This window comes from Helicoverpa zea, chromosome 23, assembly GCF_022581195.2.
Source record: "Helicoverpa zea isolate HzStark_Cry1AcR chromosome 23, ilHelZeax1.1, whole genome shotgun sequence".
NCBI classification, from domain to species: domain Eukaryota; kingdom Metazoa; phylum Arthropoda; class Insecta; order Lepidoptera; family Noctuidae; genus Helicoverpa; species Helicoverpa zea.
The window spans coordinates 6,754,180-6,898,358 of NC_061474.1; the positions used below are offsets into that span (position 1 = coordinate 6,754,180).

At 36.5% G+C, this 144,179-nt stretch overlaps 3 protein-coding genes across 7 annotated transcripts; 1 reads left to right on the forward strand and 2 right to left on the reverse strand.

Moving 5' to 3' along the window:
* Positions 1-4,174: 4,174 nt before the first annotated feature.
* On the reverse strand, positions 4,175-71,160 carry LOC124642025 (dedicator of cytokinesis protein 1). 5 transcript variants are annotated; one of them, XM_047180320.1, is made up of 39 exons: positions 71,008-71,160; positions 62,543-62,717; positions 60,031-60,133; positions 58,801-58,946; positions 58,345-58,468; positions 57,710-57,790; positions 57,263-57,391; positions 56,824-56,918; positions 56,391-56,531; positions 55,859-55,982; positions 55,180-55,389; positions 42,008-42,106; positions 41,477-41,653; positions 37,631-37,820; positions 33,403-33,551; positions 32,980-33,149; positions 32,480-32,663; positions 32,062-32,192; positions 25,141-25,315; positions 20,657-20,761; positions 19,246-19,434; positions 18,520-18,740; positions 17,866-18,104; positions 17,133-17,285; positions 13,491-13,794; positions 13,194-13,365; positions 12,568-12,816; positions 12,097-12,232; positions 11,308-11,451; positions 10,976-11,077; positions 10,448-10,612; positions 9,974-10,123; positions 9,518-9,630; positions 8,763-8,884; positions 8,435-8,491; positions 8,266-8,350; positions 7,732-7,920; positions 6,037-6,145; positions 4,175-5,412 (listed from the first exon to the last, which is right to left on the reverse strand). In XM_047180320.1, the coding sequence occupies exons 1-39, from the start codon at positions 71,051-71,053 to the stop codon at positions 5,165-5,167; spliced, it is 5,901 nt and encodes a 1,966-aa protein (XP_047036276.1). In that variant the 5' UTR covers positions 71,054-71,160; the 3' UTR covers positions 4,175-5,164. The 5 variants fall into 5 exon arrangements, with proteins under 5 accessions (XP_047036276.1, XP_047036277.1, XP_047036278.1 ...); XM_047180321.1 differs by lacking the exon at positions 57,263-57,391 and having other exon boundaries at positions 10,976-11,074; positions 57,581-57,790; XM_047180322.1 differs by lacking the exon at positions 57,263-57,391 and having other exon boundaries at positions 7,750-7,920; positions 57,581-57,790.
* A 30,050-nt stretch (positions 71,161-101,210) lies between these two features.
* Positions 101,211-103,977, forward strand: LOC124641713. The gene is made up of 2 exons (XM_047179879.1): positions 101,211-103,439; positions 103,906-103,977. The coding sequence occupies exons 1-2, from the start codon at positions 101,211-101,213 to the stop codon at positions 103,975-103,977; spliced, it is 2,301 nt and encodes a 766-aa protein (XP_047035835.1).
* Positions 103,978-135,658: 31,681 nt separating this feature from the next.
* Positions 135,659-138,806, reverse strand: LOC124641714. Its single transcript, XM_047179880.1, has 6 exons — positions 138,755-138,806; positions 138,150-138,348; positions 137,411-137,521; positions 136,823-136,920; positions 136,327-136,386; positions 135,659-135,741 (listed from the first exon to the last, which is right to left on the reverse strand). Exons 1-6 carry the CDS (start codon positions 138,804-138,806, stop codon positions 135,659-135,661), a joined length of 603 nt encoding a protein of 200 aa, XP_047035836.1.
* Positions 138,807-144,179: the final 5,373 nt, after the last annotated feature.

The following is a 144,179-nucleotide window of genomic DNA, read 5'->3' on the forward strand; positions in this document are numbered from 1 at the left end:
CTAAAGGTAAGGGTCAATCCCCACTGAAAGAGCAGCGGCCGGCAGCGGCCGGCAGCGGCCGTAATTGCAGGTGATTGAGCGCGAGCGCGGCGGGCCGCGCGGCGCCGCGCTGGGCCGCGCCGCGCCGCGCTCTTACATTGTCCGTGCTCTTACGGCCGCTGCTCTTTCAGTGGGAATTGGCCCTAAAGGTTAGGTATTAAAAACTGAGGTGTCGGTCGATGTGGAATGGACTTCTATCGTTACAACTTCGTGTTTCAGACCCACGTTCAGGATACATTATTCTTAGCCCATGATGAAACAATCCCTCATTCAAAACATTATCTATAGGCATCAGCTCTATTACATTTACCTAATACTTATCTATTACATTTTTATTACCGAACTGGTTGGTACACGAGCTTGTAGGTAAATAGGCACCTAGGTAACTATTTCAGTGGGTAAACAGTTCAGACTCTATTTGCAGATTATACATTTTACAACGGCTGTAAATATCGCTTATGTTGACATAGTTTTTTTTTTACGAAATTGTTACACTGCGACGGTTATTGACCTCGTAAGCGTGATTTTGACGGGTCACTGTTTTATATTTTTTTTAGAATTCCGTAATAAAAAGGGAAGGATTCCTTATTCAGTGAGCAGTGGTTCAATATAATTTCCCTATTTTTCAGTCTGAAATAATGATACAGAATAACATATGCAGCATAAGACCGAAATTGATTTGAAAGCAGCCTGCATCTTTGTCGGTTAGTGGCCTTGTTATTGTAATAAATATACTGTTTAAAAATATTGTAGATTAATGTTGAAGATATAATTTTAGACCATCCTATGGTTTTCTTCCCCTTATATGTATATTTTTATCAAGATAAGCTAAGAAGATTTGAAAAGTTCAAAGAGAGAGCTAACCGGGATCGAAAAATAAAAACATTACTTATCTGTAAAGTATTGATTTATTGCTGGTAATAATTATAAACTATTGCGCCGTGAGTACACAATAATATCGATATACTTATGTATCTAATAATATACAATACAATATTATACAAAACACAACAATCGTATATTTGGTGTGGTATGGCCGTGGAACGATATTTCTAAACAATATTTAAATTATAAAAATACATTTTTATGAGGGGAAGACATTAATAATAAAATGATTTATTCTACTATTTTGTCCAGTTGATTTTTGTATTTATTTTAGTACATATTTATACCGAATAAAAAATATATTTGTTCCACAAAACGGCACGCCCCGCGATTTACGAAAGAAAAATCAACAATAACTTAAAATTAAATCTACAAGTTAAAAATCATCAAAAATGCTACAAAATATATAAATAAACACTTCACTTAAACTAGTTTGATCTGTTTATTTATCAAATTATAAATAACAAAAAGTTATACAGTACAAGTGAACTTGACTGTATTTGAACAAAATTAATAACTATTCACTATTAATATAACTTATACATTAATGTCAATAATTCGACTTATGTATCTAATATTATACAATAATAATATTGTTATACAAAACCCATATTTTGTATATTTGGTGCTACTTATGGCCGCGAAATGGTAAATACGTGTTCATGTTTATTTATATTTTTAAAATAAAATATGTACTACCCGTGCCGATAAAGAATGGGATTAGAAATCGCGACAGCTGTATTTACCTCTCGCTCATACACTATAGCACATGAGCGAGAGGTAAATACAGTTGTCGCGATTTCTAATCCCATTCTTTATTGGCACGGGTTGTACAGTAACTGAAATATTAAGTAGATGTAACTTTATTCATCGGAATGATCTGTATCTTTTAATATAATTTGGCACAGATTATATAATCAATAAGCATTTTTAAAGAGAAAAATAAAAAAATTATGACAGTCTTTTAATCCTAACATTTTAATTTGATTTTTTAATAAAAATATGGCGCCAATATTGAGTGAAATTAACCAAAAATAATTACGTATAAGTGAAAAATACTGATAACCTATTTATAAATTAATTTATTTTCTTGATACATAAATATATCAGAATATAATATCTGATTTATTTAAAATTCCTTTTAAAAATACATTTTTTTTTATAAAATACAGCTTATTTAAGCTTATAGTGCAGTCATTGAAGCATTATTGCTCCGAATTTTTTTACTGTGAACCGATTTGCATGAAATTTTGGAATTAGGTTCATATTACCCTTAACTTCAAAAGTGAAAGTGATTTGAACTCCGCCACCCCCCCCTGGGGGTGGTTGCCACCCCTTCTCGGGGGTGATTTTTTTTTTGCAAAATAACCTCGGATATCGATAGAAGACACAATTTCAAGCAAAAGTTGTCTTTAAAGTTTTTTAAAAAATCCAATACTTTTCAAGTTATTGGCAATTGAAAATTCGCAATTTTTTCACGTTTTTCATCTGTTTTTTGCAAATATCTCCAAAAATATACGTTTTATCGAAAATTTTATAAGGAACAAAATTGTAGCAGGTAAAACAACGAACAATTTGTTTTTTTATAAAGTGTCCTAAGTGCAATATTAAGCTAGATATTAAAGATCAAAGCCGTTTTTTTATTTTGTCTGAAATTTAATCGACGTAGTTTATGCCATCTATTATTTTAGTAAGTTGATCAATTTACGAGTTTTATTATTTTCCGGTGACATATATACACATTACAATAGTTGTGGGTCTTTATTATACTGCCTACTTTCACATTGCTCCAAATATTGACACTCCGAAATTTTCAGTTACTAAGTAGAAAAAAAATTGATAAGTTTTTGGACCATAACTCCTTCAACTTTCATGCTATCACAATTTATTAAAAACCACTGTAAAAGTAATTAAGAGAGCTACAACATCCATCATTGCAATATATAGTAAAGAACCTTTTTCTAAAACGGTGAAGGGTTAAAGGGTTTAAGAGAGGCTATGATTGCGCTGCCACGCGCTCTTTAAACAATCATATCTCCGTCAATTTTTGTTCGACAGAAAAAACAAAGAAACCAAATTGTTTGTCAGAAAAATACCAAATTTTTTTATCTATACACTTTTATACGTATCTGTCGTAATTTTTGAGATATTATGAAAATAAAGTGTTTTTTTTTTCATTTGAAATTTTGTTCTTTTCGTTAATCGTAACTTTTTTGAAAAATATGTGTCCTGAAGCAGCCAAACTGATACTATCTATCAAACACTTCATAATAAAGTTAATCCTAGGCGGAATACGATTAATTTTAATTTTGGTGGAAATGGCACTTATGAAACCCATTGATTTAAAAGAAAAAACATTAGATGCTCCCCTTATTTGCTATACAGCTCACTTATTTTACGTGCAAAAGACATTTAATAGTGCTCATCTTAAAGCTTATTTTAAGCACTACAAAACCCAATTGTATTAAAATGTATAAAATGCATCTGCTCGCCGCTACATGGCATTGACCACAACGATTAAATTTCAGACAAAATAAAAAACGGCTTTGATCTTTAATATCTAGCTTAATATTGCACTTAGGACACTTTATAAAAAAACAAATTGTTCTTTGTTTTACCTGCTACAATTTTGTTCCTTGTAAAATTTTCGATAAAACGTATATTTTTGGAGATATTTGCAAAAAACCGATGAAAAACGTGAAAAAATTTCGAATTTTCAATTGCCAATAACTTGAAAAGTATTGGATTTTTTAAAAAACTTTAAAGACAACTTTTGCTTGAAATTGTGTCTTCTATCGATATCCGAGGTTATTTTGCAAAAAAAAAATTCACCCCCGAGAAGGGGTGGCAACCACCCCCAGGGGGGGTGGCGGAGTTCAAATCACTTTCACTTTTGAAGTTAAGGGTAAGATGAACCTAATTCCAAAATTTCATGCAAATCGGTTCACAGTAAAAAAATTCGGAGGTTAGACCGTATTTTTCGCTTCAATGACTGCACTATTATCTCAAACACTAATTTCCTTACAATAATGTATCTCGGTAACATCTTTTTCAAAATATTTATTTTAAACTTTGGATCAATGGCATCTGGTGAATTTTTAATATCACAAAAATATCATCTCTTATTATTTTAGTATTATAGGTAAATAACTGTAAAAATAGTTAACACGATTTATACATTTCAAATTTTCAATTTTCTCGGTGGATTTTTGTAATTTTAGCTGTCTTATTATTAACACACTGGATCTAAAAAAATATCAAATATCATAAAGAAAGTATTTCCTAGATTTTTCTACCACCATAAAAAGGTTTTACTTTTATTTAAATGCAATTCATATCAAATCATTTTGTTCACATACACTTTCCCTTCTTCTGGTAAAATACTTAATTTTATCAATTGCTGTAGTTACAGAATTAATAAAGTACATATTTCACTGCTATAAGCAAAACTTTCCCAAGATTGGTAACTGTATAATAAGTTCAGTGTACAACTATGCAACATTTCTAAATAAGCCCGAATAAACCCTATTGAAACGGAATAAGGACTAATTTTGTATAGCTTACTAATGAGTCCTTTATCAATTAAACATTGTTGTTTTTATTTATAACTTGTCTTGAAGATATAAATGACTCACTGATAGTGTCAAGTATAATTTGTGTTAGTCCCAAAAAAGTTTAATACTTTAAAGGCCTGTTTGATTGTTTATCTTTCAAATTAAATAACATAGCTGGAATAAAATGTGTGTCTTATTCAAATGATGCGTTCATTTAGTACAGAGTGTAGATACTGGCCAAAACTGGTTAAAATTAAAATTGTCATTAAACCATACAATCTTTTTAAATTTAAATAAGGTCATTCAATTTTTCTTTATTTCTAAAATAGCCATTTTAAATACTTTGTTCACGTCTTACTAATCATTATTGACGCTCATAATATCACTATATTTGAATCCGACAAAACCTTATTATTGTAATTTTCAATCTACTATAAAAATAAACTATTCGTTTCGCTTACAGATGGTGGATTTTTGACATAAAGCCTCATAAAAATAAAGGTCAAAAATCACCTCTATTTATAACCAATTAGAATAACTTCCCTGTCCCATGAGCATATATGTGATACACACCGACTGTTTAACTATTGTGTCTTCATCGTGGACAGTTGTAAGAATAATCTTGTAATATCTATCTTCTTCTATCTATTTTGTAATATGAATCTTGTAAATACCTGAATAAAACCTTATTGTGCGTTTCTTTTCTTCGGAGGTGGAGTAGGGGCTTTCTCATTATTCGTGTTTCTTCTATTAGCTATAGAGTTGTACAAGAATGATCCTCGCGGCGGAAACACGGTGTCGTAGTTGTGTCTGGGAGGGAGCGGGTTCGATTCCCCGTTGTTGTTTGTATCGCTCTCAAGGTCCATGCTTCGGTGGGCGTATTTCTTTGGTAGGGGTGGGGGCTCTTCCTCTTCTTGATTTGAGTCTGTAGTTCCTGTTTTTGAGAAAATATTTTAGAAATTGTAAATGGAATAGTCGTAGATAATGATTTAGCTTTAATTTAAGATCTCATTTTGCAGGTCTGCTGAATAAATTTGTTTTTTTTTTATTTATTTATTTGCTCGTTCGTACAAAAAAGTATTTCTAAAAATACTATGAATTTACTAATATCCATATTTAGCTTAGTATTAGTGTAATTTAATAACGAAAACGGTGCCGTCATTTTAGGGAGACCAGAGGTTTCAAAACTACTAGTAGGTACTGAACAATAATCTAAATACATAAAGTTACTAAGAGAATCTACAAGTAAAGGGCTTTCGCTAAATCACTACTCTCTGTCATATTATAAAAATTCATTGAATGCATGTAATACGACAATCAAAATAGATGCTGATCTTGTCAAAAAAATACACGGAGGACTTCCTACGCTTAATCGATAAACTGACTATTTCATCGATATCGATAGCAACATTTCTATCGATATCAAAAACAATTGTAGCAATTTAGAAAATGCTACAAAAAAGCATCATGTTAATCGAGTTAGATGTTAAAATCATCGCAAAAAAGCGAAAGCCCTTTGGGAAATAGGAAAATATATATATATTTTTGAAACACTCACCCATAGAGTCTCGATTCGAGGGTGGTGCGGAGGAGGTGATCAAGCTAGTGCGTTGCGACAGGCGTCGCTCGCGCTCCACTTCCGCGCGGAGCGGACGTTCCGTCACCAGCTGGTAAGCGAATGTTTTTTACTATAATTTTGACTAGATATTTTTTAAAGGGATACCGTCTTCCCATAAAAACTTTGAAACGTTAGTTTAACACTTGTCCAAAAAAAATCAGATTATGACGTTGAAATAAGGCCCATTTTGCAGCCACACTTTTTTTTAGGCAAGTGGTTGACACATGTTTAAGTTTTTATAGTAAGACCAATAAAGTCGATAATACATTAGGAAGAATTTTAAAGCAGACAACTCTACTATCAAAAGGATATCTAGGTTTCTCGGAATTTAATAGAACCAGAAAGGAATTTCAAATTTATGACGTTAGAAAATACAGACAATGACAGACTTTTTGATAAGGTTTTTTTGGGGAGACACAGTAAAAGTGATAATAATCTTTTCTAAATAAAATAAAAAATCGGCCGAAAAGCAAAGCAAACAGCAAAATCACGTTAGTGAATATTAAGTTTAAGTTATATTAACTGTTGAAACAAACCGCTTGCGCGTGAGTATCGACATCAATATGTAAATATTTGTAGATTTCCTGTTATTTGAGAAAGCGGCAAAAGAAACAACTTAAATTATTTTTTCTTTTAAATATTTTTTAAGCCTGGCAATTAAGTTAGCCACTGTGTTACCATATTATAGTGTTTGCATTTCGAACAAGAGTTAGAAACGTGTGTTATGAAACTTTTAAGCCAAGCCGCACCGAATGCAGCTTACGAACAGGATAATATAAAAAAATCCTTTTACCCTAAGAATAAACTTTTTTATTGCGACCTCCTCATGAATACACTCAACCTGGGGAAAATTCATAGAAATAATGAATGGTAATGATTAATTAGAAGCATGACCAAATTATATAGACAAAATGGTGACGGCTGAAAGGAAATGATATAAAAGGACAAAGATAAGGTATGTTCAATTTTGATTTTTATTCCTCTTTTCGAATAAAATTGGCTTTTAAACGACTTGCTAAATCTTTGGCCGGAATTAAACCTTCCATCTGATCAAGTGTACATGCCAATTCAATTTGAAAGAGAAATCCCATGGTTTGCAAAAGCTTTTCAATGATAACTGATGGTGTTTCGTTAATAACTTGCGAAGCTCGAATGGAAGTGCCCTTTAAGGAAATGTATTCACAGTCCCCAATGTTTTCACAAGTGTTATAATGTTTTATGGCTATTAAAAATCATGGACGAACGAAGCAATGATTTTAACTAACTTTATGTTGATTTTTGTTATAGATTAACTGATTCGAATCCTAATTTAGAAGTCACTTCTTCACTAGAATGGATAAACAACGACTAAAAAAAATAATTGAAGAACCCAAACCGAAAATAAAACAGAAACTATGAATTTAGCGTAAACAGAATAGATACATTTTCAATGATATATAGAACCAGTAGAAGGAAACCCAATTGACAAGTGACATTAAAGACCATATTTTATGTAAATGTCTGACTCCATTTTATATGGGTAAATTCTATCACAAATCCCAACTGCATCTGGTGCGGCCACTCAGAAAAAATGTTAACTTCCATTAGACACATTTAAGTACAAACAACACATATAGAACTCTTGTATCGACTGACCTTAGTAAGTTGTCTCACCTCTTGCCGCAGTTCCCGGAGTGGGGACGCTGAAGTGTCGGAGTTGACGGTCGCCACGCTAGTTGTTGAGTTGTTGTTGGTCAGTGTTGTTGAGCTGTTGTTGAGGGAACCGTTCGGTGTTGAGTGGGAGGTGTACCACTGGCTGCCGCTCGCTTGGGTGCCGACTTCACTCTGTGGATGAAGTTTATGTTGTGATAAATGTGAGTTTTTATTTACATAGATATTTACACAACTTACATTATTTACAGTGAAAATAAAAAAAAAACGGGAGTCTAGGAGTATGTATGCTGAGAATATGCCAAGAGGCTGGCAAATATGAGTTCCTTATCAAACAAATCAAGATTTCTGTTGAGTGTAGCGCAAATAAGTTTATAATTGATATAATCTAAGAAGTACATTATAACATTTAATTTCAATGCTGAAGCTTTAAGTCGTGCGACGACACATTTCAAAATCGCAGTGTGCACGTCCTAAAATTTGTCAAACGTAAAAAAAAGTGATAAAAACGAAGAGTACCTTTCTCAAATTCCTTTTATTCCGTCTGCCTGGTGAATTTTGTAGCGTTGCAAAGCGACTTACAACTCCGGTGCTGCTGTTTCTACTGAAATATGAGAAAAAACATAAATTAGTACACAATTGATCAGTCCCTGCACAAAATTAGCCTTATAATTAAAGTAAAATGTACCTTGAAAGAGGATTAATTGCGGCGTTGAAGCTGAAAAATCTTCCCTTTGATGAAGTCCTGAAAATTTATTGCAATCGTTGTTTTATTTTTATCATTTTTATAGACAGATTATATGTACGTTATAAATTATAAAACAGAGATGAAATTTATATAAAGAATATATTACGTGTTCACCAATCCACTTTTAGGATGGATAGAAATGAGAATTGGAATGTCCAGCAGTGGAACAATAAAAAAGAATAATGACGATGATTATACGGCTTTCCTTATCGTTTTAAGGGGTATTGTTCTAAGGGCATGTATCTCTTAAGCATGTTGTTGTACTCACTCAGTGCCGGTAGAAATGTCGGATATCCTATTATTGTTATTGTTGTTATTCTCCATTTGGAAACTATCGCGGAACGGCATGCGAAGCTGCACCTCGGGTGAGTCCACTTCTATGTCACAGTTCTGTGGGATAAAATATTTGCATAATTAGATACAGACTATTTCCATTCATTATCTATATAAATAAAAATGAATTGTTGTTCGTTAGTCTGATTAAAACTCGAGAACGGCTGGGTCGATTTAGCTGATTTTGGTTTTAAAATTGGGGTCGTCCAAGATATAGCTGCATCAAGCAAATTAAAGAAAAGGTGAAGGTTGTGACGTATAAGGAAGTTCAGGAGTTGGCGCTAGATAGGTGTAAATGGAAGGAGCTGCACCGACAAGAGCTGGGCTCTTAAATTAATGATGATGATGGTTTTAAAATGTTTGTAGAGGTCCAGGGAAGGTATGAACGATACGAAGTTCGCGGGATCAGCTAGTTTACAATAAAAACAATAGTACGATGTTGTCAAACTGAATCGATAACAAAAATGCTAGCCCATTTACTGAGGAAGGCCATAAGCAAATTTTTTGCCGGGTGCGTAAATAACATAGCACTTCGTGCAACAAAAATGCTGTTGCCTTGTTTTATAGTGCGTGTACTGTACATATTAATTATTTTTTTTTCATAAGTATCATATTGGGTGTCATGTTTTTATAAGCTTTTGATTTTTCAGCCATGGAGCCGTGTCATCAATGTGTGCTGAGCGTTATTACCTTCCGTCCATATCGTTGATGAACATGTTGTTGCACTCGTCGGAAACAGCGCAGCAGATGTGCGTGTAACTCTTCTAGCTCGGGAGGTGCTCGCTGACCGTGTACGTCCAACCCTGTAAGAGAAAGCCCCAGCTGTCATTGTACATCTTTGGCAGTTGTTACGGGCAGCCAAGAGCCAGAAAGTTTGACAGTCTTACCAGGGGGCGCCCGCTTGCCCGGGTTTATTCGTAATTTTTGGCTATTTAAATTTTAATTGTTTTTTTTTTTATTGTTACTGTTGTTACTGTATTCAATGTGTAAATGTGTAAATCTACACACATACTGCTAAGTATGAGTTAGACATACAATACGACAGACAATTAGACAAGCCGACTGCAAAACAGTTGGGAAAAAACAAGGTAGATGATAAGCTTACTGATCTCTAAGGGAAACAGGCGACGATGTAGCAATACTCACCAAACTTCAGCAGCGGTATCTGGTCAGCAATGAGGTCCTTGAGTTCAGCGAGTAAGGCCGCGTGGTCGGGATGTCTTGCTTCATAAGCCGGCGTTAGGAATGCTCGCTCGTAGTTCACTATCCCACCTTGAACCGCTGGGTCTAAGATACCTGTAGAACGAATATAATGGTAAGAAAGCGAGCGTGCTCAGCGCTCGCTGCAGCAGGGGGGGCGCGCACGGCACCGACACCAGCGATTTGATTTTTAGGGATTACTAGCTTCTGCCAGCGGTTTCACCCGCATCCCGTGGAAACCTCTGCACGAACCCGGATAAAAAGTAGCCTATAGCCTTCCTCGATAAATGGGCTATCTAACACTGAAAGAATTTTTCTAATTGGACCAGTAGTTCCTGAGATTAGCGCGTTCAAACAAACAAATAAACAAACAAACTCTTCGGCTTTATAATATTAGTATAGATTTCCCCAATAACTCACCACTAAGCCTCATAGTCAACGGATGTAGCGGCGCATCAGGTCCTCTCGCCTCAATGATGAGCGACTTGAGTCGTCTGTTGGTATCCTTCAGTGCTTCCACTGCGGCCGATATGGGGGATACCTCGTATGTTCGCTGCGATCTTACTGGGAACCAGCGGAGAATACCTGCGGGAGAAAGGGGGAAAAGTAATGTTAAGAATAAGGATGTTTATTTGCATAAAAACATGGAAAGGTGAGTAAAAAAGTTGTTGTATGGTTAGGCTTAAATCATAAATAAGAGCCCACTTGGCAAGTCTTTTCTTACATTTAATATTGATAAATCATATCATGTCTTGGTTCACGATTGTCGACACTGAAATGACTGACAAGGGAAAGGATTGTCATGTGGGGAACATAATATGATAATTTTAGTTCAGGTGTGATAATACAATAATATTATGCTGCTGTCAAAAATATGTGTAAGTTTCTACTTAATTTCAAGTACATTAAATATTCGAGTACCTAGTTTTAATACTCTTTTAATCATACCTGGCAACTTTTCGCTAATTTCAAGTTCAGTCCTTTCAAGCCATCGGGTAGCGAACTCGTTTTGATTCGATAGGTCGTCTGATGAACCATCCAGGGATTCTTCTGAAAACGAACAAGATATTATCAATTACACATAAACAATTTCACGAATGTTATCGATTATTGATGAAACATCGACATTAAAAAACAGTTTACATTTTGTTGTAGCTGTCTTTAATTTTTTTATTAAAAAAAAATATTGACATATTTACAACAAAAGCCTTGTAAAAACAAAAAAAAAAGTTTATTTTAAATTATATAAGAATTTAAATATTTTCATGTCATAAAGTTACCTGCTCTATGAAAAGGCCTGGAGAATTCGAATTTATCGACATTATTATGCTTGTAATACTGCAATATCTGTTCGGCTATCGGCTTGCCGGATAAACGTTTCAGTTTATCCCCCATTACCGGTTCTACTGCGTTTATCTGTAGGTCTGTGCTTGTGTTAAGGATATTACAGGAGTAAGTAGAAAGTTAATTTTATAGGGTCTCTGTACAGAAAATGTTGCTAGGTGACCAAAGATTCCATGTCACTTTAAACATAGTCACATGATATCTATATGTAGAGTTACATAGATTTAATCAAATCATTCGCCTAAAACATGTTATTGATTAAGATAATTTAGAATTTAATAATGATTCATGAGCATTAAATATGTAGCCTTAGGCTCAACATACACCAAAAGAGCGGCGCAACTGATTTGTTTCTGTGCTCCCCGCCACGGGTGGGGAGCACAGAAACAAATCAGTTGCGCAACATATGGATACAAGTGTGGACGCGTGTTTCATTTGTTTATAAACGCCAAATAAACGTCTTCATAGCAAGTAATTTCTCTTTTCTGTTTCTTTTTACTAGAAATGGACTTATGCAAATAAATGTAGGCACCACACAACAACACTACTTCCTCGGGCGACATATTGTAAACATCTGACGGTGTGGACGGCAGTTTCCGAAACATTGTTGCTGTAAACATCTACGTGATGTTTCAGAAACTGTGTATCTGAAACATTGTTTCCCAGTGAATACATGGCTTGACTGTGTTCAATAGTATATAATAACCAAACTTTAAAAAGGATACACTGTCCATCAGATTCGGTAATCTCCGGTCCGGGCGGGTCCAACTTGGGTAACACTTCAGCTTCAGGCCACTCGTCTAGCAGACGGTCTTTGAACTCTTGCAGTTGTTCGTATTCATTGCCGCGGTAGATATAACCCTGTGGAAAATAGGGAAGATATTATAAAGATGAAAGGAGAACACACATTTATTTACGAAAGTGACGTATAGACAGTTTAAACGGCAACGAAAATACTTGTATAGTTCTCGCCAAAGTTAATGGCGGCTCGCTAATTATTTCCGAGCACAGTTACGCGCCCGATGCCTATTGCTACTTGAGAGCCGGCATTGAATTTTGTTAGAACTATACGTTAGCTTTTCAATAACACAGACTTGGTCAAATAATATTTTTTGAAACAGAGGTTCGAAAAGAATCAAGTCTTATAACACCAAGTACCAAGAAGAACGTTAATTAGAGAATTACATTATACTTACATAAGGCGTCCTCAACAGCTCCGGGAATCCTTTCCCGTGATAAACAACTCTATAATACCCCGGATGAGACCTTGGGGTCCGTAACATAGCTTCGTACAAACTCGCTAATTGTGTATGTAAGTCAGCTAGAGGTCCGTAACCTAGTGCTTCTTCTTCATAAACTGAGACTAATTCTTTGACTATCTCGACCGCTAACTCCCATTGGCGGCCGCGGTTTAAATAGTCTGCTATAACTAGGTAGAGGTATTCCTGTAAAGCAATTTTTATATACATAAGTACTTATTTTTTAAGGTACTAAAAATTAAAAATATTTGCAACTAATTGTATGTTACAGTAATGTTGAATGTTGTTTATTTCCAATTACAAAACAGCATTGAATCAAAGCTGTAAGTTTTGTGAGTTAATTTGGGCAACACAGGCAATATATTATACTCATAGTGAAGTCAACTTTCAAATTAGATCCGAAGTTATATCAAAATAAAATTTACATTACTTGAACGCCAAGATTCGTAACTTCACCAATCACTCTTGCCATAGTCGAACAAAACATCCGTTGCCATACAAAATTTGAACACAGATGAATGTGATGAACTACGCGCTTCAAACATAATACTTATACCACATACCTTCAACTCCCGATGAGTAGTATGGCTATCGTGTTCCATATTGGGATGTCTCAACCGCGGCGGCAACGGGTCATGGCTCCATTGTAACAGTTTCGCGTGAAGACGCAAAGAGAGGCCCGCTTCAGCCCACTGTTGGGCCGCGAAGTGCATTCGCGCTAGCTTGTGAACATAGCTGCAAGGGAAATTGTGCTTTTAGAGTACTGGAATAGAGTAGGTTTTTGTTTGTAGGTATGCTACGGCGTAGCGCGGCGGCCCGGTTCTGTAGCAACGTAGCGCTACACTACTACAGACACGTACCGTATATACATGTGGGGGCGCTCGATCTGCTGGTAGAAGTCTAGCACGCAGGTGGTGAGGTGCATGCGGTGCGGCGTAGCGGAGCGTAGCGAGGCGGCGCGGTACTGTAGCAGGGCGTCGAGCTGCCGGGCGGCGGCGGCTACGAGCTGCGCGGCGCAGGTTCGTAGCGGGAGGGGGGCGGCGCTACACAGTGCCCCACATAGTGATACGAAGCGAGCCCGCCATACAGTGTCGCCACAACCCCGTTCGACTAACACGTCCACTTTGTCGATCATCTCGCTTTCTAAGTCTTTTAAGGGGCTTTCTGCAAATAAATATACAGGTAAATATTAAATTTTCTACACAAAAATTAAAAAAAAAAAGAAAAAAAAAATTTTTCATTAACGGGCGGCCCGTGAGCTGCGCATTTTCCAGATGTGGACGCCCCTAACAGTGCTTAAAGATCTCTTATTCTTTATTGCACACTTAACAATCTATACATATAATAAATCTGTAAAAAAACTGTGTCTGTACATTGAATATATTAAAAAAATAATAATTGGGTGGGGTTTAGAAACAGTAATGGAGCACAAATCCAAAAAAAAAATTCTGTCTGTATGTCTGTATGTCTGTTTGTTTGTACACGCTAATCTTCCGAACTACTGAACGGATTTCAATGATTTTTTCTTTGTTGTATCAATATAAAGCCTGGTCAACATATAGGCTATAATTTATCTTCGAAACTTGAAGACCTGATGCAGAACTCCAACAGACCAATAAAACTATAAGAGATACAAATATGGTGCCGTGGCAAAAATTGTTTCATTTGATGAGCATTTTCAGCTGAGATGATAAATTTTAAGATCTGGAACACCTGATGTGGAACCCCAAAAGCCCAGCTTTTCTGTACCATATACAGGTATGACGTTTTAGCAAAAGTTGTTCAATTTGATAAGCACTTTCTATTGACTTATACAAATTGAAGATCTAAAACACCTGATGTGGAACTCCAGGGTCCCAGCTAGACTACAGCATATAGAGGTAGGTATGACGTTTTAGCAAAAGTTTTTCAATCTGATAAGCACTCTCTGTTGACTTATAAACATCGAAGATCTGGAACACCTGATGTGGAACTTCAAGAGCACTACACTTGAAATGTATAGAAATGAATGTTATGAAATAGGTATGGTGAATCAAAAAAAGTAATTAGTTCGTCTTTTAGATAACCCTAAAATAATGGACACGCATTTTTCTTTTCTCTCTCTCACAAACAAATAATAACGAAGATACAACAACGCTTGAATTTCGTGTTAAGTCACTGCTTAGTACAAATTTTACATACCTAGACGTGACCTCACGAGCCCCCACTCTCTAACTTTGTTGTGTTATATTTCATTATTATTTTGTATGTCTCTTCCAGACCTCGGGACTACAGAGTTCCGAATTTTTGGGAGGCAAACGTGGGGCCGAAGCCAACACGCTGAAGCCCTTTTGAGACAACTTTAATGAAATGGTGACACAAAACCGACGATTATCTCTTTATACACTATAGAAATGAACCCAAGGACAATCCCCGGTGGACGTCATTAAAAAAAAGACAATCCCCGGTTCTGTGCTAAACTATTGCTAACTATGCTTTTGCTAACTACTTGGGCTATTGTGATGGGATGTTAGTGGATGACAATGTATTAGGTACATGTAAAAACGGCAGGTGGAGACTCGCCACCTCACTTACTGGGCCCCCGGGAACCAGTCACTGTATAGCAACAAGAGGGCAACAGCGACATGAGCGGCTGAAGGGTGAGGATACCTCGGCGGACTTTAAACGCAGATTACGCGCTCCCTGTGCTTACCATGAGGCATCTACCCTCCGAGCAGGGCTACTAATCCTGCTCTAGCGACTCCACTCTGGACGGCCAAGCCAAGCCAGAGGCGTGAGACCTACCCCCGTCATGGTAGGTCGGAGATGGGGGACAGTATACACTCCCTGGAGAACTCTGTATATATAGCCCCGCGGGGTCGCTACTCCCCGTCATCAGCCTCAGATGTCCTGCGGTGCCTATATCTCATTATAATTGTCGTTATTATCTCAAGAGCCTTTGTCCCAATTATGTTAGGGTCGACTTCCAGTCACGATGCAACTGAGTATAGATAGTTCAACTCAGATTTGCGCGCGGCCCTATGTGTGCGTCGGCTTGTAAATATACACATTTCATTCGTGTGACAGTGACGTCGTCCGAGCATGACGTGTTCTTATCGCTTTTTGTTATGGGTACAGTCGTTTACGAAAATGTCTAGTTCTTCACGGAGAAAATGTTTAAGGAGTCAGGTAGCGTTTCAAAAAATGAAACAACATTCAAAGCTTTTTATTATTACATTTTACAGTTTTTCATTATTTTCTCATAAGTTTTTTCAAATTGACGTTGACAGTATCTAAGAAATAAGTGAGGTGAAATATCTAAGATGAATTAAATACTCCTTACATATTTTCTAGATCTCGGGGTACGCGGACAATAAATAAAAGTGTGGACTAAGAATGTAAAAAGACGTATAATCTAGTATAATAATGTAAACAAAATGTGTGAGGAATTTTAAAAAATAATATTGCTTCGCATAATGTCGACCAAAATAAGACGGAAATAATGAAACTCATAAATGAACGTTTAAGTCATATTGATGAAGGGATGTTGGGTAATACTTGTCGACATGTACAAAAGAAAAAAGAAAAATACTATAGACATTTTGACATGGAGTCAAAATTTATAATTTACCTCGGTGAGAGTAGCGAATCCGAAAATTCATCATTTGATTTTTCAAGTAGCGATTCAGAATCATTATAAATAAATAAACATTAAATTACGTAATAACTGTTTTTCTTTAAACAGCCGTAACCCCTAAATAACTGTATTTGTACCCGACTGTACCTCTTGTCACGCACACAAAGTCACTGTGTATGTACAAGGGTTACCCACACATAAGGCCGCGCGCAAGACTGAGTTGAACTTACTATACCAGTGTTTTACAAGGAGCGACTGCCTATCTGACCTCCACAACCCGGTTACCCGCTCAACCCAACAGCCCTTGGTAAGGCTTACTGGCTTCTGACTACCCATAACGACTGTCAAGAATGTTCAATGACAGTCGGAACCTACAGTTTAACATCCCCTCCAAATAACGGTCATTGGTATCCAAAATATACGTAGAAAGTACATACGAACTTAGAAAAGTTGCATTGGCAGGCACTTGCCAGACCTGGAATCTAAGAGGAACGCTCATACTTGAGAGATTGGTTCTCTATCCACTAAACCACCACGAATTTTACTAAGTCACCACGACTTTGTCATCTATTTAATGTTTTTTACGTAATAATACGTGTAATATTTTTGCCACACACAACTTAAATGCGGACTAATTATAATCACTACTTTTATCCCTATGGTCACGTCTATTGCAACTATTCAGATCTTTGATTTTGCTGACCCCATAGTCGCTGGCATAAGGGACAGGGTCCGCGTACGAAGTCGCGGGCAGAAGCTAGTACATAATAAAAATAATAAAGACAGTACAAATCTTAACTTAATATTATCTAAATCTAAGTTAAGATCTTCAAAATTTTAAATGAAAATACAGGAGTTGATGATCAAAATGTAGGTAGGTACTCACCAGAATCACCATTCAGCATACTATGACTGAACTCCGTCTGCATCATGTCGAAGAACAGCGGTATTGTCGTATTCCGAACTTCTTCGTCTCTAAGGAAGGAGACTTCCAAGAAAGGTCCCACTATGCACGGAATGAATGAACGCTTGTGATGATCTGTGGACAATGGTTGGTACATTAATTTTGATACTAAGACTGACTTTTTGTCATAAGGATTTTCTCCGTGTCTCAGAAGGTACGTGGATCCTTTTTTTTTTAAACGATGTCAAAAATCATCAAATGACCCCTCCCGCTGTGGGTTAACAGCGGTGAGAGAGTGTCAGACTCTTACTGACTAAAAACCGTCGTGTTCCGTCATAGGCCTTTTATGTACCAGGGCCGCGGTATCTCTTTCGAACAACCCGCAGCCACGGCAGGTACGTGGATCCTGGGTGTCATTTAAACATCTTTGGTAGTCGTTAAGTATAAGTCAGAAAAAAAAAAACAACAGCCAGAAAGCCTGACAACCAGTCAACCAGTCAGAAAGTCTTACCAGGGGTATTAGGTTGCCCTGTTAAATAGGCATTTTTTACATAGGCTCCATGTAAAAAATGTGTAAGTACCTAGATGCATCCAGTTAGACTGGAAACCGACACCAACATAGTCGGGCCAAGGCTAGACTAGACAATCGGGGGGTGATACCGCAGCTAGCAGCATACTAGCCAGGGCTTCTAAACCGAACATAAAGTGTCCTTACCCAAACTGAACCACATCTCGCTAAGGCACTCAGCGACCCCTCGTCTGACATCGCCGTACAAAGCACTGAGTCTTTGTTTCCTCGCCGCTGGTAATGTTTCCAACTGGAGAGGTGATGACGTAGCGAGCGCGGCGCCAGCTTCGAACCATGTTCGACAAAGTGAATGTATGCCGGTCAGTGTTTCGGAATCAGATTCGTCGGCCGCGTGGAGACGGTCGCGAAGAGTGATGGCTAGTAGTCTGAAATGTAGTGAAAAGTGTGCCTTATTGTAAAGTGATAAAGTATGTATTGGGAAGCATACCAAAAATAAATAATAAGTTTAGTAGTAAATACATAAAAAAAAAATATGTATGTAGGTATTAAAATTTCGTATCTGCACCTATTTTCATAATTAAATTGTAAGCATTTAGCAATATGAATGAGAATTGACTTTTTATATTGAGAAGAATAAAACAGGGAAGCAAGACAAACACTTTTAACAGATTCAAAAATAGCAGCATTTGAAAATTCAAAAAATATATTATTGGTAAATCAATAACAAAATTTATGATTGCAGCCACCTTTTAAGCTGACGGTGCCTATGTTATATGCCAGATTGGAAGGAAATATATCCTTTTCCTTTCCTAAAAACACATAAGTAAACCAAAACCTCACCTCAAAGCATGCAGCATAACATAATGCTGCAAATGCAGCATATCAGCCCAATGAGGTCTGAAGACAGGTCTTCTCAGCACTGCCAGGAACAAAGACAGACAGTCACTGACCAATGTGCCAGGACCGCCAAGGTTCTCCGCTTCTAGAGCCCTGACTACCATCAGGTATTGGTGTTCTGACATCTGGCGTACCATGTCTAAGAGGACTGATACTATTCGTCTCTGAAAATGGATTTGTTGTTTAACAGTGCGTTAAGAAGGACATATTTCTAGCATTTAAATAACAAACATATGGTCATCTCTTGTTCGACACACTGCTGAGCTGAGAGCTCTATTTTCTTATGAGCAAATAATTATAATTTAATAGCACTTTCACGCTCACTGATTTCCCGCGTAGCAACGTGCCATTTGTACCGGCTTAATCCCGCGTATGAGGTACATAGGGGAGTTCATAGAGTGTACACAAGGAAATATATAGGGCAGTTCATAGAATACATAAGGAAATACATAGGGGAGTTCATAGAGTACATAAGGAAGTACATAGGGAGTTCATAGAGCGTAGGTACATAAGGAAATACATAGGGCAGTTCATAGAGTACATAGTGTACAACAGCAATCAATTTACAATACCAGTTCAAGCCAAGCGTAAATCCACTGGTTTAAAAACAGTGTTTTCAGGAGAATGCTTTGTTGTATTTGTAGTATACACAACTTATTTCAAACTTACCAACAAAGCATCATCAGCACTATTCGTATGGCCTTCACTCTTACGATTCATGAGCATCGTTTCAGCAGTCTTCAGTACTGTGGGCAGCAATCTTCTGGCCAACTCGCCGCGGTCGGCATCGACGGGCCCTACGTCATCACGTGCGAGAAGTGTTGTCACTTCGCCCAATGTTTCCACGCAAAGCTCCACCTAGTGAAAGAGGTTGGTTAATGTGTGTTTTGTATGTTGAAGGTCAATAATAAAGCCTTATTTCCTAAAAAGAAAATTTTCGGTAGAACAAAATATTGAGTCACCGATTCGATGTATAAAACTTTCGACTCAACTAAGAAGTTTTTTAACAACATGTTATGTAGATCTAGGAACACTTTACCATACACAAAGTGTTTCTCTTTACATTACGTTACGTCAAATAATTCAAATTCAGATTGATCTAGAACTGTGTCCATGTCTTAAAATGACATTAAACGGCATAGTCTGTCGACTTACTCTTAATTTAAATGGAATGAATGAATTACACAAATACGATACTTAATGAACTTAGTTTTATGATAACTTTCACAGTAGCATGAAGTACATACATATTATTATTGTAAGCCAATAATGTATATGCTTTTTACATATTAAATTATATTATTAAGTGAAGCATTTTTATTAAGCTTTTAAAACCTACCAGGCTTCGTTAATTTTTTAACGATTTTCTATTAATAAAATCCTGTTTGTTTTGTTTTATTTCGCCTGTTATACTTACACTATCCTCTTGTACGTGGAAGCGGCTGCATGAAATCAGAACATGATTACACTATCTGTACTGTACAATACATAGTTCCCTTTAAAAAGCTTTGAACAATATTATTTGATACACATATAATTAAACTGCAAAGCATACTTATTACTGATTTCAGAAACATTCCTGCTTTGAAACTGGCATCAAAATGTACATATTAAAAAGCACGATTTATTTTTGTAATGATAAAGATATGACAATTATAATCGCGATGATTAAGGATTATTTTATTAGAAAAAGGCTGAATAAAAAGCACTTGATATTTGCTGGAGTAGATAATGGTTACTTCGTATTTACAGTTTTGGTAAGTCCTTTAGCTTCCGCGGTCATTATTATAACTCGATTTGAGCATTAAGTTTTCAATAGTTAAAGAGAGCACGCACTGGTGACCAATGAGGATCCATTGTAATCTTGGAGACGACAAATTTTGGGTCCAATTGCACAACTATCTCATACCTACATACATTGACTTTGGAAGATACAATATTTCAAACCACATTCAACCGCTTGGAAAAGACGGCAAAAATGGCAGTCAAGGTAATAAATTCACTTAAAATGTCACCAGTAAGCGCCTCTTAAATCGAAGCTCGATTATTTTTTAAACTTATTCTAAAGGCGTATACATACGATCTGCTGATGGTGCGTGTGGTCGTGTAGCCTCGCCGTATCTGCGCCGAGAAGTCGCGCCGCCTTGCCGACCGAACGCGACTTGTGGGCAGCTTCGCGATCCCACTGCCACACCCGATATTGCTAGCGGACGCTGACTTATTCCCGAATTATAAGGCTGTGGTTTCATTGTCACGTTACGATTATCGAAGTAAATACGATCCCAGTGAAGTGCGGTTGGCACATACAAGTGCTCTGTGGCCAATGATGGTAATGTTGATGACTATTTAGTGGTATAGGTATACCTATGCATTATCAGGAGAAGAAAAAACTCATATAGAAAAGTATTACCAGTGTTTTTTTTTTTTTGGTATTTTGCTCAATAATAAATATTTTGTTTGGTATCGTAACATGACAATTCAATTTAAGCCAAAGGGTAGGTCGGATCGGGAATTCGTCTTAAGCGTACACCAAATTACTGATCATTATAAATTGTTATTTAAATTAATTTGTCTTTATTTTGTTCGTATTGTACGCAAAATGAGGTTCAATATTTATAATGATCAGCGGCAACTCTAACGAACTGTCAGATAAAATTTGACAGTGACAGATCACTGACAGCTGTCATCTGACAGCTCGCTAGAGTAAAACATGCAACACATCAAGAGTTTGCACACAATTTAGTCTTCAAGCGACATCGAAGGCGCTTGTTAATATTTTTCTAATTTATTTATTTAACACCAACATCAAAAAAACGTTGCAATGTTATTTTGAAATCGTAAGTGTAAAGTAGTATGAAGTTTTATATTATAGATACTTATACTAGATAGGAATTAAATAATAAGAAGTATTGGTAAAATTAAATAGTTACATAAATAGTGCAGAGATAATTCCATACATATTGTGAGAAGTCACAGAATATTAGTAAAGGTGTTCACACAGACAGACACACATCTAATTGGCATAAGTATGGTTCACAGACTGAAAAAAGTAATTATCGGCCGGCTTTAACCGGGCCTTGTTTAAAAAAATATTTAACTACTTTTTTTAAAAGTAAATAATGCACCCAAATTTAATCTAGTCACAAAATTATTACATTTATTTATTAACTTATTTTCCCCACCATGACTTTAAAAATATTAAAACCAACTTTAACAGGTGTTAAAAAAACCCAAAACTGAAATCCAACTTATTAACTTACATTTAAATTACCCCCTTTATGAAAACTGAACCATCTTTTGCCTGTTTCACCGTCAAATAGTGCGGCACACTACACACACACAGTGAACAACACTACATGCACACACACAAACATATAAAGTGATGTTAGTAATTACATAATAATTAATAATGCCAATATTATTATTAAAAATAGAGGTAGGTGACGAAGTACTTACGGTAAAATATTCTTATTTTAATTGGAAATGAAAATAATTAATGTATTATTTATTTCGAGTGATGTTACTGAATCACGTTTTGTGTGCATATCTCACGATGCGGGTGCGACGGAGGCACGGTATTATAATAGGTAAGAACGCGTAGTGATTAAAAAGTATGCCAGAAAACAGGCGAATATAGTCTTGTTAAGAAAGTTTATGGGTATCGATTTAAAAAGTATCGATACTTTACTGAGAGCTTATACTAAAATCGATTTTTTTTTCTCATAATAAAGACTGAATCGCCCTTTTTCTGGCACTTTGTAGAATCGAGTAGATAATGCAAGTTATAATATAATGGCAGTGAAGTCGAATTTTCATGCAAGTCTGTCCTGTATTGCCGATTTTCTTCAAGTAGTTAGATGCCTTTGCTCCTTAGATTTAATATCGATACTGACATACAGCCTTTATAAAATAATGGAAACTACTATTTGAATTGAATCTCCAATATTAGCGATAGTTGATACGTCGATAATATAACATCGAAATTATCTGTAATTCCTTCAATCAAATATTAAATTAAGAAGCTAAGGCTTGATCGTTAAAACATTTTTGTTATGATATTGCTTAGTTAGTAATATACATACATTGTCATATTGTTAGATGCATGCCAGTTACAAGATTTTCATGAGTACATATGAATTTTAAGGAAGGAGCGTAGGACGTCCACCAGCAAGGTGGACAGACGACCTTGTGAAGGTCGCCGGAAGACGCTGGATGCAGGTCGCCTCCAACAGGTATCTGTGGAGATCTAAGGGGGAGGCCTATGTTCAGCAGTGGACGTCCGCCGGCTGAGATGATGATGATGATGATATGAATTTTGGTATTAGTTGTATGTGATACATTAGGTGTTGTAAAAAAGTATATCTTCAGTATTTATTCCGCATCAAATGCTTAAATATCTCATATATTTTGTTTGTATAAGTTATTTAGATGGCAAAATATATTTTCAAGGCAGCCTTATAATCGAATTCTGTATGTTAGATAATTGAATTTTGATAAACACCTATTTCGATTATTTATAGGGAGTTAGTTAGTGTTTTAAAATGAAAGAGTTAGTTTTAGCCTAAGAAATGGGTAAAGAGATACTATACCATTCTTTCATTCAAGTCTACACTATTTCCGTCTTACCACAAAAACTTTTAAACGTCAGTTTATGCCTTGTCTAAAAAAATGTCAAATTATGACGTTGACATATGGTTTATTTTGCAGCCAAAATTTTATTAGACAAGTGTAAAACAGGGTTTAAAGTTTTTGTAGTAAGGCCCTTTATGTTAAGAGTCTAATCACTGCGAAAAGTTACCAATTACTAATACTTACAAGTTACTATTCGCACTCTGACAATTAATTACTAGAATCAATTCAATGTCAATCTTTATTAAACATTTTTTTTTACGTTCAAGCCATGTAAAATAAATAAATAATGTCCGGATGATGGGATAACTAGGTAAATAATATACTAAAATTAATTAGTAACTTATCGCTGTGAAATCTCACTCAATAATAATCTCTACGGCATACAACATAGGGTGCAAAACGGGCTGCATGCATCGGCGTGCGTGCTTACCTCGGTGATGCCGCGTCTCGCCATACGGACACATACCTGACTGGCTCCAAGAGTTTGTGGGGAACGGACGATTACAAATACTAAAGTAAAATATCGATATAATTACTGAGAAACTATATGATTTGATCGATGAAAAAAAAATGGAATTGTATTTCTACCAAAATCCAGACAATGCATTTCTAACACTCAGGTAGAAAAAATGTTATTCAACCATAAAAATAGTGAAACCATAGTAAAACTTAATCGATATTTTTTATCGATAAAATTTTATCTACCAAAATGCGACTGATCATCAAAAATATGGTCAATAACCAGAAAAATAATAGTGGTAGGTCAACTAAAATAATTTCATAACCATTCGTCCCCCACAAAACCATCCTTTGTAGTGACGACAGACGTTTAAAAAACAAAAAAATCACGAACACAAATACGTTTACATTACCTATGTGCGGTGCTCACATACCAATACACGAACCGGTGAGTTTTATTCACTACATTTACACAGGGTTATTGACGAAAGTGATGACTTAAAATTAATTTATTGTTTTCGAGTGCTGCCAGGATTATAAAGAAAAGCAAAGTCGATAAAACTTTTGGAATGTGTTTTAAAAAAAATCTTTAAGGATATCTTCATAAATTTTAGGTCCTGGCTACATTCAAGTATTGCAAATGCAAAAAAATACTTGCCTAATGATCTAGATATATTATTATTGATAAGCGAAGCTGCAATAGTTTTTGTCACTGATTTAGAAAAATCCAGTTTTTTTAGGACAGTTTTTTAAATAGAGTGTTTAAAAATAGTTTGCAACGTCACTTGTCAAGACGTGTTTGTAACCATTTTCATGGAATGTATAAATGTGTGATGGATCCCATTAAATTGTGTACAGTTCTTGATATTATTGCATTTTTTCTTTTACACATAAAACATCAGAAATATTAATTTTTATTTTTAGTTCAAAGAATTTCAAAAATGTGTATGTTTTCTTTGCTTGGTATTTCTAGACTTTTAGACATCTATGGGATAATTGTATAGTCTTTATGTGAAGTTTGTATGTAATGTTGATGAGTAAAATGTATTGTATTTGATGTATACTTTGTTTATATTGCAATGTTGATGATGTCTATATACTGCGTTTACGACATATATAAAGAAAATATAACTGATTATAAATAACTTTAAAACTCAACTTTAAGTCTTAAACATGACCGAGAAGACTCAGTATCTTTAAAAAAAAATCCATATCGATACCTAAACCAGAAACTTCTAGCATTCATCCACTTTATCTTACTTAACTACACTAAAACGCAGTACACAAACACCATCTATCTGTGGATTACAATAACCGATCCACCTTTTATTTTGCAATCGGAGAAAGAATTTTTAATTTTTAAACGGAGAAAAAATTTTTGAATTACGTCAAATTACAATCTCCAATCTAAAAACAGAAGATGGTTCGATTATCGAAATCCGCAGTATGTCTAACAATATAATCCCCACTGACCTCAGCCTGTGTATGCAACAAGGATCTCGTGGTAGCCGCTAGATGTGGCAACAGTAGAGCTCTGGCCGACGGCTGAGCGCAGAGGGGACCGCGGACCAATTCCAGTAAAGCCAACATCCGTTGTTTGCTGAGACGGCCTAGGGGTAACGCTTCTAGTGCTCGCACTATATAGGCGCTGGAAGTTGTTAAATTTGGAGAATTTTATCAGTTGCATGCAGAGCAAAAGAAAGTTGAATCGTGCCGAAAGAGCTTGTATAAGCGAAAAAATGATGCAAATCCAAAAAATATTCTTTTTAATAAGACCGTTTTTATTACATAGGCCATGTGCGTGCATACCACAAAATAAGTTTTTTCTTTGAGTAATTTATCTGCCCTCGAAAATTACACAATTATTACAAGTGCAGAAGGGTTTCTCTTCGCTTGCATTCTAAGAAGGCTGAAGTTATTAATATGACTTTTACACTTTTTATTCCATTGTAAGTAGTTTTCAGATTCCGAGAATAAAACCAAAGGCCAGTTTCCTATACTTAAAATAAAATTAAAGAAAAAAAAAAACCTTTTTAAAAACAAGCTTTTATTTAAATGCTCTAAAAAGAAAAAAATAAACATTTTACACTAAAACTTTTACTGTTAACTTATAACGTCATTTCAAATTTAACACATTTGACACAATTTATATATTATAAAAGCGTGTCGCGAGATCTAAGTATTCGTATTACTAAGTATTCGTATTTTCTTAGTTTTATAATTTTAATAGGCAGCAGGTACGAATACTTAGATCTCGAATATATACTTATTATATAAATCGAATATATAAATATATATATTATTATATAACAATAAAACCTACCCAACAATTAGTATAATGTATAATATATATATATATATAGTATATATAATAATATAGTAATAGTATATATATATACATTATTATTCGATTTTCTTAGTTTTATAATTTTAATAGGCAGCATTTACGAATACTTAGATCTCGCGACACGCTTTTATAATATATAAATTGTGTCAAATGTGTTAAATTTGAAATGACGTTATAAGTTAACAGTAAAAGTTTTAGTGTAAAATGTTTATTTTTTTCTTTTTAGAGCATTTAAATAAAAGCTTGTTTTTAAAAAGGTTTTTTTTTTCTTTAATTTTATTTATAACTTTTTAGTACCTCTATTTTTAATTCGAGATTTACTACGACGTAGTTCGCAGCGCGTAGCAGCGTTATTCCGTTATGAAGTCCGTAGTTCGTTCACATGATATGTAATATGTACTGATTAATAAAAATATCAATAATGTTGAAATTATGAAATCCCTTGTTATTTATTTGTTCTCATTCTGTCCATTTCTTTTAATGCATCAACATTACACGGTTTCTTCGACGTCAACTTGGAGCAGTCAAGTTCTTCGATTTGAAGACCTGCTAAAGACCTAACTCGGCTTAAAGCTACATAAGCTTGACCAGCAGCGAACAATTTGGAGCCTAGATAAATAACAGCATGATCTACAGTAGTTCCCTGCATTTTATGCACAGTTGAAGCCCAAGACAAGACAATCGGGAGCATTCTTCTTTCAGCTGTGCCGTGATTAAATTTAGCAGGAAATTGAACTGATTTAGGGTGTATTATGTGAATGCCATCGTTACCAAAGTCTACGCGAACCGATGGTACATTGCTATCGTATAGTTGAGCACGTCTGTAATACGGCCATATGATTTCAGTGATGTGACCTATTGCTCCATTCACAAGTCCCTTAGCAACGTCAACGTTAGACCTCAACATAACTTTAGCACCAACAAATATTTCTAGTTCTTTTGGAAGACCTCCTGTTTTGTTAATGTCCGTGTGTATTATTTTATTAATATCAATCTGATCATTCTTTTTTGATCCATCAATTAATTGATCTTGTGCTATTATTTTAAACATTTGTGTATTCTTCTTCCTAAAATGTTCGAGAACGGCTGAATTATGTTTATTGACCTGCTGATTCGTTGGGTAAATACGTAGAGCTTTTTCAATCGAGAACTCTCCAGAGCTATTTGAAGATACTTTCTGCATAAGATCAGAAAAGTGTTCGGTAGTCAGCTCACCTACTCTTAAAGCGTTCAATATATTCACAAACTTGTCGCAACCTTTTTGTCTCATGTTCTCTTTTAGCTCTATTAAAGAGAACAAGCGCCACAAATGTGTCGCTGGAACCATTCTTGCTGGTTGATCGAATACTTGGTTTCCGCGTACCGGAGGCAGTTGCATTAGATCGCCGAACAAGAGCACATTAAGACCACCGAACATTTCTTCACTATTCTTAAGTTGTATACGGGACCATTGATATTTCGTCAATAAATAGCAATTGTATATCTTTTATCTTTTTTTCCACTGTAACCGCATCAATCTGAGAAAATTTCCCGTCAGCATGGGCATCTGGGTTATCCTTCCATCTTTTTGCACAGGTAGCTTTAGTGCAGTATGAAGTGTAGAGCCTCCAATCAAACGCGCTGCAACCCCTGTTAGAGCGCACACTTTAACGACAGTCTTAGCATGGCAACGGTTGGCTTGATTTTTCAGCAATTTAAACAAAAATGTTTTACCAGTTCCTGCATTCCCTGTTATGAAGAGCCTTAGTCTGTTGTCGTTTCCTTGAATCTGCTCTTGAATATTTCGTGTCACAAATCGAAACACTTCCGCCTGATCAGCATTCATAGCTCTGCAAGACGTATTGAACTCATCATCAGCCATACAATGTTCAGGTGCTTCGATTTCATCAATGGGTTCGTCGTTAGGTTGTAGATTTTCTTCATCGAGAATAATTTCAACATTATTGATATTTTTATTAATCAGTACATATTACATATCATGTGAACGAACTACGGACTTCATAACGGAATGACCATAGATTTAAAATAGGTTCGCGTCCATTTGACAAAATGGGGACTCCAAACCCTGATGGTTTATCGCTCGACTGATCCTGATCCTACATATAATTAATATGGGTCGAAAGCAAGAGACTCGTCAAGACTTATCCAATGAGCCCACACTCGATGGGGTTGCGTCGTTTAATTACGGAGTTCCTATGGCCACCTTCCGGCTCCAACATCAGACCCTGGTTACCATATAGTATCAAAGTACTCGTCAAGACTAATCCAATGAGCCCAAACTCGATGGGGTTGCGTCGTTTAATTACGAAGTTCCTATGGCCACCTTCCGGCTCCATCATCAGACCCTGGTTACCATATAGTATCAAAGTACTCGTCAAGACTAATCCAATGAGCCCAAACTCGATGGGGTTGTGTCTTTTTATTACGGAGTACCTATGGCCACCTTCCGGCTCCATCATCAGACCCTGGTTACCATATAGTATCAAAGTACTCATCAAGACTAATCCAATGAGCCCAAACTCGATGGGGTTGCGTCGTTTAATTACGGAGTTCCTATGGCCACCTTCCGGCTCCATCATCAGACCCTGGTTACCATATAGTATCAAAGTACTTGTCAAGACGAATCTAATGAGCCCAAACTCGATAGGGTTGCGTCGTTTAATTACGAAGTTCCTATGGCCACCTTCCAGCTCCATCATCAGATCAGCTCTATGTCACAATGACATTGCATTGTCATCCGATTTATACATGTATACTAAATTTCAGCTCAATCGGAAACCGGGAAGTGGATCAAATTTAAGTTGCAAGATTTGATTACAGACAACGGGACAGGTGAAAGTAAATAAAAGCTTGTAATAAAAGCTTGTAACAAGCTTTTATTTAAATGCTCTAAAAAGAAAAAAATAAACATTTTACACTAAAACTTTTACTGTTAACTTATAACGTCATTTCAAATTTAACACATTTGACACAATTTATATATTATAAAAGCGTGTCGCGAGATCTAAGTATTCGTATTACTAAGTATTCGTATTTTCTTAGTTTTATAATTTTAATAGGCAGCAGGTACGAATACTTAGATCTCGAATATATACTTATTATATAAATCGAATATATAAATATATATATTATTATATAACAATAAAACCTACCCAACAATTAGTATAATGTATAATATATATATATATATAGTATATATAATAATATAGTAATAGTATATATATATACATTATTATTCGATTTTCTTAGTTTTATAATTTTAATAGGCAGCATTTACGAATACTTAGATCTCGCGACACGCTTTTATAATATATAAATTGTGTCAAATGTGTTAAATTTGAAATGACGTTATAAGTTAACAGTAAAAGTTTTAGTGTAAAATGTTTATTTTTTTCTTTTTAGAGCATTTAAATAAAAGCTTGTTTTTAAAAAGGTTTTTTTTTTCTTTAATTTTATTTATAACTTTTTAGTACCTCTATTTTTAATTCGAGATTTACTACGACGTAGTTCGCAGCGCGTAGCAGCGTTATTCCGTTATGAAGTCCGTAGTTCGTTCACATGATATGTAATATGTACTGATTAATAAAAATATCAATAATGTTGAAATTATGAAATCCCTTGTTATTTATTTGTTCTCATTCTGTCCATTTCTTTTAATGCATCAACATTACACGGTTTCTTCGACGTCAACTTGGAGCAGTCAAGTTCTTCGATTTGAAGACCTGCTAAAGACCTAACTCGGCTTAAAGCTACATAAGCTTGACCAGCAGCGAACAATTTGGAGCCTAGATAAATAACAGCATGATCTACAGTAGTTCCCTGCATTTTATGCACAGTTGAAGCCCAAGACAAGACAATCGGGAGCATTCTTCTTTCAGCTGTGCCGTGATTAAATTTAGCAGGAAATTGAACTGATTTAGGGTGTATTATGTGAATGCCATCGTTACCAAAGTCTACGCGAACCGATGGTACATTGCTATCGTATAGTTGAGCACGTCTGTAATACGGCCATATGATTTCAGTGATGTGACCTATTGCTCCATTCACAAGTCCCTTAGCAACGTCAACGTTAGACCTCAACATAACTTTAGCACCAACAAATATTTCTAGTTCTTTTGGAAGACCTCCTGTTTTGTTAATGTCCGTGTGTATTATTTTATTAATATCAATCTGATCATTCTTTTTTGATCCATCAATTAATTGATCTTGTGCTATTATTTTAAACATTTGTGTATTCTTCTTCCTAAAATGTTCGAGAACGGCTGAATTATGTTTATTGACCTGCTGATTCGTTGGGTAAATACGTAGAGCTTTTTCAATCGAGAACTCTCCAGAGCTATTTGAAGATACTTTCTGCATAAGATCAGAAAAGTGTTCGGTAGTCAGCTCACCTACTCTTAAAGCGTTCAATATATTCACAAACTTGTCGCAACCTTTTTGTCTCATGTTCTCTTTTAGCTCTATTAAAGAGAACAAGCGCCACAAATGTGTCGCTGGAACCATTCTTGCTGGTTGATCGAATACTTGGTTTCCGCGTACCGGAGGCAGTTGCATTAGATCGCCGAACAAGAGCACATTAAGACCACCGAACATTTCTTCACTATTCTTAAGTTGTATACGGGACCATTGATATTTCGTCAATAAATAGCAATTGTATATCTTTTATCTTTTTTTCCACTGTAACCGCATCAATCTGAGAAAATTTCCCGTCAGCATGGGCATCTGGGTTATCCTTCCATCTTTTTGCACAGGTAGCTTTAGTGCAGTATGAAGTGTAGAGCCTCCAATCAAACGCGCTGCAACCCCTGTTAGAGCGCACACTTTAACGACAGTCTTAGCATGGCAACGGTTGGCTTGATTTTTCAGCAATTTAAACAAAAATGTTTTACCAGTTCCTGCATTCCCTGTTATGAAGAGCCTTAGTCTGTTGTCGTTTCCTTGAATCTGCTCTTGAATATTTCGTGTCACAAATCGAAACACTTCCGCCTGATCAGCATTCATAGCTCTGCAAGACGTATTGAACTCATCATCAGCCATACAATGTTCAGGTGCTTCGATTTCATCAATGGGTTCGTCGTTAGGTTGTAGATTTTCTTCATCGAGAATAATTTCAACATTATTGATATTTTTATTAATCAGTACATATTACATATCATGTGAACGAACTACGGACTTCATAACGGAATGACCATAGATTTAAAATAGGTTCGCGTCCATTTGACAAAATGGGGACTCCAAACCCTGATGGTTTATCGCTCGACTGATCCTGATCCTACATATAATTAATATGGGTCGAAAGCAAGAGACTCGTCAAGACTTATCCAATGAGCCCACACTCGATGGGGTTGCGTCGTTTAATTACGGAGTTCCTATGGCCACCTTCCGGCTCCAACATCAGACCCTGGTTACCATATAGTATCAAAGTACTCGTCAAGACTAATCCAATGAGCCCAAACTCGATGGGGTTGCGTCGTTTAATTACGAAGTTCCTATGGCCACCTTCCGGCTCCATCATCAGACCCTGGTTACCATATAGTATCAAAGTACTCGTCAAGACTAATCCAATGAGCCCAAACTCGATGGGGTTGTGTCTTTTTATTACGGAGTACCTATGGCCACCTTCCGGCTCCATCATCAGACCCTGGTTACCATATAGTATCAAAGTACTCATCAAGACTAATCCAATGAGCCCAAACTCGATGGGGTTGCGTCGTTTAATTACGGAGTTCCTATGGCCACCTTCCGGCTCCATCATCAGACCCTGGTTACCATATAGTATCAAAGTACTTGTCAAGACGAATCTAATGAGCCCAAACTCGATAGGGTTGCGTCGTTTAATTACGAAGTTCCTATGGCCACCTTCCAGCTCCATCATCAGATCAGCTCTATGTCACAATGACATTGCATTGTCATCCGATTTATACATGTATACTAAATTTCAGCTCAATCGGAAACCGGGAAGTGGATCAAATTTAAGTTGCAAGATTTGATTACAGACAACGGGACAGGTGAAAGTAAATAAAAGCTTGTAAAAAATATGAACAAACCTGAGTTCATTATCTGGATACACTTTGATGATATGCGGTACCGCATGCGGGAGGTATTTGAGCGCAGATCCTTGGCACGTCAGAGCGTGATCTCCGCAACGCATTAGCCATACTAACTTTTCTAAAAGATCCTGTAAGAAAAATATATTTTTAACAAAATTCTCAATAAATAACTATCGCGGCTAAATTGATTTTAATTAAGTATATATATTTTTTATTTTCTGAAAAGGAAAATAAGAAAATAAACTGTGCAACAGCAAGTATTGAATAAAGACAAATCTGAAAAACGGCATGAATAAGAAAGGAGTAGATACTAAAATGACGACTAATAGAAAGGAATGGAAGACGATAACATAGTACGCCGACCCCAAATATCTTAGGAACAGGGTACGAAGAAGAAATAATTATATTGACTCACCTCAAACAGACAATAGAAGTCGTGATCAGAAGCTCTGTCTCCCAATGCACTTCGTAATTGTCGACTTCTCACAATAAGTCTAATTAGGCTCTCTATGCACTTCATACACATTAAAAGACGCTTCAAAGCCGCATCGCCTGCGTCCGCGGTCGATATTACCCAAACCATCACTGATATTAATTTCCTGTGAAAATGAGGAATTATCATAAGTAATTATATGTAGCGAATCAAATAGAAAACTATAGATTATCTTATTTATTCTTTAAAACAAAAGTGGACCTAAAATGGTACCCTGAGGAACACTCATTGACTAAAGTACGAATAGTCTATGTTTTCTAGAGTAACTTGAGTTATTTTGTTTTTACCAACAGTAAAATATAAGTCAGATACTATTTTAACCTAATATCGCATCACCTAAAGATATTTAGATAAGAAATAGAGTAGTGAACTCAATCAAAAGCCTTTGAAAGGTCTAGATTTATTACAAAAAATGCACTTACTCGTAAGCCAGAGCATCGCAGAAGCTATCATCAATATAAACGTGTAATACTGGTTGGAAATGTTGGTACTTGTGGTCAGCTACTAACGATATGACTCGAAGTAAACATTCTAGTACTAGAACTCCATAGCTGTTGTTTGTGTATTCGTTGTCTTTGTGATCTTCTTGTACCTGGGAAGAAAATAAATCAGAGAGTTTTACATTTGGTTAGGAATATTGTGTTATATCGATGTAAAATAGATAACCCTTTCCTGGTCAAGTGGGTAATCATTTATTTAATAAAACATAATTCCTCTTGGCAGTCGAGTCAAAATACTTAATGGTATGCGTAAGTTGCTAATCGGTCAAACATTTTCGTATTTTATTTCAGAAACGTTTATTTTTAACTACAGCAGAAGCGTAATTTTAAGTACAAATATATTACCTGTGTAAGTATACTGAATAAAGCGTCAAGTATATCTTGGAGGAACTTGACCAATTCTTCACTGGGCACGACTAGGAGTTGAGACAGCGCATTTCTTAGGGTACCTTCCGCGTAATGTGCATTCCATTTCAATACTCCTAAGATTTCCTCTGCAATGAAAACGAAAATATTCATTTATGTTTAATACAAAGTTGTTTGTTCAAATATTTATAACCTGCGATCAGCTCGACTGCTTTTGTTTTTGTTTTGTGTCACATTTTTGTTTTCTTTATTGTTGGATTTACAGCCTTTATAACCTTAAATATTGAAAACAATGAAATTGGACTGAGACACCAATGACTGAATAAACATCGTTGAAGCAACATGGACTTGAATATTTGAAATCATTAACCCGCCTTAGGCAAGCATGGTGATTGAGCTCATATATGAGAACCATGTGCCTTATAGTGGGACAATAAAAATATCAATGGTGATGATATTATTCACTTCTCTGCGTCAGCTTAGTACACCCCTGGCGAGACCGTGAGTTCAGTTCGCTCGAACACGAAGACAATACAACATGTAACTTAATTAACGCACATCCTGAAATTAGTTTGTTCATAATCGTTTACTGAATCAATTTATATCATTTTTAATATAGGTAATTTTTGATCCCAAAAATAATTAAAACTACGGAAATTATTGTCATATTAACCCTGTACAGTCAAAACAAATTCAAATAGACCGTAACTCAAAGTAATAAGACTTCGTGTATTGTCGGCTTTTTCCGTAGTTTCGTTATGTTGTGTCGAGTCGAGCGGCGCGCGGCGCGATATTTGCGTGCGTAGTAGCATGACCAAAAAGTTCTCCAAGAATTGGTATAACTAATTTAGTAAATAACAATGCATATACATGTTAAATTAAATAAAATTAAAGAAAAAAAAAAACCTTTTTAAAAACAAGCTTTTATTTAAATGCTCTAAAAAGAAAAAAATAAACATTTTACACTAAAACTTTTACTGTTAACTTATAACGTCATTTCAAATTTAACACATTTGACACAATTTATATATTATAAAAGCGTGTCGCGAGATCTAAGTATTCGTATTACTAAGTATTCGTATTTTCTTAGTTTTATAATTTTAATAGGCAGCAGGTACGAATACTTAGATCTCGAATATATACTTATTATATAAATCGAATATATAAATATATATATTATTATATAACAATAAAACCTACCCAACAATTAGTATAATGTATAATATATATATATATATATAGTATATATAATAATATAGTAATAGTATATATATATATATATATTATTATTCGATTTTCTTAGTTTTATAATTTTAATAGGCAGCATTTACGAATACTTAGATCTCGCGACACGCTTTTATAATATATAAATTGTGTCAAATGTGTTAAATTTGAAATGACGTTATAAGTTAACAGTAAAAGTTTTAGTGTAAAATGTTTATTTTTTTCTTTTTAGAGCATTTAAATAAAAGCTTGTTTTTAAAAAGGTTTTTTTTTTCTTTAATTTTATTTATAACTTTTTAGTACCTCTATTTTTAATTCGAGATTTACTACGACGTAGTTCGCAGCGCGTAGCAGCGTTATTCCGTTATGAAGTCCGTAGTTCGTTCACATGATATGTAATATGTACTGATTAATAAAAATATCAATAATGTTGAAATTATGAAATCCCTTGTTATTTATTTGTTCTCATTCTGTCCATTTCTTTTAATGCATCAACATTACACGGTTTCTTCGACGTCAACTTGGAGCAGTCAAGTTCTTCGATTTGAAGACCTGCTAAAGACCTAACTCGGCTTAAAGCTACATAAGCTTGACCAGCAGCGAACAATTTGGAGCCTAGATAAATAACAGCATGATCTACAGTAGTTCCCTGCATTTTATGCACAGTTGAAGCCCAAGACAAGACAATCGGGAGCATTCTTCTTTCAGCTGTGCCGTGATTAAATTTAGCAGGAAATTGAACTGATTTAGGGTGTATTATGTGAATGCCATCGTTACCAAAGTCTACGCGAACCGATGGTACATTGCTATCGTATAGTTGAGCACGTCTGTAATACGGCCATATGATTTCAGTGATGTGACCTATTGCTCCATTCACAAGTCCCTTAGCAACGTCAACGTTAGACCTCAACATAACTTTAGCACCAACAAATATTTCTAGTTCTTTTGGAAGACCTCCTGTTTTGTTAATGTCCGTGTGTATTATTTTATTAATATCAATCTGATCATTCTTTTTTGATCCATCAATTAATTGATCTTGTGCTATTATTTTAAACATTTGTGTATTCTTCTTCCTAAAATGTTCGAGAACGGCTGAATTATGTTTATTGACCTGCTGATTCGTTGGGTAAATACGTAGAGCTTTTTCAATCGAGAACTCTCCAGAGCTATTTGAAGATACTTTCTGCATAAGATCAGAAAAGTGTTCGGTAGTCAGCTCACCTACTCTTAAAGCGTTCAATATATTCACAAACTTGTCGCAACCTTTTTGTCTCATGTTCTCTTTTAGCTCTATTAAAGAGAACAAGCGCCACAAATGTGTCGCTGGAACCATTCTTGCTGGTTGATCGAATACTTGGTTTCCGCGTACCGGAGGCAGTTGCATTAGATCGCCGAACAAGAGCACATTAAGACCACCGAACATTTCTTCACTATTCTTAAGTTGTATACGGGACCATTGATATTTCGTCAATAAATAGCAATTGTATATCTTTTATCTTTTTTTCCACTGTAACCGCATCAATCTGAGAAAATTTCCCGTCAGCATGGGCATCTGGGTTATCCTTCCATCTTTTTGCACAGGTAGCTTTAGTGCAGTATGAAGTGTAGAGCCTCCAATCAAACGCGCTGCAACCCCTGTTAGAGCGCACACTTTAACGACAGTCTTAGCATGGCAACGGTTGGCTTGATTTTTCAGCAATTTAAACAAAAATGTTTTACCAGTTCCTGCATTCCCTGTTATGAAGAGCCTTAGTCTGTTGTCGTTTCCTTGAATCTGCTCTTGAATATTTCGTGTCACAAATCGAAACACTTCCGCCTGATCAGCATTCATAGCTCTGCAAGACGTATTGAACTCATCATCAGCCATACAATGTTCAGGTGCTTCGATTTCATCAATGGGTTCGTCGTTAGGTTGTAGATTTTCTTCATCGAGAATAATTTCAACATTATTGATATTTTTATTAATCAGTACATATTACATATCATGTGAACGAACTACGGACTTCATAACGGAATGACCATAGATTTAAAATAGGTTCGCGTCCATTTGACAAAATGGGGACTCCAAACCCTGATGGTTTATCGCTCGACTGATCCTGATCCTACATATAATTAATATGGGTCGAAAGCAAGAGACTCGTCAAGACTTATCCAATGAGCCCACACTCGATGGGGTTGCGTCGTTTAATTACGGAGTTCCTATGGCCACCTTCCGGCTCCAACATCAGACCCTGGTTACCATATAGTATCAAAGTACTCGTCAAGACTAATCCAATGAGCCCAAACTCGATGGGGTTGCGTCGTTTAATTACGAAGTTCCTATGGCCACCTTCCGGCTCCATCATCAGACCCTGGTTACCATATAGTATCAAAGTACTCGTCAAGACTAATCCAATGAGCCCAAACTCGATGGGGTTGTGTCTTTTTATTACGGAGTACCTATGGCCACCTTCCGGCTCCATCATCAGACCCTGGTTACCATATAGTATCAAAGTACTCATCAAGACTAATCCAATGAGCCCAAACTCGATGGGGTTGCGTCGTTTAATTACGGAGTTCCTATGGCCACCTTCCGGCTCCATCATCAGACCCTGGTTACCATATAGTATCAAAGTACTTGTCAAGACGAATCTAATGAGCCCAAACTCGATAGGGTTGCGTCGTTTAATTACGAAGTTCCTATGGCCACCTTCCAGCTCCATCATCAGATCAGCTCTATGTCACAATGACATTGCATTGTCATCCGATTTATACATGTATACTAAATTTCAGCTCAATCGGAAACCGGGAAGTGGATCAAATTTAAGTTGCAAGATTTGATTACAGACAACGGGACAGGTGAAAGTAAATAAAAGCTTGTAAAATTCAGTGTATGTATTATGATTATAACATAATATTCTAATTGGGGTGTTTAAGGGTGTGCGTTAATTACGTTACATGTTGTATAAAACCTAATGATGATGATAACATTTGATGTATTTACCTCTCTGTGTCAACTTAGTAGAGCACAGCTTAGTGTGTACAGTGAGACTATCTCTATGCACGAGAGTCAGTACACCCCGGGCTAGGCCGTGTTCGGCGCCGGCCGGCAGTTCACTTCGCTCGGCTGGTAAGCGGAGACAGCTGGCACAAGCTTCTGCTTCTATGTCACCGCCCGTTGAACGTTTGTCGATCTGTGGGGAATATTTTTTGTGAAAATTGATGTATGTCATGCGGGAATAGATAAAAAGATAGTGATTTAAAAAAATTGCGACATATATGTTTTTAGGGCCGCTCTGTAACCTCAATAATCGACTTTTTACAAGCTTTTATTTACTTTCACCTGTCCCGTTGTCTGTAATCAAATCTTGCAACTTAAATTTGATCCACTTCCCGGTTTCCGATTGAGCTGAAATTTAGTATACATGTATAAATCGGATGACAATGCAATGTCATTGTGACATAGAGCTGATCTGATGATGGAGCTGGAAGGTGGCCATAGGAACTTCGTAATTAAACGACGCAACCCTATCGAGTTTGGGCTCATTAGATTAGTCTTGACAAGTACTTTGATACTATATGGTAACCAGGGTCTGATGATGGAGCCGGAAGGTGGCCATAGGAACTCCGTAATTAAACGACGCAACCCCATCGAGTTTGGGCTCATTGGATTAGTCTTGATGAGTACTTTGATACTATATGGTAACCAGGGTCTGCTGATGATGGAGCCGGAAGGTGGCCATAGGTACTCCGTAATAAAAAGACGCAACCCCATCGAGTTTGGGCTCATTGGATTAGTCTTGACGAGTACTTTGATACTATATGGTAACCAGGGTCTGATGATGGAGCCGGAAGGTGGCCATAGGAACTTCGTAATTAAACGACGCAACCCCATCGAGTTTGGGCTCATTGGATTAGTCTTGACGAGTACTTTGATACTATATGGTAACCAGGGTCTGATGTTGGAGCCGGAAGGTGGCCATAGGAACTCCGTAATTAAACGACGCAACCCCATCGAGTGTGGGCTCATTGGATAAGTCTTGACGAGTCTCTTGCTTTCGACCCATATTAATTATATGTAGGATCAGGATCAGTCGAGCGATAAACCAACAGGGTTTGGAGTCCCCATTTTGTCAAATGGACGCGAACCTATTTTAAATCTATGGTCATTCCGTTATGAAGTCCGTAGTTCGTTCACATGATATGTAATATGTACTGATTAATAAAAATATCAATAATGTTGAAATTATTCTCGATGAAGAAAATCTACAACCTAACGACGAACCCATTGATGAAATCGAAGCACCTGAACATTGTATGGCTGATGATGAGTTCAATACGTCTTGCAGAGCTATGAATGCTGATCAGGCAGAAGTGTTTCGATTTGTGACACGAAATATTCAAGAGCAGATTCAAGGAAACGACAACAGACTAAGGCTCTTCATAACAGGGAATGCAGGAACTGGTAAAACATTTTTGTTTAAATTGCTGAAAAATCAAGCCAACCGTTGCCATGCTAAGACTGTCGTTAAAGTGTGCGCTCTAACAGGGGTTGCAGCGCGTTTGATTGGAGGCTCTACACTTCATACTGCACTAAAGCTACCTGTGCAAAAAGATGGAAGGATAACCCAGATGCCCATGCTGACGGGAAATTTTCTCAGATTGATGCGGTTACAGTGGAAAGATATACAATTGCTATTTATTGACGAAATATCAATGGTCCCGTATACAACTTAAGAATAGTGAAGAAATGTTCGGTGGTCTTAATGTGCTCTTGTTCGGCGATCTAATGCAACTGCCTCCGGTACGCGGAAACCAAGTATTCGATCAACCAGCAAGAATGGTTCCAGCGACACATTTGTGGCGCTTGTTCTCTTTAATAGAGCTAAAAGAGAACATGAGACAAAAAGGTTGCGACAAGTTAGTGAATATATTGAACGCTTTAAGAGTAGGTGAGCTGACTACCGAACACTTTTCTGATCTTATGCAGAAAGTATCTTCAAATAGCTCTGGAGAGTTCTCGATTGAAAAAGCTCTACGTATTTACCCAACGAATCAGCAGGTCAATAAACATAATTCAGCCGTTCTCGAACATTTTAGGAAGAAGAATACACAAATGTTTAAAATAATAGCACAAGATCAATTAATTGATGGATCAAAAAAGAATGATCAGATTGATATTAATAAAATAATACACACGGACATTAACAAAACAGGAGGTCTTCCAAAAGAACTAGAAATATTTGTTGGTGCTAAAGTTATGTTGAGGTCTAACGTTGACGTTGCTAAGGGACTTGTGAATGGAGCAATAGGTCACATCACTGAAATCATATGGCCGTATTACAGACGTGCTCAACTATACGATAGCGATGTACCATCGGTTCGCGTAGACTTTGGTAACGATGGCATTCACATAATACACCCTAAATCAGTTCAATTTCCTGCTAAATTTAATCACGGCACAGCTGAAAGAAGAATGCTCCCGATTGTCTTGTCTTGGGCTTCAACTGTGCATAAAATGCAGGGAACTACTGTAGATCATGCTGTTATTTATCTAGGCTCCAAATTGTTCGCTGCTGGTCAAGCTTATGTAGCTTTAAGCCGAGTTAGGTCTTTAGCAGGTCTTCAAATCGAAGAACTTGACTGCTCCAAGTTGACGTCGAAGAAACCGTGTAATGTTGATGCATTAAAAGAAATGGACAGAATGAGAACAAATAAATAACAAGGGATTTCATAATTTCAACATTATTGATATTTTTATTAATCAGTACATATTACATATCATGTGAACGAACTACGGACTTCATAACGGAATAACGCTGCTACGCGCTGCGAACTACGTCGTAGTAAATCTCGAATTAAAAATAGAGGTACTAAAAAGTTATAAATAAAATTAAAGAAAAAAAAAAACCTTTTTAAAAACAAGCTTTTATTTAAATGCTCTAAAAAGAAAAAAATAAACATTTTACACTAAAACTTTTACTGTTAACTTATAACGTCATTTCAAATTTAACACATTTGACACAATTTATATATTATAAAAGCGTGTCGCGAGATCTAAGTATTCGTAAATGCTGCCTATTAAAATTATAAAACTAAGAAAATCGAATAATAATATATATATATATATACTATTACTATATTATTATATATACTATATATATATATATATATTATACATTATACTAATTGTTGGGTAGGTTTTATTGTTATATAATAATATATATATTTATATATTCGATTTATATAATAAGTATATATTCGAGATCTAAGTATTCGTACCTGCTGCCTATTAAAATTATAAAACTAAGAAAATACGAATACTTAGTAATACGAATACTTAGATCTCGCGACACGCTTTTATAATATATAAATTGTGTCAAATGTGTTAAATTTGAAATGACGTTATAAGTTAACAGTAAAAGTTTTAGTGTAAAATGTTTATTTTTTTCTTTTTAGAGCATTTAAATAAAAGCTTGTTTTTAAAAAGGTTTTTTTTTTTTTGCTGATAGCCTATAATAAAATAGACACTATAATTTCAAGAATAACACAGAATTAATATACTATTCTAGTCAGTTAAAAAGAAATATAAAAAACATAAAATACCACACAAATCTAAATATAAAAAAGTATTTTTAAATGAAATAAATTATTTAACTTTGGATTTTTTTTTACATACTGCCAAGTGATGTTCTAAAGTGCAATTAAAGACTAAAAATTTAAAAATAATATACAGGAGTTACATTAGCAAGACTACACGAACACATTACACAACCATTTGCATTTGTACATTACTATAATAAAACCCAAATATTGCCACAATAATGTAATTTCAAAAAACTCATCCTACCTTATAAACACACAAATTATGCTGTGTATCGGGAGTAGTGGTGCCCTCTCGTTGCATGAGACGTAAGTATGAGAGAGCGAAGTGTCTCTCCGCTCGGTCTTTAGCCTCGTTCGACGAACGATGGCGGCAGAGGAATACTAGGTGAGCTTCTTTAAATTCTTCTATGTTTAGGCATACCTGGAAGATAGATTAGTGTAGAAGTAATTATAGGTTGAGGGTGTAAGGAAATAGACAACGGCGACTATTTAGCAATAATTGATTCGGAATGTCGACTTTTAAGACAACTTTCACACAATTACCATAAAGGCATTCAAATTGATTTGTCTCACTAATGCCAAGTTCGTCGACAACATAAACGACAGTTTTTTTAAAAAGACTTTTTACTATGTATTTACACGATCAATTGTCAAAATTAGCAGTTGTTTTAAGAAAAACGAATGCTTATGTACTTTGGTGAAAAGTAAATGGGCCAAAAAAGGACTGGAAAAAGTTGTAAAATAAACGATGGTTAAATATGCATTTTAATCTTACCTTGAAGACTTCTTGCCATCTTGGTCGATCATCGTGATAATATACCACGGACGTGTATTCATTTGCTAATGGCACTCCAGCACCGACGGATATTACGCCCTAAAAAAGTGTACACGTTATACAACCATAAAAATACAGTAAATTTATAAATAAATCATGTCAGTTTGTTTTGATGAAGTAAAACTATTAAGGCTCAGTATATTAGTATATTAATAAGCAACACTTCTTTATCCCCCATTTTATAATACATACTTTAATGTATGAACTTTAGACTATCTTAAAATAATACGGTCTATTTGAGAGAACGAATAGACCTACAATGGATTCTGAAAAGTTAACAAAACAATTCAGCATACTCTATATAAACAGTAATAAAATAAAATTAAAGAAAAAAAAAACCTTTTTAAAAATAAAATTAAAGAAAAAAAAAACCTTTTTAAAAACAAGCTTTTATTTAAATGCTCTAAAAAGAAAAAAATAAACATTTTACACTAAAACTTTTACTGTTAACTTATAACGTCATTTCAAATTTAACACATTTGACACAATTTATATATTATAAAAGCGTGTCGCGAGATCTAAGTATTCGTATTACTAAGTATTCGTATTTTCTTAGTTTTATAATTTTAATAGGCAGCAGGTACGAATACTTAGATCTCGAATATATACTTATTATATAAATCGAATATATAAATATATATATTATTATATAACAATAAAACCTACCCAACAATTAGTATAATGTATAATATATATATATATATATAGTATATATAATAATATAGTAATAGTATATATATATATATATTATTATTCGATTTTCTTAGTTTTATAATTTTAATAGGCAGCATTTACGAATACTTAGATCTCGCGACACGCTTTTATAATATATAAATTGTGTCAAATGTGTTAAATTTGAAATGACGTTATAAGTTAACAGTAAAAGTTTTAGTGTAAAATGTTTATTTTTTTCTTTTTAGAGCATTTAAATAAAAGCTTGTTTTTAAAAAGGTTTTTTTTTTCTTTAATTTTATTTATAACTTTTTAGTACCTCTATTTTTAATTCGAGATTTACTACGACGTAGTTCGCAGCGCGTAGCAGCGTTATTCCGTTATGAAGTCCGTAGTTCGTTCACATGATATGTAATATGTACTGATTAATAAAAATATCAATAATGTTGAAATTATGAAATCCCTTGTTATTTATTTGTTCTCATTCTGTCCATTTCTTTTAATGCATCAACATTACACGGTTTCTTCGACGTCAACTTGGAGCAGTCAAGTTCTTCGATTTGAAGACCTGCTAAAGACCTAACTCGGCTTAAAGCTACATAAGCTTGACCAGCAGCGAACAATTTGGAGCCTAGATAAATAACAGCATGATCTACAGTAGTTCCCTGCATTTTATGCACAGTTGAAGCCCAAGACAAGACAATCGGGAGCATTCTTCTTTCAGCTGTGCCGTGATTAAATTTAGCAGGAAATTGAACTGATTTAGGGTGTATTATGTGAATGCCATCGTTACCAAAGTCTACGCGAACCGATGGTACATTGCTATCGTATAGTTGAGCACGTCTGTAATACGGCCATATGATTTCAGTGATGTGACCTATTGCTCCATTCACAAGTCCCTTAGCAACGTCAACGTTAGACCTCAACATAACTTTAGCACCAACAAATATTTCTAGTTCTTTTGGAAGACCTCCTGTTTTGTTAATGTCCGTGTGTATTATTTTATTAATATCAATCTGATCATTCTTTTTTGATCCATCAATTAATTGATCTTGTGCTATTATTTTAAACATTTGTGTATTCTTCTTCCTAAAATGTTCGAGAACGGCTGAATTATGTTTATTGACCTGCTGATTCGTTGGGTAAATACGTAGAGCTTTTTCAATCGAGAACTCTCCAGAGCTATTTGAAGATACTTTCTGCATAAGATCAGAAAAGTGTTCGGTAGTCAGCTCACCTACTCTTAAAGCGTTCAATATATTCACAAACTTGTCGCAACCTTTTTGTCTCATGTTCTCTTTTAGCTCTATTAAAGAGAACAAGCGCCACAAATGTGTCGCTGGAACCATTCTTGCTGGTTGATCGAATACTTGGTTTCCGCGTACCGGAGGCAGTTGCATTAGATCGCCGAACAAGAGCACATTAAGACCACCGAACATTTCTTCACTATTCTTAAGTTGTATACGGGACCATTGATATTTCGTCAATAAATAGCAATTGTATATCTTTTATCTTTTTTTCCACTGTAACCGCATCAATCTGAGAAAATTTCCCGTCAGCATGGGCATCTGGGTTATCCTTCCATCTTTTTGCACAGGTAGCTTTAGTGCAGTATGAAGTGTAGAGCCTCCAATCAAACGCGCTGCAACCCCTGTTAGAGCGCACACTTTAACGACAGTCTTAGCATGGCAACGGTTGGCTTGATTTTTCAGCAATTTAAACAAAAATGTTTTACCAGTTCCTGCATTCCCTGTTATGAAGAGCCTTAGTCTGTTGTCGTTTCCTTGAATCTGCTCTTGAATATTTCGTGTCACAAATCGAAACACTTCCGCCTGATCAGCATTCATAGCTCTGCAAGACGTATTGAACTCATCATCAGCCATACAATGTTCAGGTGCTTCGATTTCATCAATGGGTTCGTCGTTAGGTTGTAGATTTTCTTCATCGAGAATAATTTCAACATTATTGATATTTTACAAGCTTTTATTTACTTTCACCTGTCCCGTTGTCTGTAATCAAATCTTGCAACTTAAATTTGATCCACTTCCCGGTTTCCGATTGAGCTGAAATTTAGTATACATGTATAAATCGGATGACAATGCAATGTCATTGTGACATAGAGCTGATCTGATGATGGAGCTGGAAGGTGGCCATAGGAACTTCGTAATTAAACGACGCAACCCTATCGAGTTTGGGCTCATTAGATTCGTCTTGACAAGTACTTTGATACTATATGGTAACCAGGGTCTGATGATGGAGCCGGAAGGTGGCCATAGGAACTCCGTAATTAAACGACGCAACCCCATCGAGTTTGGGCTCATTGGATTAGTCTTGATGAGTACTTTGATACTATATGGTAACCAGGGTCTGATGATGGAGCCGGAAGGTGGCCATAGGTACTCCGTAATAAAAAGACACAACCCCATCGAGTTTGGGCTCATTGGATTAGTCTTGACGAGTACTTTGATACTATATGGTAACCAGGGTCTGATGATGGAGCCGGAAGGTGGCCATAGGAACTTCGTAATTAAACGACGCAACCCCATCGAGTTTGGGCTCATTGGATTAGTCTTGACGAGTACTTTGATACTATATGGTAACCAGGGTCTGATGTTGGAGCCGGAAGGTGGCCATAGGAACTCCGTAATTAAACGACGCAACCCCATCGAGTGTGGGCTCATTGGATAAGTCTTGACGAGTCTCTTGCTTTCGACCCATATTAATTATATGTAGGATCAGGATCAGTCGAGCGATAAACCATCAGGGTTTGGAGTCCCCATTTTGTCAAATGGACGCGAACCTATTTTAAATCTATGGTCATTCCGTTATGAAGTCCGTAGTTCGTTCACATGATATGTAATATGTACTGATTAATAAAAATATCAATAATGTTGAAATTATTCTCGATGAAGAAAATCTACAACCTAACGACGAACCCATTGATGAAATCGAAGCACCTGAACATTGTATGGCTGATGATGAGTTCAATACGTCTTGCAGAGCTATGAATGCTGATCAGGCGGAAGTGTTTCGATTTGTGACACGAAATATTCAAGAGCAGATTCAAGGAAACGACAACAGACTAAGGCTCTTCATAACAGGGAATGCAGGAACTGGTAAAACATTTTTGTTTAAATTGCTGAAAAATCAAGCCAACCGTTGCCATGCTAAGACTGTCGTTAAAGTGTGCGCTCTAACAGGGGTTGCAGCGCGTTTGATTGGAGGCTCTACACTTCATACTGCACTAAAGCTACCTGTGCAAAAAGATGGAAGGATAACCCAGATGCCCATGCTGACGGGAAATTTTCTCAGATTGATGCGGTTACAGTGGAAAAAAAGATAAAAGATATACAATTGCTATTTATTGACGAAATATCAATGGTCCCGTATACAACTTAAGAATAGTGAAGAAATGTTCGGTGGTCTTAATGTGCTCTTGTTCGGCGATCTAATGCAACTGCCTCCGGTACGCGGAAACCAAGTATTCGATCAACCAGCAAGAATGGTTCCAGCGACACATTTGTGGCGCTTGTTCTCTTTAATAGAGCTAAAAGAGAACATGAGACAAAAAGGTTGCGACAAGTTTGTGAATATATTGAACGCTTTAAGAGTAGGTGAGCTGACTACCGAACACTTTTCTGATCTTATGCAGAAAGTATCTTCAAATAGCTCTGGAGAGTTCTCGATTGAAAAAGCTCTACGTATTTACCCAACGAATCAGCAGGTCAATAAACATAATTCAGCCGTTCTCGAACATTTTAGGAAGAAGAATACACAAATGTTTAAAATAATAGCACAAGATCAATTAATTGATGGATCAAAAAAGAATGATCAGATTGATATTAATAAAATAATACACACGGACATTAACAAAACAGGAGGTCTTCCAAAAGAACTAGAAATATTTGTTGGTGCTAAAGTTATGTTGAGGTCTAACGTTGACGTTGCTAAGGGACTTGTGAATGGAGCAATAGGTCACATCACTGAAATCATATGGCCGTATTACAGACGTGCTCAACTATACGATAGCGATGTACCATCGGTTCGCGTAGACTTTGGTAACGATGGCATTCACATAATACACCCTAAATCAGTTCAATTTCCTGCTAAATTTAATCACGGCACAGCTGAAAGAAGAATGCTCCCGATTGTCTTGTCTTGGGCTTCAACTGTGCATAAAATGCAGGGAACTACTGTAGATCATGCTGTTATTTATCTAGGCTCCAAATTGTTCGCTGCTGGTCAAGCTTATGTAGCTTTAAGCCGAGTTAGGTCTTTAGCAGGTCTTCAAATCGAAGAACTTGACTGCTCCAAGTTGACGTCGAAGAAACCGTGTAATGTTGATGCATTAAAAGAAATGGACAGAATGAGAACAAATAAATAACAAGGGATTTCATAATTTCAACATTATTGATATTTTTATTAATCAGTACATATTACATATCATGTGAACGAACTACGGACTTCATAACGGAATAACGCTGCTACGCGCTGCGAACTACGTCGTAGTAAATCTCGAATTAAAAATAGAGGTACTAAAAAGTTATAAATAAAATTAAAGAAAAAAAAAACCTTTTTAAAAACAAGCTTTTATTTAAATGCTCTAAAAAGAAAAAAATAAACATTTTACACTAAAACTTTTACTGTTAACTTATAACGTCATTTCAAATTTAACACATTTGACACAATTTATATATTATAAAAGCGTGTCGCGAGATCTAAGTATTCGTAAATGCTGCCTATTAAAATTATAAAACTAAGAAAATCGAATAATAATGTATATATATATACTATTACTATATTATTATATATACTATATATATATATATATTATACATTATACTAATTGTTGGGTAGGTTTTATTGTTATATAATAATATATATATTTATATATTCGATTTATATAATAAGTATATATTCGAGATCTAAGTATTCGTACCTGCTGCCTATTAAAATTATAAAACTAAGAAAATACGAATACTTAGTAATACGAATACTTAGATCTCGCGACACGCTTTTATAATATATAAATTGTGTCAAATGTGTTAAATTTGAAATGACGTTATAAGTTAACAGTAAAAGTTTTAGTGTAAAATGTTTATTTTTTTCTTTTTAGAGCATTTAAATAAAAGCTTGTTTTTAAAAAGGTTTTTTTTTTCTTTAATTTTATTTATTAATCAGTACATATTACATATCATGTGAACGAACTACGGACTTCATAACGGAATGACCATAGATTTAAAATAGGTTCGCGTCCATTTGACAAAATGGGGACTCCAAACCCTGATGGTTTATCGCTCGACTGATCCTGATCCTACATATAATTAATATGGGTCGAAAGCAAGAGACTCGTCAAGACTTATCCAATGAGCCCACACTCGATGGGGTTGCGTCGTTTAATTACGGAGTTCCTATGGCCACCTTCCGGCTCCAACATCAGACCCTGGTTACCATATAGTATCAAAGTACTCGTCAAGACTAATCCAATGAGCCCAAACTCGATGGGGTTGCGTCGTTTAATTACGAAGTTCCTATGGCCACCTTCCGGCTCCATCATCAGACCCTGGTTACCATATAGTATCAAAGTACTCGTCAAGACTAATCCAATGAGCCCAAACTCGATGGGGTTGTGTCTTTTTATTACGGAGTACCTATGGCCACCTTCCGGCTCCATCATCAGACCCTGGTTACCATATAGTATCAAAGTACTCATCAAGACTAATCCAATGAGCCCAAACTCGATGGGGTTGCGTCGTTTAATTACGGAGTTCCTATGGCCACCTTCCGGCTCCATCATCAGACCCTGGTTACCATATAGTATCAAAGTACTTGTCAAGACGAATCTAATGAGCCCAAACTCGATAGGGTTGCGTCGTTTAATTACGAAGTTCCTATGGCCACCTTCCAGCTCCATCATCAGATCAGCTCTATGTCACAATGACATTGCATTGTCATCCGATTTATACATGTATACTAAATTTCAGCTCAATCGGAAACCGGGAAGTGGATCAAATTTAAGTTGCAAGATTTGATTACAGACAACGGGACAGGTGAAAGTAAATAAAAGCTTGTAACAAGCTTTTATTTAAATGCTCTAAAAAGAAAAAAATAAACATTTTACACTAAAACTTTTACTGTTAACTTATAACGTCATTTCAAATTTAACACATTTGACACAATTTATATATTATAAAAGCGTGTCGCGAGATCTAAGTATTCGTATTACTAAGTATTCGTATTTTCTTAGTTTTATAATTTTAATAGGCAGCAGGTACGAATACTTAGATCTCGAATATATACTTATTATATAAATCGAATATATAAATATATATATTATTATATAACAATAAAACCTACCCAACAATTAGTATAATGTATAATATATATATATATATAGTATATATAATAATATAGTAATAGTATATATATATACATTATTATTCGATTTTCTTAGTTTTATAATTTTAATAGGCAGCATTTACGAATACTTAGATCTCGCGACACGCTTTTATAATATATAAATTGTGTCAAATGTGTTAAATTTGAAATGACGTTATAAGTTAACAGTAAAAGTTTTAGTGTAAAATGTTTATTTTTTTCTTTTTAGAGCATTTAAATAAAAGCTTGTTTTTAAAAAGGTTTTTTTTTTCTTTAATTTTATTTATAACTTTTTAGTACCTCTATTTTTAATTCGAGATTTACTACGACGTAGTTCGCAGCGCGTAGCAGCGTTATTCCGTTATGAAGTCCGTAGTTCGTTCACATGATATGTAATATGTACTGATTAATAAAAATATCAATAATGTTGAAATTATGAAATCCCTTGTTATTTATTTGTTCTCATTCTGTCCATTTCTTTTAATGCATCAACATTACACGGTTTCTTCGACGTCAACTTGGAGCAGTCAAGTTCTTCGATTTGAAGACCTGCTAAAGACCTAACTCGGCTTAAAGCTACATAAGCTTGACCAGCAGCGAACAATTTGGAGCCTAGATAAATAACAGCATGATCTACAGTAGTTCCCTGCATTTTATGCACAGTTGAAGCCCAAGACAAGACAATCGGGAGCATTCTTCTTTCAGCTGTGCCGTGATTAAATTTAGCAGGAAATTGAACTGATTTAGGGTGTATTATGTGAATGCCATCGTTACCAAAGTCTACGCGAACCGATGGTACATCGCTATCGTATAGTTGAGCACGTCTGTAATACGGCCATATGATTTCAGTGATGTGACCTATTGCTCCATTCACAAGTCCCTTAGCAACGTCAACGTTAGACCTCAACATAACTTTAGCACCAACAAATATTTCTAGTTCTTTTGGAAGACCTCCTGTTTTGTTAATGTCCGTGTGTATTATTTTATTAATATCAATCTGATCATTCTTTTTTGATCCATCAATTAATTGATCTTGTGCTATTATTTTAAACATTTGTGTATTCTTCTTCCTAAAATGTTCGAGAACGGCTGAATTATGTTTATTGACCTGCTGATTCGTTGGGTAAATACGTAGAGCTTTTTCAATCGAGAACTCTCCAGAGCTATTTGAAGATACTTTCTGCATAAGATCAGAAAAGTGTTCGGTAGTCAGCTCACCTACTCTTAAAGCGTTCAATATATTCACAAACTTGTCGCAACCTTTTTGTCTCATGTTCTCTTTTAGCTCTATTAAAGAGAACAAGCGCCACAAATGTGTCGCTGGAACCATTCTTGCTGGTTGATCGAATACTTGGTTTCCGCGTACCGGAGGCAGTTGCATTAGATCGCCGAACAAGAGCACATTAAGACCACCGAACATTTCTTCACTATTCTTAAGTTGTATACGGGACCATTGATATTTCGTCAATAAATAGCAATTGTATATCTTTTATCTTTTTTTCCACTGTAACCGCATCAATCTGAGAAAATTTCCCGTCAGCATGGGCATCTGGGTTATCCTTCCATCTTTTTGCACAGGTAGCTTTAGTGCAGTATGAAGTGTAGAGCCTCCAATCAAACGCGCTGCAACCCCTGTTAGAGCGCACACTTTAACGACAGTCTTAGCATGGCAACGGTTGGCTTGATTTTTCAGCAATTTAAACAAAAATGTTTTACCAGTTCCTGCATTCCCTGTTATGAAGAGCCTTAGTCTGTTGTCGTTTCCTTGAATCTGCTCTTGAATATTTCGTGTCACAAATCGAAACACTTCCGCCTGATCAGCATTCATAGCTCTGCAAGACGTATTGAACTCATCATCAGCCATACAATGTTCAGGTGCTTCGATTTCATCAATGGGTTCGTCGTTAGGTTGTAGATTTTCTTCATCGAGAATAATTTCAACATTATTGATATTTTTATTAATCAGTACATATTACATATCATGTGAACGAACTACGGACTTCATAACGGAATGACCATAGATTTAAAATAGGTTCGCGTCCATTTGACAAAATGGGGACTCCAAACCCTGATGGTTTATCGCTCGACTGATCCTGATCCTACATATAATTAATATGGGTCGAAAGCAAGAGACTCGTCAAGACTTATCCAATGAGCCCACACTCGATGGGGTTGCGTCGTTTAATTACGGAGTTCCTATGGCCACCTTCCGGCTCCAACATCAGACCCTGGTTACCATATAGTATCAAAGTACTCGTCAAGACTAATCCAATGAGCCCAAACTCGATGGGGTTGCGTCGTTTAATTACGAAGTTCCTATGGCCACCTTCCGGCTCCATCATCAGACCCTGGTTACCATATAGTATCAAAGTACTCGTCAAGACTAATCCAATGAGCCCAAACTCGATGGGGTTGTGTCTTTTTATTACGGAGTACCTATGGCCACCTTCCGGCTCCATCATCAGACCCTGGTTACCATATAGTATCAAAGTACTCATCAAGACTAATCCAATGAGCCCAAACTCGATGGGGTTGCGTCGTTTAATTACGGAGTTCCTATGGCCACCTTCCGGCTCCATCATCAGACCCTGGTTACCATATAGTATCAAAGTACTTGTCAAGACGAATCTAATGAGCCCAAACTCGATAGGGTTGCGTCGTTTAATTACGAAGTTCCTATGGCCACCTTCCAGCTCCATCATCAGATCAGCTCTATGTCACAATGACATTGCATTGTCATCCGATTTATACATGTATACTAAATTTCAGCTCAATCGGAAACCGGGAAGTGGATCAAATTTAAGTTGCAAGATTTGATTACAGACAACGGGACAGGTGAAAGTAAATAAAAGCTTGTAAAAATAAAATTAAAGAAAAAAAAAACCTTTTTAAAAACAAGCTTTTATTTAAATGCTCTAAAAAGAAAAAAATAAACATTTTACACTAAAACTTTTACTGTTAACTTATAACGTCATTTCAAATTTAACACATTTGACACAATTTATATATTATAAAAGCGTGTCGCGAGATCTAAGTATTCGTATTACTAAGTATTCGTATTTTCTTAGTTTTATAATTTTAATAGGCAGCAGGTACGAATACTTAGATCTCGAATATATACTTATTATATAAATCGAATATATAAATATATATATTATTATATAACAATAAAACCTACCCAACAATTAGTATAATGTATAATATATATATATATATAGTATATATAATAATATAGTAATAGTATATATATATACATTATTATTCGATTTTCTTAGTTTTATAATTTTAATAGGCAGCATTTACGAATACTTAGATCTCGCGACACGCTTTTATAATATATAAATTGTGTCAAATGTGTTAAATTTGAAATGACGTTATAAGTTAACAGTAAAAGTTTTAGTGTAAAATGTTTATTTTTTTCTTTTTAGAGCATTTAAATAAAAGCTTGTTTTTAAAAAGGTTTTTTTTTTCTTTAATTTTATTTATAACTTTTTAGTACCTCTATTTTTAATTCGAGATTTACTACGACGTAGTTCGCAGCGCGTAGCAGCGTTATTCCGTTATGAAGTCCGTAGTTCGTTCACATGATATGTAATATGTACTGATTAATAAAAATATCAATAATGTTGAAATTATGAAATCCCTTGTTATTTATTTGTTCTCATTCTGTCCATTTCTTTTAATGCATCAACATTACACGGTTTCTTCGACGTCAACTTGGAGCAGTCAAGTTCTTCGATTTGAAGACCTGCTAAAGACCTAACTCGGCTTAAAGCTACATAAGCTTGACCAGCAGCGAACAATTTGGAGCCTAGATAAATAACAGCATGATCTACAGTAGTTCCCTGCATTTTATGCACAGTTGAAGCCCAAGACAAGACAATCGGGAGCATTCTTCTTTCAGCTGTGCCGTGATTAAATTTAGCAGGAAATTGAACTGATTTAGGGTGTATTATGTGAATGCCATCGTTACCAAAGTCTACGCGAACCGATGGTACATTGCTATCGTATAGTTGAGCACGTCTGTAATACGGCCATATGATTTCAGTGATGTGACCTATTGCTCCATTCACAAGTCCCTTAGCAACGTCAACGTTAGACCTCAACATAACTTTAGCACCAACAAATATTTCTAGTTCTTTTGGAAGACCTCCTGTTTTGTTAATGTCCGTGTGTATTATTTTATTAATATCAATCTGATCATTCTTTTTTGATCCATCAATTAATTGATCTTGTGCTATTATTTTAAACATTTGTGTATTCTTCTTCCTAAAATGTTCGAGAACGGCTGAATTATGTTTATTGACCTGCTGATTCGTTGGGTAAATACGTAGAGCTTTTTCAATCGAGAACTCTCCAGAGCTATTTGAAGATACTTTCTGCATAAGATCAGAAAAGTGTTCGGTAGTCAGCTCACCTACTCTTAAAGCGTTCAATATATTCACAAACTTGTCGCAACCTTTTTGTCTCATGTTCTCTTTTAGCTCTATTAAAGAGAACAAGCGCCACAAATGTGTCGCTGGAACCATTCTTGCTGGTTGATCGAATACTTGGTTTCCGCGTACCGGAGGCAGTTGCATTAGATCGCCGAACAAGAGCACATTAAGACCACCGAACATTTCTTCACTATTCTTAAGTTGTATACGGGACCATTGATATTTCGTCAATAAATAGCAATTGTATATCTTTCCACTGTAACCGCATCAATCTGAGAAAATTTCCCGTCAGCATGGGCATCTGGGTTATCCTTCCATCTTTTTGCACAGGTAGCTTTAGTGCAGTATGAAGTGTAGAGCCTCCAATCAAACGCGCTGCAACCCCTGTTAGAGCGCACACTTTAACGACAGTCTTAGCATGGCAACGGTTGGCTTGATTTTTCAGCAATTTAAACAAAAATGTTTTACCAGTTCCTGCATTCCCTGTTATGAAGAGCCTTAGTCTGTTGTCGTTTCCTTGAATCTGCTCTTGAATATTTCGTGTCACAAATCGAAACACTTCCGCCTGATCAGCATTCATAGCTCTGCAAGACGTATTGAACTCATCATCAGCCATACAATGTTCAGGTGCTTCGATTTCATCAATGGGTTCGTCGTTAGGTTGTAGATTTTCTTCATCGAGAATAATTTCAACATTATTGATATTTTTATTAATCAGTACATATTACATATCATGTGAACGAACTACGGACTTCATAACGGAATGACCATAGATTTAAAATAGGTTCGCGTCCATTTGACAAAATGGGGACTCCAAACCCTGATGGTTTATCGCTCGACTGATCCTGATCCTACATATAATTAATATGGGTCGAAAGCAAGAGACTCGTCAAGACTTATCCAATGAGCCCACACTCGATGGGGTTGCGTCGTTTAATTACGGAGTTCCTATGGCCACCTTCCGGCTCCAACATCAGACCCTGGTTACCATATAGTATCAAAGTACTCGTCAAGACTAATCCAATGAGCCCAAACTCGATGGGGTTGCGTCGTTTAATTACGAAGTTCCTATGGCCACCTTCCGGCTCCATCATCAGACCCTGGTTACCATATAGTATCAAAGTACTCGTCAAGACTAATCCAATGAGCCCAAACTCGATGGGGTTGTGTCTTTTTATTACGGAGTACCTATGGCCACCTTCCGGCTCCATCATCAGACCCTGGTTACCATATAGTATCAAAGTACTCATCAAGACTAATCCAATGAGCCCAAACTCGATGGGGTTGCGTCGTTTAATTACGGAGTTCCTATGGCCACCTTCCGGCTCCATCATCAGACCCTGGTTACCATATAGTATCAAAGTACTTGTCAAGACGAATCTAATGAGCCCAAACTCGATAGGGTTGCGTCGTTTAATTACGAAGTTCCTATGGCCACCTTCCAGCTCCATCATCAGATCAGCTCTATGTCACAATGACATTGCATTGTCATCCGATTTATACATGTATACTAAATTTCAGCTCAATCGGAAACCGGGAAGTGGATCAAATTTAAGTTGCAAGATTTGATTACAGACAACGGGACAGGTGAAAGTAAATAAAAGCTTGTAATAAATTATAACTCACAGGTAAAGTCCGTCCATGCTTATCCACAACCCTGGCCACCAGCTCAATGTTTCTCTCCGAAGATTTCCCCCCTCCCTTAGAGAATGACCCCCCGCACACGGTCACATACAGGTCGTTTCGAGCGTCGCCCGGCAGTATCACTTCGGGGAAACCCATCTTACGGGCTACAGCTGTGTTTCCTACTACGAGGTGGGGATTTTCTTCGCGTATCTGTGGAATAAAATTAAATATATAAAATAGATGATAAATAAATAAATTGACATGAAATTCACATTGATGACATTTTCACATTCACACATGATATTATATGACCTTAGTTTTCGTAAAGACAACCAAATACAATAAGGTTGATAATTAGCATCTGCGTTACAAAACATTAGGAAACAACGTGGGTCATACACAAAGTTGATGGTACAATTTTTAAATCTCAAAGGATCAATTTAAATCTGTATTTTCTGTATCTTCTTCACATAGATATGTTGTAACATATTTTTAAGAACTTTTTTTAGAGATTCAAGCATGGAGCAAGCATGGAAGAAGCCTGTGCCCTGCAGTGGGATGATTAAAAGGCTGACATTGATTAGCCAGCATAGCATTTTTTGCAACTGCACTATAACAGTGAAGTGTATTAGTTGTGAAGTTAAAGTGCTTAAATACCTTTTTTATTTAGTAGTCTTACCTGTTTCAAATCACCTTCAACGAGTCTGACAGACACCCACAGTCCTTGTGAATGCTTTGCGTCTTTGAGATCACGGTTAGCTATCACTTTCTTCAATAACGAGTCCAGATTCTCCTTTTCATATCTGTAATCAGTTTAATATGTCAAACCAATGTGCATATTTTTTTGTAAATTACGCTTCAAACCTAAGTTACAAAATCACTGTTCACCAAAGATTTAGACAGAATTTGTCAAATATAGAATGTACTGCTCGCTAAGATAAAAATGTAATAAAAGATGGATAAAATATTTTTAATAAGTAAATATAAAGCGTTATTATTCACACTGTTGTGTTCCTGATATTATTCTGATTCCTGTTGGAATCTCAATAAAATTAAACAATAAAGATATAAAATTTATAATTAGGTAAGTTGTCAATTGAAACGTCAAAAAACAAACAATCTATTCACGTCTAAGACTGACGCTTTCAGGTGATACTTTTAAAAGCGTAATACACCACAGGCATACTTTAAAATAAAAATACAATACTCACGCATAAAAAGGCACTTGTATATGTTTGTCGGAAGCATCAACGGTGACGAATCTCTTGATATCTGCGCAGGCGACGCCGAAGGGACGCCGCATGATCCGACCCGACGATGACACCGGAGGCGTTTGGGCTACCGAACTGCGTCTGAGAGTTAAAAATGTTATTAGTATACTGATAAAATTAAAAAAAAAAAAAAAATTTAGAAATTTTTTATATATGTAAAAAAAACTGGTAGAAGAATACTTAATTTTCCAAGACATATAAAACATTGTTGATCTTATATGATGTTTTTGTGTACATCCTTATAAGTATCATTTACATAAAATAATACAAATTCAAACACCTAGGTTTTTCAAATGAACTTAATGATTAATTTTAGGTGTGTAAAGAAAAGTAAATATGTATATTTTATTAAATAAAAACAAAATTAACTTACCTATGATCTATATTCTGGGCATCCATAGATCCTATCCGAACAATATTTGCCACCAAATATATTTTTTCACTCTTCATAATGTCACTACCAAAATCCTAGAACAATAAAAAGGTTCATAAAATTATATTGTATTTCACTAAGGCCAGTCAGCCAGAAAGAATGACAAGAAGTTTTACAAAGGGGTATCGAGTTGTGCAGGAAAGCATGTTGAGGAGGCAGTCGCTCCATGTGAAAAACTGGTATAAACTAAACCGCATCGTTACCTGGTAAGCAACAGTATCACAGTCAAAAAAAGGCTATAAATGGGCAGTCATTTCATGTGACATATTTACACTCAGCTGCCATTTCGGTTTGACTTTAAGTCAACCCCAAAATAGCAGTTAAAGGCTGGGTAGAAATAGATAGTTGCACCAAAATATTTTTTTGGTTTAATACTTACGGTGAACACAACTGAAGCAGGACTCATATGGTTGGTAGGCCACCTCAGCAGCAGATGTTCAGTGAGCTTAGCGCCGGACACGTCGTATAGAGCCAGAGCTAGTTCCGCCGGCTCCGTCATACGACACACCAAGTGTATGTATGTATATAGCATGACCAGCATGTCACTGAGTAGAGGTCAGATAGGCAGTCATTTTATAGACCTATTTACACTCAGCTGCAATTTCGGTTTGATTTTGAGTCAACCCCAAAAAGTGGGAATAAGGCTGGGTAGAAATAGGTATTTGCACCAAATAAAACCTATTTTTTTAATACTTACGGTGAACACAACTAAAGCCGGACTCATATGGTTGGTAGGCCACCTCAGCAGCAGATGTTCAGTGAGCTTAGCGCCGGACACGTCGTATAGAGCCAGAGCTAGTTCCGCCGGCTCCGTCATACGACACACGAAGTTGTGAACGCGAACTGCGATCGTGTATGTTCGGGCTACTGGTGGGGCGGCCGGTGGGGGCGTTACTGGTGTTGTTTCCTGTAAATAAATGGTTAGATATAATGTTAGGAAAAAGGCAAAATGTGTACCTAAGTAATATAATGAGATTAAAAAAACATCGGAATTAAGAACTTGCCCCTTTTTGGGAAGTCGTTTGACTAGTAAAATTGATTGTAAATAGTACTGCTGACAAAGCTAGGAGTATACGTAACTATTGTGTGAATATGAATAAATTAAGTTGCAGACCGTGATTAAGTTTTGCGAGATTTTAATGTGTATGTGAGAAGCATAGGTACTTGATGAAATAAGATATTTAATATTTGATATCAAAAGCTTATTTTTTTTTTTCTTAGCCCTTATTGTCCCACTGCTGGGCAAAGGCCTCCCCATTTTGTCTCCACATCTCTCGATCCTTAGAGTGCTCTATGCATCCAGACAGGTGGGCCAATGTTGTTGCTCAGTGGATACCACATGATGGCCACCGCAGACGTGGTAGGCCCCGGAAGAGGTGGCGTGACGATCTGGACGCCTACAACCCAAAAGCTTTATTATGTTAGTATTTTGCGTGACTCATGGAATCAGCAGAAACTTACCATATTCTTCTCAATACGAGTATTAGCATCATCGTGAAGTGCATTCAATTTGTATGTGGACACCTTTAGAGGATCAACGAGTTGACCGTTCGCTGTTCTCACTGCTAACTCCATACCTAAGGCTCTGTGAACAAAATTTATTTTAAGACATAATTTTCCTCGTGATTTTTAGAATAAGATAGGTTATAAATATAATTAAATATTAAAAAATCCTTAAGTGAATCCCACGTTTTTTACATATATTTTGGTCTCATATTATGTACACATTTCGAATATCGATACTTTCTTAGAAATTTCATATAGAACTTTTATTGAATGGCAAGTCATTTGCATTTGCAAATCTATAACCAAGCGAGTTTGTAACAAGAATTCAATATTAACAGCAATTGAAAAAAAATATCTAAACAGCTGCCAAATTCTTCTAACCAAAATACCTTAACAAGTTATCACACATACCTGTTCCCCTTATCGATAGTGAATACAGCAGTCCTAGCAACTCTGCGCAGCTGGTCTTGAGGTAGCGCTCCAGACGCCGCTTGAGCTCGCAGCTGGAGGAGAGCTCGCATGCTCACCTCCATGAACTTGAGACGCTCATCGTTATTCTGTTAAATACAAAACATGTAGCATTGAGTAGTTGACTACGTCAAAATTATGTACTTTGCCATATTCATAAGCATCTTTAAATAATTTCTTTAAATATAAGGATATTTCTTTAAATATAAAGATATTTCTTTAAATATAAAGATATTTCTTTAAATATAAATAATCACTTTCGTTTTTTTATCGTTTTAATGGAATAATGGGCTCCAGAAGGAACATGGTGGGTCTCAGTCAGTAAGAGTCTGACACTCCCGTATGCTGCACCCAAAAGGGAGGGGTCATCAAAAAAAAGTCATATATCCAATGTAAATAAATAACGCTAATGTTAAACATCCTACAGTTCTGTATAGACACTAGCTTCCGCCAGTGGTTTCACCCGTGTCCCGAGGAAAAGACTCCACGCATCTGGATAAAAAGCAGTCTATAGCCTATCTCGATAGTTTTTCAAATTGTTCTAATAATTATTGATAAGCTAACAAACTGTTCCATAATAATAGTAGAGATTTGCTTACAAAATAAATTACTTATTTCGAATTACGGCATCTAGCGGATGATAGAAAAGTAATTTGCATATCACAATACCTATGTACCTGCCTACCTCTTTATCGACACGTCATGTGCTAATAATTTATTTACACCAGAGGCATAAGTATATAAATATTCAAACATTACTGGCCGAATAATTATACAATGATGTCGCTCATGTTTATATAATGAAACAGTAAATAAGGACATCGGAATCACGCAGTCACATGTCCGTAAAAGTGTATGTAATCATTTTATCATTATTCCTTCCTTGTTATTGAAGAGAAAATTAAGTCCTACTCCAAAATAAGACGGTAAATCGGTCTCGTAGAAACGAAAACCTGCGCCAATTCATGATTCTACATTTAATTGCCGATTCTATTGGATGTTTAAAAAAAATCTCAGGTCTGGTCCTCTCTTCTCCTAAGACCCGGACCTAGATCGCCGTTCATAAGTTCTGGCCTTATTCAGCCAGTACTCGATTGCCCTACATTCTAATAAGGATTACCTATAAACTCTTATTACTATACTATAAACTAAGGTGTTCTAGCATTTACTTACGACGTAAAGTTCCTTGCAATGCTGTAACCATTCGCGGAGAGTCACAGCTATATCGTGAACCACGCCTTTGCCGCCAGCTGAGGCGACCACCGTGCCGCCGCATCTGTGACAAGAGAATATGAAGATTAAAATTATTACAATTATTAAGGTTTTTTTGGGTATCATCCTCCGAGCCTTTTTCCCCAACTATTTTGGGGTTTAGGTTCTTTTGGATATGTTGGATGGAATATTTCTTACTATCGGTGTCATGTGATTGAAACGATTCGTTTTGCTTTCGGCTGATAGTTTTTTGCACTAAACCTCATATATTAAACATCAAAAAGCATAAGCATAAGCGAAATGAATTCCTTCCCGATTCTGCGTAAGTACAGAGAAAGGACTGCATTAAAAAGAGGAAGCCTGTCGTGAAAGTCGCGTTCCCTTCAAAACGACCAACAAAAATGTTACATGTACCTAGGTAAGTATAACATCACAATTAAACTTTGTTACAATACAAATGTTGGCTGGATACCCAAAATGTACTAAACAAGGAAAGTTCCCGAAGTTGGATATTAAACAAAACAATAATTGGCTTTCCCCGGTTATTGAAGTTGAAATGGAATCTTAACAACAACGCGAATAGTAACAACATGTTATAGTTCATTAATACATGCCTGTTTTCAGTCTCTGCTATGCTCTGGGGACTATAGATTTCCGGACTTTTGGAAAGCGAGGGGCCGAAACTAGCATAGTAAAGCCATTTTGACAACTTTAATGAAAATAATAATGACACATAACCATTGCTTTCGGATATTATTTAATCAAGACAGACATTATTATTTACATTATCTTGAATGACAATGGTTAACAGAATCTTGATAAAACCAGGACTGACCAGGCTGAAGAGTTTGCATCAAACAGGTAAGTACCTACTCTTTGCGATAAAAACTACATAATTACCATGCTGAATTTGAAGAAAAAATCTCTATGTTGAAAATTCCCCCATGGCTTAGGTAGTGTAAAAAATAAGTCATATTTTAACAAAGTTTGATAACAATGTACAATAATAGGGACATTGATCAATCGAATACGAGGGGAATTTTCAACTTAATGACGCAATAAATACAGCCCACATAATAAATATAAATTCCCGATTTATTAATAGTACTATTATTGTATGGGGCTAACCCTTCGGTTAAATAACTATAATTGCCTTTAAGTAATTATATTTTGTCGTACATTTACAGTCAGTATTTCCTGTTTTATACTAAACAAGCTTGTCAGTATTATGACTCTTCCTACTCTATTAGAACGGGTATTTGTACTATACATATAACTAGGCACATATAAATATTTTACATTACTATTAACGTTAACTAATTAATATTCGTAATTCGCTATAGAGGAAAGTTTGCACCACTTACTGTTACTGTTACAGCCTTTTTATCCTCCCACTGCTGGGCACAGGCCTCCTCTCACACGGAGGATTGGATTGAATATCACTTAATAAAAAAAAAATATCCTGTACCCAGATTGAATTATGATTTTATAACAATTTTGACGCTGATTGGTTTAGGTTTAACCGAACAATAAAATTAGGAAAGGGAGTTTCTATGGCAAAAACCTAACAGCTAAGGATTTCTCAGTTTGATTTGAAAATACATTGAAAGTCGGTACTATACGCGTCATTCTTTTTCCTGAGTCATACAACGAGACAATCAGTCTACGAGTCAACTAAGAAAGTGATTCATGATTCAATTTGAAAACCATATGACCCAAAATTTCCTTAGAGACATCGTAGAAAAACCCCATAGAAACTACACATTCCTAGCCTACAATTAACAAAAAAAATACTACTAATTGACGGGGTCAGTGCCCGTGATTGATAATCGTTGCCCATTGCCGAATGAATCACTACTACACATTGTGTGAACATTCGTGACGTTGTGTGAGTAAGGTTTGTCTGTGTGCGTAAAACCGCTGCCTTTTAATTGAAATATTATCAGTTAGCAGTCATTTGCTACTATGTATTGATTGTATGCAATTTAATATGTTGTAATCTCTTCTCGTGTTTTGTTTTAATGATGCGGGTAAAAATCATACAACATACGGGCACGGTGTTCTTGTAACACCATACATACATTGTTTCTGTCTTTATCTGATGGGGTAAAAATATACATCCTGCACTAAGATAGTTTCAATGCGCTTTAATTTTATTGCCCTAAAGTTAAACGGACAGTTTTATACCTATAACATTGCATCCACTAACGTAAATCCAGATAAGAGTCGGCTGAGAGCTTGGACTACTCATTTTGGATGCGTATCTGAAGACCAACATTTTCTATACAAATCCTTGTCCTTTTCGAAAGTTTAATCCTACCTATGTGTCACCATTTTATTCCTTTTAATTTACACACATTTTCTACAAGCATTTTGCATACCGATGGAACGGTGAGATATGCTGTACTAATATAACTAAACACCTTCAATACAGTATTTCTACAATTAAAAATTCTTCTTCTTAAGTTCTTACCTGTCAACCACACAGTCCCTTATCTGCACATAGCTCTTAGGAAAGGCTCCACTCTCGTCTTTCTTGAGTATTTTGCCCCAGTACCAGTGTTCCGTCTCCCTCTCGATGTGCAAGAGTTCGCCGACGTCGAACGACAGATGCAAGGAGCCGGGTTTGGCCGTATAGTTGTAAATGGCTGTGAAAGAGGAGAAATAGAAATAAGTATTGGTAAAGGTAAGCTTTTAGAGGAAGAATATGAAGTCAAAATACTTGATTAAGGGTGTTAGCTTAATCTGGCAATCGATTCGTTTGAGACAGCTTGCTTAGTAGCTAGAGAGTTTTTTAAAGCCCAGACTCTAAGCAAAGCGGAGCAGAGCAGAGAAGTTTTTAAACTATCGATAGAAGTTCAGCAGTAACCCTGAACGCAGAAATTGTAGGTACTAGTTGTTTAAGAACTTTTCAGTTCCACTTTGGCGGAATCTGGGCCTCAGCAGTCTTTTTCGTTAGCTACTCCCAAAGCCCTAACGAGACCATAAGATTTGTAGAATGAGTCAGTCAGCACTAGGTCAAATAATATCCACTGTTACACGATTATAAGCTTACTTATAATCGAGAGGCTAGTCAAAGAAATGTAGTACAAATTGAGTTCTTAAGTCTTCAATTAAAGCTAATTGAGAAATCCATGTCGCAGTCGATGAGTAATAGAATTGATAGGTCATAGATGCCAGCTGTTCTTTATTCTTTCTAAAATACATTATTATAGAAGCTTTTGACCGCAACTGTAGTAAGTAGGCTGAAAATGTCTTGTATTTTGCAAAATGGTGTGCCTGTAACTATAAAGGACAAACTACTTGAAATTGAATTTATTAAATAATTAAAAGGGATTAGAACAATAGTGTTCCTATTGATATTGATTCAATTTTAGTTCCACGACCTTAAGCAATTAATATTTATACGGATTATCCTGTGTGGTTTCCTCAGTTTATAAATGCGAACTTAGATAAGTACGTACTAAGTACGCGTGTACCTGTAAATGTAGATCTCTAGGTTTACCTCATATGGAAAAGAGATACAATATGCATTCAAACGTATTTTTTCCACCTTCGTACTTGGCAATGAGCCAACCCAGTCAGCTATATAAGGTTTATCTATTTATACGATGTAGCTTTATGTGACAACATATTAAAGTTATTATCAAGAGTATCCAACTTAATTTGCAACTCGACACAATATATACTCCCAATTTAGCAGCAACTGCTGTCAATAAATTATAGCAATACCAAATCTGTCGCTAATCCGCTATAAAAAATTACGTAAACACAACGCGAAATTCAAACACTAAAATGCTTGCAGACCGTTACCCACAAAACAGATGCTAATGACTCGACAAATACTATGACATAATGAGTGAAACCTTTAAGGTTAACGTATCCTGTTACAACAATCATGGAGCATGACTGCAATGCTTTCTAGTTTTGGCAAAACAATACGAAGTCATCGATATAAAGAATGCATACAGTCGCGAGCAAAAACATTAGTGATTTGACCCTACATCAGTTCTCACGGGAATCGTCACAACCTTCAGGAACACACGCTAAATTGTCGTGGGAGCTAAGCTAATTCGGCAACCTTCATGGGCTCACATAACCAATTACCCGTGAGAAAAAATTTCAAACCATAAAGTAATCATCCTGTTGCACTATTTTGGCGACACCAATTAAAAACGTTCAACGACTAAAGCGGTTATCTTAAAAATACCAAGTCCTTAACAAGCCGTCGCAAATTCATTAAAAACTGACATCAAGATCAACTATAGCCTCAAACGGCTAACAGCTCACATCCTGTGCAGAGAAACGAGTGCAAAAAAAACGGAGTATAAATATGATATGAAGGAAAGTTAATGTTTAACGTTCATGTACTTACACAAACAATTAATCCGGGACAATAGAGGGTATTGGTGAGTCACGTAAGACGATACAACGCGGGAGCACCAAAATCGCGTTCGAACGCAACTTGAGCGCGTTGTGAATGCTGATGCGAGGGGCTTAGATCTAGTAATGGTTAGATAGGATAGATACTGTTCATTGATCATTTGAAGGTGCAATATTTTAAATAGGCTTTAGGGAACATTGAGGAAAGACTTGAGGGATAGGGGTAAAAATTGACATCTATTCAACTAAAGGAAGATTCAGATGGCTTAAGCGTAAACCCTTCTGTACCCTTTCCAATTTTGGGTTTATAATGCAATATTGGGTTGTCAGTATTTCATTTCAACTTACAATACCCAATGACAAAACCAAACTTATTAAAAAAAATATCCCTTTCATTATATCATTGGCGATTCAGGTTAAAAAGATAAAATAAATGTTATAAATAATATCCTATCGCTAGATGAAATATTTCAATTATTGACAAATCTATCAAACAAAACTTATTATCTACCAACAATCGGAACTGATTTGTTAAATTGTATAAAGACTCTATTGTCATAGCGGTAGCCCATAAATTTCAATGAATAGAGTTTTGATTAAGTATTTGAATTGATGACGGCTCAATTTAAGAATGTAAATAAAACATCAAACGATACTCTGAAAAAGTAATGAGTACTTTCTAAACGCCAGAAGCTATAAAGAATTTAACAAGCAACTGATGCCACTTCATCTCCGTTCAATATTGTATTAAAACCTAAAGATTTCACGACTTAAAAATTCCTTAGCTAAGATCTATCAAGGCAAAACACTAAATCTCTATTGAGCCACTTATCCAGGGTACCCTGAATCCATCAATTTTACGACGTCGTCTGTAAAACGGCGCGTCTAAGAGACTTATAAATCTATCAGACATCAGATCTCTGCACATGTCACCGATACTTGTCGTAATGAGATATTGGTGCTATACTAGAGCCCCACCTGGCTCCGCTCGTTTTCGGATGAGAGGACTAATGGCACAAGTGCTATAGAAGCCGTTTTATGGGTCATTAGATACATTGTTCGGGGTAAATTAGTATTTGGTTTATGGCTCGGATTTAATAGATAGTGGTGCATTGAGATGTAGACGCATGAATGAGTGGGTTCCATTACATATGTAAATGAGTGATCTCATACCAAATGTCATAATAACATCGCCTTATTTAGAATGCACAAATAATTTGTCAATGAAAAGTTGAAATCATAGACAGGTTTAGATCTAAATCGTTACACTATGTGGAACAACAGTTGATTTGCACAGAATCAACTGTTGTATCAAATCGACAAACAAAAAGGTTGTAATGGCCCAGATTTTTTACCAACCGTCTCTTAAGTCAATCGATTTGATGCAGTTATTTGCGCTAATGTAACAACAAACCGGATTTATATTTTTAGCTTCACATTCGCCCAAAAGTAACGGCAAGTTTTTGCGAGCACATCAGAAAATGTGTCATAAGTCCAAAAAAACTGCAAGTGGCATCCCAAATGTTAAACAAAAACATCTGTGGTTCACTTGAAGGCAAAGAGTGATCACGTAAATCAATTGAATCATTTTTATTACGCTGAATTGTTGATTGGATGACTTTATTGGCAGAGTGATGTTTTGACAGACATAATTGGACTTCCTCAGGTGACGGAAGGGGACTGAATGCGTGGATTGGCATGTAGGGACCTGTGCGAATATGTACTGTTTGCGCGTAGGCATCTATTAAATTGAATTTTATGATTATCATTTAATAATATACGAAAGTCTTACTATGTTTACTATTACATAAAAATATACATACATAAGCATAAAAAAATCGATCTTGACGTAGAAGTCAAACAACTTATAGTTTCAAATCTAGATAATTTTACTTCGATGACCCCACTGCAAACCACTTCGGTCGATGACAAAAACGGATGAATGACGTCGTAAACAAGTTAAGGCGACTTCATTCAACGAATGGGATCCGCAAATAAAACAATAAGAAGATCTAAATGCCTAACGAAAAAGGTCTGTAAAATATCATTTGTTAAAACTGTTAAAGCTGAGTCGTTAATTGAGTACATCTGGCGGTCTGGCACGCACTGACGAGAAATGTGTCGCGGATTTTGCGTGCTAAAACCTCTGTGGGCGGTAATATGTAGGATCTGAACTGTATGACTGAGATGCTCATAGTAAAGCCCTGATATAATGGACCTTCATGGACGTCTGGCAAATCGTTTTAACTACAAAATATAAATATATCAAAATTCGGCCATTTTCACAGTTAGACACTGATCAGTATATATTATTTGTGCTTTATAAATATTCTCGTGAAGTGAAGATGCCATAAAATTCCACTAGATAAAAGCCACTCCAAACGTAAAATGAAATAGCATAGAATTTGAGGAAGCAAATCAACAAGTGAACCATTGATAATATCTCGAAGTGTTTTGCACTCGACTTCGAGAAGATCAATTAGAACCTTCAATGATTGATAACAAACATTCCTTGAATACGAAATAAACAAATAATAATCTGTTTGGGAATGAGTATGAACGCAGCTGGATGGTAGTAGAGAAAGATTTCAACCAAAGAAACGATGGATTGCTTGCCTGAAAGATGATTATGACAGACAATGCTGCTATTTGTGCGATACCTAACATCAGAAACCTCATCTATCTATCTCTACCTCCTACCTCCACCTACTTATAGAAAAGGTCAGAAGGATTCGTCGATCGCAAAAAAAAATTCAACATAATTCAAATACATATCTTCTCGTACAGAGACGGAATGACCGTTAATCACGATCCATGATAGGCCACAAATAACATGGTTCCTTGTTCCTTGCAGTCCAGAAATAGATTTAAATTGTACTACCCGACCGAAATTGCGCTATCAAGACAAAACTGTGACGATTGAATGTGAAGATTAGCGGCAACTATCTCTATTGATATTGTGTTAATTGCAAGTGATAGGTCAGTGAAGACTTGCCCTCGCTTGTTCTAGTTACCCATTTGGGTTTCTGGGTCTCTTGTTTGTTTATCGATATTGTGGATTTGTGTTCTCAAGGAGATAGTTGCTCTAATAAATAAGAGAAATTCTAAATTGTAGATGTCATCAGAACGAGCTGTGTTTTCTGTATTTTTTCTTCTTCTTTAATGTCATCAAAAGTTATTGTGGTCAAAAGCGTGACTATCATGGAAAAAATAGGGTTCAACTGACTTCCCAAAAAAAGGATGTGGAGGGAGAAGGGGTTCTATGTTTACCTGTTTATTTAACTATAACAGTAACTTCGTCAAACGTAAACATGGTGCCAGATTCCTCGATTCCGCATACACGCTATAGTCCTATATTCCAAATGTGGATAGAATAACTCAACTCGTTAAAGCAATAAAAAGGTTGAACACATTTTGCAGAAACAGACACGAATTTTAGAAGTATCAAACACCTATCATCAGGGTATTCCCAATATAATGGTCTTTATCAACAAATAACTCAGTAGATTGGTCTATAGAGCTAATTGTCACTATAATTACATAATGATGCCGACGATACTGACTTATAATCATTTGTAAATACAAGATTGTTTGGTATAAAAACACTAGAATGACAAAAACATTAATGATGGCTTGCAAACACGTTGATCTATTCTGCCAATTATTACCTTTATGAGTTATTCATAAGACTTCCATACCATCCAAAAATTATTGAATGTATTTAGATACATACTTTGCAATAAGAGCTTATTTATATCAGAATAACATCATCATCATAAGACCACCTGAGTACAACGGCATTGCGACACTCAATCTCGATATACCCGGTCAAAGGCGCAGAGGCAGGCCAAAACTGCGGTGGTTGAGTGTCGTAAAGAAAGACATGGGAATCTGCGAACTCAAAGAGGAAGATGTCCAGGATAGAGCGAAGTGGAAGAAGAAGATACGGAAAGCGGACCCCGTCACAAGACGGGATAAACGCTCAGAAGAAGAATAACATCATCATCATATCAGCCAATTTCTGACCACTGCTGAACATAGGGCTCTACCAATGAGCTCCAACCATCCCTGTCTTGGGCAGCCCGCATACATCCATGAGACTAACGTATATGCTACCTCTCACGAATTTGAGGAATTTGTTCCTGGAGCACAAGGGTAATGTAACCACCAGAAAATTTCCATCAAGGTGCGAAACTACGAAAAAACTGAGAGTAAAGTTTATAATCTATAATATAAAAATGAATCGTTAAATGTTTTGGTAAGCGCATAACTCAAGAACGCCTGGATCAATTTGGCCAATTCTTTTTCTGTTGTATTTGTTATTGACAGGAGAAGGTTCTTATAAAGAAAAAAAATAGGGTAAAATGCTGAGAAGCATGGGCTGAAGTACAATCCAATTAAAAGTGAGCTGTTGGTGTTTAGAGGTAAAAATAAAAACCCATCGTATGTTCCGCCTGTAACACTCAGTGGGTCGCTCTTGAGGAGAGTAACCAAGTTTAAATACCTAGGACATATTGTTACTGAGGATTTAAAGGATGATTTGGATATGGAAAGGGAGCGAAGGGCGTTGGCTGTTAGGGGAAATATGGTGGCAAGGAGGTTTGCTGGTTGCTCAGTACCAGTCAAAATAACGCTTTTCAAAGCTTACTGCCAGACCTTCTACACCAGCAGCCTCTGGGCCAATCATACCCAAAAGGCTGACAATACCTTGCGCATCCAATACAATAATGCTTTTAGGGTGATGTTGAGACTGCCACCATACTGTAGTGCATCGGGCATGTTCGCGGATGCACAAACGGACGACTACTTCGCTATTATGCGTAAGAAAGTTGCGTCGCTAGTACACAGAGTCAGGGGTAGTACCAACAGCATCCTTAAAGTATTCGCGGATAGACTGGATGGGCCTGCACTGGATAGGTTTATCAGGCTGCATGTTTTACATGCAACTTGAGAACCCTTCCAGTGAATCAGGCGGTGTATTTTTTCTATTATTATTATTTTATAGATTGTAATTATCTAACATAGGTTAAGTTGTTTTTTGTTACTAACATTTTATGGGCCTTGGCGCCTGAATATAAAAGATTTTTATTTTATTTTTTTTTATTTTTTATTTTATTTATTATAGTAGGGGCGAGTTGGGTAGAGTAGGGTAGGATAGGGTAGAGTAGTCAGTTCACGGAAGCGAAGCTGCGGGTAAAAGCTAGTTGTCTATAAACATACTTCAATCATGTAGTTTGACTAACGGAAACTGTATCTGTGGCAGTTTATTTTCCTACATAGTTATTTTGCGAGTAAAATTGATAAAGTAAGATATGGTTACTATAGTAGTAATTAACATTTAGTTTATTATATTACACACATTTACTATATTATAGAGATGAATTCAACATTATCATTATTGTTTTGTTGAAAAACTTTTCCCTATTGTATTTCCTTATTTTTGTACTACAGATTTATGAGGCAAAATTGAATCAACACAAGCAAACGTACACAGCGTAAGTGACAACAGACATCACATTTTCACATATTTCAATGCTAAGTTTTATTTTTGTATTTTAGCAACATCAGCAAAGCTTAAAACACTTTAGTTTCAAATGAGTCTCCATACATCCTATGAACTATAGATTGAGTCCAATATATTGCATACAAAAAAAGTTCATTAAAAACTGTACCACTTTAAAGGCAGTATTCCGGGATAATATTTATTTTAGTCCAGCCGTAAAAGAGTAACAAATATTACATCCCCGAAATCAATTGTTATGAAAGTAAAAACAAAATTAGTTTCAATATACAACTAGAATGAAATGGCTGCTAAAACATTGCACTTGAATCACCTACGAACCAACACATTTATATGATTCAGATGAAACTTAGCCGACTAGTTTGTGAAATCTTGAACCAAAGTATGTAAAGTGACAAAAATTCAACCTCTCTGCCTTATCCTTCATAGAAACCTAACATAGTATTATCTCTGGTGTTATATTTATTTCTCTTTCACAAAACAATAGTTGTTTACTACATTTGGAACAATAACAAAAATTGTATTGAAGATCTGTTTACATTCTATAACTTTAGTACATTCAAATCAACTGATTTCAATGCCAAGTAGTATACTTATCTCCAATGATATAAGGAAAACATGATAAAACTTATAAATAAAAAGAATTTGCCAACTGCACATTATCTAAGAGTTAACTTGCTCATAACAATAGCGACATTATTTGTTTAAAGAAGGATCGATATTATAACATAACACTGTTCTCTTGAGTGCCATAAAGCATGCATAAGTTAGCATTGGACTTATTTAATCACGACTTTGGGAGTGGCCAGTGACAACAGACTAGTGAAAATGACATTTACTCAAACTAATTCCAACAAATTGTGGTTTCGTAACAGGATAACCGTTAGTACAGCTACAGGCAGCATTCAGTACATTCTGATACAATGTTTATATTTATCACTTCTCTGCGGGTGGTAAAATAGGAGACCACTCTTCGACACCAAGAATTTCTCATCAATTCACATAAAAAGCGGGAATCAAAAACAAACACTTACCAACGGCGTACACTTCTCCATCTTCGAGTTTACGCCAAACAGTCATTGTGATAAACACACAATTAATTTTATATTATTTTTTTCACTGAACGTAAATTCTGTAGCTCGTCATTTTTATTCTATTCTATTTTTGGATATGGCAATCCGTGTCGATGTCAATTCGACGATTCTGCCAATGACAAGTGGGATGACAAGCAAGTAGTGCTTTTAATGAAAAAAAATTAAAATAATAATTATATATTGATTTAAGACGGAGCTGTGGCCGATCTTGTGTAACTTAATGTGTTAGTAGGACGGCACTGAAACAAACAGAAATACATTTACATATATAAAAATAACAAGAAAATGTTAGTAACACATAACATACATATACCACAACCATACAAACTGAGGCCTAAATATAGGCCACAGTTTATAATTTAATATTGTTTTGATGTATAAACATCAACAGCATCTGGAGCAGTTCTGGACAGGAGTGGGATAAGAGGGAACGGAAATTAGTAGGGAGAGGAATTTTAAGTTTTTGGAGACGACCATATAAATCAAAGGATGAGTTGTTAGGACAGTCAAAAAATATATGGTCCAGGGTACCCTCATCCAGTCCACACTCGCAGAGGGATGAATCCTGCACCCGAATTTTGCGCAGAAAGACCGGTGTACAACAGTGACCTAACCGTATTCTGCACAGGACTGAAATTACCCTTTTAGGGTATTTTTTAAATTTTGAAAACCACGGTTTTGGTTTTACAACCGGTTGAATGGCGAAATAAGAGCTACCCTTCTTTTTGCTGGAGATGTTCCAGCATTCCTGCCACGAGGTCTCAAGACTCAATTTAGGGAGGTTTAGCAGGTCATGCCCTTGAAGGGAGAAGTGTACAAGGTCAGCAGACTCAGATGAACACGCATCTTTGGCCAATGCATCGGCACATTCATTGCCCGCTATACCGCAATGGCTAGGAATCCAGACTAAGTGAACTTCTTTCTCTTGCCTAGTGCAGGAGAAAAGGGACTTTTTAATATCCAGGACAATAGGAAAATGGAGTTTAGTTCTAAAGGGATTCTGGGATAGGGCTTGGAGACAGCTAAGGGAGTCAGTAAAGATAACTCCATAGCTAATCTCATGGGACTCTATAAAACGACAAGCTTCCAATAGTGCCACACACTCGCCTGTAAATACAGAAGACTCCTTCGGACATTTGAATTTCAAAATTATTTTAGAGTTCTGATAGTAAACCGCGGCTCCAGTACAGCCACCATTTGATTTGGAAGCATCCGTGAAGAACTTTTGAAACCCAATCCATCGTTCACCCAAAACCGCATTAAAGGCCGAATTTGCCGATGGGGAGTTTTTGGATATGCCAATGTTATAGAATATTTTAGGGGTGAAGCAAAGTACTTCATAGGGGTAATTAAATAGAGGAAGTCTGGGATATGGAGCAATGGGGGATTCTAAATTTTGAAAAAACCGGTATGCTTTTAGGAATAGGGGGATTTCTTTGTGTTCCCAATATTTGGAGCTGTGACAAAGAGTGTCAAGCTCTCTGAGTTTTGGGATGAGGGGGTGGGACGACTTGGGAATAACCCTGGATAGGAAACGGGAAGCAAGGTACTGACGTCTCAGGGCTAGAGGAGGTTCCGCGCATTCGACCTGCAAGGCGTTAATAGGCGACGACTTCATGCAACCTGAGATGATTCGAAGGCATTGAGATTGAATCCTATCTAAACCGGCCAAGGCACCTTTGTTGCTTGGAATCACCAAGTGTGACCCATAGTCCAGGATACTGCGGACTAAGGCATTGTAGACCAGTTTCATAGTGAAGGGATGGGCCCCCCCACCAGACACCAGCGAGAGCTTTTAAGATGGAGATTGCTCTTTCGCATCTTTGGATCAAATAGTTAAAGTGGTGAATCCCGGATAATTTTGAATCTAAGAAAACGCCTAAAAATTTTGTTTTATTATTTATGGGAATATCTTGTCCTTGAATGTTAACTGAGACCTGAGGGATCAGTAGTTTTCGGGAAAAAATCACTACCGAGCTTTTTGGGGCGGATAACGTGAGACCATGGTTCAAAAGCCATGTGTGCAGAGAGTCCAGGGAGAGACAGAGAGATGAGGCAGCGTCCGCAATAGATGAATTTACTACATACAACACTAGGTCGTCCGCGTATTGTAGAAGGTGGCAGTCACAATTAAGGCAGGAGCCAATGTCTGCTGTATACAGGTTGTATAGTAGTGGGCTCAGAACTGAGCCTTGGGGAAGGCCCTTCCACGTCTGTCTCACCTCAAATACCTCCCCCTGCACTCTGAGCATCAAAGAGCGAGACATGAGGAGTGCGCATATACATTGTACCATCTTACCCGGAATCCTCAGCTGTTGCAATTTTTGCCTGAGAACTGGAAGAAGGACGCTGTCGTATGCGGAAGAGATGTCAAGGAAAGTGGCTACAGCAGATTCATTTTTGGAAAAGGCTGTACGGATATCAGTAACCAAAATTGCCACACTGTCCATGGTGCTAAGCCCCTTTCTAAAGCCAAACTGATGGCTCGGCAGTAAATCCCTAGACTCCACCAACCACTCAAGTCTATTTTTAATTAAATGTTCCAATATCTTGGCCAACACTGAGGACAAAGCAATTGGTCTAAGGCCATTCGGATCATCAGCAGTCTTGCCGGGCTTCAAAAGGGGAATTACTATCTGAGCTTTCCACTGTTCGGGAACCCAACCAAATTGATAACAATAATTTAATATTCCTAAAAAATACTTTTTTGCTTCAAAACCAAAATGAACTGCAAATGAGTACGGTATGCCGTCTATGCCTGGGGCGGAATCCCTAACATGACGTAACACCGCATCAAGTTCCTCCAACGAAAATGGTTCATTCATAGGATCGTCCAAAATATTTACAGACGGGAGCAGAAGTTCTGAGGAAGAAGGAACATAGGCTGGAGCAATTTTGTCGAAAAAGGATTCAGCAGTTTGTCTCGAGATAGGGGAAGAGATAGATGGGGAGCAGCCTCGCCTGAAACGATTAATGCTCTTCCAAACTGCTGAAATAGGAGTGGAAGGGGATAGAGAAGTGCAAAACTTAACCCAACCGCGACGTTTCTTCTTGCGAAGAAGCCGTCGAGATTGAGCTAACACTCGTCTGTACCGTATAAGATTGACGCTATTCATCGCATCATTGTACTGTTTTTCGGCCTCTTTTCTTTCTTTAATAACCGATGTGCATTCTTGATCCCACCACGGGGGTGACGGGATTTTATTTCTGGCACAGTTGCGCAACGGAAAGGTAGAGTCTGCGCTTGAGGTAATGGCCGAGATAAAGCCATCGTAGCAGCTCTTAGCATGGCAGTGACCAGAAGAATCTTGGAAACTTGAATTTAAATTTGGAAGCGTACTAATTTTCCCCTCCAGTAAAGATGCAAACTTCGACCAATCAGGTTTGGACAAGTTGTACTTCAATAGTGGAGGAGAAGTTTTCTCTAAATAAGTTTTATTAATTAAAGTTACAACAATGGGGAAATGGTCGCTACCATGCGTCAGAGTAGTACATTCCCAATGAATTGATGCCGCCAACTCAACTGAACAGAATGTGAGGTCTACACAACTCTTTTGCTGTCCTGGAAGGGATCTACGAGTAGGGCTACCATCATTTAAGATGCAAAGGTCTAAATCATCCAAGATTTCTACTAAACCTTCCCCAAACGAATCACAACGATTGGAGCCCCATCTAAAGTGGTGACAGTTGAAGTCACCCATGACGAGCACAGGTCCTACTATGCTATTCAAAATGTCCCTAATGGTGGTTAAAAACCTACGCTGAGGATGGGAAATATACACCGATAAAACAGTGATACCCTCAATTCTACACGCAACTATATTCATATCACCATCCAGAACCGGAAGGGACAAGGTGGAGAGGGGGACACGATTATTAACAAGGAGAGCCGACCCTCCATAGCCATCAGATCTGTCACATCTGAGAATATTAAATAGTGGTATATTAAAACTGAGACTCGGGGTGAGCCAAGTCTCAGCTACAGAGCAAGCCAGAGGCTTGAATTTGTTGAGGAGGAATATGAGGTCGTGCTTTTTATGCCACACGCTCCTCACATTCCATTGAAGGAATACTTGGCGAGGCGCCATTTCTAATATTTGATAAAAGGTTAGTTAATTGGTAGGCAACGTTGGACGGTAATTGGGTATTATTGGTGGATAGGATTGTAGATAGAAGTTTAATAAGTATATCTATTATTGAGGAAACATTACTATCAATGAATGGGTTATTCAGAGCGCAGCCATCAGGCTGTGAAGGTGCAGGGGAGTTAATAATCTGCTGATGGGCAGCTTTATCATAAGAGGGAGATAGAGGGGCATGGGTCCTTGGCTTAAGGAAAACAGTTTTGCGGTATGACTGAGTGGGGGCGGGAACTGCTTTTGCAGCATTCGCATAATTGCGAGAAGCAAGTGGGACAGATTTGCTAGCTTCAGCATATGAAAGGGACTTCTCAGCCATAACCGTCTTAATGGCCTTCTGTCTACCCAACTCCGGGCATGACTTGCTATTTGCAAAATGATTCCCTGAGCAGAGCACACAGAATGCCTCCGCCTCAGAAGTGCTGCAACCATCACCAGGGTGATCATGGCCGCACTTACTGCAGCGAGGCTTGGACCGACACACTAGTTCCACATGACCAAACCTGCAGCACTTACGGCACTGGATGGTGGGATAAACATATTGCTGAACTGGAAGGGAAGTGTAACAGCAAAAAACTCTTTGAGGCAATACTTGGCCATCAAAGGTAAGTACACATGTCTCTGTTGCCTTGAATTCAGTTACTCCATCTATAACTACTTTCCTGCTTATGCGACGAACTTTCAGGATTTCACCACAACCTGAAGGGACCTGTAAGTATTTTTGGGCTTCCTCTTCATTTAAATCTGTGGGAACACCAGTCACAACTCCCATCCTAGTTATATTAAAAGTGGGGATTGAGGCAACATAGCAGTTCTTATGTAAAATGCTGTTGATAATAAATGAGTTTGCATCCTGAGGGGATTTAAACTCTACAGACACACGGTTCCTACCAACTTTTTTAACACCATCACGGACAACGTTAGTAATATTATGTTTTTGTAGGAATATTCCGAAAGTAACAGGGTGTAGAGAGGTACCGGCGTTAGGCTGGGGCTCCAATCGAGAGACATGAACGATAAAAGGTGCCTTATCAGTAGCTGAGTACCTGCTGCGGCCAACTAGGTTCCTTTGTTGTTTGGATGGCGGGGTTGACACGCTAATGTTAGCATCATCTCCGGAGCGTTTCCTGGTATACGAGGTTGATGGGGTCTGGGAGTCCGCGATGCTGCAAGCAACATCAGCGAGTTGGGATAGCGGATAGTTGGGGGAAAGAGGAGCATATGCAGAGATGTCTGGAGGATCGGGATCGGGAGGTTTATTTTGATCCATTATGCTTATAAACAACTAGTAAGTTACCGAAATAACAGTACACCACAGGAGACAAACACAAGGACAACACACAAACACAAAACTAAGTCACAAAAGTTCACCAAAACACTTAAAACGGCTGAAAATTCTAGGCACACGTGCTAACCAAAGACACTCTGTGGCGAGAATCCCCCTCGTCATTTTTAGTTTTTATCAAACCAATTTGACAAATTGTGACAGCGTGAGCAGTGTTGCCATTACGCAGAAGCCAGAACCAACTATGTGGACAAAATGGAGTTGTAGTTGGTAACTTTTTGTAAATCATGTGTACATTATTTTTTACTTTCTTTATTGACATATTAAAGTTCCCCATGCCAAAAAATACATATATATCGATGCCAAAATATCAGTCAGGAAAGCAAGAATTGAGATAATGAATGAAAACTTATCATGTTGAACATTTAAAACTCTTTAAACGTAAGTGGTTACTTAGTTTACCTCTGATTAACTATTAAAATAAGCTTCTTAAGTGAATTCTTTACCAATTTAAGTTAGTTACTCCTTTTGAAAATCACTCTTTACCACCCATTTGATTATAAATAAATATTATACCTGGCAATTCATACAAACATACCACAGTTTTTTCACATCAGTCTTGGCCAGCGCTGTGGAACAACTGTTTTGAAAGAATATTTCATGGAGTACAATTTTGTTACAGATTATGCTACCGGCATAAAGTTGTGATGATACTTTTCGTAACGGATAAATTGGGACGAACCGTATAATAAAAAGTCGAATTTCAAAGTTGCTTGAAAGATAATTTTATCGTATTGAGTAAACACTGTCTCAGATTAAGCTTATCCATTCCCTAACTCAGAGGTTGAATGCTTATTTTAACAAACAAACTTTACTGCTGGCTTATTCGCTAACTTTCGAATTCTCAGATGTCAACTGGCCTCAGTTGTCATCGGAACTTTGATGTCAACCTATAAGTTCAAAACATTGGTATTCTGTATCGCATGAAGTGGATATCGGTGGATATCGTTACACGGTTGCTGACGCCAAAACTACGATGACAACTTGACAACTCTATTTTTTTATCGACTATTATACTGCTAAGTAGGAAATACCCTATTAGCATTACATTACTACGTTTGAGAGAACGCTTTATTTTCAGCGTGTTATATGTTTATAAACAATCTGTGGCGGTAAAATTCAGTATTTGCTTTCTATTGTGTGTGAACTTGGTGTCTAAAATTCCGTGTGGTTGAACAATATTTTAACTGAGAATATTGTGAGTATTGTAGTTATTATAAATTTTACAACGTAAACAATATTTTGATACGTAGATTCCTATGTTTTGCATGCAAAACAAAAATTGGTACACTACAGGAAGGTAACTTTACGTACTTGAGTAGGTCGTCCCATACATTGAGAGCATCGGTTACCTCACTTACTAAATGAAGGTTGAGACATGCTGCAAATTAGTAACATCAAATTATGTAATATTGGTATTTATTTAACTTTTTACGTTATAAATTCTTACTTTTAGCTCAATTGCAACAGCAGTGTTTTGTTGAGGACGTTGCAGAAACGGACGTAACTCTGCCGAAACTCGCTGAAACCTTGATTTGTTGATACGGAAATTTGCCATGAATTCCTTCTCCCGTAAATCCAGAGAATTATTGAAATCTCGCATACGACGTTTCTGGATTCTGGATAAACTTCGTTTTGTCTCTTATTCCACAAATGCCAGCAAAAATACACGCGAAATTTTTATTCCACACAAAGAAAGATAAAACAAATTAAAATAATACAAATAAAAATAACACTATCAAAAAATAAAGGAAACGACTCAGGGTTTGTATTTCTATTGGAATCGCAAAATTAGAGAAATCTAATATGTCTGATGCAACAATATAGTATAGACATCCCAGTGATGAGGCATAAAACACTGCTATTTGTAGTGTATTTCAAAAAATGACATTGGCTATCAATTTGATGTCCACTGGGCTTACGGAATCGCAATATAACGTTTATCGATACAGAAACCGCTGTCAAAATGAGTCATGGTGGATATCAGCCTGTGTCGATGCTGATGACGTCATCTCATTTGGTAACTGGCGTTAGCGAATAAGAAAATAGCTGTTTGACAATTTACTGATGTACACTTTACCAATTGATGATATCTGCGAGCTGTCAGTGGAGTTAGCGAATAAGGCTACAGCTGGCTTATTCGCTAACTTTCGAATTCTCAGATGTCAACTGGCCTCAGTTGTCATCGGAACTTTGATGTCAACCTATAAGTTCAAAACATTGGTATTCTGTATCGCATGAAGTGGATATCGGTGGATATCGTTACACGGTTGCTGACGCCAAAACTACGATGACAACTTGACAACTCTATTTTTTTATCGACTATTATACTGCTAAGTAGGAAATACCCTATTAGCATTACATTACTACGTTTGAGAGAACGCTTTATTTTCAGCGTGTTATATGTTTAAAAACAATCTGTGGCGGTAAAATTCAGTATTTGCTTTCTATTGTGTGTGAACTTGGTGTCTAAAATTCCGTGTGGTTGAACAATATTTTAACTGAGAATATTGTGAGTATTGTAGTTATTATAAATTTTACAACGTAAACAATATTTTGATACGTAGATTCCTATGTTTTGCATGCAAAACAAAAATTGGTACACTACAGGAAGGTAACTTTACGTACTTGAGTAGGTCGTCCCATACATTGAGAGCATCGGTTACCTCACTTACTAAATGAAGGTTGAGACATGCTGCAAATTAGTAACATCAAATTATGTAATATTGGTATTTATTTAACTTTTTACGTTATAAATTCTTACTTTTAGCTCAATTGCAACAGCAGTGTTTTGTTGAGGACGTTGCAGAAACGGACGTACCTAACTCTGCCGAAACTCGCTGAAACCTTGATTTGTTGATACGGAAATTTGCCATGAATTCCTTCTCCCGTAAATCCAGAGAATTATTGCAATCTCGCATACGACGTTTCTGGATTCTGGATAAACTTCGTTTTGTCTCTTATTCCACAAATGCCAGCAAAAATACACGCGAAATTTTTATTCCACACAAAGAAAGATAAAACAAATTAAAATAATACAAATAAAAATAACACTATCAAAAAATAAAGGAAACGACTCAGGGTTTGTATTTCTATTGGAATCGCAAAATTAGAGAAATCTAATATGTCTGATGCAACAATATAGTATAGACATCCCAGTGATGAGGCATAAAACACTGCTATTTGTAGTGTATTTCAAAAAATGACATTGGCTATCAATTTGATGTCCACTGGGCTTACGGAATCGCAATATAACGTTTATCGATACAGAAACCGCTGTCAAAATGAGTCATGGTGGATATCAGCCTATGTCGATGCTGATGACGTCATCTCATTTGGTAACTGGCGTTAGCGAATAAGAAAATAGCTGTTTGACAATTTACTGATGTACACTTTACCAATTGATGATATCTGCGAGCTGTCAGTGGAGTTAGCGAATAAGGCTACTGCTGGCTTATTCGCTAACTTTCGAATTCTCAGATGTCAACTGGCCTCAGTTGTCATCGGAACTTTGATGTCAACCTATAAGTTCAAAACATTGGTATTCTGTATCGCATGAAGTGGATATCGGTGGATATCGTTACACGGTTGCTGACGCCAAAACTACGATGACAACTTGACAACTCTATTTTTTTATCGACTATTATACTGCTAAGTAGGAAATACCCTATTAGCATTACATTACTACGTTTGAGAGAACGCTTTATTTTCAGCGTGTTATATATTTAAAAACAATCTGTGGCGGTAAAATTCAGTATTTGCTTTCTATTGTGTGTGAACTTGGTGTCTAAAGTTCCGTGTGGTTGAACAATATTTTAATTGAGAATATTGTGAGTATTGTATGTAGTTATTATAAATTTAACAACGTAAACAATATTTTGATACGTAGATTCTTATGTTTTGCATGCAAAAAAAAAATTGGTACACTACAGGAAGGTAACTTTACGTACTTGAGTAGGTCGTCCCATACATTGAGAGCATCGGTTACCTCACTTACTAAATGAAGGTTGAGACATGCTGCAAATTAGTAACATCAAATTATGTAATATTGGTATTTATTTAACTTTTTACGTTATAAATTCTTACTTTTAGCTCAATTGCAACAGCAGTGTTTTTTTGAGCACGTTGCAGAAACGGACGTAACTCTGCCGAAACTCGCTGAAACCTTGATTTGTTGATACGGAAATTTGCCATGAATTCCTTCTCCCGTAAATCCAGAGAATTATTGCAATCTCGCATACGACGTTTCTGGATTCTGGATAAACTTCGTTTTGTCTCTTATTCCACAAATGCCAGCAAAAATACACGCGAAATTTATATTCCACACAAAGAAATATAAAACAAATAAAAATAATACAATTAAAAATAACACTATCAAAAAATAAAGGAAATGACTCAGGGTTTGTATTTCTATTGGAATCGCAAAATTAGAGAAATCTAATATGTCTGATGCAACAATATAGTATAGACATCCCAGTGATGAGGCATAAAACACTGCTATTTGTAGTGTATTTCAAAAAATGACATTGGCTATCAATTTGATGTCCACTGGGCTTACGGAATCGCAATATAACGTTTATCGATACAGAAACCGCTGTCAAAATGAGTCATGGTGGATATCAGCCTGTGTCGATGCTGATGACGTCATCTCATTTGGTAACTGGCTTTAGCGAATAAGAAAATAGCTGTTTGACAATATACTGATGTACACTTTACCAATTGATGATATCTGCGAGCTGTCAGTGGAGTTAGCGAATAAGGCTACTGAACAGAAAAATACTACCATAGATAACAAACAATCTCCATAAAAACTTATCGAGTTATCGCTATGATAAACATAAAACTTTAGATAGATTGATAGTTAACAATGTGGATGTTTTAGATAAAGATAGTAGTCGTTTATTGATAAACTTATTTTAAATAATCTGCTGACCAATGGTAAGTTGGTTTAGTTTTATCTAAACGTAGGTACTAATAATATTTCTTTTTGTAGGTACTGATCGATAGGTATAGACATATAGATCTGCTGATAGTTAGGAACCAAGGCCTAGCTACACGACCCCGCCTGTGTGCGAAACCTATGACGCGCCCTGAAGCGCCTCATTTTCAAAACGGTTTCATATAAATACCTATACAAACCAGTAGTGCAGGTGCGGCCAATTTCATGCAACACTTGTGGCCGGCAGTTACAGCCGGCAGGTAGCATTCGAAACGTGCCTTTATGTTCCTTTAAGTGTCTACCTACTCCTTATATTACATCAGTCTGAATTGGGCAACAAAAAAAACAAAACCATCACGAGACACCTTCTTTGTCAGTCAGAATTCCCACCTTTCCTGACAGATCCTGACAGTTCAAAAGTTACGCTACAATAATATTTTATCTTACTAACTTTGCACCGCGACCTTTGGGCTTTCAAGTCCCTTGCTTTTCGTAGGGAAAAAAGGGAAAATGACATGTTTTGACAGTGATACGCAAAATATAAAACACCATTATTTTATGGTAAGTAGATACTAATATTTTATGTACCTACATAACATCAAGGTTGTTCTCCTAAGGGATCAAACGGAGGAAGAGAGCTGTTTTCAAATATCATTGGCTAAATGAAGTCTGATCCGGAGTCAGTTTAGCCAACATCGCGACATTTCATATTTTGTCATCGATGTTCCAACAGTATTATTAGTAGTACCTACAATACATACAGTAATGAAAAGCACTTAATGAGATGCAGCGGCGGCCCAAGCCATTGCGAGGCTACGTGCGGCAGATCTATGCGAGGCCCTTTGTTCTACGTGAAAAGTATGAGTTGTGAGAGTAAGCTGGTGATTTGATTTAGCTAAACGTCATGTTTGAGGAGAATGAATGCTCAAGTTAAAAAAAAAAAAATACTACAGTTTATATTTAAAGAATCACAAAATTAACAAATATTAAAATGATCTGATGCATGTGACTTTTCTTAAGACTAAAATATTTAATTAAAGCAGAATAATCGAATGAATGAGCAACGTCATTTTCGATCGAAGGAATAGCAGGGGCTGAAAGTCGATCTTGTGTCATCGAATTCCTTAAACATTTTTTAATAATTTTAGGCCTCGAAAAACTGCTTTTTCGATATTATTATTTTATTATTCGAATTCTCAAGAATATTTCGGTAGTGGGATAAATTTCAGTCAAATTATTTTCTAATATACAAGCTGTTGATTTGCATCCGTGCCATAGTCAAGGACGTAATTATGCTAATGATTCTCGACACAAATCAATAAGAAAATTGGTACGTAATTTTTTTTTAATTTTTTTTTTTCGGAATTCCGTCAATGTCATCTAGCCGTATTTGAACTTGACGCGTGTGTTACTGGCCTTAAAACCGTGCTGCGCCCTCACACAAACGCAAACACAAAGCATACGCAACGATTATTCATAATTTTCATTCATAAAATTGGATTACTTCTGAAATACTACGACATTACAATAACAAAAAAAGCAGTACATATTAGCTATTTCCCGTCCATTGTAATTCCAATCGATTAATTACTTATTTTATGACCTCCTCCTGAAGTATGGCACAAATGCAAATCAACACCTTGTATATTATTTCAGCACCGAGATAATATTCAGCTCTTCGTATAACTGATTCAGGGCCGTCTCTAGCTCATCGAGCGCCCGGGTGCAATCATGACCCAGTCGCCCCCTATGTATTGAAAGATTGTGACTTGAGTACTTCGAACGTCGTAAATAAGAATGTTCAAACGGAAACTAGGAGTTATTTTCTTGCTAATAAAATGACTTAAAAGCGGCGCTACCTTCTAGGTTCGGTTAAAATTGGATCAAATGCAAAATTTTTGAGCTTTGGGTCACTAAAGCACCTCTAGCTGTACAATAAACAACAGTGCAAGGAAGGTAGAGTCGCGAGAGTAGCGAGCGCGAAAAATTTTGAGTTTTGGGACATAAAAGTAGGTACTCTAATCAAGTTAGAAGGAAGGGTACTGTCAAGTAAACAGCCGCGAGCGTAGCGAGCGCGAATTTTTTTAAATTGTTTGTTTAAGAACTCTCAAATTAAACTCAGAATTAAGCACAAATAAAAAGAATCCGCGACTGGATCGAGAGCCAGTTGTTTTTGTTACTTTGGTGTTCCAACTTTTTGTTAAATTGAGGACTCAAAAAGTAAACGCAGAATGAATTAGAAATAAAGAAAAATGCACATTTTTTTTCTTGGACCAGATATATATTTTTTAATTATATTTTTTTTATATTAGTGTGGGTTGTAGCGCGAGGCCCCCCCAAGCGCGAGGCCCTGTGCGATGGCACAGTTCGCACACCCCTAGGGCCGCCACTGATGAGATGAGATATACTTAATTTAAATTTTAAATGCGAATCAAGTACCTAAGTAGTGTAAAACTTCAATAGTAGCTAAGCTACTTTTAAAACCACCAGGTTAGGTATGAACTAGAAAGCCAGTAGATAGGAAGTCTTATTCGAATACGTATAACCAGAATATATAATCCTAACTAAGCCAAATAGCTGGTTTCAGTACAGTAACAATAAGAAACTTTCTAATAACAGCGAAGTTATATCCCATAACACAAGTTGTACTAGCTCAGTCGCGTGAACACACATTGCTAACGCTATTTGTTCAGGCGTTGCAGCAGATTGCAGTATTTTACAAGGTGAATACCCAAATGCATACTTATCTTGTATAGAAATGCAAACAGTTGGTTGAAAAGTTTAATTAAATTCAACCAGTTTGTATATTTGCAACTATGCGCTAGTAGAAGTTTCTTACTTCAACAGAAAAGCAATTTGTTGGTGTATTTTCTGTCTCTTGAGATCAAAATTTTTCTAGACTACATATCACTAGCCTATCTGTATGCTAAATAGAAGCCCTGTTTGGAGTGCACCCACTAATCTTCCAGAACAGAATGGCCGACAAACGAAAGGCTACTATGTATTTAAATAATAAATGAAGCAAGGTGAAAACATTGCCCTCTACGATTCTCCCTTAATCTATCAAGAAGATTTATTTTGTTTCCTGAATTTGCCTACGGAGTTACTTTCCGCAAAATTTAAAGAAATTGTTGAAGCAATAGTACTGCAAAGGTAATTTTAGGAACTGGGAATGTGTAGAATCCCATTGTAGCTGTAAGAAAACCCGGCCTAGTGCGAGTCAGACTTGGGAACGAAGGGTTCCGTACCATTTCTTATCTATAAAACGTAGTAACTATTGTAGTAAATCTGTGATAAAACGGCCAATAAATCGACTTGTTTAGGCAATGGGTGAAGTATTTTGTTTTAATCTCGTTTACGCGGTAATGTTAATTACAATTCTTTCATCACTTGTGAATATATCAACTTGTGTTACAGCCTGGTAAGAGACGGACATGCGGACAGCGAAGTCTTAGTAAGTGATAGAGTACCGCTTAACCTTTTGTGTACGGAACCCTAAAAACGGCTTACATGCTTAATGTTCCTGCAGTTTCAGGCCTTAATTGCTTTGATAAGTAAAGACCTGTTTAAATATTCACTCCTACTGTATTTCGGACAAAATTAATTAGTTGGTTCCTTCCACATTCATCTTTTGGGCAAAGTTAGCTACAAATTGTTGTACTTAATTGTAGCTTTGCATTTTTTTTTTAACTAAACGCAACGTTCAGGTTGAGAAAACTTAACAATAGAAGTAGGTACTTGTGTGTAAAAACACCAAAATCGACTTGGTTCATCCATTTAAGAGCTACAGAAGTGCATGATATGGTCAAACTTATAACACCTCTCTTTTTGCGCGGGTTATAAAAATATATCACGCCAACACACTACCGCGGTAAAGCGGGCAGCTCAAAATTTTACTACGTAGGCAAAATAAAAAGTTTTGTAGTCGGCCGAATTTCATACAATTCGCGGCTACCATGCGGCAACTCAAACAGTTTGATGTTTGAATTTCTGAACGCGACGCATTCCGTATTGTGTTTTAAACTCGCTTTTTAAAAGTACATAAAGGGTTTGTTTGAGTTTGTTTGTTTTAGTGTTATTTGTTTAATGGGAACGTGTTAGCTTGTTTTTGCGGGCGTTATTGTCATTTTATTTTGCTTGTTTAATTATGTGAAGATACCACGAAGATTCAGTTTATTTGCTCCCCCCTAATTGTAGTAGCGGTTATTTAGTTGAAATTCTTTATATTTATTAGAATTCCCCCCTAGTATCTATGTAGCTACTCAGTAGGTACATTTATATCCATGTTTGAATGACCTGACCTACACGATTTATAGTAAGAAAGTCATGAATACCTTCTTCTATTGCCAATTGACCGTGTAACAGACGTCCCTTCGTAGCTCCTAATAGGGTCACACTTTTGTAGTGCGAAGCATCCTTGAACATTTGTCATTTAAATGCAGAAAGTCCTTTCCGTCTTGATTGTGATTCAGGACCCTAAGCTGTGCTATAAACATCTCTTGCCGAACCGAACTTCAACATTCACTACCAACGTGTTTACATGAAAATGCTTGATCGATGTGTGGTTTTTATTCTGCAAACGATAAGTAGGTATCATATAAGATGTAGGTAAGACAACGTGTAAGATTCCATTTGGTTTTCACGAAACGTCGATGAAGGTAAATACAAGCTTGTAATTAATTAAGGACAACCTTAATAGCTGAGTGCTGGAAGTAGTTTTCTTGGGTCGCGGGCAAAACCGCAGGCAGGAGCTAGTGAAGTGTCGGCGGAACTAAATAGTACCTACAGGTAGCTATAATATGCGAGCTAAGCTTTGCCATACGTTTAAGGTATTAAAAGCCTTCATTCATAATGAAAACATATTTTTGGATTGTACCTACCTACAATCTGTCTTCCCTACACGCTAGGCTCGTGTTAACCCTAAAATATTACAAAATTATTGCGTTATGTTTTCAGAAAGTAAACCCAATTTCCTAGCGAACCGTACTTACCTCGGCATAACCTTTCGGGATTACGACTGAGTGACTGACATCTTCATTCGTATGAAATTCACTAAAAATAACACAAATCCTTATGTTCATATCAACCTTTTATATTTTTACACGCAAATCTTGATCCTTTTAGATGAATCTTTTGTTTTATATTTGTGTTCTTTCTTGTAGATGGTTTTATTATCTTGGCAATTTTCGGACATCTTTACTAATATTATAAATGCAAAAGTAGCTCTGTTCGTCTGTCGCACTTTCACGACAAGACTATTGTACGGATTTATATATTTGGTACACTGATAGTCCGGACTCTGAGAAAGGAAATAGACTACCTTTTACTCGATCGTGGAAAGTAGTTCACCCGAGGTATGGAAGAAAACGCGTGGAACAGGAGTAGGTATCTCATATTTGTTAAAATCCTCAGCGTCTAAAACCTTCTAGTATGAATATGTACAATCTATATTCCTACATTGCTGCAAAATAAACTAGTATGTTACTGCTTTGTCAACTTTTATGACATCCTCAAGAAACTTCATTTTACATCTCCACACTTCAAAATTTGAAGTGTCACAAAAATGAGGGAAACCTCCAAGATTTTCAAAGCAATAATAAAGATATTCACATTCTATTACGTACTTCCATCTTCCATTCCAAGAAGTTTGGAACATACTTCTCCAATGCGGTATTATTTCCGCGCCATTTTCTTTAGTCCACGTCTAGTCTTGTCTATTACTGCAGATAGAAGTTCTAGGAGTTTAGAAAGCTATCGTTAACTGTCTAGCGGTTTGATGGTGCATCGTTTGCAAGTTTACTGTTTGGCAATGGTATTTACTTACTGAGGATTCAATAACTTACCATTGCGTTGCGATTAAAGATCAAGTGGACTGTTGTCAAAACTAATTCTCTAGATGGCAATGGATTTTTATTGCCAGGGAAATTTGGCTGTAATTTTACAGTGAAGCAAAAAACACGTTGGTATTCCGATTTTATAAGCGTCATCAAAACTGGATAAGTTATTATAGATCATCACAAGATTAGGTAAACATGACACAGACATTTTTATTTTCTACTTCAAAAAATACATTTCCATAATTGTTTGCTTGTTTGTTATCCAGTTACACCTTTCCTCCATTATCCAAATTAAGTGTCACAAACACAGATTTATCAAGAAAGTAAGAGTATCTTTGTCAGTATTATTCAATAGGCACTCGGTTCCAATCAAGTTAATGACAAAACGTAGTTCTAATTCAATAAGACAGGCTCTCATGAGGTTTGGCAAATCGCCATATACACGTCTGGTTGTGATAACCATCAATATAGGATAGGTACCTCTTCGATGAATAGACCCCTTACGGCTTACGGCTTAGGTTTATTTGGAATGTTTCCACACTACATTTGGCTTGATGGATTCAACGTTTAAGTTTAATTGAGGTTTACTTAACGGAAGTATATGTATCTATGTGTCCAGCGCGTTCGAGTCCAGGAAAACAACATAAAAAAGGAGTGGATGCGGGTCGCTAAATATCGAGCAAATTGGCGAGCCTTGGGCCTTTCTCCAGCAGTGGACATCTTTCGGCTGACACGACAAAAAATTTGATATAAAATAAAAGCAATTTTAAATAAACGTTGACATTAATTTGTGAACTTGTTAAAAAAATCAGGCGAATTATCAATTGATTTAATTTTTCAATCAAGTAAACCTTTTTGAACAGGTCATTAAAAAGAATAAATGAATGCCCATAATATCATTCTCGCAGATTACTCGTATTTAGTGAAACTACCACATTACTATACGTCTGCTTCCGAACAGTACATCAGACAAGTTCAAGTTTGCACCTAACTTTGTCTTAATTAACTTTTGTTTTGGTTTACTTTGGTCTTCAACTGTTTCCTTAATATTAGCGAAGTTTTGTGGCAAGATTTTTCTTAGTTATTTATTAATCGTTATTTAGTCGCTACTTGATCTTGAAGAAAATAGGTTATTTGATGCAATGTTTGATCATGACTGATGAGGAATAAGAATTTATAGTTTTTGTATAAAATTAAAGAGGTTGCTTATTTTTGCTTCGACGCACTAACCTCAGGAACTACTAGCCACTGGGCCGATTTGTTTTTTTTTTTGCAGCTTTAGATACTTTATTTATCCGGGAAACCAATCCCAAGCATGGAAGTCCTTCAGTCTCTTACTACACTAACAAGAACAAATTGATTATCAAGACTTCCACACTCACCATGTGCCCCATTTGATAGGCATACATAAGAAGGAATATCGATAAGGCCGAATTCAGCCGAATTGAGGATTCCCACTTCACGATATTCTAACCGCAATTCTAATGAACAGGCTAAGGCTTTGGGCAAACTAACGAGCATAATTTGGCAAACGTCAGTACAGCTGGTTCGGGCTCGACTGTACATTTGCCAAGTTTCAGCGGCGCGGTAACAAAACTTTTGCTTGACGGAACTTTCATTTGCAAAGATATTGCTTGAGAATTGTGTGGGCTGTTCGATTAGAGGCAGATGACTTTGTATACAGTTTTAACGTGTCTAAATCTGGTGTAAAATATTAATTCCATACCGTAACTTTATTCTGTCAATCTTTCAAGTTACGATTTGACTACCATAGAAGCAGTACCTAAGTTTAAGCATTTTTTTTTTGTTTCGATATTTCGCTATTTATTGGATACTTCATAAGCTCTTAAAACATATAGCTGAATATCAATGCTTTACATGGAGAAACTGCCTTTTACTAGCAAGTTATAAGGTTACCTACGTACCTAGATGATCCGTTGACTTCAAAAATTTAATTTTCAGATTTCATCACCGCCGTTTCGCCCCCTTTTGGTGAATATTAAAATTCCTCTAGCTGCTAAGGTTGAGATTTAATATCTTTTGTGCACTTATCAGCTACTCAAGTAAATAATTCGACAAAGCTAACAAACAAGGTTTCGTCCGAAAACACGATACTTAACATCCTTTAACCTAAGTAGATAAATTCCTAAAATTCTCTTCTCAAAGGAAGTGGAGAATATTTTGCGGTGTGGAAACTAAAACCATTATTTTGCAAAGAGGATTATTTGTAGTCGCATTGTTTAGCGGTGCGCTGCTAACAGTTCGGTGGACCGCAAGTGGGAACTATTTGTATAATGTACTGTAATTGCCAACTGATATGTGTTTGAATAGAATGATCTAATTTCGAGGTAGAGTTGGGTGTTAGGCTACAAATAGAGGATGAGGAGTGATGTTGAGTATGTGTTTCCAGTAGCTTAGTAAACATACTCGTACGTAACATTTGTTAACGTCTTTAGAAAATTCGTACACAAATGAATATTTATCGTAGAAATAATATATTTCTTTTGTCTGATAAATCTAAAAAAAATAATTAATTAACTCTTAATCTTACACTCCACTACATGAAAGGTAGACACAACCTTAAAACGTAGTCTAAGATTTATGTACCTAGTTCCGAAAAGAAGCAAAGTGAAGCCACTGCGCCAAATTTTTTGTCCGGGCATTAACAAGTAAACAAGTATAACAATGTTAAGTATCTTTTTAGGTAAAGATGCATTATTTGTCTTCTTAATCAAGATGTACACGAAACAATAGCTTTTCTTTGAGAATCGATTAAGTTACACGATTTTATATAGGAACGCGGGTATTAGGTGCTATTTGTTCTAGTCTGTTCTTGGGCTTGAGCCAACACATTAGCGCCAAGAGCAAAATAATGTGTTAGAATTACATCGTTATTGTGCTAATGTGTCTTATTTGCTGTGTAGGATTGTGTAGTGGGAAGCTTTACTCTGTTAGATAATTCTATATTTGGCTTGGCTTAACTTAATCTAGCTTAAATTATGATACACAGTAGTTCCTTACATTTTGTTGTGTCAAAATGGGTTCTAAAGAAATCCTTGGTTAAGCAACTGACATTTTGAATATCTCCGACCTCGTTACGAATAGTCAGGAGCTAGAAACTGCTGGCAGAACTTACTACTTAGTTTGTATGTAGGGATTAGTTTCCTGAAAAGCAATAATATACATGTACCTATCTCACGAAAGCGGCAACAAGGTGGGATAATGATGAGAAAATACCAAAATACGTGTAATCCGAAAAAAACAAGATTTATTAAAGGATTACGTCACATAAACACATTGGTAATATCTTCACCTTCCTTACGAAACTTCTGTAATAAATTACAAGTTTCAAAAGGTAGGTCTAATAAGAAAAGTTTGTCAACTATTTCACAAATCAATCTATCACATATTGAACGGAACAATAATCACAAAGTTTTACTAATAAATCCACCACCTGGCGATCTGTCAACAAGTTCTTGAATTTATATCCTGTGGTTCCTGCTTTTAACAGGGCTTGAAACTATCTTAAAATTACGTTTAGACGTACCAACTTATGTTTGGAAGAAACACGTTTTGCGCCTGCGATCTCTGCCACTGTTGACAAAACTTGTTAGTGATGAACCAGGTTCCATCTTAAAAATCTGCATTCAAACTTTAGTTATGACAGATATTATTGGCATAATTTTGTTTCTTCCGGCAATAATTACAAAATAGTGTATAAACCTAGTAAGTGTTAAAATAAAAAGAACGTGAAGGTCCATCACAAAATTAAGAACGAGTCTATTGATCTTAGAGAAACAATACCTTTGGGAAATATGGAGAGTTAACCGGAAAATACTTAGGTATTATGTATTGTAACATTATTTTTCTTACATTAGTTGCTGTAGGCTATAGGTTTGGGCGGGCTGCGGGCCTAGTGTGATCTTTGACAAATCTATCACTATTCCAAATTAAACAAACAATTAGATTTATATGTGATTACATAGTAAAAATTATAACGTTTCTTTATTTGCCGTGCTTTTTTAAAATCTTTGTTTAAACCTGCTTTTTTAGACAAGACATCGACGAGATCATAATCATGTACATAATAGTTTCGTTCCTCTCGATATAGCTCTTCTTGAAAATATTCTTCAATTTTTTATTTTACATGATCACAACCAGTAAGATTGGTTTAATAAGGCAGTCTCGTATGCGTGGAAATTCACTCCTGATTGCCGCAATACATTTTCGAGATAAAAGCTAGATACATACCCATACGCCCAAATCGTTGGAACCACGAGCCATGTGTCGCACAGATGTGGAATACAACGGCTGATATTTCGACCCGTTTTTTGGGTTTGTTTTGTTTTAACGGTTACTGTAGTGGATTGAAGTATTAATAGATTTTTTTAAGATTCAGATCTTCTGGTGAGTTCCTGAAAGGATTTAGGCGTCCTGATGCTATTATATTAATATTATATAATTTTACTCTAAGTACTTCCTATAACCTTGCAAAATCAATTTGCTTATTTAGTGAAAAAAGTACCATCCCCAAAATGTGACACATGTGGACAAATAGATGATGTGTATCACTTGTTGATGGTATGTGTGAAATTTCAGTCAGAGAGAGATGCATTATTTGACATATTAGAATTAGATAAATTACAGGTTGAATCTATAAATGTTGTACTATCAAACCCCAATAGTGAAGGGGCTTACCATTTGTTAACCACTTCTTTCGTACCATTTCTTTCGTAATAAGTTATTGCTGTTGGTGTATTATATAAGACTAATCGGGCTGTAGTATAAAAGTCCTTAAATAAAGAATAAAAAAATAAAAAATAAGCTTTTAAAATCTCGTTGACTTACAATTAACATCAGAAAATTAACAAATACTTCACTAACGCTGCTCCAGAAACTCAAATCTACGCTAAATCTACCCAAGACCGTGATGTTCCACAAAAATCCCGCCCTCCCATCAACGAGTCACAATATTCTACATTACCCTCGGAAGGCAGTTGCCAAGTATTTGGGACCTCTACGCACGAGGGTCAGACCTCAGTGACCTTTGCTAGTTTATTATGTCAAGTTGTGTTACCCGTGTTATGTAATTTGGGGTCTTTGATAGTTTAGTTAGAGAATTTACCGTTGTGATTTTTGAAACAAATGCGACGGGACAGGTTCCATTTCGGAATAGGTCTGTATGTAGATTTCTTTGACCTGTACGCTGTTTTGTATATTTTCGACCCTTAAAATAAAATATGGGAGTAATTTACTTTTTAAAGTATTGTGTTATTTTATATCTATCTAGCTGTGGCCTATAACGATTATCTGTTAATATAATCGTTATTGGCCACAGCTAGTTTGTAACAGAATGAAGAAAAATATACACGGGCGCAATTTTTGCCCTCTTAAAGTTCTAAAAAGGGTAGAGTAGGTACATGTAACTTTTTGATAGAGAAAAGACCTTGGAGTCTACCAGAACCAGACCTAGTAAAAATACGTCTTATTCACAACCAAAAACTTTGAATTGAGGTAAAGTTACCTATAATTTCATCACCACCTCATATTTGCCCGGACTAAACCCAACTAAGACCATCTTACGTAGGTACTTGCATAAACAATATCTACATAATATGATACCTACTATCGTATGAACACACGGATAGACCAATTTCACAGGCACAATAGGGAACAATGCTATATGGAAGTGCCCAAAATTATTCAGCAGAGAAACCGACACACTTGAGTAGTTTCATATGATCGGTAGCATATGGTCGTATGTATTTGAACACAATACTGAACTGTTTAGGGAGGTTATCAATACGATATTAAGGAGATGTTAATTAATTTAGAGATTTCCATATTATGATATGATTTCCGGCTTTTGATTATTAGTTAATTTATTAACCGACTGTCAAGCACGATTATCTACGCAATCTCAGTGGGGACGTAGGGGCATTGTTCTATGTAAAGAACACTCCTTATGTATCAAGGGGTCTCTAACTCATCCTCCGAGCCTTTTTCTCGGTCGGCTTCCAGTCTAACCGGATTCAGTTGAGTACCAGTGCTTTACAAGAAGCGACTGCCTATCTGACCTCCTCAACCTAGTTACCCGGGCAACCCGATACCCCTTGGTTAGACTGGTGTCAGACTTACTGACTTCTGACTACCCGTAACGACTGCCAGGGATGTTCAATGACAGCCGGGACCTACAGTTTAACGTGCCATCCGAAACACAGTCCCAATGACTGTCTAAGATACACTTAGAAAGTACAACATACAAACTTAGAAAAGTTGCACTGGTACTTGCCTGACTTGGGATCGAACCCGCGCCCTCATACCTGAGAGGTTGGTCCTTTACCCGCTAGGCCACCACGACTATTAAGGAGGTCCCTAACTGCGATTGTTAAACTTGTTTCTTCCTTTTTTCTTGGATTTTTGTTTTTATAATAATATTTTTCCATATTTTCCCCATTTACATAAAGGATAATTTCCTAATATTATAAGAGCTCTCTCTTCTTCTTAGCATTATAAATCGCGCTCAAAAATACTTAAGTCCGACCCATCTCATCAGAAAGGTTCTAGTATAAAAAGCTTTTACTATTTTTAGCTGAGAGTTAGACTAAATAGATTACACCCGTTTCAAAAGCACTCACTTCCACTTAACATTTATCAAAACAAAAGGAAAAGTAAAAACAAACAAAACACGAGTGTCCTTGTGACCACAAAATGTGAAGGGTTCCGTGAAATCGTATAAGTGTGATGTGATAATTTCACAAGAGTATTTTGGAGAGTCAACACAAAAATGTAAGTACTTAGGTGTTGAATTTTCAACAATACACAGCTTTTCAACCGAGTTCCCAAAAAAGAACAGGCACAACTATAATATTTTTTTACTTAATACCCATTTTTCTAATAGAACTAACATTTTATTATCATTTATGGAAAACGTTTCTCAAACAGAGCCCCAATCGAAAAATCTAGTAGTATAACATTATTACAAAACAAAAAACGTAAAAAATAATAACATTACAAATATATCTACGTAAGGCATCGTTCAGACCAAACGTATTGTCGGCCGCTGACTGTGAGCGCGCGTTACGCAGTTTATTGCTTTTCCATATATATTGAAATTGTCGTTCACACCGAACCGACTATACGCTGTTACGTCGTCTGTTGTAGCTGACTCTCAGTGGCCGATTATTTTACTACGCGACTATGCACGGCGGACGCGGATTGGCTACGCGGACGCAGTTGCCGAATAGCGCCTCTCCGCCGCGTACGCACCGCCGCGCCTCGGTACAGCACGTCGATAATGTTAGTGTCCCTTTTATATAAACTTAAACGTATTAGGGATTGTTCACACCAAACGTATTGTCCGCCGCTGACTGTGAGTATACTCACAGTCGGCCTCAGTGTGAACATCGACTCAATCTGCAGTACGCGTACTCACCAAGCCGACAATAGGCTATAGCGTACGATGCGCTACATGTGTGAACAAAAGAATACGCTCGTGTAGGTTCACACTAGATGCGTACGCTGAGCGGCCGACTATTCTACACATAAAAGAGCTCAGTATTTGAAGTTGCTCGTAGTATTTTATAAACGATCTCTGAGATCACTCGTGGTTCCCATACGATAAAACTAGTGTATTTTTTAAAAAAATCGGACGTTTACTGATATTTCAATTAAATGATGCGCATTCAGATAGTTGCCATTTGCGAAGCTCTAGAGGAAGACGAAAATAATAAAAAGAAGAGATTGTGGGTACATCCCTTAAATTTGAAGAGATGTTTTCTTGGTCAATTTCATACTTTATATTTCGAATATAGACTTTATCCAAATAAGTTCAAGAAATATTTTCGTATGACAGTAAAAACATTCGATGAGTTACTATCTTTAATACGTATAAGTTTATATAGAAGGGACACTAATTATCGACGTGCTATTCAGCCAGAAGAAAGATTGACAATTACTTTAAGGTAAGAGGAAAACAACTTGTACTGTAATCAACACTTATTTATTATAATCAAATCAATCACGTTTAAACAATTGCGAAAAGAACAATGTCAGACGTCCATAGTAACTTAGGCTCAATAAAAATATTTCATGTACAGTGAAAATTCTTACAGTTTCTTGTGTAGTTTCCCGCTGATCCCCCCAAAGGATTGTTCCCCCCAAAAAATCCCCCGTGGGCAGAAAATACCCCCAAATTTGAGGGGAATCCCCCCAATCTGGCATCACTGCGCGGCGGTGCGGACGCGGCGGAGCGGCGGTGCGTACGCGGCGGAGCGGCGCTATTCGGCAACTGCGTCCGCGTAGCCAATCCGCGTCCGCCGTGCATAGTCGCGTAGTAAAATAATCGGCTACTGAGAGTCAGCTACAACAGACGACGTAACAGCGTATAGTCGGTTCGGTGTGAACGACAATTTCAATATATATGGAAAAGCAATAAACTGCGTAACGCGCGCTCACAGTCAGCGGCGGACAATACGTTTGGTGTGAACGATGCCTTAAAGATAGTAACTCATCGAATGTTTTACTGTCATACGAAAATATTTCTTGAACTTATTTGGATAAAGTCTATATTCGAAATATAAAGTATGAAATTGACCAAGAAAACATCTCTTCAAATTTAAGGGATATACCCACAATCACTTCTTATTATTATTTTCGTCTTCCTCTAGAGCTTCGCAAATGGCAACTATATCAGTAAAACGTCTGATTTGAAAAAAAAAAAAATACGCTAGTTTTATCGTTTATAAAATACTACGAGCAACTTCAAATACTGAGCCCTTTTATGTGTAGAATAGTCAGCCGCTCAGCGTACGCATCTAGTGTGAACCTACAAGAGCCTATTCTTTTGTTCACACATGTAGCGCATCGTACGCTACAGCCTATTGTCGGCTTGGTGAGTACGCGTTCTGCAGATTGAGTCGACGTTCACACTGGGGCAGACAGTGAGTATACTCACAGTCAGCGGCGGACAATACGTTTGGTGTGAACAATCCCTAAAAATAAAATTATTCGATTGAAGATACAACAGTATTCCTAACTTAAACTGATCCAAATCCTACTCATCACAAGGGTCCAACCAATTCCGAAAACAGCCGAAGTAGCCCGAAGTTGTCCGAACCGAAAACCCACAATGTCACCTGTCAATTAGAATCGTATCTTAATTACAATCTTGTCGTTAAGAAATGCTGATAAAGAGAAACGATGTCTACTGGACTTTTGCTAATTATTACTTACTAGCTTCCGCCCGCGGCTTCGCCCGCGTAGAGTTCGGTTACATCGCGTTTCCAAGGGAATTCTTTAAAAGTCCGTGATAAAAATTATCCTATGTTCTATCTCAAAGTCAACTCTATCTCTGTACCAAATTTTATTAAAATCAGTTCAGTGGTTTAGACGTCAATGCATAACAGACAGACAGAGAGACAGACAGACAAAGTTACTTTCGTATTTATAATATTAGTAGGGATCTCCATTTATTAAGGAATTAATGGAAATTATCTAATTTGATTGGATTTCTTAATTGCAAAATTATTAAGGTGTCTAGATACGTTTGCTATAGGCAGCCTTTACAGCGATATTACACTAGTATATTTTCGGCTTGGTTTTTCGAAGCGGATCATACGGGGCTATAGCAAACAATAAATTGATAACTACCAGTTCTAACAATGGCACGTGAAACCACGCGACAAATTTTTGCCTCTCTCGTAAAATAACTGACCGAAAAATCCGCTGGTGTGACAGCGCTATTAAGTTGGTAGATAGCTTTTCGAATTTCTAGCTACAAAACGAATTTTAGCTAAAACTAAACTTACAGAGAAGTGGCAATTTCCAAAACCTTTTAACAAAACACACATTTTCGGTTCTACCACTACTTAATGCACTCGAAACGGAGTAAATAAATTTGCCACTCAGTGTACTAGCTCGTAGAAATTGAGAACATCAAACTACATCAACGATACTGTTTACTTTTGTACAGTGGGGTGTTTATTTTGGTCGCAAGTGTAATACCACGGTACACTTAATTGTTCTAACCACGGAGGAAGGAACGATAGCGGAGTTGCCATAAGGAAGGCAGGTCAGGCGCCGGCTTGTAGCTCAAGTAACGTACAGCAGGCATGATCAGTTACTAAAACTAACGAGACGTTGGAGTTGCTTGTCAAATAAAAAAATAAACTGTCAAAACTTGGTCTAAATTTATTGGTGATTTTATTTTAAAAAAGTGCGGAGTTAGTAACGGTCGTCATCCCCGAATAATCGCATTTTAGCGCGCTACTTTCTTAGGAGACAATGCGTTATGATATCTCCGCTAGTCATTTTGTTCTCCATGGTTCTGACGAATTGTATGAACGAAATATTTTGGTCTATTCCCTAGAATGTACGTAATATCTTGACAGAAGGGTTCATGAGAAACATGTGGTTGATTCAGTAGATACAAGTGTTGGGGATTCCTCATCAAGCATGTCATTTGGTTTGAAGTTATTTACACGGTGAAATTACTGCGTGATTCAGTCGTTTAATATAACATGACATACGTCTGTTTTCCTTGATATGGGCTAAGGTGTATTGTATGGGTTTTTGATAATATTTCGCCTCTAAGATTTGTCAGTTAACAGAGTTGCATATTCTGAGTTTAGGTAAAAATATGGGTAAGTATTAGTGAAGTTAGCTTTTCCTCGCGAGGAAATACCCCCCGGAAAAATACTTCCCGCTCCCCAAGAAAATAAGTATCCCATGTCCTTTTTCAGGCCCTACAATATAATTAATTTACGTGTATAAAGCATTGAAACCGCTTAAGCAATTTTGGCGTAAAGGATAGGTACACCGAGTAGGTAACTTCTGAATTAACAAGGATAAGGACTTTTACAGAACACAGACTCGTATTCTACAGGAATTTAGCAATTTCTATGCAAATTAACTCGTAATCCACCAAAAACCGTATCCCAGAATATTAAAATAATATGAATTTTACGATTTAAGTGTACTAATGCATTTCCTCATATTCTACTTGGAGCTCTGCCCAGTCAAATATAAAGTAAAATAAGTGCTATAACTGTCGAGCGCACTCAAGCATTCCGACTATTATTTTCATATTATTTAAAAACATAATGCTTAGCCTTTAGAGATATCACAAGAATCCTGTATGGCGGGAAGAAGAATTTTTGATAATATAATTATTGCTTACCTATAGAACCTCATATTTTTTTTTACACAAGGCTCAATTTATTTTGTTTTTATGAAGTTTCTTTATAGGTACTGTGTTGTAAAACGTCGGTTCCGTTCGAGCGAAGCCTATTAATCTAATTTTCAGCTGTAAAACATGACTCCAAGTCTGACTGTAATACATACAGTAATACATTTAGAAAGGGCTAGAAACTGTCTATTCCTCATCAAATTCATGTTTCCCGAGACATTTTCAGTACCTACTGGCCACAATTTCTGTTTCTCACAGTATTTTAATATTCATAACTTTTCGTAAAGTTATCTTCATCAATTTTAATTACCACTCGAGACGCTCCGAACTGAACTAAGTAGGCTTTACCTTAAGCGCTAAATAATTTAGAATGTACATCGGTCTTAAGTGGAATTTACATCTTGCGACTACGAAACGATATAGGTAGTAACTAAATGTTAAAGTAGTTTGGTATAATCAGGCCAGTAGGTAACTTTAATCATGTAGGTAAGTGTGGTGTTGGTGTACCATTCGCTTTTCGAGATTTCCTACATTTTTCCAACACTTCAAAGAACCTACAACACCACAGAGTATCATTATTATATGGTTTAGTATTAAACTTTTTTTCAAAGAAATGTGCTTGTGTTGACGGCATTACTCACAGCTAACTCTTATTCAATGTCGATAAAAAAAATACGCAATCAGGATATATTATTCGTAGGACGCAATCAGAATAATTCAAAAATATCACGTTCCCGCACAAAATAAAAATCCGTTACCCCTATAGCCGTAAAATTAAAATTACTCGCGGCAGTGCTAGACATAAATATTCCGCGATTATCCTCCTTGGGACATAATAACACAATTTAACCAACTATAAGTAAAAGGTTTAAAAAAATACCACTTTTGCGGCTGGCTTTTAGAGCTAAATATCTTTGTTCCTGAAGCAACTTTTTAGCATCATAGCCTTTCTGGTTAAAAAGAATATTTATTCATCATCCTCCGAGCCTTTTTCCCAACTACATATGTTGGGGTCGAATTCCAGTCTAACCGTATGTAGCTGAGTACCAGTGCTTTACAAGGAACGACTGCCCTATCTGACCTCCCCAACCCAGTTACCCGGGCAACCCAATACCCATTGGTTAGACTGGTGTCAGAATTAGTGGCTTCTGACTACCCGTAACGACTTACTAAGAAAGGTTATTAAGGATTTATTACGACAAATTAAATTGACATAAACATGTTATTTTTGAATAGGAAATCATTTTATTTCATTTGACAGAGCCATGCAAGTTTTATGAACGGTGTCATTATTTCCGAACATGTTACTGAATAATTTAACAGCCTGATAATTTGATATGAATCACATTCTAATTAACAATTCATTTGGAATTATATCATGTGAAAGTGAAACGGGCCCTTGAGACACTCAATGTATGTAGGTATAGTCAGTTAGTCTCAATGTATGTAGACTGAAAGAAAACGGCCCTTGCTGACTCTTACACTGTATTTAAACGACTTAACTACTTTTTTTCGAATTTGATTAAAAATCCATACTAATATTATAAATCGGAAAGTGAGTTTGTTTGTTTGTTTGTTTGTTTGTTCCGCTTTCACGCCGTAACTACTGAACCGATTGCTTTGAAATTTTGCAGACGTAAAGTTAGAAGTCCGGATTAAATAATAGGGTACTTTTTATCCCGAAAAAAATAGATATTCCCAAGGGAAAACAAAAATGCTTGATGGATGGATTGTAGATGGCGCTGTGTGTCGTTTAAAACAAGGTAATAAATTGCAAACGAATATAAACATGTAAATTTAGAAGCTAAATGATACGATAATGAATCCCCGAAAATGAGGAATTCCCGTGGGATGATGTACAATTTGTTTAATCGTCTAAACTGTTTTTTTTTACATCTACTTATATATTGCAAACGAATGTGAACATATAAAAGAAGCTAAATGATACGATAATGAATCCTCGAAAATGAGGAATTCCCGAGGGATGACGTACAATTTGTTTTATCGTCTTAACTGTTTTTTTTACATCTACTTATCCTGAAATAACTATAATTCAACGAATTACTAATTGGTATAAGTATTAGTTATTTAGTTCTTGAGGTATGCGATAGATGGCGCTGGGTGTTTTTAAAACGTGGTAACGATGTGTTTTTAAAATACGTAAGACGTGGAATGATAGCTTTTTAAAACGTGGTGACGTTGTTTTTTTTAAGATACATAAGAAGTGCAATGATATCTCGCGCTTTTTCCTGTAGCTCATTGTTCAATCGCGAGCTTCCCGAAAGCTCGATAGATGGCGTTGTGCTTTTCTGTATCGCGGTGTTAAGGTTCGCCGCGAATTAGTCTTAAGGTGTTTTGAAATAAATATTTTTTTTTGTACTCGCTCTGGAAGCAGTGTCTAACACTCATACACTTATTCGGTGCACTTTTCGACTCATTTACTTGCTGTTTTATCTTTAACATTTTACATTGAATTGTGTATTTTATAGATTTTAGGTTTTAAGCAGTAGCTGTATAATAGTTAGGTTTAGTTAGTTTAGTGCTTTTTTCTAGGTAGATATCTAAAGTAGTTATTGTTTTTTCGATAGGTTAGGTTAGGTTAGGTTAGTTTAGTTTTGTTCGTGGTTTAGATTGTTATAGTTTAGTTTGGGGTTTTAGTTTAGTTTAGGTTTATAGTTTAGTAAGGATTTTCACAATGCCTCGCAAACGTAAATCTAATTTGTCGAGCACCTCATCTAAAGCTCGGGCAATGAAAATTGCCCGATCTCAAGAATCGTCTCTCCATGCTGAATTAAGAAGGCGCGAACAAGCAGAGCGTCAGGCTGCTTCGAGAGCTGCTGAGCTACCATCTCAGCGCCAGCAAAGACTTGAGGAGCAAGCCGCTCGCCAAGCTTCTTTGAGGGCTTCTGAGAATGATATTCGTACTCAAGTCCGTTTATCGCAACAGGCTCAACGTCAGACAGCACTAAGGGCGTTAGAGTCACCTCTTCAAACGCAGCGACGTTTGGAAGAGCAAGTAGAACGACAAGCTGTTTTGAGAGCTAACGAGACGCCCCTTGAAACACAGCTTCGTTTAGAGGAGCAAGCAGAAAGACAAGCTATTTTGAGAGCTAATGAGACGCCTCTTCAAACGCAACAACGTTTAGAGGAGCAAGCTGGGCGACAGGCAGCTTCTAGAATGGCGGAGACTCCAGAAGAGTCTCTGGCGAGAAGAACCGCGCATGCAGAAATGCAAGCTGAACGGCGTCGAGCTTTTATGAAAAATACTTGGTCTGTGTTTAATAATACTGCATTTGAATACGATCCTTTGATCGATTACAAAAACCATTCCTTGGTCGTCATCGGGTTAATGGTCAGGAAGGACGAAACGGCAGGTCTCTGTTGTGTCAATGGGAAAGTACGTATTCCTACATTGGATGCACCAGAAGAACCCCTCAAAACTCTTCTTTTATATGACTCCGATGAGTCACGGCGCTTTTTAAATAGGATTCGAAAATATAATTCCTGTTTCCAGATGACATCTTTCGGGGTAGACCGGGAAATAATCATGCCCGGATTTTCACCAACTTTTACTATCCAGGGCCAAGTTTACCACAGGATCGGTTCTATGCTTCCCGCGGCCAATGAACAACATAAATTTCTTCAGATATATTTCATGGGAGATGAAGATAATGAAGCAGATCGGCGATGTCAGTACATTCAAGGAGTTGAGAGGGAAATCGTACTAAAAATCCAAAGAATGTTGCATGAGCACAATCGACTTATTAATACTTTTAAAACGGCGTTAGACCGCATGCCTCACGAACAATACAAATTGGTTATTCACGCAGATCGCACTCCGCATGGAGAACACGAGAGACGATTCAATGCGCCTCTCATCAATGATGTTGCTGCAGTGGTTTGTGGTGACTTTTCTTCATCACGCGACATCGTTCTCCGAGCGCATGATAATACTTTGACACGCGTACCCGATACTCACAAGTTCTATGACGCCCTTCAGTATCCCTTGATTTTCAGCAAAGGCCAAGAAGGTTATCATTTTGAACTGCCATTAATCAACCCAACTACAGGTCAACCCATGCCTAATAAAAAAGTAACCTGTATGAACTTTTATGCTTATCACATGATGTTACGTGAGAATGATTTTAACTTGCTGCCCCGTTTCAGGCAAATTTTCCATCAGTTTTTAGTGGACATGTGGGTTAAAACAGAGAGCGAGCGCCTCCGTTATATAACTCTTAACCAAAAAAAATTACGAGCTGAACAATACATTCACCTGCAAGATGCAGTAAGTAACGATGCCAATGTAAATGCCAGTGATTTAGGAAAGATGGTTATTCTCCCATCAACTTTTATCAATAGCCCGCGCTACTTACACGAATATACGCAAGATGCTTTTGCATACGTACGCGCTCACGGCCGTCCCGATCTCTTTGTTACATTTACCTGTAACCCATCTTGGAAGGAGATAACCGATGAGTTAATGCCAGGTCAGAAACCAATTGACAGACACGACTTGATAGCGAGAGTATTCAGATTAAAAGTACAGAAACTTATGGGTGTCATTACTAAAGGTAAAGTATTTGGCGACGTGCAATGTTATATGTACTCCATCGAATGGCAGAAAAGGGGGCTGCCACATGTTCATATTTTGATTTGGCTCAAGGAGAAATTGCGACCTACCCACATTGACAATCTGATTAGCGCTGAAATTCCTGATCCTACAGAAGATAAGGAGTTGCACGACACTGTGGTTAAAAACATGATGCATGGTCCCTGTGGCATTCGTAACTCTACGTCACCGTGTATGAAGGAGGGGAAATGCACAAAAAAGTACCCGCGATCACTTATAAAGGACACTATCCACAATGAACAGGGCTATCCGTTATACAGAAGAAGATCACCTGAAGACGGGGGCCGAACGGTTACTATCAAAACCCGCAGCGGAGCTTTTGAAACTATGGACAATAGTTGGATTGTACCGTACTCGCCAATTTTATGTAAAATATTTAATGCCCATATAAATGTGGAGGCCTGCGGTTCCGTGCGCGCTATCAAATATATTTGTAAATATATTAACAAAGGAACCGATCAAGCCGTGTTCAATTTTATACAGGAAGTTGGATCGTCTGTCTTAAACGAAGTGCAAGCTTTCCAACAGGGGCGTTATGTGAGCAGCAATGAGGCAGCATGGCGACTTTTAGGATTCCCATTACATGAAAGGCACCCCACTGTCACTCACTTGGCCGTGCATTTAGAAAACGGAGAGCGTGTGTATTTTAATGAAAGCAATTTTCATGATAGAATGGCGTCTCCGCCAAAGACAACACTGACCGCATTTTTCCATCTTTGCCAAATCGACCCATTTGCAAAAACCCTTTTGTATTCAGAGGTTCCCCGATACTATACATGGAATGCCTCTAGAAAAGAGTGGAAACGTCGCATTCAAGGCACAGCAGTAGAAAACTGGCCCGGGGTAAAATCAGGGGATGCTCTTGGTCGTGTATATACTGTTCACGTGTGCAATTTTGAGTGTTTTTGTTTAAGAATGCTTCTGCACCATGTTCGTGGACCAACTAGCCACAGGGACCTTAAAATAGTGAACGGTCAAGAGTGTGCAACATACAGAGAGGCATGTGAAGTTCTTGGTCTGTTGGAGAATGATAATCATTGGGAGGAAACCATGATAGAAGCAGTTCAATGCAGATCACCTACAAAAATAAGAGAGTTGTTTGCAACCTTGATCTCAACCTGCGGTGTTTCTAATCCTCAACAGCTATGGGAAAAATATAAAAATGATATGGCAGAAGATATTTTAAAAAGATTGCAGATGACACATCCGGACATCACGTACAATGATTTTATTTACAACGAGGCTCTCACTAAAATAGAAAATAAAACTATGGAAATAATCGGTAAAAAATTGAGTGAATTTGGAATGACTAGCCCACAACGATCAGAAGAAAGCGTAAATGACATCGCCAGAGAGCTAGATTATAATGCTACTATACTGCAACAACAAGTAAATGACATGGTCCCACAATTGTTACCCGAGCAAAAAACTGTATTCGACGAAGTAACACGCTACGTAGAGTCAGGGAATGGCGCACTTTTCTTTCTTGATGCTCCGGGGGGCACTGGAAAAACTTTTTTACTGAATCTTCTTCTGGCTCATGTCAGAAAGGATAAAAACATTGCAGTAGCCGTTGCTTCCTCTGGAATTGCTGCCACGCTGCTCACTGGAGGACGAACTGCGCACTCCGTTTTGAAACTGCCTCTAAATCTTGCTCAAGAGGAATCCCCAATCTGTAATTTTAGTAAAAATAGTGGTCGGGCCGCGATGCTGCGCCAGTGTAAGCTGTTAGTTTGGGATGAGTGTACCATGTCGCACAAAGGAGCTATTGAAGCTCTCAATAGGACTTTGCAGGATATAAGGGACTGCAAGAGCATAATGGGAGGATTGGTAGTTTTATTAGCAGGTGACTTCCGGCAAACACTGCCAGTCATACAAAGGGGGACTCCAGCAGATGAAATAAAAGCTTGCCTAAAATCTTCCAAGTTGTGGGACCATGTCATAAAGTTTCAATTAACCACAAACATGCGAGTGCGATTATTCAATGACATTCAATCGGGTAATTACGCGGAAACATTGTTAAAAATCGGTGATGGGAAAATGACAGTAGATGCAGAGGGAATGATAACTTTAACGGAAGAGTTTTGTAATGTTGTGGGCAGCGAATCGGAGTTGGTAGCAAAAGTTTATACTGACTTACACGCTCATATAAATGATGATCAATGGCTCTGCGAACGCGCAATATTAGCACCAAAAAATGAAACGGTCACTAAAATAAATGAAAATATTTTGAATGAAGTTATGGGAGAAAATACTGAATATTTATCTGTAGACACAGTGATAGAAACAGAACATAGTGCCTCATATCCTGTGGAGTTTTTAAATTCTTTGGAATTATCTGGGGTGCCTTCTCATAAATTAAAACTAAAAGTAGGTGTTCCGGTGATGCTCATGCGTAATCTCGATGCCCCTAGACTGTGTAATGGTACCAGGCTGCGTGTCACTCAGCTTGGGCGGAACATTATTACAGCCACTATTTTAACTGGCGCAGCAAAGGGTGAAAGTGTACTCATTCCTCGGATTCCGATTATTCCAACAGACCTCCCATTTCAATTTAAAAGACTACAATTTCCTATAAGGGTTTCATTTGCAATGACCATTAATAAAGCACAAGGCCAAACTCTAAGGGTTGCTGGAGTACACTTAGAAAAACATTGTTTTTCGCATGGTCAGCTCTATGTAGCGTGTTCCCGGGTTTCCAGTGCCCAAAATCTGCATGTTTTTGCTCCACAAGGGAAAACGTATAATATAGTGTACCATTCAGTTTTGGTCTAATCGTATCCAGTGTTACATCGCGCTTCTTACATTTTTCCGTGGGAATGAGAAGTTTTCTTATAGTTATAGCCGCGGGCGGAAAGCTAGTATAAAAATAAATACGTAATCTCAATAATCTGTCTCCATAAATATATACAAACCATTAACTATCCAAACGACAACCGACTGACATATTACATCTTTACACCGTTTCACGTCCGCGTATTGATATAACCCATTCCTCTTTCAAAAAGGGTTGCCACACGCATTATTGAGCACCAAAGAGCATATAAAGGAGGTTGACGTTCCGTAGCAAATCCTCGATAGCGGCCTCACGGCCTGTAATAAATCGTGGGACTAACCTGTCAAATGTAAGATTTATCTTGGTGGAAACTGGCAACACAGGGGATGGTGTTAATGTTGGCTTCTTGTTCGGTATTTGGGGGTCGGTAGTGTTTTGTTTTGTTAAGTAGGTACAGTTGTGTTTTTGGTGTCGATGTTAGCGATTGCAACAGTTGGGTTTCAACTTTTGTCACATACGTAACAATTATGTTATTAGTTAAGGTGTCGTGTATGTAAATAATAAAATTAGGTCTTATAAATTTGTTGAAATTCAGTTATTATTGACACCGTAACGTCAATATTTTTGATTGAGGGATTCAATTACTTGAGAAAGAAATATAAAGTTTTTCTGGAGTTTGTCTTTATTTATTAAAAAAAATTGAATCCACGACAATATGACAAAACTTGACTCTTAAGTGGATTCCATCAAATGGCAAATGTTACCAATACTTCACACCGGAGACATCATAAAAATATATCGATTCTTAAATTGCATCGAATTCGCAAATACTGAACGCGCACGTGCGTTCGCGAACAGGTAACATATTACTTGTACGAGTATGTTACCGATGAAAGCACGTGTCGACTCCACCGACCGAGACTCCTGGGAAATATTGCATCGTTACCGATATCAATGCAGTTGGTAAACTTCGGGATTTTCATCGACAGTCTTGTTGTATTTTCAATTACTTATCTTTTTTGCCAATGGAATAAAATGATGTAAGCTTAATTAACAAGTCAAGAATAGCCAAAGAAAATATTCGATGCAGATTTTTGTATCAATTTGTTATTGTTCTGTCCTTTATGCTCTAATATTGAAAGTTTCCAAAATGATATCAGAATCAGAACGATTTAAAACAGTAACTGAGTATCATAATTAAAAGGGGTAAGCTTGATTATCCTCTATGCAGCTTGAAGATTGCCCTTATTTAACTCCAAGCATCGTAAGATAAAGAAAAATAACTAGAGCAGATACAACGCCAAATTACAAACACGATAACCGATTAATATAAACAAACTAATTATGGTTTCCAAGCATTATCCACACGTGAACATTCGAACAATCCTTAGGGAAATATCGCGATGGTTCCCTCTACTAAATTTGTATGCCAGAGGAAATTAGTAAGGGTGTTCTGTTCGTGTAATAATTTAATTTGTAGGAGTATACAGCAGGGTAATTAAGGCTTGATAGAATGAGACTGCTAAGATTTCTTTTGTAGTGTTTTTTTGGTTAATCTTGGGCTACTTACGGCCAGTTTCTTCATCAAAAGTTAAAGTTAAAGTAATGTCTAAAGTAAAAGTAACGGTTAAATTCAATTTTTCTATTAGTTTTGCTGTCACTTTAGCCTTGAAAAAACGAATTTGACCGTTACTTTTACTTTAGACATTACTTTAACTTTAACTTTTGATGAAGAAACTGGCCGTTAGTATGACATATTTTTAAAAGAATATAGTTGACTTTAGTCACAATGCTGAAAAATGACTGAGAAGTCAACAATTACTACACAAACCTTTATTTTAAAGAAGTTGGCTCTTAAAAATATGTTTTGTGTGTATGCATAACCTATTACCTGTTTAATTTCGTCAATTGGTAGACTCAGAATTATTTAACAAACCTCCAGAATAAAAACTGGTCTACTAAAAAATCATGAGAAGTTTTATTACTTAAGGCGGTAAGCACCGTAGGTACACACATTTTAGTTTTTCCAACCCCATATCTCTGGTACACTTGACCCCTATAAATTTCAGCAAGATATGTGGGCTTCGTAAGAGAAGTCAATATCGCCTTTCACGAAACAAGCTAACAAGATGTTTTGGTTTTGCTTGGGATATTACAAAGATTTTCGCCGTGTTTTTTTTTTTCAGTATTTATATTCACAGAATTTTTTAATGTTACTGATGTATTATTTCGTTTACACCTTCCACGATGCAATAACAGCTAGCAAACGGTAAGAAAATGCATGTGCTCATTAATGTAGAAAATATTCGCGCAAACGTGTAACTACCTATTTGGCGCAACCTTTTATTACTATTTTTTTTGTTTCTATGTGTATTTGGCTTGTGTGAATAAATATTTTTTCTTTCTTTCTTTCTTACTCATTTTTTGTTCGCGAACAAAATGCTCAAGCAATTTTGGTAAAACCTCACTATAACAATTTTTTTTTGCAAACAAACCGACAAAAAAACATTTTATCAATAGCTATATTTTATATTATAGCCTAAGGTGAGCACATATAAATCACCAGCTTATAGCTGAGCAGAGTCCATGCGGCGTATCTTTTATTTTTATCAACAGGCTTGGATATAAAATATTATACTTTATACCCTTACCTTCAATTCAAGAAAAAGCTTAGCAGATATACAAGTCTCATCGCAATTTTCTTGTTTATTGCTTCAGGTTTTTATGGGAAATATTTGTGAGTTCTGTTATTAGAGTCGATATAAGAGAGAGCTTGGAGAGCTTGTCCATTACCTACTTGCACAAAATGTAGGTTAGTAAAATAGCTGTTAGCTAATGTTTGATGTTTGAGATGAAACTTGAAGATGATTATGAGCGAATGTTTTGCTGCCTCTCTAATAAATCTTTTAAAAGTTCGATACTTATTGTCATTACCAAAAAAAACCGGCCAAGTGCGAGTCGGACTAGCGCACAAAGGGTTCCGTACCAGAGAAAAAATTAGCAAAAAAATCACGTTTGTTGTATGGGAGGCCCCCAAAATATTTATTTTATTCTAGTTTTCAGTATTTGCTGTTATAGCGGCAACATAAATACCTACATCATCTGTGAAAATTTCAACTCTCTAACTATCACGGTTTATGAGATACAACCTGGTGACAGACGGACGGACATGTATATTATGTCCTTTCTGTGTAGGGCTGCCATCCGTCCGGGTTTCCCCGGATTTGTCCTCGTTTGAAGGCCGTCCGGGCGGGGTTTCAAGAAGTGTCCGGGGAAAACCCGGACACTTTTCATGTAAGGAAGCACCTCATTGAATTTAAGTATATGTTAATAGTAAAGGGATTACAAATTAGGTTCGGGGGAAAAATGCGATTTACGCCAAATGTCCGGGTTTTTTAAATGTTTGTCCAGGTTTGGCGAAATTCGAGATGGCAGCCCTATTTCTGTGTATATCCAATTTCATTAAAACATACAGACAGAGTAGATTAGTATATTATAGTAACTCAAACAGCTATGTATTTCACGCACAACATGAGTTTGCCTGATAAGCGATAGGTGTGTCTTAAGTAGAAACTTAATCAACTCAAGTTTAGGGTCCTTTAGAACCTCAGCGGTTAAGGGAGATTGAATGTAAACATAACTTTATGTTAAACGGTTTGGAGATAATAGTAAATTGCGTATCATTGAGGTATAGTGGTTTTGTGATAAGTAAAGGGGGAGTAAAATCTTCATCAAGCAATATGCTGGCTAGTCTATTCGTTCACAACTTAGCCACGAAAATCAGTTTTTTTTCAGTATTTAAGGTCATTAGAAAGTAGCATTCACCCGGAAAATGTATTAATACTGTACACTTCTAGACGAATAATATAAAAACGTAGTGGCAGAAAAAAATAATAATAGAAAATCCTTTAATTTTTGAGTGTCTAAGGCTATATTTCATCAGAGTAAGGGAAGTAATTCCCTCGAAACTCCAGTGAAACGGCGGGAAACGCTCATACCAAACATAAGAATAAGAAATCACCTACTCACTTTCCTCAAGAGATTAAATCACAAAGTTTCACAAACAACAACCATGCACAAAAACAAAGAATATTTATCATTCAATAAAAAAAAAACTTCCTTATTGTTTTACCCATGATTGGCCAAAACTCCCGAAGCGTTAGTTAGCACCATTTTCCCTAATGCAAAAGTTTACGACATTCTCTTTAGAGCACTTGTACAAGAGTATCAAAATAAGCGACTTGTGAGTTTCAAAATAACAAGTCAAATGTCGCTGGTCATGTTATTGCAGTGACGTCATTTGTCAGGTTATATCATTTCTAAGGCTTTGAGATTTATTTTGTACTTTGAGTAAGTTCGCGTAATTTTACGTCACTTAAGTTATCCATCACGCCTTGGGCATATGCAGGCAGGAGTGTTTTTGTTCGCAGTGAAATTATTAGAAGCCAACTACGGACAAGAAAAGTTTTTTAATAAGATAATTATGTTAAAACAAATGCGTAAAGAGGCAAATAGTTAGCTTTAGCATGCAAAGTTATTTGACCCGGCCTGTACTCGGACCCCTACATTATTTCTGTACACTTTACAAGCAGGGCATATTAATTTACCTATGTATCTTTGCAATGTCTGAACACAGAATAAAGAGTTTTGACTTTGACCTTTATGCTTGAAAAATAAAGTCAGGCTATTAACATGGCTGGTTACCATTTGTGTAAATAATTATTAATACTTACTAGTTAGAGTCCTGGATCAAAATGGAAAACTCGAGACATAGATTAAGTTGGTAGTGTCTCACCTCACCTTAGGTATATCCTACCCCTGATTTTAAGAGAAGTGGTCATCGCTTTTAATGGATATTGTAATATGCGACACCAGTGACATTTCTTTGTAGTCATCTTTCCGACAAGAAAGCTATGTTAGATGGCATACCGGTATCCAACCGATTGCATACGCCTTTTAAGCGGGACATAGCAATACTGCTTTGAAGCACAAATGGGTGTAGTGTCTGAAATATTGCTTGTCCATATAGCCATGCAGCTATAAAGGGAGACATTTCTACTATGCTTTTCTGTTGGAATGGTGTTTGAAGTTTTAAGTGCGGTGTAGGCCCGGGTAGTATTGAAGGCATTTTATGATAATTAAAATTTAAAAAATATTCATTCATTTAAATAAGATTGCCGAATAAGGCATCAATAAACACTATTGGTTATTATACCAATTGGTATGATGATGTAATCTCGCCAAACTTAATGGCGGTTTGCGACTAATATCCGAACATAGGGCCTCGCGCTCTTGTGCTACTAAATTTGCTTCAGGAACTAAGTTTGTATATGGTATCATGAAGCAGTTTGCAGCGCGACGAAAGAATTTTACCAGTACTTCTGTGGGCTGGGAATTAAAATGTCAACGCTGTGTTTTGCATAACAACACACACGGGATATCTTAAACTGAGAAACGAACAACAAACTTACTTCGTTTTAAATTTTTAACTTACACTCAGTTCTTAGGTATCTTGTTTATAGTGTCTGTAAAAATTATATTAGCGAGAATTATGCGGTAATCGCACTAGCGAAAGCATCATTTGTAGCCCTTAAAAAATAACGAAAATATTTATATCGGGTGTGTCGTTCATAATCACATTAAATGAAATGCATTAATATACTGGTTAATATATGTCGATTAACAGAAATAAAAAAGAAAAATATGTAAAAATAAAAAAATGAATTTTTCAAACAAAGTAAATAGAATAAAAATGTGCGAAAATTAGAACACCATATAAAAGTCAGTCATTACAAACAACAGAAATTCTCCCTTGAAAATTGACAGCTGTCAACTGGTCAAAACATTCGATACTCCTAACTTTATCTCTGCTTTACACATGATGTTGTAAATTATAAAAACGAAAAATGACTCCTGTGGCTAAACCACTGAATGGATTAGGTTATTTTTTTTACAATTCGCCATAGAATATCATAAAGTATATGTGATAGGATGTAATGTGATTATGAACGACACACTCTGTATAAATTACATATAGGTGCTGCAAAAATGTCCTACCATAAGATATTTACAAAATTTATATCTAAAAGTTTCGTGCGAAACAAAAGTAAACACAAAACGAATCCAGTGTATTCTCCCTCTTATGCTACTGCTCCACCTGCGTCTTAACGCGTTAAATTTTGGCATTACGCAGATGTGGCCAACGTTTTAATGGCAATTTATACAAATGGCATTATGAATAGCATTAAACGTTAAGCGATAACTCGGGTGTCGGTTTTTTGGACACATCAAAGGGTTTTAGTGCGTAGCTTAGAGCGCTAAGTGATGTTGGCTACATTAATGCCATCTCATTGCACGCATGCAAGGACGAGTGTAGATACTTTGTTTAAGCGGTAACTGCATTTTACGAGCACGGTAATGGAATGGTCAATTGAGAAAGCTTTAGTTTTTAGAATTATTTTGTGTGTCTGAGTTTAACCTCTTTAATGTGAGTTAACGCGTTAATTCATGAGGGATTAACTCTTTGCAGAATTGTACCTAAGTGTAGCCAACACGTATTTTTAATGCAATAAGTAACGTGTAGTTGGCCATTGACATTAACGTTAACGCTAACGCAGGTGGAGCAGGAGCATTAGAATTAGGGGCTAAAATAATTATGTAAATAATGTCCAAGGGCTTACAATCCGCAGATACCTGTAAGGGCCCGACTTCCGACCTTTAGCAAACGAAGGGCGTCCCTAGGGCGAGATGAAGGGCCATTTACGGTGATGTTAAACATGGAAATATTTCACCGGTTTTTTATGATATTTTCCTTGAAAATTTAATATTTGGAATATGAATAATGTGAAGTGTTTTCCATAAACAGGGTGCTACTTTTCAAACTGCCTTTTTCGAATGTTTGTTTCAAAATGAGATTAATAAATTCGAAAGGTGCCAGTCAGGCAATATAGATCCACTAACAATCTGTTCATTTCAGCGCTTCTAGCTTTGATGTTGGCATTTTTAAAGTTCTCTGCTTATTACCTTTACTTAACTAATCGTCATAATGACATCATAATGACAGTTACCTTTTAGTTTTTGGAACATATTCATATTCATGTTATTTATAAACTCCACAAGTCACTTATGTAAATAATACACGTATCAATTTCCTTACCCTTTCCATAATATATAATCTTACGATAGCACTATTTTTCCTCCAGAAAACTAACAAACATACAACCCTTCAAGATTTACTAAGTCAATATTGAGATATTAGTCACTACCATGGAAAACAAAATGACTAGCGGAGGTGCCATAACGGAAAATCTCCTAAAAATTAGGGCGCCAAAATGCGAATGAGCGGGGGACGAGGAACGTTTCTGTTTTCGCCCTTACACGTCTTCTTTGGATCCGACCTGTTTTTTAACACCATAAATCGTTGATCAATGTCTTAAAGAAACCGAACGCTTTATTAGTTCACTCGTCACTGATCGTTTTGGTCGTGCCCCCTTACGAATTTGACCTAGACACGCCTGACCTACCTGCATGATGGTATCTCCGCTCATTTTTCCCTAAACCGTGGTCAGTACAGTCTACATAAATATGGCAGGCGTTCCCTTATCGGCTGTCAGGGATCAGATTGAGGAAAATGCATCAGAAATGTGTTTGTATCTTGTACTATGTATCAAGTAAACATCCAATATAAGTTGACCTTCTATAGTGTTACCTGTTTGAGCACTGAGAGGTCAGCATATACTGGAGTTTATGTACTCGAAGAAAGGTTTTGTTTGGGGTTGTTTATGTAATTTTGTATGTATGCCACTCACGTTCTTAAGTTGTGCTGAATCGAAAAGGGTGTTTGCTGACCTAGTGAACATAATCTCTGTTTTATGTGACAGTTATTATGTTTGTTTGAAACAAAAACATACCATTAAGCATTCTTTCAGTAGGTATTAAGTTACTAGTTTGCCGCGGTTTTCCCCTTGTGCTGAAAATCTCCAGTACTTCGTGCAATCGAATAAAAGATTGCCGATTCGTGAAACCGTTTTTTTAAGTCGGTTTACTTAAGAATTAAATAATTTTTATCTTTTTTTCCTGAGAATATACCACGTAAGTAACTGTTTAATCTGCCAAAAAAAAAAACGTCTTTGAAACATTGACCTATAAAACCATACGTAACGAACAGTAATTATATATCCAGCATTCAACACAAAACAGAAAATACATACCTTTTTCCATACACCTCACCATAATTTACACAAAAAATGTACAATTTAAAACTATTTAATGGCATAATAAACTCCTTTGTCGCAGTTTCGGTGCAGTGTCATAATGTCTCGCTATTTTAACCCTACGACACCCCGGAGCATTCTGTAGTGCCGACATGCAGTTAGTGGTGGGTTAAATAATAAAAAAGTATTTTGGACAGAATTTTCGACGAGGTTGTAAACTGTCTTGCATTGTGAAGGTAGCTGTTTTCTTGATAAGTTATATTAATGTGGTTTTCCAAATACTATTTATAATCTGAGATAGAAGCAATACTAAGGTATTTGTCTGATTGAGGTCGGCTTATAACTTATAGCCTATAAGTGACTTCACGATAGATAAAATATACGCTAAAAAAAACAGTAGTAATCATGCACGTGGCGTGAATGATTTATTTAAACAAAATAGGTGAGAGTTTACCCAAATATTTTGTAATATCTAAATATTTTTTTTTGCAAGAAATAATTGTCTCAATTTCATAAATAAACAGCGAAACATGTAGACTGCCTTTAGGATTACATAAGTAATCAAAACTTCAGTCTCTAGCGTATCCTTCATTCCTAGGTAATAAGCTGTCAGGTCCACTTTACGTTATTATAAAACAATTTTGTTGAATTTGTGCTACTTTATTTTGTAAGGTACCTTTTTGTTACAAATACCAAAAGTCGATAACTAGGGTTCTAATTTATACATACACATATTTTATCTACAATTCAAATAAATATACCTACTTTTAATACCAGAAGGGAATTTAATGAAAAGGTTACCTAATTGAATCATGTGGTATGTTGCCAGATATTCATAACATCAATATTGCAGTTGAATTCACTTTTTGAATTCAATGAGTCGTACGCAAAATGTTTAATCTAATTGTTCAACTGATAGTGTGCAAAATCTAATAATAATACGTATAATCATCGGCAAGGATATTGAGCCCTGACCTTTACCTGCGCAGAAGTGATTTATTGGTTTATTGCCATAAGTGTACTGTGCGCAAAGCGATCTCCACACTTCCGCCGAGAGCTCATTATCCGTGCCGATAACTGTACAGTACTTACAGTAGACAGAGGCTACTTTTCACCCGGGTGCTTGAAGTGGTTTCCACGGAACCCGGGCGAAACAGTTTGGAACTGCCAGTTTCTGATAAACAAGAAATGATTCGTTTTGCCTTTTGAGTTAACTTTGGATAAACGTCAAAAAACTACTATCCGTAAGCGAAACGAAAAATGCTATCGTATTTTTGCGAAGAACCTAAAAAACCGTAGTAGATTTTCGCGTAAAATACAAACATCAAAGAATATTTCTCATATTTTTTCAGTTTGCCTGAAGTTATACTGAAATTCGTAACAGCGAACGTGTAGGTATCGCTACAGGGTATGAATGAGTATTACAATACGTGAGGTAACATGTATTCAAAATACTGTATGAATGGAGGTCTGGAAAATGAAAGGATTTTACCCTGTATGGCCGTGTTCGTTCTAATAAAGAAGTTTACGGATTTTGGTGTGCCTTGCGGGTAGGAAATCGATTTTATGGTATGGAAACATTGCAAAAGTAGGCGTGAGTGGAAGCGCAAAAATATATCTAGACATGCTATTACCTTATTAGGCAGCCCGCCCACAAAATAAAGAGGGGCGTTGCTGCAGTACAGAAAAACGGGAATATTATCCAATGCCATAACGCTATAAAAAAAATAATCTATTGAAGCCTATAATGGACGAACATCTTCAACTTCCCATATTCTTACTATCACAAAAAAAAAACAAACTCAATAAATCAACAAAGTATTCGAATAAAATATCGTTCAAACATACAATTGAAGTCACAGTTGTTGGACTTGAAACGCGGGTATGCTAAACACCCGTGAAGGGACTTTCGCGAAGATTACCATAGACGTGCTTCGATTTCAGAGCAGGGGTGGCCAGATGTATGATGAAAACTGTTGTTGGTTGATGTCGTGAGGGTATCAAGGTTTTTGGTCCTGTGGATTTGTTAAATAAATAATTAAAATTAAAGAGATTAAAGTCAAAATGAGTAAGGTTAAATGTAGGTCTGTCACTCTGAAACAATTTATGGTTAGCTGTTATAAGAAAGAAACTATTATTTTATGCTGATACAGTGCGTATGATCTTTAAAAGGTGTGCATATAGGTATGTTTGGCTATTCTCTAAGTATGCAATAAATTGTGATTGCAGAAACAAAACATAGCTGCAGTAAAATCATTAAAAAACTGCCAATTCACGTTCTATTTCTCCCTACACATTTTATACTGAATTCTAACACTATTGTTTATAAGCAACCAGCGTTAAAATATTGAGCCAATATTTTTGCCAATAAAAAAAACCTCGCTCTAAAAAAATACGGCCATTTTTGTTTTTGGAATATTTTTTAACCAACAATATGGCAACCCTAGCTACGAGCTACTATGCCGGTCAGATATCGGCAGTCCGAAATCCGTTCACCCTGTATACCGTGAAAATGAACGATAGCTACGATTTTTGCGTCGTTTTTATAACTTTGTACTGAAAACTAACATAAGAGTCAGAGATTTTTGGATAAGTTTAAAATAGATTCCTGAGAATATTTTTGAATAAATGCTTTAAATATGAAATCCAAAATAACGATTTAATTACATTGCATGAATGTTAAAAAGACTGACACATTTTTAGTTCGTAGATAAACCCTCCCTACTTTACGCGAATATTTAGGTATGCCACAGGGTAAAACGAAATACTCCTCATATCGATCTCGATAAATATTTAAACCTTCAATATCGTAAAATATTGTAGCCTCCAAAACGTTTCAGCCCCATCATCGATTCACATTTTACCCATAAGACCTCCACAAATTTTAACATCTTCTTTCGGCCTTTAAGCCGCACTTACAGTACGTTTTCCACCTTACATCCTGGAAATATTTTTCCTCATAAAAATGAAGAATCCATTGAACATCGCTTTTTAAAAAGGTAGACACACTTTGGGTTGCCTGATATCCTATAAGTGCCTCGGAGATTACAGTCGCCTGGACTCCACTAAATGCTAAGTGCTCTAAGACATGCAAATATTGGAGACATTTTAAGTGCAGTTCATATTTTAGGAGGAGCGTATCGAAGGACCAATTCTAAAAGTAGCACCATAAATAAAAATAAAAAGTACATTCAACAAAAAAGTACACAGTCGTGGAGGCCGTGTGGTCAAAACACCAGTATGAGTGTGCGGGCTCGATTGCAGACTAACTATACATATTATAGATAAATTAGGTATATTTACTTTCTGATTAAAGATGAGAACATCCTATGGAAAGTCATTTAAATCTGAATTTAACTATTTGAGCATGTATGGTGATTAACACTCATTCTCTGTATAAGAAGTCTTCGCCCTGCAATGAGAACAATGAAAAGACTAAGATCAGTCTTTAAAGATAACCTCACTTCTTACTTACATTCCAGTTTAATATGCAAACAGGTTACAACAAATAAAACAAGTAAACAAGGTTAATTTGTCACAGACAAGACGGCTAAGAAACAAATGAATATTATTAACCCAGCTGGAAATCTGTAGCAAGCTTGCTGTCACACTAATCTCTTTAAGATGGAGTAAAGAAGACGAAACCGTTCTGTTGGTACACCACAAGGTAGTTGCTACTTATTATTGTGATACAATAAAACCTTGAGGGTGAAATAAAACTGCATTCATAGTACTCTGAAATTCATTCTGTAGAAATATTGACTAACATATAACTGCCAAAATTGTCAGTTTTACAAAATAATCCAACTAATATTATAAATAAGAGCAGGTAGGGATGTTTGCTTAGGTACGAGCTCTTTCATGTTCAAATTACTGGATGTATTTGATGATACTTGGTAGTAATATGGCTTAGAAATCAAATAATATGTAGGTAACCTTCATTTTGCAAGTCCGGGGGAAGCCGTTGAAATCGAAGCAGGCTGAAGGTAGCACTCCAGACACTGACTAATAAAATCACAATCAAAAGTCAACTTCTACTTATATAAAATAGTTTGTTTCCGAATATCTGTTGATACTACACTCTTACAACATTTCTGGTAAATAAGATAAATCATCAACAACCGTGTTACCGTATATATAGGTTCGCAAACAAACTCAAAATCCAAAACCATTAGCATAAGGGTCAAATTCTACTAACTACTAATATATTTACGGTTTACCTGACATTTACATGGCAATAGAAGAATATGTTCTCCAACAAAAGATACGCAAATTCGTTGAGCTGGTGAAGGTAGAGTAATAAATTGTAATTTGTCAAATAGCAGCCACCGACCGCAGTGCGTGTCTGTGTAACACTCGCGGTAAGGTAGCTGAATTAGTCACTATTATATGAGGATTGGTTATTTATTTATTTACATTTGACGACATAATTAGAAAACTTTGAGAGGAGTACAAGAGTGTCAATTTTTTGTCAGTGTGAAAACAGTAAACTAAGAATGTGTTGTGACATCAAAAATTAGTGGTCTTAGAGTGAGATTTCAGGTCGAGAGAGGCAAGCAAAAGTAAAATTATTTGAAAAAAAAAAATCATGTAAATCAAAAGTATTTACCAGCACCATTCTTGATGCAAGTGTATCAGAAAAAATAAAAAGTATTAACCTTCAACAGAGGAGTAAAAAAGGGACAATTAAAAAAAAATGGATCATGAATTATGCAAAGAAATAGCGAATGTATTGTCAGCAATACGAACATCTAAACCTTGTCATAAACGTGAACCACGTATTGTAAGTACAATGTAACATCAAATATTAACAAAGCAAAACAACCGAATATTTGCTCATGTTACTGTAAAACACCGAAACTACTTTTATTTAAAACGGATAAACTTTTTTGCCGGCTGAAATGCAATACTGCACAGTGGAGGTATTTCAAATAAAAGAAAAATCAGTCGTGAAATACAGTATGCAAAGGAATAAAAACAAAAAAATATATATCTTTTTAATCAATTTTATTGTTTTTAAATACCTGCCTCTCACGTAAGAGGGTTCTATTTTAGGTCAGAAAAAGAATGATGATGCGATGAAACCTTAATTTTAACGTCTGAAAACATCAACCCGCCTAGTGTAAGCATGGTGCAAAAATACTGATGATTGATTATTATTTCAATCATGGTCTTAGTAACAATATTTAACAACGTACCTGCTTACAATTTATCCTTTTCTGTCCAGCTTATTTTAAACTTGCCAATAATACCTTTACATTATTTACACAGGTTTATGAGGAAAAAAGTAAAGAAATAAAAAATTGAGATTATAGGAGCCTAAACAAGCAAACAAGCGTCCCATTGTCAATTACAATACAAACCGACACAAACGACCGATGTGGATTGACGTCGATACATATCGACTTGACCGACGTGACCGACATGACCGACAATTTGTCGGCGTCGGCTGCAGCGCGAATTAGAATGATTACACCATTTATAACGCGATAGTGCCGAAACTATTTCTCTTGTGTGGTTTAGCAGCCGGACTTAATTGACGGAAATGGCCCGTTAATTTTGGTGGCACGTATAATTTTGAATGGGAGTGTTTGTTAATGTATTATATTTTAGTTAATAAATTTATGACCTATTTTAAGTTGTGGAGGAAGGCATAGGTGTTGTGAGAGTGGGATAGCAAAAAAAATGTAGTTCTTAAGTTCTGAGGATGAAAGGAACAATATATCTTCATTCGTTCATATTAATTTAAGAATAATTACTTTTGGATAGTCAACAAGTAGATATTTAGCGAAATAATACATTTTATTACTTTTATTTTTAACTAACTTACTTGAAAAAAGAGAAGGTTGTCAATTTGTTGTATTATATCTTTAATTTTTTGGATAATTAAACTTAATAGATAATACCCATGCCCAAAGCCTGTATCCTTACAGCATACTTAGCATACGCCAAATTCCGCAGTCTACCAACAACACGCAAGACGCATAGTGTCACCAAGTATACTTGTGTGACGTCACGTTATAAATAATGCTGTCCACGACGTGACTGCTCGCACACACTGGATTAACACAATAACATAGGCTCATACCTACATACTCTTTGTACATACATTGTTGAGACAATCTTTGGTTGTTATTAAAAGAAGAAAATATAACCGCTGCATATACATACCGACCGCTTTATTTCGTTATTTTTTTTTCTTAATACGTGTCACTAGTGTCATGAATTATTGTCGTGATAATCTACTATATAAAAATAAGTCCGGTTTTCCTCCCTGACGCTATAACTCCAGAACGCACGAACCGATTTCCACGCTTTTGCATTCGTTGGAAAGGTCTCGGGCTCCGTGAGGTTTATAGCAAAGAAAATTCAGGAAAAACAAAAAAAAAAATATCACCAAACAATATGTTACATAAAACGAAGCCATCTGGTGGCGGAACGGAGTTCGCCGGGTTTGCTAGTAAATCATAAATAACGTTTGTAATTGTGCTCGAAATAATAAATCGTAACTTATAGGTAAGCAATATCTGTAAGTACTATAGGTCTATGTACAAAAATAATACTGGGTGTCCCATAAGTCCTTTGAAATCTAAATTTCGAATAAAATTCATCAACGGTCTTTCGGAATTCATTGGCCATGGAAAGTTTTACCGGAGCGGACCGTGGTTTTTGTGTGCTTGATTTTTATCACATCAATGATTCGGCCACCATTGCGCGGCGTAAATTTAGAGAGTATCGCAATTTGCGCTCGTTTAATGACTGTCCCAGTGTTCAAACGGTAAAAAATTGGGTTCAACAGTTCGAGGTGACTGGATCTACAATTTCAAAGGACTTATTGGACACCCAGTATAACAATTTTGCCACATCTCCAAACCGAGACAGCTACGTCACAAAGTCGTCACACCACTTACCTCAAAACCAAATGACATAAAACCATTTTGTTATTGTCAAGGTATTTTTATAGAACCATGATTTCCCTAGACAAGGCGAGAGAGCAAGGTGCTAACCCATACGAAGAGGCTATGTGTACAATTTGGCGCCATGCCAACATCGTGCAGGCGAGATGCCGTAGTTGAATATGCCGTTATTGCTGGTTATTAGCGTGATGGGATGTCCAATATGTTTGTTGAAAATCTGAGCGAGATAAGTCACGGTTTTAGTTTTGGATATATTGATTAATTGGTTAATGGGTGCTGGTTTTGTTTCATCTATACTAATAATATTATGAAGAGGAAAACTTTGTTTGTTGGGTTGTAATGATTAGGCTCAAACAAAAACTACTGGACCGTTTTTAAAAATTCTTTCACCATTCGAAAGCTACATTATCCACGAGTAACATAGGCTATATTTTATCCCGGTACGGGCAGTAGTTACCACGGGACACGGGTAAAACCGCGGGAAAAAGGCTAGTAGACACTATACCTAACAGTAAGTCAAAAAGTGGGGTGATCGTATTATGTTTTGCCTACCTCATGTTTTAAGATAGTTCCTGTAAGGATCCACGGAATATTCAATGAGACCTTCGTAACATTCAGCCTTCCGCCAACAATTGATCCGGGTCTACTAGTTTCTAAGCTGAGCTTCTTCAAACAAATTGCAGTTTCATAATGTAAATAGAAGAAGTAAAGATATTATTTTTTTATGTCTTCTTGAGATCTTGAGCGCTGACCTTCACCTGCGCAGAAGTGATTTATTTGGTCCCTTTTGTGGTACCTATGAAGTGAGGCGCGGAGGCGTTGTAAAGCGGTGATTGGCCCGCAGCGCATCGCGTCATAGCCGTCACTCGGGATTGGTTCTTTGCTACTAAATCACTTCTGAGTAGATCAAGGTCAGCGCTCAAGATTCGTGCCGATGATTATATGTTATCACTGATATAAAAGAAGGAAATATATAATGTTTGTTTGAATCGATTTGGCTCAAGAACTACTAAACTGACTCGAATAATCATTTCACAGTTAGGAAGCTACACTGTCTGCGCTGAACATGGGCATATATTTTATCCAGTTACTTACCTACGTGAAGAAGTTTTCCTAGTACTAGTAATATATATTTTGTGCCTGTGATACTTCTGCTACTTTCTTTAGTCACGAACGTCAGGTGGTGAGCGACGCTACTATGATATAGCGGGTTGCTTGTTTTAATCTCACAGTTGCGTCACAGGTCTTACTGCCGACAAAACAGACCTGCTTAATTACAAGACAATGCTCTAGAACTAGGAGGAAGTCTGACTTGTATACCTAGCCTAGTTAGTAAGTTAGTATAGCCATAGTTTAGCTTTTAGCTAGAAATGCAAGTTTTCCATAGAATCTTCAACTGAGATTTCTCAAATTGTTGCCGCTTTGCAATTCGTTAGTTGTGATTTTCCATTTGTTCTTCTTTCTTTCATAGGTTCTTTGTTTTTAATGATTATAGGTATGCACTTTCAGAGCGCCAAACTACAAATTTTTAGTCTGCGGATAGTTTCATCGGGCCTAGATATTGCTATGGTGAATAGAGCGCACATTACAAAGATCAAGTATCCAGCCGGTATCAGACCGACTAAAAGTCACATTGAATTTCCTAACCTTCAAACCATCTGGCCAACCGCTAAACGGCCGATAGTAAGCTGTCTAATAAACACCAGATATTCTCACATAAACACACTTTCCATTGCACAATAATGGACTGAGGAACACGATAAGGCAGAAACTATTGCTTGCAATGCGGGACTATTGTGCGACATAAAGTTAGACGCAGACTCGATTGTTTATCTTTTTCAATATGCATCGAGTATGTAAATCTGTGTGTTTGTAGGTGTAGAAGACTGTGCAGATATGATTTTGACGTTGCAGCAGTTGACGAATTTAATAGTATGGAAGGTAAGATAATGGATAATAATATCGGGACTAGAAAACTTTGTTTATCTATAGATCTTCTTGTATCGCTTTTATGCCAAAATCACCCAAAGGTTTACAGGTTTGATTCTCAGATACCTAGTCTGGAGCCTTTTTTGTCCGAATGCGGTAAATAGTTCCTTCGGACTACAAGGAACAGCTAATATACTTGTAAGACGTTGAAATTAGTTTCTAGTTATTGTACGTGACTAATCAAAAGTTCCACCACGAGACGAAAGCACTTGAATATGTTGTCGAGAATGTGTAAAAGGTTAAGAGAGTGAAATCTCTCTTTGATTTGCTCATTTTAGAGGCTTTGGAAACTTAAGGGCGAAACACTCAATTTTAAACAAAAATGTATGTGACTCGCCGGTAACAATCATTATCTGCCTTATTATTTCCCCACTATACCTTTTTTTTTTTTTTTTAGCGACGTAAAATCATCAAATGACCCCTCCCGCTGTGGGTTAGCAGCGGTGAGGGAGTGTCAGACTCTTACTGACTAAAATCGTCGTGTTCCGTCATAGACCTTTTATGTACCAGGGCCGCGGTATCTCTTTCGAACAACCCGCAGCCCCGGCAGGCCTTGGCCCTGCTGGGCCCCGCTGGGGTTGCTGACATCTCTTTGAGGAGCGCGTGGAACAACGCGCGCCGTCGACACGGGTCTGTCGTCTAGAAAGACAGAGGGACGATGAGCCACCCGAACTCACCGCCCACAGACCCACGCCTACGGTGGCCGGGAGTCATCTCGCAACACCCGGCGCCCATGGTGTCTACCTGGTCCAGCGCGGCGGCCGGGATGAGAGGTGCGAACTCTCTGGCGTTCCGCCTCCTCCTTCTCGAGCATGACCGCTTCGCAGAAGGAGGCGACGGCATCCCATTCCCTCTCGCCCCGGACCATGGCCTGAACCAGGGCCGGACGCGAGAGGTCGCCGCCGCCCAAAGCCTCGACGAGGACCCGGCGGTGCCCTTCCCATGCGGGGCACACCTGGACTGTGTGGTCCACCGTGTCCTCGGGGCTGTCCGCACAATGGTGACACCCGGGCGCCTCCTCACGACCGATGCGGTGCAGGTACCTCCCGAAACAACCGTGTCCGGTGAGGACCTGCGTCATGCGGTACGTGAGGGCGCCGTGACTCCTCCCGAGCCACTCCTCAAAGAGGGGACTTACCGCCACGATGGTGGCGTGCCCTTCCCCACTATACCTTAATTATCTGTTTGTCAGAATTTCTACCTTTTGGCTACCCGGATCGACTGCCAAAGATCGACAACAAACAGTAAGGACCCATCAATTTAAGACTGAAAAAATCGGTATGACATAGGTACATAAATGGTCCCCATCTGTGAAGCGACCGCACGCCGAGTATTGCAACCCTGTAACCCTATAATCGACTAGTTTACCAGGGGCCCGATTCTCCTAATTTTACTTAAGCGACATACGATTCACGTTCGACTCGATTCGACTGAGATCCGATCCCGACTCGATTACGATTGAAGCGTATGTGGCATTCCGCTATTTTTTCTTTGAAATAAACGTTTTTATCCTTTTCTGTCATTCAATAATGAATCATTTTGTCTACAAATGATTTACGATTGCAAAATGATTGTACAGCAAACTACCGTATAGACCAAAATTACCAAAATAATCCTAGATAATATAATAATAAGACCAATCGCACACCAATCAAATGTCAATCGAATACGATTGGTCTTTTATTATTAGCAGAATGCCCGATATGGTTAAAACTGCTATTACGATCATGTTTCGATTCGATTTCTATTCGATTTTGACATTATTAACTTAGGAGAATCGGGCCCCTGATACTATGCATGTAAGTATACCTATCTATATTCCCAAATCTCATCTTACGCCACACTATTAGTTAAGGGTACTTCAGCCTGCCACTTAGCGTCACGCACAGCTATAACATGTAGGGTCTGTGGACCAAACTGCTCGTTGTCATATAGGAAATGAATGACGGTCAAGTTGGTTTCGGGTGTTAAGGCTGTGTGCTTCTGCTTTTGGGTCGTTTGGCGCAAATTTTGAGTAAGGGTTTTAATGTTCAATTGGATAATAATGTTTGAGAGAAAAACTTTTGCAAATAAAGCCAATTTCAAACCTTTCAACTTCATAATTTTAAGATGGAGTCAGGTCGAAAAATATCTGATCTTTGTAAATTTTTATCAAGTGGCACTTTACCCACAATATTTGCAACATAACCAAAATGTAAAGAACTATTAAATAATTCAGATCCAGGCTCTCAACAGCCAATAACTCTGGAATTTCGTCGGTAAAGGCACCGTCTTCCGATTTTTAACTTTATAGAAGTATTTTGCTGCCAAATTGGCTTGTTGCCAGTTTTTCTACTTAACCATAGTAATACGTTGGCTACCTACAGTTAATATGTTCGAAAATATTTTAACTTTTTGATATATTGTTCGAAATATCTGTGTCGGTAAAATATTGGGGAAGAATATCAGTTTTCAGTTTTCTTTTTTTTGAAGAAGTCTTTTCAGTTTTCTTTTTTTTGATAAATTATTAAAATGAAAGAATTGAGTGTCACATTACACGTAAGTTCCTGAAGTTTGCCCCATGAGTATATACTGTTCAACGTAAAAAAATACTTAGTCAAGTTGAATACAAATAGAGTTACCTACTTAATAAACAGGAATAAGTATTATGACAAGAAACGTACGAGTTAAATCGTACAAATAATACAAGTAGGAATGCCTACAAACTAACTTCCTCAAACAGTACTATTAAATCGACTTTAAATAGCCAAGAAACAATTTATTCAAATCACAGCAACATACCCGACTTTCCCGCATTCTAATAAAAGAGAAACGAACATTTCTACCCGAGCGACGCTGAAAACAAAATACTGTAATACTAACCACGGAACAACTAGTTGGCAAAATAATAGCGAAAACAAGAGCTAAATACAATGGAATTTTAACTAGTCAGCTGACGGTAACAGCCATTATATTAGGATTTAGAAGTATTAATATTTAGTTTTGTCGGCAAATTTATTATACCACTAGCTTTTGCCAGTGGTTTCAGCCGCTTTCTGAGTGAACTCTTATACATATGAAGTGGTGAAGGGCCGGCGTTTTGGGGGTTGACCTTCAAAAAGTGCTGATTTTCAGCCAACTTTGATTAATGACTTCTTACCTTTATCTTATGTATAGGTAAGCTATACCTACCTGTTACTGCCGGATTTCATTTCAAAATTTGTCCAAGCGTATGCGCTTTAAAAAGTTACTAACATACACACAGACCTTTGTCTTTATAATATTAGTGTTTTAAGCTAATTTATTACACTAAAACATTAGTGTTGAAATAATAAATTAACAATTTGTGTATCATACTAGTTGCAATATAATAATAATAATAATAAAGCATTTATTTCAAGTAACTAGGACTCATATCAGGTTAGTAACAATATTTACTTAAGACTATGTTAGTAAACTACAATGTGCAATTTGGTTACATAAAGAAACACTCACTACGAATCGCCGCTACAAGATTCCAGCCGAAATCCTGGAGCAACGATTCAGTATGCAGCAGTCCAACCTATCAGCCACCATGCCCAGGATACCATTGGAGCTGGCCCGCACCCTGCGCACCAGGGATGCACACTTTTTCCGCATAATAGTATAAAAGCAGTCTACGTGCATTTCAGCGAACATCCCTGATGCACTACAGAAGCGAGGCAGCCCCATCAGCACCCTGAAAGCATTGTTGTACTGAACACGAAGGGCGCTGTACGATTTAAGCGTAAAATGAACCCACAGGCTGCTGGTATAAAATGATGTACAGTAAGCTCTAAACAGCGTTACTTTAACCGAGTTAGAAGCACGTGAGAACCTCCGGGCAATCATATTCGCTCTCACCGACAGCGCCCTCCGCTCACGTTCTATGTCGTCATCATCCTTGAGGCCAGCGGTCAATACATGTCCGAGGTACTTGAACTGGTGTACCCTCGTCAAGGCAACACCATTCAATAAGATAGGAGGCAGGCACTGCTTCTGGATATTTACCTCCAGCCCCAAACACCATAACGACACTTTTTTTTACATTATACACCAGGCCGTGAGCTCTGGCGTAGGTTTCACATACACGCACAAGGTTTCTCAAACCACAAACTGAGGCGCTGAGCAGCACCATGTTATCAGCATAGCTTATGTTGTTAACACATACGCCATCGATATAGCATCCGACTCTGGTGCTGCTCAGCTCCACAATCAGTTGGTTCATGTACAGATTAAAGAGTATATAGGTATTAATTGATTATCATTTAACTGTTTAGCTTATTAACTAGCATTGATTTCGGAAATGGAATCATAAATATTGAAACAGGAATTCAAATTCGACAATAATTTAGTTTAAATATTTGTACTTAGCTTTCTTTCAAATCCACGTAGTCAATTCTGTAACCAGCCTAACATTTATTTATGTTTATTATCCAGAGAGTTGCAGGTTTAATCACCTAACAAGCCCTGGTGTCAGAGTGTTCTCAAATCCGGCTGCCGGCTAATCGAATTAAACAAAAGTTAATATATTATTCCAAATCTTTGTACTTACACACATGAAGTATTCTCAAGCTAGTAAATCTGTTTTAATCCGCCAAGTATTATTTTAAAGTAATCCGTCAGAGAATTTGAAACTTTGAAATGTTTTGATTGACGAACAAAGAGATTTAATCAAAAGCTGATTGATCACTTTCGGAACTTAATTAGGAACTCGAATTTTCTCAATTTTCCTTAGGGTATTTAAAAATTTCCTTGAGTGGGAAGATAAGTTGTCCCACACTTTAGAATCGAGTTAGCCGACAACTGATTTGTTTGCAGACCAATATAGACGTAAGCATATTAAATTGAGAGCCTACTTAACCTACTTAAAAAAATAAGACTTTCTATAGCGTCCTAATAACGTATATTGTAGTTTCCTGATACAATATTTGTACATATATGATAAAAAAATATACCTAAGCATAACATGCAAGTGAAAATAAAACAAAGCCATTAAACAATCAGAGAAGAAGAACCTTCCCTTCGCAATTTTTTTTATAATACTTTTCCAGTATTAATTTTCCTAAACAACGTTAAAGAATATTGCACATTATAATATTACTGTTAAGTAGGTACTTCAGAACATTAGCATATCAAAACGCTATCTAAATGGACTTATTAAAAGCAAGGAGGAAGGTAACAAAGCCTATTACAAAGCAGTTTTATCACAAAGAGGTTCGATACCATTTTCTATTCATTGATTTCTAAAATGCGTAAACGATAAGAATCAGATACTTGCAAACATACCTACCCTTTCAAGCATGGGGAGTAGAGCAACCGTTTCTTGGGCCATGAAAGAGGTTGAATTTCTTTTCTATACTAGTCTGCTAAACGGAGTCGATAGTGTTTTGTCCACGTTTAAAGTGGGTTTCAAATAACGAACGTACTTTTGTTTCTTTATTTTAGTTAGCTCGGTCACAAACATGACTTTGACCCGATATAATACTCGCTATGGTCCGCGGTTTTAGCCACATCTCAAGCAAACAGGAGGTTTGCTTGAGATGCGGCTCCCAAAAAAAAGTCAGTAGACATCTATTTGTAATCGTTCCCAGGGTACCTATCACCATACATCAGTCACAAACTCACTTTGTGTATTTGTAAGATAATTTTCTATTAATAAAAATTGATTTCCCAAGCCTCCCAAATCGCCGGCTCTGAAACAATCCTTTATACACGCCATAAATACCGTAATTTATATTTTTATCGCACAAAACAAATGAAAGTACAAATATCATCGTGTTTACAGATATGGGATAGCGCAGGTAATAATTTATGAATATTCATTAGGGACTATCATTGGTATAATTCACATTTTACCGCTGTTCGTGGTTCTGGTCTAAATCAAAGGAAAGAGCGTGTGATTTCAGGCTTTACGGGATGACAGACCAGCCTTATTGGCTTATAAGGTAATTAATTGGGGCTGTGTGTGTATATTGTTCGTCCTACTTTTATCTCCAAAATTATTACATGATTTGTAAATATACATGTAAAAGCTCGTTCTTATCTTAACTCTGTGCCTCACCATTGCCAGTTCTCCAAGAACTTATCATAGAGTAGGATGCATCTAATCCCTACTTTCATGCATTAAAAGAGATAACAGATGTCAAAGAATATGGATTCGACTATTTCTTGTTTATATGTTTATAAGAACCGGGCATTTGTGGAGTAGCCTTAGATAAAAAAATCGCTAACTCTCACAATTTGCTCTTTTTACTTTAGAAGATTTTCCCCGAATTCCATTTTCCGGATTGACAGTCGAATAGATCCTTCAGGTGGTGACCTATGAGGCCTCTCGGGCCTCTAAATATTTGTAGGAGTTCCCAATTTTATGGGTCCATAAACAACGGACTTTGTTTCTCGTTACTTATTTCAATGTTGAAATGGAAATGTGTCCATCAGGACTAGATAGAATTACAAGGGTTACTTTTGATAGAAAAACATTTCATAGCAAAGATATACTTGTGTGTGTTTCGAGTTATTCGTATATCTGTGTGTTTTATTCTGTTACTAGAAATAGCATCTACAAGATATTTATCTGGTAGGTACTACCTCCCACTAGTGGTTTCACCAGCGACTCAAAAGACAGACAGACAGAGCCATGCTTTTGGAATAAAAGCACATACACAAATTAAGTTAACCCGTTTAAGTGTGCATTGACCAAAGCCTCTGTTTTTGTGCCTTATTTAAAACTTTCCAAAATATTGTTTCAGGTTTTGCGTCTACCTATATAAACTTCTGTTCGATTAAAATATACGAAACCTGTCCTGAAAACTTGCCAATACGACCGAAAGCCGACAATGTATCGGCGGATAGAACGGTCCAAGTTTTACCTAGACCGGGAGCACTTTCTTTAAAAGTATATAAAATCACTTTACAGCAAATCTATTGTTTAAACTACGAATGGAACTGCTACAGTCTTTGAAGTTGGTGAACGTTTAATAGTTAAAATTGTCGATCGCTTTATTAAGCATGCAATTGTTCAAATGGGCAATTTGACTTACCTAGATATGATTTCATTATCGATATTATTTGCCTGTGAAAAGCCAGGTTCAATTATATAATACAAATGTTTCGAAATCAACTCTTGAAGCTCATATGGATCAAAAAGATGAAGTTATGGAAGGTCCTAATCGTCGATCAAAGATAAAGTTAATAAAAGGATACCGGAACTATGTATGTCCGGTTCTTAGTAATATTTACTCGGATATAGAAAATATTTCTGGTGCTAAAGACTAAACAATTTTGCTATCATTTTTAACCCATACCTACTTATTGTAAACTAGTTATTTATACCTAAGTGACGTAATTGCAGAAAAAAATAATTAGCTGCTTAAAAAAGCGCTTAAACCAATTTGCTTCTTATTCAGTCCAAAAACTTTCCGGTTAAAATTCAAAAGTTAATTTCCACATTTTTCTCTATTCCATTTTCAATAGGTACGTTGACGTTCCACCGGACGCAACGTTTGCATCTCACATCTGCCGCCCACCGTCTCACAGTGACGTGAACTAGAAATATGTTCACCGAGCCATATATCGAGAAAACTCGAGCATTCTACCGATTCGATTCGCTACAATAACTTCCAACTCGGAACGCTCATGCGTCATTGAGATATCGTATTGTTAAATCGATTAGGAAGTCTTTTGTTTTGATTTGTTGATTCGATTCCGAGTTCGGAACGCTGTTGGCTTTTGTTTTTCTCGGTTATGTTTTCCGATAGTCTAGACTTTTTGTCTGGGGGAATTAAAATGTTCAGTTATTAATACAGCGTGCCTAAGGCGACTTTCTACGTAGAGAATAGTCTGGATTTTGAGTAATTCCGATTGAAAAATTATTTCAGTACTAAGATAGCCCATTTATCGAGAGGGGCTATAAGCATATTTTTATCTATGTGCACAGAGTAGTTTTTAAGGGAAGCGGGTGAAAATGCTAGCCGAACCTGATAGAAGGTTTTAACACAAATATATTGAAAAAATATCTATTCAAAAACACTTCAAATGGTGAGAAAAATCACCTCTGCCTTTATCTGTAAGCAGAACAGTGTCTGTTATTTTATTTCTTTACTTATTTTAATCTTTCTTATTTTGTAAACAAGGTTATAAGGAAAATCAAAGGTAAACTTCCACGTTCTTTCATAAATGAAATCAGTTGCCGGAGTATGAGGAAACCCGGTGTTACTTCAGACACACAATTGAGTTATACCTATATAAGCCATCTTAATCTCAGGAAAGGAAGCTAAATAATATTTTGTAGGTCGATAAAATGAGTTAGTGTAGTCTTTCGTGTAGATACAACTTCAGATTTATATTTATTTTCAAAATGAAATGCAGCTATGAAAATCAATATCAATTTAACAGACTTACTCAATTGACCCTTTTACCTACTTTAAGCAGCAGTATATTTGTTTAATAATGTACCTACATGGCTGGGTAAAAAAATAAAAGATTCTGACTAATTGAGAATCTTTTAACCTCCTTTTTGGGAAATCTCTTAGAAGTTTTATCAAGATCGTTTACGTATTGTTAAATGCTGACTATACTACGGAATCTCGGTGTTCAAAATACCGATGTCTGTAAGATCGATCTCACGCCTACTGAAATGGAGTGCCTAAAGCTTCAGTTTTTTAAACTGCCCAGATTTTTGTGCACCATGGTTAGTTTTACTATTTGTTCACGCGATGGCTATCGGTAGCCAAAAATAACGTTACTAGGTTTTAGATTCACGCTTACACGTTTTGTACAAAATACCAGCGTTGGTCCAACGCTAACGATCCAATAAAATCACGATGTGCCCGTTTTCTTTGGCATGAATTTGTAATTGGGTACAAAAGAATGGTGTGCCGTATATTTGTTTTGGATACAGCTTAAACTTGGTGTAAAGTCTAGCTTATTTTTCCTGGAGAGATAGGGTGTGCAAGAATACTTATAATAGGTCTATTCTCTTTTAAGGGTTATTGTCTCTTAAAAAAGTCGTGGTGACCTAGTGGGTAAAGGACCAACCTCTCAAGTATGAGGACGCGGGTTCGATCCCAGGTCAGGCAATGACCAATGCAACTTTTCTAAGTTTGTATGTACTTTCTAAGTATATCTTAGACTCCATTGACTGTGTTTCGGATGGCAGGTTAAACTGTTGGTCCCGGCTGTCATTGAACATCCTTGGCAGTCGTTACGGGTAGTCAGAAGCCAGTAAATCTGACACCAGTCCCAGGGTTGCCCGGGTAACTGGGTTGAGGAGGTCAGATAGGCAGTCGCTTCTTGTAAAGCACTGGTACTCAGCTGAATCCGGTTAGACTGGAAGCCGACCCCAGCATGATTGGGAAAAGGCTCGGAGGATGATGATTCTCTTTTAAGGGAAATTGAAATAAATACATATGTAGTAGAAGGCTTATTAAGCGCAAAAAAGGCTGTATTTAATCCATTAACCGCAACTGGTTTAATAAACAAAAAAAACCATCGTTTTAATTACGGACAACCGTTGTTTATAACAACCACGCATAAGTCATTGTCATTCAAAACTAGTAGAAAAATAATATCATAACAATCCATCCCTTTCCGATATTCTAGAATCCCTATTTATCACAAGGATAACCTCCAAAAGTAAGTAAGCAATATTTTCAATCTCACAGAACAAAATTCTAGCAATTTATATCAGTATCGCTGAGGAAAATATATGAATTCAATCGTACTCCTAAAGTATGAGTTAAGGAAATAAAGTCGATGGATTCTGTACGTTTCTGGCTAGCCTTCTCCCAGCAATGAGGTCCAGTTTAACAGATGTTTCATTTCAGGAAAATGGATAATCCAACCTTATGTGGTCTTCTCGCAACAGTAACAAACTTGAAAAAAACCGGCCAAGTGCAAGTCGGACTCGCGCACAGAGGGTTCCGTACTATTATTTATAAAACGGACAAAAAAATCACGTTTGTTGTATGTAAATATAGGGGGGAGGGGGGCAATATTTATTTAATTCTAGTTTTCAGTATTTGTTTTTATAGCGGCACCAATACACGTAGGCATCCCGCAGTTTCGTTTTTCCCCTTAATCATTTGTCATTACTTATCATCCGGCCGTCCTCTCGCTGTGGTGGTATATTGGGCTGACAAAGTGTAGTCTCACTATAAGACATATCTTCGACACGAAAGAAGAAGAAGAAGATCTTAAAAAAGCCGTTACTAAAAAGTTAATGACATAGTTACCTAATCTCTAAGCCACTACTACTCTACTCATCTCTAAGCTACTACTAATTTACACAGTTGTATGACTGTGTAAATTCGGATCTAATTTAGAAAGCTTCAAATTCTCAGTTTCGGAAACATCGCTTCAGATACAAATGTTCAGCATATTGAGCGTCTAACTTCGACTGGCCCAATTTGAATACTCACAACTGAGCTGCGAGAGATTAGTGGAATTTCTGTTGATTTGAGAACTTTTCCTGCATCGGGTATTAGTTTTTGTTTGTAGCATTCAGCTGCTGATGAATTTTCAATAAAACAAGTTGCAAACAACCACTAGCTAAAAAGTAATTTCGAGAGGGACTTTTTTTATATTCGCGTTGCTTTTATAAATGACTGCTTCAAAATTCACATCGACTGTAGAGAAAAAAATTAGTAAAGTATGTCTGCTGGGAACGTAAACAATAGTTACCAGGTAATTTAATATTCGATATTTTTGTTTTATTAACCGCCTTTCCACCTTGAACAAGCGTGCTGATTAACACTCATCCTTCTCTTTATGAGAAGAGGCCTATGCCTTAGGTACCCACAGGAGGCACCATATAGGCTGATCATGATATTATTTATATTAACACTGAGATGTCCACTGCCAATTCAGTTACAGACTCACGTAAATACAATTAAGTAGACATCTCAAAAATAATCATAATACATTTTTCGACGCAATCAATCATTTTCTTCTTTTGACAAGCCTGTCACCCTAATATCAACCTTATTTTTCTAAAAATACGAACACAAATGAAATGGAAGCAAAAATATCTGTGATATTATTTACTTCTCTTATTTATGAAAGAGCCATTGTAAGAAATAATGAAATTGTCGCCGTTTGTGAATGGCGTTAAATAATGAGTTTAGAGATCCTTAATTATAAATTGTACTGTTTACACGAAATTATTTATGATAATGAACAGTTGAGGTTCTTTTGATGGTCCAGAAATAGCCATTGTTTTTTTTAATTGACTTCATTAGGTTAGGATCCGCTCCCAATATAATGAGAACCCAGAATATACAAATTCGCTTAATTTATGAGTTTCGTTAAGCTCAGGTCAATTATTATAATAAGAGTAGGCGTATAAAAAGAAAAAATCCCTTGGGTATATCTCCGAATAAAATTATGCCATCTGATAAATACTGGTTTCTAAAATCCTTTTACTTTTAAATAATGTCTATAGATAAATGACAGATGACATAAAAATGATTTCAAATTAACGACAGTTGAAATGTATTCCGAATTTACCGCTTGTCTTTTATCTCATTTTTATCATTTCAATGATACGTGAAATACAGACATACGTATAAATATGACATTTAAAATTGATTTCGTTAGCGAAAAAGTCGTACAAGGGATTTTTTACGTACATTTTTAAAATCTTAAAAAACAGCAATTAAAAAGTCGCTCTGATTCGAAACTTAAGTAGAGTGGAACGACAACAATTTAATTAAAATGCTTGATACTATCTGACATAAGTCCGATATTATCGGAATGGTTCTCTGGACCGCGTAGAACGCTTAATGGGTTATTTTCAACCAATAAATTGACAGAGATTTTTACTAAGAGTTAATTGCAAACGAAGAAATTCCAATGTACGATTTAATTCCTTCCATGTCATCTATTATGTTCATTATTTTATTTAAACTTTAAAATACTGTTACATACTCAAATCCAATATTATACCATTGAAAATTAACCACCAAATCGATACAACATCTTAAAAAACTTAAACTTAGTTAAGCAAAAATAAAACACTATTTCATCAAAATTTTCGTAAAAATAAATACGAGTCTCATAAAATTAAACCTTTGGAATCGCGCCAATGTTACCCAACATTATTTGTGGCCGATCTTTGAAAAAGAAAAGGGGACCAAGTAAAGACAAAAGGACTTGACTTTGTATTAAATTCCTTGTTTAATTCGACTCGTCCTACAAGAGTAAATTACGTAAAATATGACACCTTGTTTTCTTGAATAGGTAAGCAAATTATCATAATTTGTTAGTCCCCAGAGGACAATGTTCGAAAGAGATTATTTTAATAGTCCCTACGTGCATAAAATTTCCTCTGCTTTTTTCGCCTAATTTTTCTGGCTCAAAAACTATTAATAATAATATTCATTTATTTCAGACCATGATAGAACCATAAAAATAAAACAAATAATAGTACTTAATGTTATAATAAATTAATTTTATAATAGTACTATTGAAAATTAAAATTAAACTCTGTGCGGGTTCACTGTTCAGTAATACGTTAATTTTTTACCAGTGCTTGCAAGAACAGGTAAAAATACCAAGCTTACAAAAATGATACACACTTGAGAACTGTCCCGAAGATCTATTATTATCATTATTCGTTCAGACATAACCCTGAAAATCCCAAACATGTTCATTTGGTAGAACGTCGTAATCCAAGAAAGTATCACCTTGATATTCAAAATCTAAAAAATAAAATAAAAAATATATATTTTCCTAAAACTGTTTTACTATTTTACTTAGTCGTGGCAAAAGATTGATCAATAAAACATCCCTGCTGAAGATAGGCATCCCTTAACGTGTATTCGCTAAAGTTATTGGCGTCTCGCAACTAACTTCCGAGCAAAGGCTCGCGCATGTAACCGATATCTGCTTTGGAGAAGATTCATCACCCCCTGTCTATATACATAATGGTTTCTGCAGTGACCGTTGCTCCTACACGCCATGAAGTTTGATGACAATACAGAATCTACCAGTCTTCTACTTAACCCAACATTTGTATATAATGTACTTGACAGTCTCATAAATCTATACAAATATTATACTTGAAGCTGAAGAGTTTGTTTGCTTGATCCTGATTCGATTTGAAAAAATCTGTCAGCGTTAAATAGCCCATTTATCGAGGAAAGATCGTTTTATCCGAATTCGTGGGAAGTTCCGGCAGAAGTTAGTTCTCAATGAGCATTCTCTCAATTTGTGATATTTTTGAAGTTACATAAGCATAAAAATAACAATTCAGCCGACTCCATGGCTGTCTTTGTCATACTTACGTTCATGATTTGCATTGTCCTTGAGGTCATAACATTGTCCCATATGCACTATTTGCCAAACTGAAAAAAAACGTGTTCTTCTGAAAGGCGGCTGATTACATCATTAATATTGGAAACCATATTTCTTAGAAAATTCGAGGATGTTATACGTTATACGTGGGGTCGAAAAGTGCTGGAGTGGAGACCACGGACTAGCAAGCGCAGCGTAGGACGTCCACCAACAAGGTGGACAGACGATCTCATAAAGGTCACCGGAAGACGCTGGATGCAGGTCGCCTCCAACAGGTATCTGTGGAGATCTAAGGGGGAGGCCTATGTTCAGCAGTGGACGTCCTATGACTGAGATAATGATGGTACGTGATAAGTAAAATTATTACGAAATGCCTCCGGTTATGATTTAGTAGAAATTATTTCACGATATCAAGTGAATCATCATGCAACCATTTGATTCTTCCATTAACTAATTGTTGTAAATAGCATATAATAAAAAATATACCTTCATATCTTTCCATACAATTTACATAATCCATCATGCAGTAGTTTTTAAATGATTGATAATTAAAAAAATATGTTCGTGCACAAATTCTTCCAGTTCTGAAACATCCGATTCCCACTTGAAAATAACTCTGTACATATTGTTGTTGTAAATAAAATACACCATGATATAAATAGCAGTAGATAGAGTAGCAGCACGCAATTTATACCGTGGACCAATTTTCCTGACCTTTCTCAAACACAAAGGTACTCCTTATGACATAGGATGGTAGATGGTCAACCATCTGTGGACCAACCGGGCACTTTGGTATCAATTGACCAGAGCATCTGTTAGTTAATCAAGATACTTTAAACCTCATCATTATATAGTATAAAACAAAGTAATTTTTTCTGACCCTATGTCCCTTTGTACTCTTGAATCTGCAAAATTACGCAACCGATTTTCATGCGGTTTTTTAAATCAGATGGAGTGTTTCAAAGGGAAGGTTTATAAATTTTATTAACATCCATTAAATAGTGGGTAAATACTGTTATCCCGTGTGAAGCTGGAGCGGGTCACTAGTTTAATTATAAATGTGATTTATCTTACAGATAACTTCTTTGACAATACTTGGCTAAGTAGTCGCACTGTTCTTCCAAAGTCTCCTCGCGATAAGGCGGCGTGCGTCTTCGTTCAGTCGTTGTGTTTGCTTTTTGGTACCTTGGAACCAAATGGAAATGTTTAATAGAATAGCTTGCCCAAAACTTGGATTCAATCAAAATAAAGTTCATGATGATAGTGTTTAATACTGGGCATGTCAATTCCGCGGAAAATAAGATATTTTTAGATTATCCCTACTGATTAATGTGAAAGTAACTGTCTGTCTATAAGAATAAGTTTTAAAACGAAAATTCTAATCTTACTTATTTGGATCTCAATACTAATAGTTAACTAAAGTTCATTGACGTTGGCAAGGTTCAGAGTAGACCACTCCATGTTTGATCTGACATCTTATTGTTTATGCCGTCAAGAATTACCACTGTCATCATGCAGATGGAAATGGTATAGAAGCAGAGAACGTTATCTGCTCGACAAAGTCCTCCTGGCAATGCATATTGGGGAGCTTATAGTGTTCAAAACTTTCAACTTCGAAGACGGTGCTCCCATTTTCGAGCAAGGCATTTATGACCTCTCTGACCTCTTGGGTCAAGTCATGCTGGCCTAGGGGGTATAGAACCAATACGACGTACTTGAGAGGTTGGTTCTTTGCCTACTAGGCCACCACTGCTAACTAGCACTAGCTGGACACACCAGCTGTGGGACTGTAAAGTGACAGTGATGATGATACCTCGGGTCATTCGGATCTCCTGGTCCCCCCCCTGCTCTTGTAGTTTCAGGAGCTCCTTCGCCTATGTGTTTACTACCTGCTGCAGAGCCGCGCCCGCGAAGATGTCCCGGACTCAAATGATTATTACGGAGCTTGTAATATGATGGGTATGCAAGCGTTGTGTCCAAAACACGTTCGCCTATCACATAGTGCATTGGTACTACGAACAAGAAAACGTTTTGATTACGCTTGTGTGTTATTACATTGTGAAACTTCTGTTTTGTATTTTTTTTTTAAATACTCTTCCTCTTCTACTGATAACAGTAATAAATCTATATATCACGTCTTAAATTTTTCGTATAATTCTGTGCCTTGCATATATGTAACTTCTTCCTGATGTAACTATATTTTTGAAGAAATCTATGTAGGTATTTGATATCACTACAAAGTTTCACCTATCTCGCTCATCATGATTCTTGTATCTTATACTTGCAAAATGTATTTAAAGTTGAAGAGTTTGTTTGTTTGCTTGGACGCTAATCTCAGAAAGTACGGGTCTAATTCGTAAAATTATTTCGGTGTTAGATAACCTATTTTTCAGTACTCATTTTTATGTGTCAACTTACCATATACGGCAAATAGTATGATAAGACATAATTTTAGAACTAAAGAATACATTTTAAATGACACTTATATTTATTCGATCTCATATTAGATAGTATTAGTATGTACTTCTATTCTACAAAATATCCAACATGCGTCTACTAAAGAACTGTGCTGTTCAATGAAAACTATTCAAATGATGCAATCATTTTTATTGATAAATTAATTGCATTCGGGTTTTATTGGTGTGCTAGTCAATTTATTTTGAACTCACTTTTGCATGCTACCGAAACTAGAGAAACAACGAAAAATCTGGAGGTATGGAAAATCTATAGATAAAATAATAAAAAAAAAGTTATGTACCTCTTTACCCTTCTGTTAAGGTAGCAAATTTGATGACTCTCGTATACGCAGTAGTGTTCTGACTATAACATTGTATGTATCGAGAAGTAATCAAGTCGGTTTGTTGTTGTTTTCTTTGTTTGCCAGTATTGAGTATGAATTTTTTGCCAGTTTTGTATGAATTTATTTTAAAATTTGTTGAATGTGGAGGCTCATGATAATAATGTTTTACAGCTCCCCCCAATTAACTCTGCATTTCTGAAGTCAGGGATTCGACGCATCACGTATTTCTGTAATGTGTTGTTATTATTTTTTGTCATTTTTGAAGTCCCAGTAAAACTTCCCAATGAAATCTGAATGAATAAATACGCTAAGTGTCAAATGGCTAACTTCAGAAACGCAAAGTTAATTGGCGCGAACTATAAAAGTTCCTATTTCTTCACGAGACATGTCCCACACAGTATCATACTGACAAATAGCGAGTTCTTATTTAGTGACAAATAGCTCTATTTTCTACGTGACTGCAAACTTCATGCAAATATAGACTTTACGACTTGAATTACAAGCTTCATTTCACAAAAGCTATCGTTTTGTAACGCAAGGAAAATCCTGTAGTGATTTGGCTTTGGAACGTTATGTGGAAAAATGTTTAGAGCGTGTGATCCTGGCTCATAGGATCATGGCGTATTCATTGGAAAGTAGAGAAATAAAACCCTTTCATTTTTCACTTTTTCATCAGGTACAAGATATAGGTACGTAGATAGTCTTTATTGTGATAATCATCATGTATGACAGTACAAAATGTACCTAAAAATAGGCTATGAGAGTGAAGGAATAGTGAGTGCACTTGTGTCTGCGCATATGCTCTTGATCTGTAATATGTACTGCGCAGCTGGCTCATCTCCTAAGCTCCCGCTCTCCGGCCTTGGACGGACGCCACGCCACCTAAAGAAGTTTTTTTTTGACAAATCCTGGCAGCGAAGTTACTTACCTCATGGCATTAAGACATTACCTACGTAACGTTAGAAAACAGAATTCCTGTTTGTCAAGTTATGGCGTAAAGCGAGACTTTTCGAGACGAATTCGGTAGTTTCTGAGATTTACATAAACTCATTTGCTTTGCAATAGGTATGGGTAAAACTATTCCGTTCAGAAGATAAGGGTTGATTCGGTTGGTTAGCCGCAGGGTTAATTGGTAAGCCATTCGTCTGACAGTTCTATCTATTGATGGATTAAGACATACCTATTAATTGTGCAGTTCTTACTTACAGAATATACTTAGCTTATACTTCTGGATTACAGGTCATCCATCACTCATGTAAATTAATGAATGTTGTTTTTATTCTTCATATTTTTGTGATAAAATCGGAACACAGATGAAATATCGAATTTCCATAACACAGGCCCTAGTTTGAAATCAGTACAAACCAAACCAGCGGTCTTCCAAAGTGCAGCAGATTTCGTGATGGGTTTTAATTCATTTTGTTAGTTTTCAGCAACTTTCAAAAACTAAGAAGTCTGGAGTCTAGAAGTTGATGTTGCCTGTTATTATAGCAGTCGTAGCTAATTTTTGTCAACGTTACGTCAGATACCTTCTATCGAATTTGATAAAAGAGTTTTATTAACTAGGGCTTATTAGGCAATCTTGAAGGATTAAAAACAGGTCTTATTTTAGTCAGTACCAACTTATCATTAAGTCCGCCATACATTTTGCGCAGGCAGAGATCATTTGAATATCACCGCCCTTGGAAAGGTTTTATGCCTAGATTACCATATTTTCATGCATCCTTAATTTCCAGTATAATGTTTAGTTCCGTGCATTTTAATGTTTTTACTATACAATGCTTGTTTCTTAAGCGTGTAAGGGTTATGAAATAAAAATGCTGTTAATATAAAAATGTTTTATTATTTTTTTTATTATGTTGAATTAAGTAATAAGATTTACGAGGTAACTGGAGTCACAAGCTCATGTACGTTATTTTTCTTAGCTCTATTACTCCACCTTTGTATAGTTACGTAGCTACCTCTTGAAACGGTAAATAAATGATAGATTTGACTTATACAATATACATACATACATACTTCTTACTCTCCATACCTCTTTATCGACAAACAGTTAAAAAAGGCGATAGTGGAACAAACTTTAGAGTTTCATAAAAGACATTCTAGTCTTTATTGGGATTTAGCCAGTAAGTCTGACACCAATCTTACCAAAAGGCTGGCTTGAGGAGGTCAGATAGGGCATTCGCTGCTTGTAAAACACTGGAACTCAGCTGCATCGAGATTCTAAACCGACCCAAAGATAAACCGAACAAAAGAAGATCTGGGATGATGATGAAAGTTCATTATGATTTATCAATTCAATTCCTTTCTTCTATATATTGGTAATGTCTGATAATATTATGGATGGATTAATGCTGCTATATAATATTTCGTGCAAACTGTCACAAAGTTACCACACAACTAAGTTGTGGCTGCCCCATCTCGTTAATTACGCTCATAAGCGAAGGGGTCGCGAACAAAAATATAATGTAAAAATAATCTTAAATTGACCATCTATACTAGTGTATAAAAAACAGGAAACATTGTTGTTTGTCAGTACCCTAAAGGCACTGAAAAGCACAGAACCCATTCGAAAAAATCTTTCACTGTGCGAAAGCTACACCCTTCTTGAGTAACATAGGCTATATCTTATCCCGGTACGGGCAGTAGTTCCCAGGAAGGTGACAGTTACGGCCTTTTTATCGTCCCACATCTTTTTACCGTCGCTGGGCACAGGCCTCCTCTCACACGGAGAAGGATTGAGCATTAATCACCACGCTTGCTCAATGCGGGTTGGTGATTTCAGACTATATAGTCCAGGTTTCCTCAAGACGTTTTCCTTCACCTTTTTATCAGCCATTGGTGTCTAAAATATTCTTAGAAAGTACATACAAACTTAGAAAAGTTACATTGGTACTTGCCTGATCTGGATTCGAACCCGCGCCCTCATACTCGAGAGGTTGGTTCTTTGCCCACTAGGCCACCACGACTACAGGAAGGTGAAACCGCGGTAAAACAGTAGATACATACATATTTTAGTCTAGTCTAGTATGAATTTATCAATTCAATTCTCCAGATCAAGGTCATGGCATGTCTGAATAAAGGTAATAAGTATCTGGTCATATGGATTCATCATAAATATTTGGTGTAAACTGTGACAAAGTTACCACACAACTAAGTTGTGGCTGTCCCATCTCGTTGATTACGCTCATAAGCGAAGGGGTCGCGAACGAAAATTAATGTTCAATTTGCAACCAAGCGTTATGTCGCCACTCCAGCACGCTTCTTAAATCCCAATGAGGTTACATTTTATATGAAAATTAATATTTACAGTTAAAATTGTGAGCCTAAAACTACTGGTTTGTGTAAATAGGATACTGCTGTTGATGTTCAAAGTTTTTGGGAAAATTACATCTCTTCAATTTAAAGTTACTTAGTAAAGAAAATAACTATTGTTATCATCATCCTGTTTGATTGTTTTACAAACACTTCCACTTTCACCTTTATGCAAATGTTCAGACGATAAACTTTTTTCTCCTAGTTATCCAGAACCCTTCAAATATTAGGTACAGAATTATACTTACCTACCTATAAGAAATATTAGAAAAACTTAATTTAAATCAATACACTAGTAAGTAATAAATTAACCACGTCAACTATCAACATTCTTCTTGTACAAAATTAATGATTCTTCTTTCTTCTCCGATGAATAAAACACGCGCCAACTAAAGAATCAGGTCGTTTTGTGAATTCACGTGTAAGTGACGACAAAGCGTACTGATTCTAATGTCAGCGACGTGATTCTCTTCTTGAATAATTCTTCTTTTTTGTCTTCTCTCCTGTGGTTCGTATAAGCTAGAGAAAATTCTAAATTACCAAGGTAGAAAAAAAATTGTTTTGTTAATAAGCATTGAGAGGTGAGTTTACTAATGCTAGAAACTGCATATTTTGTCTTACCATTTTTTCCTTCTCTGTAGGAAAAGAGACTTGTACGCGGCAGTGGAATAATAAAAAGGCTGATGAATTTCACCAGTGTAGCTAAAAACATGATTAGCAAAAATGTCTTAGATATATTGTAGGTAAAAATGTTAAAAGTAAATCAAAACCAAAACAATAAAAGGGCCATCCTATTACTCCGATTAGGGGTTGCGTTGTACTTTTTCTTTTGATTCACATCACGTCCCACCAGACTTGACCGAGAGTATAAATCATTTAGATAAAAATGTGGGTATCGGTCCAAGAATTCTGAAAGTTTATTTCACCACACATGTATTTTGTATTTCTATATTTTTTTGTTTTATTTATGAAGAATATGATTCTTAGTGCGTATTGGGTAAGCAAATTTTATTATTAACAAAAGACTATTTAAACAAATATTTATAACTAGCCGTTTTCCCGCGGTTTCACCCGCGTCCCGTGGGAGCTACTGCCCGCACCGGGATAAAATATAGCCCATGTTACTCGCAGATAATATAGCTTTCTAATGGTAAAAGAATATTTAAAATCGGTACAGTAGTTTTTGAGTTTATCCATTACAACCAATAAAACAAACAAACAAAGTTTTCCTCTTTATAATATTAGAAATAATCTATTTATTTCACAACGAAGTAACTTCATGAAGCTATGTACCCTTTGCAGCTGGTACTCATGTGTGTGCCAGATGTACCTCTATATATTAACTTAGCTGGAACATTGCCCTGCCTGCAGTCAGATGAAAATGTTAATCAAGTGTTGTGAAACTTAATTTATACTAATTTTGACAAAGAAAACGACGAAAACCAACTTGTCTTGGATGAGGAATACTTCTTTGTAGGAAAGGTATCAAAAACCGTAGATTCTATGCATAGGTTTATATTCTGAAACAAAAACCAGCCGACGAAAAATTTCAGCTCTTTAACTTTATAACTAAGGACTTTCATTTATTTTTTCGCTCTTACTTATTCAGTAGATGGTTTTTGACTTATGGTGGTTATTTAATTAAAAAATATGAATGCCAAGTTTCTAGACGTGTTTATTTATGGGTATATAGTCGTTAAGTTTATGCTGTGAACAAAATTAATTTAG

What these genes read in the sequence shown, in the direction of transcription:
- LOC124642025 (XM_047180320.1), bottom strand. Translation starts at nt 71,053, where the DNA reads ATGACTGTTTGGCGTAAACTCGAAGATGGAGAAGTGTACGCCGTTG. An exon ending in ACTATCGATAAGGGGAACAG is followed by an intron (nt 58,469 to 58,800) that starts GTATGTGTGATA and finishes TTTTGTTCACAG; the next exon opens with AGCCTTAGGTATGGAGTTAG. An exon ending in CAGTTCGCGTTCACAACTTC is followed by an intron (nt 57,392 to 57,709) that starts GTGTGTCGTATG and finishes TACATACACTTG; the next exon opens with GTGTGTCGTATGACGGAGCC.
- LOC124641714 (XM_047179880.1), bottom strand. Translation starts at nt 138,806, where the DNA reads ATGTATTCTTTAGTTCTAAAATTATGTCTTATCATACTATTTGCCGTA. An exon ending in TTGTATGGAAAGATATGAAG is followed by an intron (nt 136,387 to 136,822) that starts GTATATTTTTTA and finishes GTTTTTTTTCAG; the next exon opens with TTTGGCAAATAGTGCATATG. An exon ending in GGACAATGCAAATCATGAAC is followed by an intron (nt 135,742 to 136,326) that starts GTAAGTATGACA and finishes TTTATTTTTTAG; the next exon opens with ATTTTGAATATCAAGGTGAT.
- LOC124641713 (XM_047179879.1), top strand. Translation starts at nt 101,211, where the DNA reads ATGCCTCGCAAACGTAAATCTAATTTGTCGAGCACCTCATCTAAAGCT. An exon ending in CTGAAGACGGGGGCCGAACG is followed by an intron (nt 103,440 to 103,905) that starts GTTACTATCAAA and finishes TTTTGTATTCAG; the next exon opens with AGGTTCCCCGATACTATACA.